This window comes from Polypterus senegalus, chromosome 3 (genome assembly GCF_016835505.1).
Source record: "Polypterus senegalus isolate Bchr_013 chromosome 3, ASM1683550v1, whole genome shotgun sequence".
NCBI classification, from domain to species: Eukaryota; Metazoa; Chordata; class Cladistia; order Polypteriformes; family Polypteridae; genus Polypterus; species Polypterus senegalus.
In genome coordinates this window covers 58,045,833-58,169,855 of record NC_053156.1, presented here as the reverse complement: position 1 = coordinate 58,169,855, position 124,023 = coordinate 58,045,833, and the positions used below count along the sequence as shown (strand labels likewise).

At 38.3% G+C, this 124,023-nt stretch overlaps 1 protein-coding gene across 1 annotated transcript; it reads right to left on the bottom strand.

Annotated features, from left to right (window-relative positions):
• Nucleotides 1-19,612: 19,612 nt before the first annotated feature.
• On the bottom strand, nucleotides 19,613-113,553 carry smarcc2 (SWI/SNF related, matrix associated, actin dependent regulator of chromatin, subfamily c, member 2). Its single transcript, XM_039749653.1, has 26 exons — nucleotides 113,479-113,553; nucleotides 100,050-100,169; nucleotides 93,615-93,700; nucleotides 93,312-93,393; nucleotides 93,113-93,205; nucleotides 84,668-84,737; nucleotides 82,394-82,463; nucleotides 82,099-82,174; nucleotides 68,234-68,475; nucleotides 66,835-66,959; nucleotides 66,583-66,642; nucleotides 66,460-66,497; nucleotides 66,252-66,382; nucleotides 66,010-66,081; nucleotides 65,655-65,768; nucleotides 53,515-53,668; nucleotides 49,699-49,815; nucleotides 49,276-49,338; nucleotides 44,921-45,179; nucleotides 41,513-41,674; nucleotides 38,716-38,777; nucleotides 38,213-38,345; nucleotides 36,817-36,980; nucleotides 24,732-24,866; nucleotides 22,718-23,075; nucleotides 19,613-21,971 (listed from the first exon to the last, which is right to left on the bottom strand). The coding sequence occupies exons 1-26, from the start codon at nucleotides 113,551-113,553 to the stop codon at nucleotides 21,895-21,897; spliced, it is 3,138 nt and encodes a 1,045-aa protein (XP_039605587.1). The 3' UTR covers nucleotides 19,613-21,894.
• Nucleotides 113,554-124,023: the final 10,470 nt, after the last annotated feature.

The window sequence follows — 124,023 nt, the reverse complement described above, 5'->3', positions numbered from 1 at the left end:
TTGTGCTTACGCCATGTTATAGTGCGAGTTCTACGCACGGCGTTATACATGAGGCCCCTGGTCAACAGACTGTTGTTGGGACCCTGGTTTTATACCACGAGCCCTTCTGACCATCCAATCTGCCTTTAAGTTTCCCGCAGACTTCCAATCAACAGTCACGTCAGGGTGTGCACCATTTATCAACAGCTGCTCAGGTGCAGCCAACCCTATTTAAATGTTCCTGTTTGCACGTGTGCATACCTGTCTTGTCTTGGTGGCTTGTCGGCTTCCCGGAAGTTCAGCTCCTGTCAAGTGAGCACTGTTTTACTTTCTATGCTTTGCCACACGTGTGAATTCCCTTTGCTGGCTACTTTTATACTGAGCTTTCTATCTTTCTGACTGGTTTGTCTGACTTTAAATACTGCACCTTCACACTCTTCTCCTGCAGCGGTTACGGAAGCGCGCCTCCCCACTCGGACATCAAAAACTGTAAGCACACTAACGAAACGCCCTTTGAGTCCGCTAATCCTCCTACAAACTTAATCTTAACCGTAGCGTGACGGGCTCCTAATGTTAATCGTAGTGTAATGTGATGTTGGGCCATTACGTGACTGACCTCATAGGTGCTGCAGTCTGCACTTGCACTTTGTCGCCTCAGACATGTGCTTCAGCAAATTTGACCCCCATGGCTTATTCTCGGAGCACCTGTAGGCCTCCAGGCAGCCCTTCGAGCGTCCCAGTGCTCAAAACGCTGATAAATCTTTGTGCCGCTGCCGTGTTAATCTGTGAAGGGGCACTAAAACAGGTAAAGGACAACGTTTATTTTTTTTTTTAACACTTTTTTTTTTCTTCTCCAAATGTCTGATAAGCCAAGCGGTTCTCTCTATACAGACAGTCCCCTGGGTTACGTACGACATAGGGACTGTAGGTTTGTACTTAAGTTGAATTTGTATGTAAGTCAGCACAGATACATTATTTTAATAAATGCTATTGTTGACCGACTGTAACCAAGTGCTCTGCCAATGAATGATGGAGTTTCACCTCTCTCTGACCTTTTTATTATTTCTACTTTATTTTCAATGGTAATGGTTTTTCTCTTCTTTACTGTATCACCAGCACTTGCATCAGATTTGTGTTTCACAGACATTCTTGAAGGGTGAAGACAAAAGATTAAGATGAGCTCTTCTGCACAGCACTGGACACGCAGCAGGAAGGCACCCGTCGTCAACATGTCTGATGTACTGACAAGAGACAACTTCCTGCTAGTACAAGCAGGCTTGCTATTGAGATTGACTGGGGGCGTCGAAGGGCGACTGACCATTTGCCCACCACACATTCACCTCCACTACAGTATGCTGCCTGCAGCGTACACCCACCGAGAATGAACACGGTGCGGCCAAAGGCGGGTAGTGAATCACCCACCACCGCCCCCATTCAACAGGCAGCCATCCGAGGCACACTACAATGCTACCCCCCGCTGCCCCATTCACCCTCCATGGCCTCTGTTCAGCCACAACAGGGTTACCGCTTGCAGCATCACCAGCCGTGTTTGCTGGGTGGGCAGTGAAAGGCCCCCCCCTCCACTCCATCCTGCTTGCGTCCAGTCAGGAGCAGTAGCTGCAGCGGTGTAGTCGGTGGGCAGCGAACCATCGTCCTGCACACGAGCGATAGCTGTGGCCCCGGTGACTATAGACCACGGGTCACCGATTGCTGCCGAGGGACACTACACTACACTACACTACGCGAGCAGCGAAATCGCCCCCCTCCAGCCACCGCTTGCAGCGTCCCCATGTGACGATGTGGGTTCTGGCTCCACGCTCCCATGGCTGTTTGGGAACCCTTGAACCCAACACCGTCGATAATGAAACCGAGAGAGCTAGTCAGTGGAGGCAATAATTGAGCATCTGAGCAAGGGGATGGTTGAAAGTGCAACAGTGCTTTTATTAAAAACAGTCAACAAAAACAGTGTTCCAATAAATAGTGCAGTTCATTCAATAAATAAATAATCCATTAAAAGAACACGTGGAGGTTAAAAATCAATAGAAAAAACAATCCTTTAAAACGAGGTTAAATGTTTCTTACAGGAAGCAATCTTTAAAAGAACAAATCCGGTGTAACGTTTCTTAGCGTCTCTGTTAGCGTCTCACCTGCCTATCCCGTTAGGGCTTAGCAGCGGGCAAGACGCTCTTTGCAGCTGCCCTCTTCTACACACACACGAGACTGGAGACCTCCCAATCCCTGGCTCCGGTATGGCACTCATCCCAGTCCCGGAGAACTTGGTTTCCCACAACGGCCAGGTCGCCCACGTTGGGGATTCCAGCACCAAGTCTCCCGACTTCCGCTGCCTTTTCCATGGCCTCTCTGCGGCCAGTCGCCTTCCCTTGGTCACTCCCGCTACCTGATCGCTCAGCGGGAGCGACATCAACACAAACACCTGGGTGTCGGCCTAACACCCAGCTTCCACGCAGCTGTCCATGAGCGCCATTCGCCGCCTGTCCACTCGCTCTTCGCGGCTCGCTCTCTCTCTCTTTCACCGACCTGCTTCCTCTCCTGCTCCCGGTAACCTCCGTCCTCTCCTTTCCTTTCTCTCTCCATTTTTTTTTACACCTCTCCACAACCGACTCGCGCTTCTTTTTAAAACGTGAGGGGCCATCACAGCTGTAGCATTAGCCACGGGAGCAATCACGAATGTGGGCAGTTCCTCACCTGTGCACACGGTGAGAAACGCCCACATCGACGACTGCCCCGCGGCTCGTTACAACAACGCCTCACGAAGCCGCCTCGGGTGCGGTGATTATTTAAAATGAATGGCCTTTGCTCAACGAGCTGTGGACCCATAACACCACACCCCAGGCCGAAGATGACGGAGCGGCAGTTACTGAGTCGCAGCTGCATCCTCGTTCGTAAGTCGTAGGTCGGATGTCTGTAACCTGGGGACTACCTGTATTTACAGCCACTGAACATGGCCTATCACAGATGTATGATGGGCTAAAGGTACAGTGCATTCAGCTGCAGTCTCGGATGATTTTTTTCTTTTCTTCCATTCTGTCGTGATAGGTAAAGACCATCAGACAGAGGAGCTTCTCTTCCGTGTGTGAGATCATTCTTTATTCCTCATTGCTGCATTATATGCGTTGTACTTCTAGATGAACAATTCATTGGTCATCGGCTCTCATGCATACACAGTCCACCCCTCCGACTAAAGACAAAAATCAAACCTGTCTGAGTCGCTCGCTATACAACAAGATTATGTTAATAAATGCTATGACTAGAAATTGAAAGAAAAGTCACCTAATGTGACGTGGCCTTCACTTTTTTTTTTGATTTTAAAAAGCAACATACGGTGGTGTGCAGTTCCCACAATCGGACTTGATTTCCTCTGGCAGTTCCAGAGGTCACTTTTTCAGTTATGGAGAAATGCTACCGAGTTGTTGTTCGATTTGGTCACATGTTCAGGTATAAAAGCACTAATCCTGCACAAGCAGCCCACTATCTGGTAGAACAACAGAGGTGTTGCTTTAGCTTGACTGACGATACTCTTTAACATGTTTGTTTTATGAAGGAGTTTAAAGCACATGAACCCTTGCCATTTCACTGATGTGTGCGTTTGATTAACCAGCTCTAAACTGGCCTGGCCGTGACTGAGAGGTGTTCTGACGAGGGTTGGTCCCCTGGCACCACCTGATACACAGTGTGCCCTACTTGGAGTTTGATCAGGAAATCTGACTGAGTTGGGCCAAAGTCACGTCTGTCTTACAGCAGGTCCAGTCCTACTGAATTCACTGACAGCGCAGTGGTGAAAATAAAGAAAATGTGATGCCGTTTCCATTAAGTCCATACGCATGCCTGTAACTGCTCTGTCTAACATCCTTCCATTTATTTAACCTACAAAAACTGTTACAGGATCACGGGATAGTTAATATCACACAAAAAATAAGATTACCAGACTCCCATTTATAATTTTGTTTTGTTGAGACCTTTGTGATGGAGCAAAGGCCAATCTACATTCACCTTCCCCTCCATCATATTTAGGACAAAGACACATTGTTCCTTGGTTTACCTCTTTGTCCCACAGTTTAAAATTACAAATTAAACAATTCAGACGTGATTCAAGTGCACATTGCAGACTAACCTGAGGACATTTGCAGGCATGTCAGTCTAATACTTTTTTCTACATGGTTCTCCCTACTTCTGGGCACCATAATGTTTGGGATTCCTCTGGTGTGTTTCGGCCCACTTCTACCCTTTTGGAGTCTGGAGTTGCCATTGTTCAACGTGAGGAGAAGAGCTATGCCAAAGAAAGTCAAAGAAGCCATTATGAGGCTGAAACACAAGAGTAAAACCATTAGAGCCATTAGTAACAACTTAGGATGACCAAAATCAACTGGAGTGTCATTTAGAAGAAAGAACACACTGGGGGGGCAAGAAAGACCTCCACTGCTAAGGACAGAAGAATCCTAACTCTGGTAAAGACAAAGGCCTAAACGCCTGACTGACGAATCAGAAACTGACGCAGATGTGGATGTGTGAGAGATGACGATCTGCAGAAAACTTCATGAACCGAAACATGGAGGCCACAGTACAAGATGCAAAGGCCAGTTTACAGTTTGTGAAAAAATACTTAAAAAGAGTCTGCAGAATTCTGGGAAAAGGTCTTGTGGACAGACGAGACAAAGATGAACCTGCATCAGAGTGATGACAAGAGCAAAGTGTGGAGATGAAAAGGAACTGCCCCAGATCCAAAGCAGACCACCTTATCAGTTAAACATGGTGGTGGTGGTGGGGGTGTTATGGCTTGGACGTATATGACTGCCACAGGCACTGACGGACGTCTTTTCATTGATGATATAACAGCTGATGCCAGTCACACAATGAACTCCGAGGTGTGCAAATATCTTATCTGCTCCAAAATCACTAGATGGCACTTCATCCTCCAACAAGGTAATGATCCCAGACGCACTGCTAAAGAAACACACGAGTTTAGCTTTTTCTGATCTCTTTACAATGTCTAATTTCACTTCCATCGTGATGGCTTTCCTCTTCTTCGAAGCACTACCATCTGTTGACTCCAACTTTCGTTTAGGTGCCATGATCAGGGCCAAAAAGTCGCCAAACAAATCAACACAAATGGAACATTTGTGCCACAATCCAATTGTGCACGCCTTCCATATGCTGACAAGAAAACTTAAAGAGACGAGGCCTGAGCTGAAGATGGCTGCATGAGAGGAAAGACGGATCCTCAGCACTTGGGAGATGTCTGTGAATCGCAGACTTCACGCAGTCATTGCATGCAAGGGATGTGCGATCAAGTCCTAAATATGGCCGCTTTAATAGACCTGCCATTGCTGTGTGCCAAGCATCATGGTGCCCTCAAATGCATGCAAATACGACGGTGTAGCTGTATTACAAATGCTTGTATGAGACGGAACCTCAATGTGTGTCAAAAACTTCAACTGGTGCAAAGAAAAAGTAAAATGTTAATTTAAAGTGACAAATGAAACTTTGTGGTCTCATTCAAGTGTTCCTGAAGTACAAAAAAAACCCTCATTTGTTTAGCATGTGTGTGTGTATAGTAGTGAAGAAAAAAAGAATTCAATTTATAAAGTCCACATTTTGGGGATATTTAAACATTTTATGTCATCCCGTGACCCTGTGGTTAGGATGTAGCGGGTTGGATAATGGATGGCTGTCATCTCAGTGGTGCTAAAGTGGCTGTTATTCCTCAAACCTGTTTGGACATCTGAGCCCCAGCATCACCCACAATAAATTACACCACCATACGCCAAACGGTTATTTTAACTGGCAGATCTGACTTGGTCTGGTGTGAACAGATGTGCCCAGTGATGCCAAGTCCAAGTTCCCCCAACATTCGAACAGTATAGAAAACGAGAAGAATTCAGCTGCAGTCAGGACAGTTTTAGGCCTCAGACAGATCTGAGCACTTCACACAATATGAGGCCCGGGACATCTTTGTATTCATGTGAGAAACACGACGTTTATTTTACCTCTTGTATAACTAACTGTACAGTTAAATACTTCAGTAATAGGACTCAATAGACACTTTTAATGCAATGTTGGATTACCTAGAAAATGGATTCATTTTATTTTTTCGCATAAAGAAATTTGTATTGACTACTGACAACATCTCTCTCTCTCACACACACACACACACATTATATACCTCTACTCTCTACATATAAAATCTTGATGATCAATGATTTTGTGCGACGTTTTTATGTCACTTTTTTTTCACGCTTTAAATTGGGCTTATTTTAAAACATATATATGTTTGGTATCATTCTTTTCAGGATTTATCAAACTTTAATGTGATGTTGTGAGATTTTCAGATTCTTATTCCGTTTTTAGATTATAAACGAAACAATATCAAGAACTCGCGTCCCACCACACGAGAATTTGTGCCAAAAGATTTAACCACGGAAATAAAAGACAAAGAGTAGGACAGCTGCTGTACAGACTTTGAAATGTTTGAAGTGCCGCGTGACATACAGATCACATGACACAGCAGCAACAGCAGCAAGCAAACCAGCAGATGATCGAGCAAAGAGGAGGGGAAAAAAAATAAATAAACTATTTGTTTCCCATTGTATCACCGTTTAAGAGGGGGTTTCAGAGGAGCGACCACATTTCCTTGGGGTGCGTTCATCCCCACTCTTCACAACACGAGTGACAGAGACGCGAAGTGCCTGGTCCATAGCGCAGGCCGGGTTTGGCAAGCGAAGCGAGCAGGTGGAAACCCTCTAGTGTGTATATATATATATATATATATATATATATATATATATATATATATATATATATATATATATATATATATATACAGATATGTAGGTAGATAAAACCAATAACAAAAGAATCACCCATTCTGTGGTTTTGCTTTGCATGCAGGACTGAAACACAATAGTTTAGAACAGACATAGCCAACACGGTGCCCACAGGTACCTGGTCACCCACAGGGACCATGTGAGTTGCCCGCAGGGCATATTGTAAAAATAGCACTAGACACCATGGAGCTCCGTCTAAAAATGATATTTAATTTTTGTTGCTGTTCTTTTTGAATCAATAACACTTGCATTGCTGTAGATTGGGGGGTAGCCTTTAGTCGAAGTTCAATATCATGCGCAAGACAAACCTCCATCTCAGTCTTCGCTGAGACAAACAAACAGGCGCGCAGCTACGATGGGGAGCTAGACGCAGTTTTTACCCTCTAAGAATAATGAAAAACACGGCAGAAAAGTGAAAGAAAACTTACCGTTTTAGAGCCCTATGATTACTCCGTACCCTTGAAGCAGCTCTCAGTTTTGAAAAGGTTGGTGACTCCTGGTTTAGAAGTTTAACAAATGCTGACTACACGGGCCTCTAAACTACTGAGCCCACTGTTTTGAGAGTAGGAACTAAAAGGAATTGAAATCATCTAGAGGGGCGTGTAATACTGGCATCCGTATACCATTGGAACAGGGGAGTGGCTTCTGAGAAGTGGGTGGAGTCAAAAGAGATGCTGCTGACAGGGGTGTCATCTTACAGGCCTCAGAATGTCTCAGGTCGCTGAATCTGTTCGAGGCTTCAGACTGTCTCAACAGTACCCAAGGATTTTCTGGAGAGACACTGTACCAAAGGAGTCCAGTCTTAGATCATAGCGTCCATGTCTCACAACCATATAGCAAGATAGGAAGCACCAGGACTCTAAAGACTTGGACCTTCATCCTTTTGCATAGATATCAGGAGCACCACACACTCCTTTAAATCAACTTCACGACCCCCCATGCTCTCCCAATCTGTCTACTGACTCCATTGGAAGAGTCAGCAGAGACATGAATGTCACTGCCAAGGTAAGTAAACTTCTCGATAAGGTCGACAATCTCGTTGAGAGAACACTAGGCAGCCATAGAATTAAAAAACAAGTTTTATTACCAGCAACACTTGGCTTCAGAACTGGTTGTAGCTCATTGTCTGTTGGCTCTCTTTGCATCTCATTCTTGTTAGGCTGTTGGTTAAGGAATAAAGAAACAATGAAGGGCTGTGAATTTTACAATGCAAGTCAACTCAAAATCAAAGCAAAAGAGGTAGCATTTACAAATTGTTACTATTTTTGTGATTAATTTTGTATTAATAATATCAAAAGGAAATCAACATGATAGGACAATAAGTAATTAATGTAGAGTATGAGTAAAACACAATGGCACCCCTCTCCCAAACCCCCCAAGGCCCTTGACCTGCACCATACCACCAGTAACCACAGCAGTAGCAGACCACTACACCCAGCCAAAGGAGCGACTGCATCACTGCTCATTGAAGATTTCACACAAATGGAGATGTTGGATGTTTCGTTACTTTGTGATGAAGACACCTCCAAAACAATCACATTATTAAAGGTTGGCAGCCAGTTCTTCAGTGTAATCAGGTCTGGGGTCTTCCATCTAGAAGCAAGGAGAAGTTTAGAAGCCGCGGTGACCAAACTAAAGAATTTATGCTGGTGCACAGAGACAGTGAGACCTGAAAAGTACAGGAGGATAAGAATACCCGGCAAGGGGGAATACTGAAGAAAGAGAGCAGGACATAAGAGACCAGAGAGCCAGAACAGGAGGTAAACACCAAAACCTATGCACAAATGTACCCAAGCAGCCCACTAGCCTGATGACACTCAATTATGTAAACTTCTAACGTAAGTCACTTTGGATAAAAGCGTCCGACTACCAAATAACTGTAAATGTCCCTCTGAAAATATGGAGGCAAAAGTGAGTGGGAATTTGGGCTTGAAGCCCATTAAAAGTAGCAATAGAACCTATAAATAAAATCTAAATGGAGTATTTTATAAATGACGGTCGAGGTCTCCAGATGGAAATCTGATTACAGGGGGTCTCTGGGTTACGGCATCTCGACATACGACATTTCGAGTTTACGACGCTCACTTCCATAAAAACTTTAAAAAAATCGAGAGGCGAGTGTATTGGCTTATGGCGTTAGCGTTGTACTTACGGATTACATGGGCGAACTAGTTTGGTTGCGCGAGGCAGAAGAATACGCAATAACGCAGCGTATGAGTGAGCGAGTTGGTGAACTTGTGGTTGCGCACGGCAGAAGAATACACAATAACGCAGTGTATGAGTGTGCGAATTGGCGAACTAGTTTGATTGCGTGTGGCACAAATGTTCCGTTTGTGTTGATTTGTTTGGTGACTTTTTGGCCCTGATCATGGCACCTAAACGAAAGTTGGAGTCAACAGATAGTGGTGCTTAGAAGAGAAAAGCCATCATGATGGAAGTGAAATTAGACATTGTAAAGAGATCAGAAAAAGGAGAATCAGCGATGAACATCGGCGACTTGCTAGGCCTTAGCTGCCGTATCCTAGAACATGTAAAGGGATCAACCGCTATGAAATCGACTGTGATTACTAAACAGCCAAGTGGCATAATGATTGAGGTGGAAAGATTGCTATAAATTGGAATTAAGGTAAGGAATTTTTTTTTTACACACATTTTTTGTCATTTTTTCTGTTACTACAGTACAGTGTACAGTACAGCACATTTATGTCCTTTTCCTTTTTCTGTGGCTTAGTTGTGTGTACAACTGTGTTAGGACAGATATGTGACTTAGGCTAGGTTGTCTTTCGACCTTCACCAAAATTCAAGTTACATCACTGTCGTAGGAAGGGAACTGTGTCGTAACCCGAGGACCCCCCTGTATGTTGAAAACGGTATACCAGCAAAGAGGAGAGGATAATTACTGTAAGATCCTGAGATCACTCAGAGGTTTATAGGAAGCCGTACATAATAGCAAAAAGAGATCTAAGACAGGCTTTCTGAGAAGAACAAAAGGAGCCAGCGAGACAGAACAAAGGATGACAAGGTAAAGGACATTCAAGGGAGACACCATGAGCCATAAAGCGCTGAACGAAGCTGCAGGAAGTAGAAAAAGGGAGAATGCCAAAGGTTCACTGAAGAGTTTGGAATGACTCAAGTAAAGCCTCCCCAAACAGATTATCCAATACCTTGTGTGACAGCTATGGGCGCTGTTGCCCCTTGAACCCTCAGACAACACGTTGAGACACCAGGTAATTAAATTTATTATTATATTACTGTGCACTAAGCACCTCCACTCCACAATACTCCAATAAATAATCAACACACTAATCAATCCTCCACTCCCAGCAGCTCAGTCAGCCTTCCTCCCAACTCGGCTCCACTTGCTGGGGTTTCCCAGAGTCCTTTATAGTCCTTGACTCAGAAGTGCTTCTATCCACTTGTCCACGTGGCTTCATAACACTTCCGGGTCAGGTGAAAACTCCTTCTTTTCTTCATCCCAGAAGTACTTCGTTATTTCCATTCTCGTGACTAGAAAATACTTCTGGCCTATAATACAAATCCTCATGTCTTCCTGCAGCGTCCCCTGGCGGCCCCCATGGTATCCAGCAGGGCTGTGATGTAAAACTCCACTGTCCTTGATGCCCTGCTAGAACTCGGGGCACCTCCATGTTGCAAGAAAGGCTCCATCTGGTGCCGTGGGGGTATTGGCCGGGATGAACTGCCAGCCATATACCACAATTGCTGTGTCTAGGAAGAAATAACCACCTAGCTGAGCAGGTGCCATTTGGGTACGTTAGCCCAATTTCCTGTCAGTTTTAGCCAAATTTGAATATCGTATCTCATAATGGGCCACAGACAAAGTTTAGCAGTCCTAAGATTCAAACTGGCACCTACAAACAAATGTAATTTATACAGGAGTGTAACTGCAGACTCGATGGGAAACCAGGCTGGGAGGACCAAAGGGTTTAAGAGCTCCAAACAGAAAGGCCTAGTGGTATCATTTCTAAATCTGAAGTAAGACACCTGCATCACACCAATCACTGGATTGGAACGGTAAGGTTCAGTCTGGCATTCCAAAAAAAAAAAAAACTGGAGAGCATACAACAAACCTCATTAACTAGTGGCTACAATGTGGTCTTCCAGGGTCATCCGAGCTTGACACTCATGATCTACACGGTTGGCAGCAGTGCTCAAAGTATACTGTGGTAGTAATGGAGCCTAAAGTGTGCCAAGAAAAAAGTGTTAGCAAGGAGTTTTTCATCAGCACTACTGCCATGATGTTTTCTGCTTATGAGACTAAACTCTGGAGACTACAGTGAGTGGAAATCCCAGGACAGCAGCTGTCTCTCAGAAGTGCTAACAACTGTCAAACCACAATGCACGTCACTTAGATCAGGTTCTTCTCCATTCCAATATTTGGTCTAAAAACCAATAAACGTTTTAGGACATTAGAACAATCTAGACAAGAACAGGCCATTCAGCCCAACAAAGCTCACCAGTCCTATCCACTTAATTCTTCTAAAATAACATCGGGCTTTGAAAGTCCCTAATGTCCTACTGTCTACCACACTACTTGGTAGCTTATTCCATGCGTCTTTGATTCTCTGTGCAAAGAAAAACTTCCTAATGTTTGTAAAGTTTTCCCTCAACATGTTTCCAACTGTGTCCCCGTGTTCTTGATGAACTCATTTTAAAATAACAGTCTTGATCCACTGTACTAATTCCCTTCGTAATTTTAAACACTTCAATCATGTCACCTCTTAATCTTCTTTTGTTTAAACTTAAAGGCTCAGCAGCTCTTTTTCATAATTCTTCCCCTTTAGCTCTTGACTGTAGCTCTTCTCTGGACCTTTTCTAGCACTGCTATGCTTCTTTTGTAGCTTGGAGACCAAAACTGCTTTTTCCAGATGAGGCCTCACCAGTGCATTGTAAAGCTTGAGCAGAACCTTCATGGACTTGTACTGCACACATCAGGGCGCTATATAACCGAACATTCTGTTAGCCTTCTTAATGGCTTCTGAACACTGGCTGGACATTAATAGTTTAGAGTCCACTATGACTCCTAAATCCTTCTCATGAGGTGTACTTTAGCTTTTCAGACCTCCCATTGTGTACTCAAGCTTAACATATTTACTTCCTAAATGTAATACTTTACATTTACTGACATTAAATTTCATCTCCCACAAATCTGTCTGACCCTGTATACTGTCCAGGTCCCTCTTTTATGAATTCACATATTCCTGATTATCGGCCAATCCACCTATCTTGGTATTATCTGCAAACTCACCAGCTTGTTATTTATGTTCCTATCTAAATCATTTATATTTACAGTTGTGCTTGAAAGTTTGTGAACCCTTTAGAATTTTCTATATTTCTGCATAAATATGACCTAAAACATAATCAGATTTTCACTCAAGTCCTAAAAGTAGCTAAAGAGAAAACAGTTAAACAAATGAGACAAAAATATTATACTTGGTCATTTATTTATTAAGGAAAATGATGAATCTATACTAATAAAAGGCAAAGCCCTCACTCACTCACTCACTCACTCACTGACTCATCACTAATTCTCCAACTTCCCGTGTGGGTGGAAGGCTGAAATTTGGCAGGTTCATTCCTTACAGCTTCCTTACAAAAGTTGGGCAGGTTTTATATCGAAATTCTACGCGTAATGGTCATAACTGGAAGCAGTTTTTCTCCATTTACTGTAATGGAGATGAGCTTCAACGCCGTGGGGGCGGAGTTTCGTGTGACATCATCACGTCTCCCACGTAATCACGCAGTACATAGAAAACCAGGAAGACCTCAAAAAAGCGCTGAAGAAAACATGCATTATATAATTGAGAAGGCAGCGAAACAATAAGAAGCGAGCGAGTGACATACAGTATACAACCATATTCATGAGTTCTGCTACTTCGGAAACAAAGCACGATGTAAACCTACACTTTAAATTAAGTTCATAGACAGGCTGCCGCTGGCGTTTGTAATTTAGTGCCTGCCCATATAAGGCCGTCCGTCAGCGGCAATCCAATAGCAAACTCCCACTAAATATTCACGGGTGAAGGACTGTGCTTATGGAGAGGAAGATGAGATGGTCAGGGTGGTGTTTGACACAAACTCAGCGAAACTGCGAGAGAAAGTTTTAAGTGCCAGGACTAAGGTAACATTAAATAAAGCTATAGACATAGCACGAGATGGCACCAGCACAGCTGGGAAACTTCGATGCATGTACACCGAGCGCTCACGTGAACTGACGCGTGCACAGATAAAAGCAACAGTTCCAAAGAGCTGAACAAAACCGAATACACAATTGAAAAGGCAGCAAAAATATGAAGCGTTTGATACATACAAGCATATTCATAAATCCAAAACAAAGCACACGGAAAAAGTCAATGTCCCGCTAAAGGAAGACAGTGTAAAAAACCGTGCATGCAGTGTGTCAGGTCTCAGATAAAGAAGAAGACGAGCTGTTTATTGATGCAGTAAGAAGCGAATCGATGAATGAAACCTGTCATCTTTACAACGATTGACCAACACGGAATGTAACTTGAACACAACACATCCTACAAATACGAACCTGATTGAAAGAAATAATGATAATCAAATCCTTGATGACAGCAACACTCAGTAACACTCACAAAACAAATACTGTATATTAACAGTCATGTTACATTATTTTTAAAATGTTCCCTTTTCTTTTTCATAGCTTTTTTAACACACTACTTCTCCGCTGCGATACGCGGGTATATATATATATATGTATATATATAACCCGATCTACATACTCGAATAATGGATACTTTATTCGCCATCAATGATTGTTTTGGTAAAGCCATACTCAGTGTATTCATTAGATGAACGGTAAAAAAGTAAGAGCGAGGGACTCATCACTAATTCTCCAACTTCCTGTGTAGGTAGAAGGCTGAAATTTGGCAGGCTTATTCCTTACAGCTTACTTACAAAAGTTAAGCAGGTTTAATTTCGAAATTCTACACGTAACGGTCATAACGGTCGACAATATCCGCCGTGTTGAACTTTCTTATTTATGGCCCCATCTACACGAAATTTGGTAGGCAGCTTCCCTGCGTTAACCGAAACCGATGTACGTACTTATTTCGATGGTATGACGCCACTGTCGGCCGCCATATTGAACTTTCCAACGGTCTTTGTTACATATGGGCCCATCTTCAAGAAATTTGGTACGCGGGTTCCCAACGCTAACTGAATCCTACTTATGTACATATATACGTCCATAGCCTGCAGCTCGGTCACCGTGTGAGGCGGTGTTGGGTACCTCATCCCAACGCCTCCCACGTTGTTGGCTGCCTGCCTATATAAGGCCATCCGTCGCTCCGGTCTCTACATTCTCTTCCTTGCTTCGCCACGGGATTCACGTCTCCCTGCTGATAACTACAGCCTTTTAATTTAATCCATGGCTTCTCCACTGTTTTATGTTTCATTTACTACGATTATAGTTATTGTTTTGGTATTTTAGACTTACTTTACATTGTTCAGGTACCCATTTCCTTTATCATTCCAACCGTACCCGCATTAACATGTCTATCGAGATGATCATCATCGATCAAAGAACTGTCACTTACCGAGTGGTTTCCATGCCCAGAGATAGCACCTACCTTTCCATTCTCTGTGTTACATATTGTATGGCCATATCAGGCTCACTCTTGATATCCAGAAGAACATTGTGTCTTATGTATTGAATGACTGGGACAGGTTCAAGGTGTGGACTGATGATAGTACAGGAGATAATTATATTACACAGGAGCACTAGAAGAGTGAAATGCTTAAGCCCTTCACCTATGGTTCTGCATGTGAGTTGATGGCTGCCGCTGAATTGTTCGGTTGTCGCTTTCAAGTGTACCAAAATGGCCAAATATTTTACACCTTTCGACAACCGCCAATTCCTCTTAAACATCTTAGATTCACAGGTGACGATTTCAGTAGTGGACACTTTGATGTTTATGAATGTTTAAACTCTCAAAAGCTGGATGTGAAGTTATCGATAAAACCGGTTGTATACTTACAACGCTTGACAGATGCCGAATGTCTCTTCAACACAAGTCCTACAAATACTGTCGTAATTGAAACAAACCATGAAACTCAAACCGATTATGACAGCAGCAATCCAAGCTGTGAGATCATTTGAATCAAGATTACTGTTCACATGGCCAACTGTACGTTGCATGCTCAAGAGTAAGCTCAGCGCATAGCTTGGTCATATTACAACCGGAGGGCCGACTCACAATGTGGTATACAAAGAGATCCTTAACAAATAAGTATTGGTATATTTTCCCTCAGTTTAAAAAGGTTTAATTTTCTTCTTAATAAAAATTTTAAGGCAGTACTTCGCCGCTGCAAAGCGCAGGCATTTTGCTAGTATTACATATTTGTGAGTGGCAAAAGTATGTGAACCTCTAGGATTAGCAGTTAGTTTGAAGGTGAAATTTGAGTCCGGTGTTTTCAATCAATGGGATGACAATCAGGTGTGAGTGGGCACCCTGTGTTATTTAAAGAACAGGATCTATCAAAGTCTGCTCTTCACAACACATGTTTGTGGAAGTGTATCATGGCACAAACAAAGGAGATTTCTGAGGACCTCAGTAAAAGAGTTGTTGATGCTCATCAGGCTTTAAAAGGTTACAAAACCTTCTCTAAAGAGTTTGGACTCCACCAATCCACAGTCAGACAGATTGTGTACAAATGGATGAAATTCAAGACCATTGTTACCCTCCCCAGGAGTGGTCGACCAACAAAGATCACTCCAAGAGCAAGGCATGTAATAGTCGGCGAGGTCACAAAGGACCCCAGGGTAACTTCTAAGCAACTGAAGGCCTCTCTCACATTGGCTAATGTTCATGTTCATGAGTCCACCATCAGGGGAACACTGAACAACAATGGTGTGCATGGCAGGGTTGCAAGGAGAAAGCCACTGCTCTTCAAAAAAAACATTGCTGCTCGTCTGCAGGTTGCTAAAGATCACGTGGACAAACCAGAAGGCTATTGGAAGAATGTTTTGTGGACGGATGAGACCAAAATAGAACTTTTTGGTTTAAATGAAAAGCGTTATGTTTGGAGAAAGGAAAACACCAGCATAAGAACCTTATCTCATCTGTGAAACATTGTGGTGGTAGTATCGTGATTTGGGCCTGTTTTGCTGCATCTGGGTCAGGACGGCTTGCCTTCATTGATGGAACAATGAATTCTGAATTATATCAGAGAATTCTAAAGGAAAATGTCAGGACATCTGTCCATGAACTGAATCTCAAGAGAAGGTGGGTCATGAAGCAAGACAACGACCCTAAGCACACAAGTTGTTCTACCAAAGAATGGTTAAAGAAGAATAAAGTTAATATTTTGGAATGGCCAAGTGAAAGTCCTGACTTTAATCCAATCTAAATGTTGTGGAAGGACCTGAAGTGAACAGTTAATGTGAGGAAACCCACCAGCATCCTAGAGTTGAAGCTGTTCTCTACGGAGGAATGGGCTAAAATTCCTCCAAGCCGGTTTGCAGGAATGATCAAAAGTTACCGGAAATGTTTAGTTGCAGTTATTTCTGCAAATGGGGGTCACACCAGATACTGAAAGCAAAGGTTCACATACTTTTGCCACTCACAAATATGTAATATTTGATCATTTTCCTTAATAAATAAATGACCAAGTATGATGTTTTTGTCTCATTTGTTTAACTGGTTTCTCTTTTTCTACTTTTAGGACTTGAGTGAAAATCTGATGATGTTTTAGGTCATATTTATGCAGAAATATAGAAAATTCTAAAGGGTTCACAAACTTTCAAGCACAACTGTATATATATATCTTAAAAACAGCGCACTGACCCCTGTGGAACACCACTCTTAACATCGGCCAATTCTGATGAGGTTCCTCGCACCATCACCTTCTGCTTCCTGTGTCTGAGACAATTCTGCACCCATCTAAAAACATCACCCTGAACTCCCACTTTTTAGTTTGATGTGGGACTTTATCAAATGCTTTCTGAAACGGTCTGATAAATAATACAATCAATAGAATTCCAGCATGCTGGTAAAACATGACCTCTCGCTTCTGAACCCATGCTGACTGTTCAGTTAAACTCCTGTTCTTGCCATGTGTTGCTCCATGTTTTCCTCAGTAATTCCTTCTATTAATTTACCTGTGAGGCATATCAAACTTACTTAGTTGCTTGGTTCTTCCCAGTCACCCTTTTTATATAACATATATTTGCCATTTTCCAGTCTTCCTGAATTTCTCCAATGTGCAGTGACTTCCTAAACATATGCGTCACGGGTTTATATATGTACACGAGGATAAATATTATCTGGCCCTGGTGATTTGCTTGATTTCAGTCTATTTAATCTGAGCAGTACTTCTCCCTCCACAATTTCCAAATTACTCAGTACCTTCTTAGTAGTCCCATTTAATGCTCAGAGGTTATCCACTCTTTCATGTGTGAACTTCATGACCACATCTGCATGCTGCATACACGAGTTGCAGCAGCATTGCTGGTTGTTTGCAAAAGCAGACATTTTGTGTTTACAAGCAGGAGGAGCTATTAAAATGGCCCGAACGTATAACTGCTGTTCCATTTACCTTGGAAATCGGATGTCAGAGCTGGGAATGATGTCACACCCGAGTTGACTGTGTTTCAATAAAACCTTTGTTATGCTTGCTGCATCGGAAGAAATAAGAGTTGATAACAATGCACTGCATGTTATTTTGCGTATCAATACACTGCAGCAGCAAGTCCAAATACAGAAGTTGGACATCACTGTGTGAACCCAAACAGACAGAAGAGTTAATAAAAGTATAATACCACAGCTTTCACTAAAGATCACAGTGTACGTTGCCATTTTGGATTGCCGTCATGATCTGAAGTTAGTCAAACTCAGACCTGACAGACCCGCCCAGAGTTTCTGAGTTGGATATCCGACTTAAGCGGGCATTCCAGTTTAAAATGGAACCCAGCAAAATGCCATATTGTAGAATATTTCTTGGACCCCCAATTAAATTTTAGTGGTAGCTGCTCTCTATGCGAAGATAATATGTTAAAGCGTGGTAACATAAAAAAAAAAAACTTCTTTCAAAAAAGCTTTTAGTTGGTAAAGTTTACAGATTTATATAAGGCACAAACTGGCATAGAAAATAAGTAACCCATCCACAAACCAATCACACTTGGATAATAAAGGAAAAACACAAGAAAAAAAAGAGAATGTAGATTTTTAAATTGGTTTTCTTCAAATGTGGTTTTATAAAGTTAAAATATGGACTGAAACAGTCAGGAAAAAAAACCTCCTCCTATTCACAGACTAAAAGAAAGATCTCTGACACACGAAGAACAGGACAGCACTTGGACAGCATGGCCTACCAGCTCACAGGCTGGGCTGTAAACCTCCAGGTCGAGTGGCTACTCGCGTGCATACGGTAGAATACTGTAGGCCAGGGGTCCCCAACTCGGGTCCTGGAGGGCTGCAGTGGCTCCAGGTTTTCATTCTCACCCGTTTCTTAATTAGTCACCTGTTTTTGCTGCTAATTAACTTCTTTTGAATTAATTTTAATTGACTTGTTTTTAAAGATTTGTTCCCTGGAACTTCTTCATCGTTCCTCTGAATTGCTTCATTTCTTTCCTTAAATAGAAATGAAGTGTGAAGTGAGTGTGCCAACAGAAGACCAACTAAGTCAGGGCCTCAAAGTCCGACCAATTGCTTTATTAACAAGCGAGTCTTGTTGTTAATTAAACCCGTTCTTTAATTCCATGGCTTGTTGCTGCCCTCATTGTGCAATGCAAGACATTTTCAAATTTGTTGATTTGCTCTTTTCTAAGAGTACTGTTCAAATGTTTGGGGACCTGACCAAACCAACATTCCCGAGACCCCCTTTTTATTTTCAGATACTGTATGGTGGTCACAGTTTGCTGGTCATGTTATGGTTCATTTTGTATCTAAGTATTGTTTGGCTGCAAATTAAGGAAAAAGAAACAATTATTGGGTCTGAGTCTTCAAGAGCAAGTCAATTAAAATTATTTCAAAAAGGAAAAGGGCAAGAATGTAAACCTGTAGCCACTGCGGCCCTCCTCGGCTGGAGTTTGAAATCCCTGCTGTAGAATAATGGGATTTGGAAATCACTTTGCCTAACGCTATCAAGCAAATAAAATCTGGAGTTTTTTTTTTGTTTTTTCTGTCCACCCTGGCCATCAGACCTTACTTATTCTGTTAATTAATGTTGACTTATGTTTATTTTTTATTGTGTCTTCTATTTTTCTATTCTTCATTTTGTAAAGCACTTTGAGCTACATTTTTTGTATGAAAATGTGCTATATAAATAAATGTTGATTGATTGATTGAATAAATCTGAATGTAATATTAGCAGAAGCAGTACAATCTGAAGATGCTGAAACTTCTAAAAAGCTGTTCAAATTTGTTAAAACTATTGTATTTTTTGTGACACGTATGCAAATTTAACCAAAACGCAAGGATTTCATCTCATCACCTGTAACTTTTGAACCCAAACCTAACATAAACAGACACACGGCGGAAACGTGACCACTTTAGGAGAGTGCTAACCACAAATGTCAAAGAGGCAGTTAAAGGACACACCGATGACAGTGTCGTTTAAGCTCTCTAACCCACCTTTGCGACAGACCTCCATTTTAAATAACGACACACACAGCATAGAAGTTCTGAAAGTTATTTACTCAGTCAAATATTGTGTTTGTATATTTTTCCCTGTCTGTTAACCTTAGGTGGCCCCCCACCCCCCAGTTTCGATTCCCACTCCCACAAACACATGAACAACCAGGACGCTCAACAAAGTTGGTTTTGTTTTAATTGATATTACATAAAAAAGTAACAATGCTAGGACACACACTGAATTCACTCAAAAAGGCTTGTATCATAATAAATTGTCATTCTGTTCACAATTCACCCCACATGCTTCCTCCCCCACCATTCACGCCCAGCTCTCACTGTTACCCTGGATGTGAGGCCCGGGAAGGACATTTTGTGGGTTTCTGAGATTATAAAGATGCCTCACCTTGTTGCTGAACTAGGGGAATGTCGTCCCACCACCTCCCTGTTCGCTGAGTGGAGACTGCCAAACAACCGGGATTGACAAGCCTTGCCAGACTGGGGTGCTGCAACGGAGATGAATGCCTTCAGATTTTCTGTTCAGAGTTACAGCCCTTCCCTACGTCATGATTTGAAATGCTACTGTTAGACTACAGACATGACATATCAACACCCCCACCCCCCCTGAAGATCACTTGCAAAAAAATCCATTAAATGCTTCTTTGTAATTAAATAAATAAGTTCCCAGGAGTTTAAACATATACATATATTAAAAAAAAAACAGAAACCACCTAAACAGACAATAAACAACTAGGCAGGTTTCACTTCATAAACAATACCAGTTAAACTGGGACTACAGTAAACAGTTCACACTCCATCCCATCTTACAGCACACTTTATTTCCATTTTACCAGTTTAAAATCTGGACGGGGCTTCACCCAAAGGGGACTAATTTACATTCAGGCATTGCTCATCTCAGTCTGTGCCAAAAACGGACACTAATTCTACCACCACCCACCCGCTTAGAATTTTTTTTCTCTGACTACAGATGGAATGGGTTTTAACCAGACACTGCCAAAATGACTTCTGTCACCCAGAATGATCAGCAGTGCATTGCACTGCACTATCCGTATATGTCTGATGAGTGAAGAAGGTGAATTTGGCACAGCAGTGTAATGTGGGATTGTGTAGGCAACACAGCACCCAGGGGTGATGCTCTGTTAAGACTTCATGATCCCACACTTACCAAGAAGACAGAAGCCAATAGCCTACCTTGAATAGGGGAATAAATAAGAAGGCAGCACAACCAGCACCCCTCTGTGTACTTCACCATTCATAAATTGGATCATATAAAGATGCAGCATGTACCTGTATTCCACTGTAGGAAGACAATGCAGCAGGCCACTCACAACATCTCCTGCAGATGATCAAACTGGCATTTGCAGGAAAACATGGCTCAGATGCTGCATAAATCCTCAGTATAATAGGTGCTTCTTGACTCTACTGCAGGCCTCTCTTGCTCCTCTACATGATGACACAGGACTAATAAACATGGGTTTCAGGCAACCCCTGCAAGTGCATCACTCCCTGTAACCAATTTCTCACTCTTGTTTCCACAAAACCACAGGAAATGAAGAAATATGGGATTTTAGTGTAACTGTTGAGCATTAAATGCAGTGCAGTCCTCCAAGGTTATTTTTTATTCCTCATATTTGATAATATGAATTCAAAGACTGGTACCACTTCCTCAAGTGGTAGCTTTAGTCTTTCTACACTTTTTGTTTTCTTCAACACTTTTAAGTTTGGAAGTCTGTATGTAGCTTGCCTTAACTAAGGTTGCCTCCTGTAGCGAATCCCCCTTGGCTCGCATTCCGGACTTCTGTCAGTAAGTATTAAGTCAAAGCAATCAAAAGGACCTCCTGGCAGTATCAGTGAACAATGGGTCCCGTCCCCCACCAACCCCCCCACCCCCCCACCAAGACCAAATTTTTCACAAAAATCTCCTTGGGTGCAACAGTTCAGGCAGCCAACTTTGTTCTGGAAAAAAGGTTTTCTTAGGTCTCCTTGCTGGAACGCCCATATAGCCATCACTAATGTCTATCCAGGGGGGACAATAAATGCAATTTGCTTTATAAAGTGTCTGCAGCTCAGGAACATTAGTTCTAAAAGGACTTATTTTCAAATAAAACTGTCACATGGAATTTCCATGCCAAAGGAAGACAGAAGCGCAGCACTCTTGTGTAATAAACCAAGATTCCTACAGTAAGGGCCCACTTGGCATAATACCAAAAAAAATAATAAAAAATAAAAATAAAAAATGTAGCAAGCAGTACTGCTCTTGCAGGGAAGGAGGAAGAGAAATCTTGCACAAAAAGTGAAAAGTCCATGGACAGCCGACCTTTCTTTCCAAAACACAGTCCCAAAGAAGGATCTTTGGACTGGGAGGCATCAGGGGATAAGGGTGGGGAAGGTGTGGTGGGGGCCCAGTCTTTTGTTGCAACACTCCTTTTCTACATCACTTATTGCGGAGGAGGAAATGGTACAGCTGAGGCTGATGCTGGCGGAAGAGAGTCTGGAGGCATTGTGGCACTGGGCTCTGGATTAAAAAGAGACAAGCATAGTCAGGAAACGTGAATCCTAATGCCTTAATAGGAAGAAAAGATGTCGTCATATCTGAAATTAAGCTAAAAATAATAATCACAATTCAATGCTATCCTTAATCATTAACTGCCAAAATATCTAAACAGACATACGTACTGCAACACCCTCCTGAACAGCGCAGGCCAGCTTCTCTTTAGAGTGCTATCATGTCCAAAGGCCAAGCAGAGACTCAAAGGAGGGCAGGAGCCCTAACCACTGTAGTTAGCTATTTATGAGCTTATGAAATAACAGCCCCAAGTCCTTAGTGCCTGGATGAATATGCCAGGTCTAAATAACTGACTTGGTTAACCAAATCAATGAAATCTGCTGACAGTTTAGCGTAAAAAAAAAAAATCATAAGAAGCAAGCAATGTGGACTGCTGGCTAATTCACTGTACTGTAAATACAAACAGCACATCTGACTCACCCTGTGACATTGTCTAAGACACTTACACCTGCCCGTGGACAGCTGAGGAGGAAAAGGGAGAGGGTGACTACTTTTCTATAAGCACATTTTTTGGAATTGAATACACTATCAAATGGTATCAAATAAAACTTGCTCTTCAAATTTTTTCTATTCTTTTCATACTGGGATACAATAATGCCATGTTGTCTTCTAAAATTCTTTGACATGTGGAACTCCAGCAAACCTACCATCCATCATGATGATGTATTATACACGTTGATAGGGCTTATACTTACCATGCTGGGAGGCAGCTGGGTGTCCAGTCTGTGAGGGTGGCGTAGGCAGGTTAACAGAAGATGGCTGTGTTGCCCCCGGGGGTGGGGTCGGCTGTGGTGGGGCTCCGCTCTGTTCTACACATTGGGTGCTATTGGGAGTTGCCCCAGTATTGACATTTGATGGCACAGACTGAGCAGCTGGGGCAGAAGGAGGCTGGCCAGTACTGTTAGGAGCCACAGATCCTGATGGTGGTGGAGCTTGAGCCTGTTGTTGTATCTGCTGGAAGTGCTGCTGGCGGGCCCGCATCTCTGCATACTTCAACTGTTCCATGTGGAAGGCCTGCCTGTCTGCCAATAGCTGCTGGCGCTGGTACTCTAACTGCAGAAGACAACCAAGGAAAAGAATGCTCATTCTTGTCCTCTATCAACCACATAGTATGACACCTACAAATGCTGTGAGGAAGGTGCTTTACTTCTAAATCTAGGTCACAAAATGAAATGAAAAATGCTATAACCTATGCTGCATTTAGAACACATCTCTGAAGACAACAGGCGACAGAAGTGATGCCATTCCAGTCACAGAAAAAATAAATAATCTGAGATGAAGTGCTAATTAAAAATATAAAATTTCTACATATGCATATAGTACTAGGGTGTTGTACCGTGTTAGCCATTATGAATGTAGTGAGAAGTCAAGCAAAATGACACCTTTTATTGGCTAACTAAAAAGATTACAATATGCAAGCTTTCGAGGCAACTCAGGCCCCTTCTTCAGGCAAGATGCCAATAAATTGCTTTTAGCCAATAAAAGGTGTCATTTTGCTTGACTTCTCACTACATATGCATAGAATATTAATACTTTTTTTTTTTTAAATAAATTCACTACATTCTGGCTTTTGGATTGGAATACAATTCATTATCCTGCATCTAAAACATTGACTAAAACAGACAGCCATCACAACCTGAAATGTGAGGTCGCAAAAGAAAGCACAGCGATTTCTTGTAAAGGAGACCACTCTAGAGGACAAACTAAGTAATGTCGTCTTTAAATAATTCTGGTTAAATATGACTGACAATTCTATTTTCAGGGTTTCCTTTAAATATTTATTTACAAGTCCCTAAGATAATTTCTTTACTCTAAAAATATGTTTTTAATAAACCTATCACTTTTCTGCCCAGTGCTTCAACAGTAAAAAATATTTACTTGGTCAAGTGTAAAATTTGAAATTAAAGACTATATAGTATCAAAATGTTTGTTTTATTTTTATTTAGTTAAAATAGAAATATAATAAACAGAAAATACATTTGAAGCAATGGCCCTTAAAAACAACTATGGACAGCAAAATCGATGCCACTCAAGGAATGGACACATACTTGATACATAAACAAGATTCTATGTGTTTTCGGGAAGTAGAATTAAAATCTAAAGTCTATGCAAATGCTCAGCTTGAAGAAACAGTTCCCAAGTTTTTTTTTTCATTTTAAACAGTCTAATTAAAAGCAACAAATAGATAAAAGTTAGAAATTGAAGATGCTTATTAAATTAAAATGTTCTAAATCACAAAAATTTTCTCTAAGTGGATTTGTTTGCCTCAGTGTTCTCCTCTGTTCTTTACATAATTGGACCATGGTGCCACCTGAAAAAATTACTCATGACTTCTCTGACAAGAGTCACAATAAGCACAATAGATTCAAACTTTTACTCTGGAATTCTAATCTGCTCCCATGTTTACTTAGCTTCTAATTTTAGGCCCTAGTTCTCTTTCTTTTCATCTCCATGTGTACGCTCCATTTACCGATCACTTTTGGCTTTATCATTTTAGTCACACTGTCTTTCTGTCTTTTGATTCCTGATCAGTGCTACTCCAGTGCAGTGATGGCCAATATTTAACTTTTTGAGCAGCTCCTATTTGTCTCCTTAAGCTCTAATTCTTACCTCTAGTTTGGGTATTCGATTTTTTTCTTTCTTTTACTTAAAAAGCTTCCTGCGTGACAGATATCCTTTCCCAGATACTCCTTGTTTTTATAAACTCACCGCTTCCCTCTCTCGATCCATTATAGTCTCAAGTTCTTCAAAGTGCCTCAGTTTTATTTCCAGTTTCTTCATTTGAGTCTCAACTAAAAGAGCGACCAGAGATTTGATCTTCCTCTCTTCCACTGCTGCCAGATGCTAAGGGAAAAATTAGAGGAGTTGCTTACCCTTTAAAACAAATTCCACACTCAGCATACAATAATTGTGAAAATACATTTCATGCCTTCAAGAGACTAGTCAATGAACAGTATGACTATACTTAGTAATAAAAAGTTGTTATGTACATATATAAGCTCTAGGCATCCTGCAGACCCAGATGTGAGACAATAAAGTCATAGTACATGGGTTTTCCAACAATTTTCAGCTGTAGCCTTTATTTACAGTACATTAAAAAAAACACAACGAGCCATGAACAGTTGAAGTGCATGCCTGTTTTGTAGTGAGACATTACCATGAACTTAGTGACAACACTCTGTGACAAAATCAAACTGGAATTATTTTATCATAATTAGACATTAGATGTAGGGCTGGGCCTTTGTGTGTGTGAGAATTAACAGTCAATGAGAACCCAACTCTAAGTGCAAAGCGTATAATGCCCACAAATGGTGAAGATGAAGAGGGACTGGAAGATAAGAAGGAAAATTTGTATTTTGGACTAGGCAAACAGATGAAAGGCTCTTTCAAATTTCAGGCCAGCACATAGCCGAATGCATGTTTGAAAAAATATGGGCCAAGACTGCATATTAACTCAAAACACCTGAAATATATTATAAAAGTTCACTTTGTCAAAAGGAAGTGATCCCCCAGTATATTTTATTATTATATTATATTTAACTGGAACAATGAAATTAAAGTTTTCTTTTCCAGTTTCATTATGGTAGTGTTTTGCGGTGCCACCACCAATTGATCGAGACACTGTGCAGCCACCTGTATGGCAGGTGCCCCAGCTGTGGTTCAGTGGCAACTGGTCGACAGTCAACTTGGTGAAAGATAACGCAGCAAAAGGCAATTAGGTGAAGAAACAACTTGGCGAAATACAACTTGGCGGTATCCTTTACTAGTTAGGTAATAATTAGGTTCAAAGAGATTTTTTAATTACATTTAAATGACAACATGATTTAAAATGTTGAAAATAAATTTCTATTATTGAACTTTATTCTGTAGATGGAACAAACTCTATCTTACATTATCTTTTACAACCAAAATTGCTAATCTATACTAATAAAAGGCAAAGCCCTCACTCACTCACTCACTCACTCACTCACTCACTCACTCACTCACTCACTCACTCATCACTAATTCTCCAACTTCCCGTGTGGGTGGAAGGCTGAAATTTGGCAGGTTCATTCCTTACAGCTTCCTTACAAAAGTTGGGCAGGTTTTATATCGAAATTCTACGCGTAATGGTCATAACTGGAAGCTGTTTTTCCATTTACTGTAATGGAGATGAGCTTGAACGCCGTGGGGGAGTTTCGTGTGACATCATCACGCCTCCCACGTAATCACGCAGTACGTAGAAAATCAGGAAGACCTCCAAAAAGCGCTGAAGAAAACATGCATTATATAATTGAGAAGGCAGCGAAACAATAAGAAGCGGCGAGTGACATATACAACTCTATTGATGAGTTCTGCTACTTCGAAACAAAGCACGATGTAAACCTACACTTTAAATTAAGTTCATAGACAGCTGCGCTGGCGTTTGTAATTTAGTGCCTGCCCATATAAGGCCGTCCGTCAGCGCAATCCAATAGCAAACTCCCACTAAATATTCACGGGTTAAGGACTGTGCTTATGGAGAGGAAGATGAGATGGTCAGGGTGGTGTTTGACACAAACTCAGCGAAACTGCGAGAGAAAGTTTTAAGTGCCAGGACTAAGGTAACATTAAATACAGCCATGGACATAGCACGAGATGGCACCAGCACAGCTGGGAACTTCGCTGCATGTACACCGAGCGGCTCACGTGAACTGACGCAGTGCACAGATAAAAGGCAACAGTTCCAAAGAGCGCTGAACAAAAACCGAATTACACAATTGAAAAGGCAGCAAAAATATGAAGCGCCTGATACATACAGCATATTCATAAATGCTGCTACTGTGGAAACAAAGCACACGGTGGAAAAGTCAATGTCCCGCTAAAGGAAGACAGTGTAAAAAAAACCCGTGCATGCAGTGTGTCAGGTCTCAGATAAAGAAGAAGACGAGCTGTTTATTGATGCAGTAAGAAACTAATCGATGAATGAAACCTGTCATCTTTACAACGATTGACAAACACGGAATGTAACTTGAACACAACACATCCTACAAATACAAACCTGATTGAAAGAAATAATGATAATCAAATCCTTGATGACAGCAACACTCAGTAACACTCACAAAACAAATACTGTATATTGACAGTCATGTTACGTTATTTTTAAAATGTTCCCTTTTCTTTTTCATAACTTCTACTTCTCCACTGCGATACGCTGGTATATATTTAAATGTATATATATACCCGATCTACAGTACATACTCGCATAGACAAGCCACACGCTGTGGCAATTGTAGAGTCTTAAGCCTCTAATGCGACATTCGAGGTTCGATTCGAGAGGGATGCACTGAGTATGTACGCGCGCTACCTGATTCATTTTACCTTCGCATCTCCTTGGTTTGGGACGTATGAAAAAATATTCGGTTAACGCAGAATCATGTTACGTTATTTTTAAAATGTTTCCCTTTATTAGCACAAGCACAGCTGAGAAGCTTCGATGCATGTCCTCCATAACGCGTTAAAAAAATAACACATTTAATCACACTTTCAATTCCAAGCAAACGGGAACTTTTGTCAATGCATGATTTCCTGGTACATCCATTACACTGATGCACACATCACAGCTACAAAAATGTTAGAGTCGGAATAAAGCGCTCCTACGACTGATCATTTCGACTTCCGAAAGCCTTGATAAAAGCATGGTTTTGTGCACACTGAAAAGCAAGCAAAATTAGATGCATTACAGAAAGCAGACTTTGTGGCTCTTACTGGGGATCATTGGACTTCCGTGACCGTTAGTAATTCTAATTACATCTAATTACAAAATGTTCAATGATCACACTGTTTTAGCCTAATGTACAAAATAATTTTGGCTAAGGTTACTCAGAGTTTAAAGATTAAGTTGGTCAAATTACCTTTTATGTTTCTGACTTATTTTTTTAAGAAGAAAACTGCACTTTATGTTGAAATTTTGGTTATTATTATTTAAAGACAATACTATTCTGAAAATCTACTTAAAGTACTTAAACTACCACTTTATTTTTAAGTCTGCCCAATTTTAACCAGGGATGATATTTTTGTTTCTGTTTTGAATTCAAATGCAGTTTAAAGGCTTTTTTTCAGAAATTAAAACAGCTTCAGTTTACAATATTCATGTACATGTCTATTATTTGATTCTGTCGCCCACTAAAACACTTTTAAATTAAAAAAAACATTTGTGATTTGGGGCAAATTTACGTGCGATTACATACGATTAATCGTCTAATTAATTGGATTAATTTTTTTAATCGAGTCCCACCCCTAATATATATATATGTGGATATATATATGTAGATTTGTATATATATGTGTATATACAGTATATATGTAGATATGTATATGTGTATATACAGTATGTATATATGTGTGTGTGTATATATACAGTATGTATATATATGTATGTGTGTATATGTGTATATATATATATAACTGTGTATATATATGTGTATAGATGTGTATATATATATATATATATATATATATATATATATATGTTTGTATATGTGTCAGTGTGTGTGTGTATATATATATATATATATATATATATATATATGCCAGCAACACTCATGACAATGACAAAACAATTACATTGTCAATCATGTTACGCTATTATTAAAATGTTTCCTTTTCTTTTTACTTCTCGCTGCCAATCACAGGTATTTTGCTATATATATATATATATATATATATATATATATATATATATATATATATATAAAAAGACAAAGCCCTCACTGACTGATCACTAATTCTCCAACTTCCCGTGTAGGTAGAAGGCTGAAATTTGGCAGGCTCATTCCTTACAGCTTACTTACAAAAGTTAGGCAGGGTTAGGGTTAGGGTTTTTCATTTTGAAATTCTACACATAACGGTCATAACTGGAACCTACATAATGCCCACAAATGGTGAAGATGAAGAGGGACTGGAAGATAAGAAGGAAAATTTGTATTTTGGACTAGGCAAACAGATGAAAGGCTCTTTCAAATTTCAGGCCAGCACATAGCCGAATGCATGTTTGAAAAAATATGGGCCAAGACTGCATATTAACTCAAAACACCTGAAATATATTATAAAAGTTCACTTTGTCAAAAGGAAGTGATCCCCCAGTATATTTTATTATTATATTATATTTAACTGGAACAATGAAATTAAAGTTTTCTTTTCCAGTTTCATTATGGTAGTGTTTTGCGGTGCCACCACCAATTGATCGAGACACTGTGCAGCCACCTGTATGGCAGGTGCCCCAGCTGTGGTTCAGTGGCAACTGGTCGACAGTCAACTTGGTGAAAGATAACGCAGCAAAAGGCAATTAGGTGAAGAAACAACTTGGCGAAATACAACTTGGCGGTATCCTTTACTAGTTAGGTAATAATTAGGTTCAAAGAGATTTTTTAATTACATTTAAATGACAACATGATTTAAAATGTTGAAAATAAATTTCTATTATTGAACTTTATTCTGTAGATGGAACAAACTCTATCTTACATTATCTTTTACAACCAAAATTGCTAATCTATACTAATAAAAGACAAAGCCCTCACTGACTGATCACTAATTCTCCAACTTCCCGTGTAGGTAGAAGGCTGAAATTTGGCAGGCTCATTCCTTACAGCTTACTTACAAAAGTTAGGCAGGGTTAGGGTTAGGGTTTTTCATTTTGAAATTCTACACATAACGGTCATAACTGGAACCTACATACGTACATATATATGGCCACAGCCTGCAGCTCGGTCGCCGTGTGAGGCGGAGTTGCGTCCCTCATCGTCACGCCTCCCACGTAATTGAGTGCCTGCCCATATAAGGCCGTCCATCAGCAGCAATCCAATAGACACGCTGCCGCGAAATATTTGCAGGTGAAGGACTGTGCTTATGCAAACGAAGATGAGATGGACAGGGATAGACTAGTGTTTGGCACAAACTCAGCGAAAGTGCGAGAGAAACTTTTAAGTGCCGGGTCTTAGCTAACATTAAATAAAGCTGTGGACATCGCAAGATCACATGACATAGCACAAACACAGCTGAGAACCTTCGATGAAGGTACTCCGAGCGGCTCACGTGAACTGACTTTGCAGGACTGGGAAAGGTAAACCCGTGCATGCAGTGTGTTATGTCTCAGATAAAGAGGAAGACGAGCTGCTTATTGATGCAGTAGGAAACAAACAACCCTCTGACGCTGAACAAGCCTTTGTACACATATCAATAGGAAAGCAAGGTGTAAAGCTTAAGTTTAAATTAATTTCATAGACAGGCTGCCGCTGGCGTTTGTCATGCCTAAGACGAATACGATATTCGCGAGATACAAGTTTAATGAGAGGACGCAGGGTATAAACGAGACTTTTCATCACTTTGTAATGGAGTTAAAATTGCTGGTGAAGGACTGTGCTTATGCAAACGAAGATGAGATGGTCAGGGATAGAATAGTGTTTGGCACAAACTCAGCGAAAGTGTGAGAGAAACTTTTAAGTGCTGAGTCTGAGCTAACATTAAATAAAGCCGTGGACATCGCAAGATCGCACTAGATAGCACAAGCATAGCTGAGAAGCTTCGATGCATGTACTCCGAGCGGCTCACGTGAACTGACTTTGCAGGACTGGGAAAGGTAAACCCGTGCATGCAGTGTGTGATGTCTCAGATAAAGAGGAAGACGAGCTGATATTCGCAGGCAAATCCACAACTTAATATCGGGAATGCCTGTTAAACATCTTAGATTCACGAGTACCGATTTGGATAGTGAACACTTTGACGAATGAAACCTGTTATCTTTACAATGGTTGACAAACATGGAATATAACTTGAACACAACACATCCTCCAAATACAAACCTGATTGAAAGAAATAATGATAATCAAATACTTGATGACAGCAACACTCATAACAGTGACAAAACAATTACATTAACAATCATGTTATGTTATTTTTAAAATGTTTCCATTTCTTTTTCATAACTTCTTTAACACAATACTTCTCCGCTGCGAAGCGCGGGTATTTTGCTAGTCCTTTATATAAATTGTATTGATGAATAAGAAAGTTCAACATGGCGGACGTTGTTGACTGTTATGACCATTACGCGTAGAATTTCGAAATAAAACCTGCCCAACTTTTGTAAGTAAGCTTAAGGAATAAGCCTGCCAAATTTCAGCCTTCTACCTACACGGGAAGTTGGAGAATTAGTGATGTTTGGAAAATTCAATATGGCGGCCGACAGTGGCATCATACCACCAAAATAAGTACATACATCGGTTTTGGTTAGCGCAGGGAAGCCACCTACCAAATTTCGTGAAGATGGGGTCAGCCTTCTACCTACACGGGAAGTTGGAAAATTAGTGACGTTGGAAAGTTCAATATGGCGGACGACAGTGGCGTCATACCATCGAAATAAGTACGTACATTGGTTTCGGTTAGCGCAGGGAAGCCGCCTACCAAATTTTGTGAAGATGGGGCCATAAATAAGAAAGTTCACATTGGCGGACGTTGTCGACCGTTTTGACCATTACGTGTAGAATTTCGAAATGAAACCTGCTTAACCTTTGTAAGTAAGCTGTAAGGAATAAGCCTGCCAAATGTCAGCCTTCTACCTACACGGGAAGTTGGAGAATTAGTGATGAGTGAGTGAGGGCTTTGCCTTTTATTAGTATACTGTAGATATATATACAGTGCATCTGGAAAGTATTCACAGCGCATCACTTTTTCCACATTTTGTTTTGTTACAGCTTTATTCCAAAATGGATTAAATTCATTTTTTTCCTCAGAATTCTACACACAACACCCCATAATGACAACGTGAAAAAAGTTTATTTGAGGTTTTTGCAAATTTATTAAAAATTGGCGATGCACCTTTGGCACCAATTACAGCCTCAAGGCATTTTGAATATGATGCCACAAGCTTGGCACACCTATCCTTGTCCAGTTTCGCCCATTCCTCTTTGCAGCACCTCTCAAGCTCCATCAGGTTGGATGGGAAGCGTCGGTGCACAGCCATTTTAAGATCTCTCCAGAGATGTTCAATCAGATTCAAGTCTGGGCTCTGAATGGGCCACTCAAGGACATTCACAGAGTTGTCCTGAAGCCACTCCTTTGATATCTTGGCTGTGTGCTTAGGGTCGTTGTCCTGCTGAAAGATGAACCGTCGCCCCAGTCTGAAGTCAAAAGCGTTCTGGAGCAGGTTTTCATCCAGGATGTCTCTGCACATTGCTGCAATCATCTTTCCCTTTATCCTGACTAGTCTCCCAGTTCCTGCTGCTGAAAAACATCCCCACAGCATGATGCTGCCACCACCATGCTTCACTGTAGGGATGGTATTGGCCTGGTGATGAGCGATCCCTGGTTTCCTCCAAACGTGACGCCTGGCATTCACACCAAAGAGTTCAATCTTTGTCTCATCAGACCAGAGATTTTGTTTCTCATGGTCTGAGAGTCCTTCAGGTGCCTTTGGGCAAACTCCAGGCGGGCTGCCATGTGCCTTTTACTAAGGAGTGGCTTCCGTCTGGCCACTCTACCATACAGGCCTGATTGTTGGATTGCTGCAGAGATGGTTGTCCTTCTGGAAAGTTCTCCTCTCTCCACAGAGGACCTCTGGAGCTCTGACAGAGTGACCATCAGGTTCTTGGTCACCTACCTGACTAAGGCCCTTCTCCCCCAAAAGCTCAGTTTAGATGGCCGGCCAGCTTAAGGAAGAGTCCTGGTGATTTCAAACTTCTTCCACTTATGGATGATGGAGGCCACTGTGCTCATTGGGACCTTCAAAGCAGCAGAAATTTTTCTGTAACATTCCCCAGATTTGTGCCTTGAGAAAATCCTCAGACAATTCCTTTGACTTCATGCTTGGTTTGTGCTCTGACATGAACTGTCAACTGTGGGACCTTATATAGACAGGTGTGTGCCTTTCCAAATCATGTCCAATCAACTGAATTTACAACAGGTGGACTCCAATTAAGCTGCAGAAACATCTCAAGGATGATCAGGGGAAACAGTATGGACCGGAGCTCAATTTTGAGCTTCATGGCAAAGACTGTGAATACTCATGTAAATGTGCTTTCTCAATATTTTTTTATTTTTAATAAATTTGCAAAAATCTCAAGTAAACTTTTTTCATGTTGTCATTATGGGGTGTTGTGTGTAGAATTCTGAGGGAAAAAATGAATTTAATCAATTTTGGAATAAGGCTGTAACTTAACAAAATGTGGAAAAAGTGATGCGCTGTGAATACTTTCCGGATGCACTGTGTATTATATATATATATATATATATATATTTAGTGATGTATGGCTGGCTGTTCATCCCGGCCAATACCCCCACACCGCCAGGTGAAGCCCCCCCTGCAGTATGGAGGTGCCCCAAAGACCAGCAGGGCATTATGGACATTGGAGTCTTTATTTACAGCCCTGCTGGATACCATGGGGGCCGCCAGGAGTCGCTGCAGGGAGGCTCAGAGACAATTTGCCTTATGCCCAGGAAGTACGTCATAGTCACATGGACAAAGAGAACAATGTGCTTCCTGGGTGAAGAAAAAAGGATTTTATTATATATATATATATATACACCCTGCTCTACATATGGTCAAATAAACTAACCACACGCTGTGGCGCAACACGAGAGGCTTCACCTCTGTTGCTGACGTCCGAGGTTCGATTCCCGAGATGGGGTGCAGTGAGTGTGTATGCCTGATGAGCCCAGAATTATGGCTTAAACGTGCCGCGTACTGTTTGCATTATTTGACAGTAAAACTATTTCAATATATTCAATATATATATATATATATATATATATCTCAGCTTCCCGATTCATTTTACCCTCGCACCCCCTTGGTTTGAGAAGAAGTATGAAAAAATATGAGGTTAATGCAGAAAAACAGATCACCACTTGAAGCTTTATGAATAATGGATACTTTATTCGCCATCAATAATTGTTTTGGTAAAGCCATACTCCGTGTAATCCTCCTTCCATGTTTTAATTTTTTCACGACTAGCCATTATTAAATTAAATAAACGGTAAAAAAGTAAGAGCGAAGCGAGGGTGACTTATCCAGGCAGGCAGGCGACAGCTCAAATTTGGATATAAGTCGGTTCTATTTAGTCGACAGAAATAGCTTTGGTAGGAATGTAAGTTGAATTTAGTCTTTAAATTTCTATGATGAAGAAAAATTTATGCAATGATGACTAAATTTAACTTACATTCCTAACAAACATATTTCTGTCGACTAAATAAAAATTACTTATATTTAAAATTTAAATAGAACTTGAACAGATACGATAGTTCATAACACCCACACAGCACTAAGTGCACGTAAGAGCGGGAGTCATCCGTTTTAGCAAGCAGCATATTGCACTGATACGAAATAGCCTGCCCATTTAATTATTTAGGAATGGATAGATAAATTAAGATTTTGTACAAATAATCTTTTTCATTTTTCTTCCTCGATGGATTCTGGCACCCTCAGCAACAGCTGCTCACACCCCAAAGGATGGATATATATATATATATATATATATATATATATATATATATATATATATATATATATATATATATATACACACATACTAATAAAAGGCAAAGCCCTCACTGACTCACTCACTGACTCATCACTAATTCTCCAACTTCCTGTGTAGGTAGAAGGCTGAAATTTGGCAGGCAGGGAGGACAGCCGGCACTTCCGCCACGCTGGGGGGGTGCCAAGGAAGCGAATGCCGGGAACACTTGGTGCTCATCCGGGAGTACTATATAAGGGGCCGCCTCCCTTCAGTCAGAGCGGAAGTTGGGCGGAAGAGGACGGAGCTAGCGGAAGGACTGGAGGTGGCCAGGAGAAAGACAAAGGAACTGTGTGGCCTGGACTTGGGGGAATCGGTGCTGGAGGCACTGGGGTTTTGTGAGTGCAAAAAGACTTTGTATATAGTGTAAATAAACGTGTGTTGGGTGAAATATGCTGTCCGTCTGTCTGTGCCGGGCGGCTTTCACATATATATATATATATATATATATATATATATATATATATATATATATATATATATGCCAGCAACACTCATGACAATGACAACACAATTACATTGTCAATCATGTTACGTTATTATTAAAATGTTTCCTTTTCTTTTTCATTACTTCTTTAACACACTACTTCTCTGCTGCAAAGCGCGGGTATTTTGCTAGTATTATATATAAAGGACCACTAATTATACTGTATATCTGTTATGTAAGCTCATATTGATTTTTTTTATTATTTATTCATTAAAATTCCTGCAAAATTTCTTTTCTTGTAAGTTTTTCTTTGACATTTTGTAAAGTGCTTTGAGCTATGTACTGTGGCCAAGAAACAGACCGTCACTAGTCTTAATGATTACAGGCCAGTTGCACTGACCCCTGTGGTTATGAAATGCTTCGAGAAGCTCATCAGGAACCACATCATGTCATTCATGCCACCCATGCTTGATCCGCACCAGTCTGCCTACAGAACAAACAGGTCTACGGAGGACGCCGTGGCCACTGTTCTCCATGCTGTTCTGTCCCATCTGGAGCAGCAGGGGAGCTACACATGGCTGCTCTTCATAGACTTCAGCTCTGCCTTTAATACCATCTTACCCCACAGACTGGAGACCAGGGATCAGGGACTTCCTGAGTGATCACACTCAGAGGGTTAGAGTGGACACCTACTTTTCCAAACCCATCAGCCTCAGCACTGGTGTAGGAATAACAACTTGCTCCTAAATACAGCCAAGAGGAAGGAGCTCATTGTGGACTTCAGGAAGAAGGCAGACAACATCCAGCCACTCATCATCAATGGGGATTTTGTGGAGAGGGTCTCAGACTTCCGCTTCTTGGGAGTCACCATTAGGAAGGACTTGACCTGGGGAACACACACTGCTGAGGTAGTGAAGAAGGCCCAAAAGAGACTCTAATTCCTGAGGGTGCTCAGAAAGAACAACATCCCAGAGAAACTGCTGGCGTCCTTTTACCGCTGCACAGTAGAGAGCATCCTGGTTTACTGTCTCTGTGTGTGGGTCTCCAGATGTACAGTAGCACAGAAGAAAGAGCTCCACAGGGTCATTAAGGTCACCCAGTGGATAGTCGGCTGTCCTATCCCCTCACAAGAAGAACTACATAGTTCCTGTTGTCTCAGGAACGTCAAGAAAATTCTTCAGGACCTATCGCACCCAGGACATGCATTGTTTGAATGCCTGCCTTCAGGCAGACGTTTCAGATCCATAAATACTAAGACAAATAGACTGAGAAACAGTTTCTATCCTTCAGCCATCGCCATGCTGAATGATGCTAAGTGGTCAATCTGACTGAGTGCACCTTCATTCAGTTAACATTAGATAAGGGACTAGATAAGGGACAAGTGCAATATAATGCATGTATGTATGTATGTATGAGTGGAAAACATTGTTCTGCTGTTATGGACAATTTTGGATACTTAATTTAATCCCATATTTTAGTTGTAACTTGAGTAATTGTGTTTTGTTTTTTTTTATTTTTTTCTGCACTGGAAAATTGAACCTAAAAATGTGTTTGTACAATGTCTCATTGCTACAATGACAATAAAGATTTTGATTGATTGATGTATGAAAACGTACTATAGAAATAAATGTTGCTGTTTATGATCAGATTATGTGTATCAGCCTACGTACTTTCTACTAGAACAGTATGACAACCTCAGATTAGCAACTACAGTAGTCAAACTATCTATCTGACTATACTATCTATCTCTATCTATACTATCTGACTAGAAATCATGTTGAGTCATGTAGTGTGATGCTGGCATAAGCTGAGAAAAAGAGAAACGGAGAGAAACCAATGTTACCTTAGCCTTGACAGCAGCGGCAGCAAGTGCAGAGGCAGCAGCAGTAGCGAGATTTCCTTCACCAATGTCTCTCTCTACTTTGGTTTTCTTCTCCCCTTCACACTCAATGTCTCTTTTACCATCCTCTGAATCCTCCCTTGAGTCCTTCTCTTTCTCTATTTCCCCTGAGGAAAGAATATACATAAACAAAATGTACACTAAGATAACCCTACAAATATTAGCATATATAAATCCAGCCTTAAAAACACCCAAAAAAAGATTTATATATTTTCTTTCATAAGAGTAGCAGAACATCTTTTCTCAGCAATTTGCTGACCTCCTGCCACAGACTAATTGCTGGCATATTCATATAACATTACACGAGGATGCACAATTTAATATTCTGAAATTTAATTAAATTGCTTCTGCTGAGTATGAGTATGTAAATAGCACATACACAGAAATCATTTTCTTATATAGAACTCTGGATATTCTCAGGTCAAACAAACTAACAACAGACTGTTCTAAGGAAGTTTACAGATTTTTCCCCTCAACTAAGATGATACTGAAAGTGGGGTTCCTGAAGGATTAGTTCTGGGGCCACTGTTTTTTTAAATTTGCATATATGACATTGATTATAAAAAGAATGTAACTAAGAAGCTGGTTTAGTTTGCAGATTATACTAAACTTGTTGGAACGGTAAATACAGTACATTAGAGTCAGCAAAATCAATACAAATTAATTGGACAGAATTTAGAGCAGGGCATATATGTAACAGGTCATATTCAATGCAAAAATAAGATAGTGTTACACACAATAAGTATAAAAATTAAATAATTACACAGTGGAGGTCTCAAAGTTGAAATTACACCTAATTAGAAAAAAATGGGAGTACCGGTCAGCTTGTCACTCCTTATAAACAGAAATCATGCAGAAGCAATTAAGAAGGATAGTAAAGTATTTAGTTATGTACTACACCATGTACTTGTACTTATGGGACCTTCAAACCATGACAATATTTTGCAAAATTTAGGTTAACATGGAACTATGCTGGGATGAATGGTTTATTCTCTTTTGGTTTATATTGCAAGTAAACACATTATATTTGAGAAAAAAAGAGTGTGTAACAGAAAAGCAGGGACATCTCGGAAAATTCTGCAATTAAAGTTATAGTTTTCTTCTCGAGACCTTATTGCATAATATTAAACTAAAATAGTGTTTTGCTAGTATGAAATCAGTTAATACTTTTTTATTGTTTAATCATATTTATCTTTCTCACATTTTACACATGTAGGTTCTATTGATTCATCCTCTGCTATTAGAACTACCAGCTGTGTGTCACAACTCGAAAAGAGTTCAAAAACAAAATTTAGAATAGAAGGGATTTTAGAAAAAATATCAGTGGTTTAAGCATTACCTGCCTCGCCATCTGCTCCTTCGCCTTCTTTCTCCACATCTGTGTCTTTGGCTCTCTCTTCATCCTTTTTTCCATTGTCACAAGATTTTTCTTTCCCCTCATCCTCTAGAAGGCCCTCCTTACTCTCATGCGACTGTTAAGATATACCATAAATACATATCTACAAAAAGTTCAAGCATTTTCTACTATTGCAGAGCATTTAATCAGATAGTAACAATTCCAAGTGATAAAATTATATTTCTTTTAAGGTAAATAATGCCATTCTGGCAACCAAATTTAACCGATGCTTTAGAAATTTAAAACAAAGTATACTCAAAATCAAATTACCAGGGAAAAAACCTTATATATATAAAAAAAAAAAATCATATATAATGTAAAACCTAACACGTAGATAATGATCAATGTCCTTGAACTGCATATGGACTTTAAACTATGTTAAGTACTTTTTCAACTGGAGCTTTCCTTCAGCACAAGGGAGATAATACAGAGAGATATACAATTACCTTGGGTTCCCGTTTATCTTCTGTTGGCTGACTGTCACTCTTGGGCTCTTCTGTTCCCTCATCTTAAAAGAAAAGGCAATTGAAATTAGTAGGCATTAAAAATACTTATGGAAAATAAAGCTTTGCTTTTGGTAAGAACTCAGTCTTTATATGGTACAGGATGGTAGAATTCCACAGAACTTTGCATAACAATCTACAGTATATAATGCAGTAGCATACGTATAGCTTATAATATAAGTAAAAGTTAATTTACAAGTATATCTACACTATCGGTCAAAAGTTTAAGAACACCTCAGGTGTAGTAACACAGTCTGTTCCAAATCTGCTTTAAGACACACAAGAGGGTTTTTTAAATAATCAACAGAGGTTGGGACACCTGTGCAAATTGTTTGCTTCAACTTGCAAGGCTTAATTTACTTTTAATTGCTGTAGAACACCTGTAGGTTGTAATATATTAGATGTTCCCTGATGAAGGGACATGTGTAATATTTTCAGTTTTTGCTAACCTAAACTTCAAATTTAAACCTCTGGCAGTTAACTGCTGACCTTGTCACCATTTTAGGTCATTCACTGCATTTCAACTGATTAAATTTGAACAAAAACTAGAAAAACTGAGGTATTCTAAAACATTTGACTGGTAGTGTATATGTATGAGAAAAAAACAGATCAACAGACTCTTGCTGTCCTAGTTGCTTGCTTACATAAAACAGTGTCACATCAGCAGGGTAGGTTAGTGATTTGGAAAAATCAATATTTGTAGAACAAGCAAGTATTTCCAGGCAAATGTTTCTAAATGACTAGCTCTATTTTTGCCTCAAAACAGGTGTAAAAATCATTGGATTACTATTTCTAGCATTTGGTGCAACCTCTTTTTGCACACATCATTGCACAGAAGTCTTTCTTGTAATACTTAATACGGCTGGAGAATATACTTGACCACTAAGATTAATTTCTAAAAATATTTTAGATTTCTCCGGTTATTCTCTTACATCCATCCAGCAAATAATTTTATCTTTCATTAGTTTCTCACTGGAAGATTCTAGTTCCCTCTCTTCATTTACCTAGAAGTACTGCTTTCATAATTAAATGCCCCTTGAGAAATTGGCATGGGCAAAGGTGGTTTTCAGTATTTTTACTTGTGTTATATCTTTTATAATTCTCTGAGAAATGTTACAGTTTTCATGTTTCTATTTTTTAATGTTCAATAAACATTTGTCCACAAAAATAAAAATAAAATTAGAGAATACACTGGCAGCAGTATTGATGCTCGTATCAGCGTACTTTTTGAAAGGTGTAGTATTCTTTTTGCATACACTTTCGTCTAACGACAGTCAATATATTCATGCAGTTCATTTTTAGTCCACCACCTGATTTCGTTTCAACAGCTTTGTTTCTCACTATTCAGTAGGTTTTCTGAAAAACTGTTACAAAAAAGACTGCTGTCATTGATATGGAATTTCTGATTAAGACACTTGTTGACCTCAGCATGCAACACTTTTATTTTGGTTCAAGTTTCCACTGACACTATACAGTGGACCCTTGACTTACAAACCTAATTCGTTCACGAGGGCTGGTTGTAACTCAAGTTGGTTGTAAGTTAAGACTATTTTTCCCCATAAGAAATAATGGAAATACCCATAATGCGCTCCGAATCTCCCACAGCAACACTTACTTAACTTTTTCATAATAAAAAAGGGTTGTATAATGTGAATAATTTACCAAAACACCAATAATGTTTCTAATGTACTAACCAAAAAGTTATAAAAAGTGCCTAGCCTACCAGAAACAACAATTTCATACTGTACTCACCATTTAATTTGACATCTTTGGGCTGCAGGAAGGTTGGAGGAGGAGAATGAAACGGAAGGTGGCTATTGTTTATAAGGAGCCTCCTTATGCAAATCTTTTCTTTGTAAAATTGTCGAGATGGTGGATTTCGACATGCTGTACATATTAGCGAGATCGGTCACACGAACACCACTCTCATATTTCCGCACAATTTCCTTCTTCGTTTCGATTGTGATTGCTGTTTCTCAAGTTAATGACTGTAGTCAAGCACTCAGTTCAAAGCTGGCCGTGTTGTGAACTGCTGTAATAATACACTCCAAAGCAAGCTGGTGCTGACTCAGCCTGATGACATCATCATGTGCTGCGCCACCCGCTAGCTAACATCCCTTAACAATCGCTTTCTTTACCTTCATTAAATTCTCTTCTTTCCTTAGCAATTATGCGTCTTGCTTGCCATGGTCTTAGTGAATTATATATATAGATAAATCACTGCACTGATCGAAATTACGTCCACAAACACATGTATCTGGGCTCCGACTGACGCTTACGAACGCTCTCGGCTGTTTGTTTACAATCACACAAGCGGATACACGTGACCGCATTTGGGTCGTAACGCAAGATGTTGGTCGTAAATCAAAACAAAAATTTTGGTCGTAAATCAAGTTGTTCGCATGTCAGGCCGGTCGTATATCAAGGGTCGACTGTAATTGAAAAAAATGTTAATAAAATAAAATATAAAGTTAGGCAGCCACAACAGCTTCACTTTGGATTCATTCTCAGTGTGTCATGGATTCACATGATTTGCATGTGTCATTGTGGTCTTTCTGATGAGAAAGGTCTTTTCAAAATTAGACTGATGAAATATAAATGTAATATGAATATTATTGGACAACCAGCATTGCTCATGAACATTGATTATGGCACTACTCTTGCTTAGAGAAAGGTGGAGCTAAAAGCTTTAGCAGTAGTAAAAAAACATTTAAAAATGAAGACCATTAAGCAGACTGACCCATTTTCTCTGGTTCTTCCATCACAGTTCCAGCAATACCACTGCTCTCCAAGCCAAACAAAGGATCCAACTTGCCAGTGATGCGTGCTGCATCTTCCACCTTTTTCACATGGGCCTCAACCAGGGCTGCTGGGACCTCTTCCTTCATGCGAGAAAACTCTTCTACAGAAGACATGGAAAGTTTTTTTTTTTTTAAGCAATAAGCTACTACACACACAGCATTAAATATATAACATGTTGATATCTCCAATAACTCAATAAGGTGTAATATGTTGTTTTTTTTAAAAAAGTATAAATATATAATGCTCTTTCACCCAAATGGTTAACTGGAGGTCTTCAAGACTGCATTCTCACAGGATTACTGGGATTTCCTGATTTAGATATTCATTTTACAGTATACAATGAGTGCATAAACTGAACAATAAAGTCAATCAAAATGCACCAAAAAGTTATAATACGCAGCACACCATACTTCAACACAATGACCAATATACTTAAATGAGCTACAGACAGGTATCTCTTCTGGTAATATAACTGCATGTTACCTCAATATACAATTGCAGTACAGTACTACACTACAGTAGATAAATAGCAAGTCCTGCAGCAAAATGTCAGTTGGCACAGCCCAAGTGAGATTTTTCTAGAGATCCATGTTCAAACAGGAAACACAGTTACTGCAGGACTATTTTAAATGCTAAATGGCCTTGTGATGGAACGGTCACAAGTTCTACATAAAAATAAACACAAACTACTCCTGTTTCACTTTTTGTACAGAGCTTAAATGTCTGTTTCAGATCATCACAACAATTTTAATGAGAACAATCAATCCAACACCACAAATCTAGCATATCATATTCACCTGATCTTTTTTCCAAAATAACACTGAGTTGAGTTATAAAAGTTCTCTTTTACATTAATTGATAATTTATTGCATTTGTTTATGGTTCTACGTGTGAAGAAAAACTTTAACATTTGTATGAATTCCACCCTTAACTAGTTTCCATTTAAATTCTGTTGTACTCATTGAAGGACTTAAATTTTAAGTAATAAGTAATCTCATTCTTTTAAAAATTTCAAGAAATCAATCATGTCACCTCAAGATCTCTGTTTGCCTAAACATCCTTTTGATGTTCACTTACAATCCACGGACATGCTTGTATGTCAAAAGGGGAAAATTAAGATCTTTTGAGCACAAAAGCTTTAGGACAAAATGACATCACCTAAATAGTACTTTTCAAAATGTTTGTTTGATAATCTCTCAAATGGTGGTATTAGTGCTTGACATGGAGACTTTGACCAAAGAACAAATTTTGTTGGTCTCTGACAGGCTCCCTGAAACCATGAACTTGATTATGTGAGTTAGTTAATTGATATTAATTAAAAGCACAGTGTGCAGTTGATTTTTCAAAAAGGAAACATCGAAAATTAAAGTGTTTTTGAGTCAAGGGAGGTATAAACATACAGTTGTATCCAAATATTTTGAGAATGACACAAATATTAATTTTCCCCAAAGTTTGCTGCCTCAGTTTTTATGATGGCAATTTGCATATACTCCAGAAAGTTATAAAGAGTGACCAGATGAATTGCAATTAATCGGCAAAGTCCCTCTTTGCTATGAAAATAAACTTAATCCTAAAAAACCCATTTCCACTGCTGTTGTGAAGAAGCCTTCAAGGCGCACAAGAAAGTCCAGCACGTGTCAGGACTGTCTCCTAAAGTTGATTCAGCTGCGGGATCGGGGCACCTCTAATGCAGTGGTTGCTCAGGAATGGCAGCAGGTAGGTGTGGTTGCTTCTTCACACACAGTGAAAGCAAAGACCTTTGGAGGATGGACTGGTATCAAGAAGGGCAGAAAAAAAGCAACTTCTCTCCCAGAAAAACATCAGGGACAGACTGATATTCTGCAAAAGGTACAGGATTGGACTGCTGAGGATTGGGGTAAAGTAATTTTCTCTAATGAATCCCCTTTCTGATTGATTGGAAACAGTAAAGCATCCCAAGACCATTCATGTGTGGGGTTGCTTCTCAGTCAAGGGAGTGGGCTCACTCACAATTTTGCCTAAGAACACAGCCATGAATAAAGAATTGTACTAAAACATCCTCTGGAAGTAACTTCTCCCAACCATCCAAGAACAGTTTGGTGATGAACATTAAGCAAGATGGAGCATTGTGCCATAAGGCAAAAGTGATAACTAAGTGGCTCAGGGAACAAAACATGCAAATTCTGGGTCCATGGCCAGAAAACTCTCCAGACTTTAATCCCATTGAGAACTTGTGGTCAATCCCTTAGGAGGTGGGTGGACAAACAAAAACCCACAAATTCTGACAAACTCCAAGCATTGATTATGCAAGGAGGGGCTGCCAGTCAGGACTTGGCCTAGAAGTTGATTGAGAGCATGCCAGGGCAAATTGCAGAGGTCTTGAAAAAAGAAGAGCCAACACTGCGAATATTGATTCTTTGCATAAATGTAATGTAACTGCCTAAAAACACTGAAGCAGCAAACTTCGTAAAAACTAATACTTGTGTCATTCTCAAAAGTTTTGTCCACGACTATATAAAACTACTAAGTATGGCATGCATTGATGGCTGAAAATTTACTGCCTGTACCCCACTGTCTTTTAAAGATGACCCAAAATCAATGTTAAACTGCAATACTAAATTTTGAGGGCCATACAAAATTATTAGGAGCTGCATGTTTATTTTGGCACTTAACATTACAGACATCAGTATGAGGATGTAGAAACACATTGTTATTCTTAGTTTTAATATTAGACCTTTTCTTAATTTTACACAGTGTATATCAAAGATACATTGTGCCTAGGATAGGCACGAACAAGCAAAATATGAATTCATCTTCATTTTCTTTTACAATAAATAATGCATTCATGCAAATTATTATTAGATATATGGTGGATAACTTTACTCAAAGTGACTTACAAAAATATGATTGATTTTATTATAATGCTTGAAACACAGACAGATTAAGCAACTTTTTCAGGACTGTGAAACAAGCTGTTTTAAACTTTCAGGTTAATTGCTATACCCACTAAACCACACTGCTTGACAGTTTTGCCTCTAAGAGCAGTTCTTTTGTGCAAAACTCTTTCTCAGTCTTTTAAGAGACATTAAATTTATGTATAAAATCACAGACTCAAATATTTGGAGAATACAACAGACTCTGTCAGAATGAATTTTTAAACACTTTAATATGTTAACCTTTCAAAGTTTTTTTTTTTTTATAATTTTAATTGATCAACATCTATTACTACTTGTTATAGATCTGTATACCTTTCATAGAAATCACAAATATTAATTAAGCATTAATTAAATTACTGATTGTTGAATATTATTGTTCTAGTCATAGGGCTTATTCTCTATTACTGAAACTCAAAAACCTGTAAATTTACCCAAGGCAGACTTGGCAGCAGCAGAAGCCACTCTAGGATCCACTACTGATGCTAAGAAGGCCACTGTGCTCATTACAGGGTTTCCCGATTGGCTGAATGGAACAGGCTGGAATGCCAAGGGTCCTAATGAAGCATCCGAGTCTTCCAAATATGGGTCCTCAATAGGGAGTCGCAAAAAGTGAAGAATACATTCATCCTGGGTGCGGCTCCCAACGTGCTCTGAAACCTTATTCCAGTCATCTTTGTACATCTCCAGAGCCTGAGGGAGAGGGGTAAAAGTGTTAGAATTGTGCCTGTAGATATATTTTATTATATATATCTAATATATATATTAGATAGATATACAGACACACACACACACATATACACACACACACACACACATATTATATTATATATACACATGTGTGTGTGTGTGTATATTTCTGGGTTAGTTCAAATGCCCATTTTGTTTACTTCTAATCATCAGAAATGCTGTTCACATTGTATTAGATTTTTCTGGGTTTAATGACAATGGGCTCATGTGTGGAGGTCTTTGGGGTGTGTAAAACACAATAATTTCACTATAGTATGTAAACAAAATGAAGATTTACAATAATATCATCGTATTATACAAACAAGAAACTACCTGGGACAAAATGTTTAAAGGAGAAGAACCAGACCTGAAAGGATTCTGAGTCATAACAAGTTCATGAACACACCCACATTCACACAAATAGGGCCAACAATCAGCCTAATACTTGGTTTTAGGAGGACACTGGAGAGCTCTGAAAAAACCAAGGTATATAAAGATAACACAAAAGTTCCATATAAGCAGTGACTGTGCCAGGATTCAAACTAAGTCTTCCGGAACCATCAGTCAACAGTGCCAACCACTGCTTGCCAGTGTTGCCCATAATATGGATCTATCAAAGTCAAATTCTGGAGTATAAACTAAATAAAATAATGACAGAGTCTGAGAGACAGGCTTTGTGGTAACACATTCGAAAATGGGAGTGCCGATGGAAACATTCACACACACGCAAATACAGAGGAAAAGCGCTAAAGGTTAATGTAGGGCAAGGGATAGCAAATATTTTTTAATTATTCCATTATTTGTCTGCAATAGATACCATAACTAGTTTTTGCATTAAATTGGTGTGGACATGGTAAAATCTGTTTGTATTTTTCAGTATTCAAAGAAAAGGTCAAAACAGCAGAAGAGTGGTATGTATACCAAGATCTTGAAATAAATTGCTTACACAAAAATATAGCTTTCTTTACTATTCCAAAGAAAATGCTTTAACAGCTTCATGAGACACTCTTATGACTAATTAAAAAAACTGAAATGTAAAGTAAATAAAACAGGGAGCTCTAAACCAGTTAACCTCTGTAACGCTTTGGCATTTTCAGTAAGCTTGCTTGATCATAAAATAACAATGCTAGATAAACTAACGACAAAAGCAGACTGCAGGACTGAGTTAGTTGGATACGGTATTTAAATTATTATTACATAGCTGGCTGACAACTTTCTCCAAGGTGACATACAAAATCAATATACACTACAACTGGTTAAATACATGTTTTTACAATTGGGGTCACACAATGAGCAGAATGTAGGAATTGAGTCAGCAACCACTAGCACGTTTACATGTGCTTCAATAACCCAATTATTCACAGAAACCTGATTTTTAAAACACCATGTAATCACTTAAGGCCGGTTTATACTTCACGCTCAGAATGCGTACACGCACGCATCATGGCTACCACGCGTTCCCAGTGTTCATTTGCACCTTCACAACAGCATCAGAATGTACGCCAGTGTATTTGAGCCAATGACAAAAAAATTAAGGACACAGTGGAAAGGTCTATTTTGCAATTAAACTGGAAATTTTGGCTTTAATCTTGAAATGTTCACTTTAACCTCATAGTTTATTTTATCATTAAAGTACACTGTTATAAACATCTTAAAACCAACCCAGTTGTTAATCGGTATGTGCTTCTGGGGCTTCCTCCAGAAGTGACAGCAGCGGCAAGCAGCAATAGATCATCACAAAGAACACATTAAATTTATGATACTCCAGCTCTCTGCACATTTAGAATCCTTAGATTTATACTTGATACTAGCAAAATACCCGTGCTTCGCAGCGGAGAAGTAGTGTGTTAAAGAAGCAATGAAAAAGAAAAGGAAACATTTTGAAAATAACGTAACATGATTGTCAATGTAATTGTTTTGTCACTGTTGTGAGTGATGAGTGTTATATATATATATATATATATATATATATATATATATATATATATATATATATACACACACATATATAAACACATATATATACATATCCATACATATATACATATACACATATATATACAAACCGTATTCCAAAAAAGTTGGAACACTATACAAATCATGAATAAAAACTGAATGCAATAATGTGGAGGTGCCAACTTCTAATATTTTATTCAGAATAGAACATAAATCACGGAACAAAAGTTTAAACTGAGAAAATGTATCATTTTAAGGGAAAAATATGTTGATTCAGAATTTCAACAAATCCCAAAAAAGTTGGGACAAGGCCATTTTCACCACTGTGTGGCATCTCCCCTTCTTCTTACAACACTCAACAGACGTCCTGGGGACCGAGGAGACCAGTTTCTCAAGTTTAGAAATAGGAATGCTCTCCCATTCTTGTCTAATACAGGCCTCTAACTGTTCAATCGTCTTGGGCCTTCTTTGTCGCACCTTCCTCTTTATGATGCGCCAAATGTTCTCTATAGGTGAAAGATCTGGACTGCAGACTGGCCATTTCAGTACCCGGATCCTTCTCCTACGCAGCCATGATGTTGTGATTGATGCAGAATGTGGTCTGGCATTATCTTGTTGAAAAATGCAGGGTCTTCCCTGAAAGAGATGACGTCTGGATGGGAGCATATGTTGTTCTAGAACCTGAATATATTTTTCTGCATTGATGGTGCCTTTCCAGACATGCAAGCTGCCCATGCCACACGCACTCATGCAACCCCATACCATCAGAGATGCAGGCTTCTGAACTGAGCGTTGATAACAACTTGGGTTGTCCTTGTCCTCTTTGGTCCAGATGACATGGCGTCCCAGATTTCCAAAAAGAACTTTGAATCGTGACTCGTCTGACCACAGAACAGTCTTCCATTTTGCCACACTCCATTTTAAATGATCCCTGGCCCAGTGACAACGCCTGAGCTTGTGGATCTTGCTTAGAAATGGCTTCTTCTTTGCACTGTAGAGTTTCAGCTGGCAACGGCGGATGGCACGGTGGGTTGTGTTCACTGACAATGGTTTCTGGAAGTATTCCTGAGCCCATTCTGTGATTTCCTTTACAGTAGCATTCCTGTTTGTGGTGCAGTGTCGCTTAAGGGCCCGGAGATCACAAGCATCCAGTATGGTTTTACGGCCTTGACCCTTACACACAGAAAATTGTTCCAGATTCTCTGAATCTTCGGATGATGTTATGCACAGTTGATGATGATAGATGCAAAGTCTTTGCAATTTTTCGCTGGGTAACACCTTTCTGATATTGCTCCACTATCTTTCTGCGCAACATTGTGGAAATTGGTGATCCTCTACCCATCTTGGCTTCTGAGAGACACTGCCACTCTGAGAAGCTCTTTTTATACCCAATCATGTTGCCAATTGACCTAATTAGTGTTAATTGGTCTTCCAGCTTTCGTTATGCTCAAATTTACTTTTTCCAGCCTCTTATTGCTACTTGTCCCAACTTTTTTGGGATTTGTTGACACCGTGAAATTTTGAATCAACATATTTTTCCTTTAAAATGATACATTTACCCGGATTAAATATTTGATCTGACATCTACGTTCTATTACAAATAAAATATTGACATTTGCCATCTCCACATCATCGCATTCAGTTTTTACTCACAATTTGTTTAGTGTCCCAACTTTTTGGAATCGGTTTGTACTTTATATATATATATATATATATATATATATATATATATATATATATATATATATATATGTACAAACATACATATACATACACACACATATATATACACAAATACATATATATACACACAAATACATATATATACATACATATATACATATACACACACACACACACACACATATATATATATTTATACTTATCAATACTTCCACAATTCATTATTGGTGCAAGTCAGCCAAAACAAGGCCGCATACATTCAAATCATTCTTTTTTTCAAGTAGTGCTATGCTACTCCAGAATGGATGTATAAAAGCATTCACAAGCAAAATCTGGCAAGGGGAACCTTTCATCTTAAACCAGTACCAATAGAGAAATATTTGGTGTGCAATCTAAAGGATGAGAGGATTGGTCTACATACCTCCAACAAAAGAAGTGTTTCCTGTTCTGTCCATTCTCTGGTGGCACTGGCAGCACTTTTACTCTGTTGAAAAACAAGAGAATAAACAAAATGGTTAAGACTTAATGGTGAGAACATTATTTAAAATGATGAAATAACTAACGTTTAGCTAGACTTGAACAGGAGGGTGGGGGAAGGGCTTGTTAAACGTGTCATTGTAGCCACTCTGCTCCTTATTTAGACCAGGATAAGTAAGAAGAAGCACTATGCAATACTATGAACTGTAGATGTATACATGTTTAATAGTCAGCAACTGAATCGTAGTGTGAGAAATTTTACATCAAGCGTCTGAAAAACTCACAAACATCTCCCTGTACTCAAAGATCATTTATAAGACCTGAGAGTTTAATTATAGCATATAGCTCAACAAATGGTCTGACCTACCTTAGATGGCACATTCTTTTTAGAGTACATATCTGTTCGAAGGCCAAAATTTTGTAGATCTGTTGGCTTCTCCTTGGCCTTATCTGGAAAATTCAGCATTTGTTGTGAGGCTGGTGTCTAGGAAAACAAAAGCAAAAGTTTAGAAAAAAGTATAGTATAGAAAAAAGTCTTCTTAAATATGTGGCATCATAATAAATTAACTAATCAATCTCTGTTTTACATAGGACTTGCTACAACATGTAAATTATTATGCCATTAGGATACTGTTGTAAAATATAGCCTTTGGTTTATCATCATTGTATTTAGCTTCTAATCCTGCAGATAACAGTTCTTTATTTCAATCTATATTTATCTGCAGTTTCACCTCAGGTTTAAAATTCACTGGTGTACTTTTTCTATCTTTGAAATCTTTGACTGCTACTTATATAACATAACATTCTCAAAACTGCTTAACAACAAGTCTGTCCTGGCAGTGTTTGCTGCAGAGCAGGAACCAACACTAGATGAGTCACCAGTCTGTCCTAATGCCCACTTATGCAAACACCTACTCTCATACATGGCCAATCAGCCTAAAATATACTTGTATACCCTTTTTTTACCAGAAAACCCAGTAAAACAACAAAACAAGCAGACATAGGTAAAACATGCAAACTTCAGACAGATAACAAATGACGGAACAGAATCCAGGATGCTAGATACATGACACATTGATAACTACTGGACCACCTCAGTGCTTTATATTGGAGAGCACATTAGAATCAAACCAGTAAACCCCTGATTCTGTAAAGAATCGCAAATCCAAGAATGGCAATCACTTTCTGTTCCCTCTGGTCTTTGGAGGGATGAAAAATCATGGAGGGTGGGAGCGTCCTGGGAAAGTTTTCATTTAATTAAATAAATATATTTGTACTAAAATTAACCAATTTATTAAAACTAAAATTGAAATTTAATTGTTATATCATTTAAGGCCAAAATGTCTTTGAGTTGCTGCACTCATAAGTAAAAAAATATTGGAGTGCAAATGTTTAAATTAAGTAAATTGGAAAGAAAAAATTAATCAAATGGTAAATTCAAAATAGTTAATCAAAAATTTCCTTATAAACAACATTTTTGGTAAAGATGGTTTCCTGTCCTTGAATCAGCTCTGCCTTGTATGGAGTAGTTAAAACCTTCACTTTAACGTCACACAAATGCTGGACTCTTGAAAAGGCAACATAAAGTTGTCCACGTCGAAATACAGGCTCAGATAGGTAAATCCCTACTTTGTCCATGGTTTGTCCTTGGAGTTTCCTCTGATATTCTTTGTGATGAACAATTGCGCAAGCTTTCCAAACACTTCTCTCATTGTTCTGTTGTCTCGTTTGCATGCCTATCCGATACCTGAGCTCATTCTTTTTAGAGCTGTGACTCCTTTGCTTCTGGTGTTTCAGAAGCACATTGTAGGTGCCTTCGTTCATTGTTTTTATTAATGCGGGCTCATTTTTTAATTACCCTAATGTGATTCAAAATAAGCCACACTGACAGCTACCACACTGACTGCTGGCACTGTGGATTAGAGCACACTGACTGCTGGCACTGTGTAGTGGAGTAGCTGCTGGCACTTTGGAGTGGAGAACACTGACTGCTGGCATTGTGGAGTGGAGTACTGCTGGCACTGTCAGTAGTCACTACTACCTCAAGTTTAAATATGTCACCATGACAACTTGTTGGCATGCATGCTTTACCTCAAGTTTACAGGTTGTGCTGTTTGGGCGCCACCTACTGACTCTGGGAAGCCGCTGGGTTTGACACTGAGGCGCTGTGTGTGTGTGCTTTTGGTGCCACCTAGTTCCCTGATGGTGACCGCGGCGTATTCGCGTGCTGAAGTGACCATGGCGGCGGATCCCGGCTTGGAGATCTAAATTACTAAACGAAGGTTGTATAGGTGTGCGCGTTCGCGTTCGGGCAGCAGTTGTATTTTGCGCATTTGGGCGGCGGTTGTATTGTGCATGAAACAAAGGTTGTATATGCGGTGGTGTGCGCTTTCAGGTGGCAGTTGTATTGTGCGTGTTCGCATTCAGATGGCAGTTATATTGTGCGTGTCAGGCCAGCAGTTGTATTGTGCACGGCTTGCTTCTGGCCTCTGGCATCTGTGCATATATACAACGTTCGTTTAGTAATACAGTAATCACTCGCTATATCGTGCTTCGACTTTCGCGGCTTCACTCCATCGCGGAATTTATATGTAAGCATAACTAAATATATAACGCGGATTTTTCGCTGCTTCGTGGGTTTTGCAGACAATGTGACTTTTTATTTCCTGTACATGCTTCCTCAGTTGGTTTGCCCAGTTGATTTCATACAAAGGACGTTATTGGTGGATGACTGAGAAGCTAACCATCAGAGCACGCATTTAAGTTCTCCTGACTGAGAAGCTAACCATTCAGAGCACGCAATTAAGTTCCTGTGTGCTGAATGCAGTGTTAACCAGGAAGTCTCGTCTCGCACATTCATCATCAACGTGTTTCGCTGTGTAAAGAGTTAACCTTTCTGCTCTTTTGTGTTTATCTTTGTGCATAGTCAAGCCCTTTATTATGGCTTCAAAACGATCTGCTCCTGCTGCTGCTTCAGGGGCCGTGCCCAAGCGCCAACGGAAGATGTTAATGATTGCCGAAAAGGTAAACGTTTTGGATATGCTGAAGGAAGGGAAAAGCTACACCGCTGTAGGACGCTATTACGGCATCAATGAGGCTACGATTCTTTTTATTTAAAAAGTAGGAAAGGAATACAAGATCTACAGCCGCAGTGTCCTTTTAACCAGGGTGTAAAACGAGTTGTAAATGGATGTAATAAGGCAGTAGTCTGGATGGAATCTGCTTTAGGGATTTGGATTGAAGACTGCCAGAAGAAGAACAATGGCAGTGCTACACAATCGCCTGAAGTGGCTCCTTTAGAAGGGCTGTAACGCCCTCCTTTGTTGTGCAGTAAAATTAAACTCATTGTTATCGGACAAGTCATTCGTGTCATTGTTGGTGAGTAACCATAATTAATTTTCTACTTACAGTACTTAGTACATGTATGTAAGTTTAGTGTCACTGTACACACATTTACTGTATACAATTTTTCTTGCATTGTATGTATTTATTGCTGGTGGCCTGTCTATCGTAATGGCTGTAACATATGTGATATCGGAGACACTCGATATCTTTAAAATAATATTTAGGTTTTACTGTATATAAACAGTGTGTTTATATACATAATTTTAATGAATCTTACCTAATATCTAAGAGAATACAAAGGGATTATGCTGTATAACTCTGCGGAGAATATTTATAAACAGTGTGGGAGAGTTTATCAGGGCTTAAAATATATAAAAATAACCATACAAACATATGGTTTCTACTTTTCGCGGGGGGGTCTGGAACTATATGATGATAATATAAGATTCTGCAGGATTTACTTTTGCTCAATTGAGAATTTTTCAGAAATATTTTATCTTTTAGAGAAGCTGTGTTTCTTAATAAATTCTCAATCCATCAATGTTGTGCATAACATCACACTGTAAATCAGTAGGCTACTTCTGATTTGCATCTGTAAATATGCCAAGTACTAGGGACACTGCTTTTTTTTTTGATTTCAAGCTTAACTAAAAACTAAATTTCATAAAAATTTACTGGCTGGATATTTTAGTTTCATTTGTTGAAGAATAGGTGTAAATTTACAAAAAACGTTTTATAAAGATGATTCATCCCTACAATTGTCTGAGGATATGGTGATTATGAAGATGTTATTGGCATTAAGAGTATAACCTGATACAGACACATGAAGAGGCAGTACCTGTGGTGTCTTGGGCTGTAATGGCACTAGTCCAGATGGTGTGTCAGCCAGAACATGGAAGTGAGAAGTGGGTGGGGGTCCCATAGGGGTAGGGCGGCTCTCAGCATCCACCTGGTAGTTGATCAGACCCCACTGCTCTAAGAAGGCATGGACTCTGTATGAACGGTATTAAGGAGGCAAGATTAAAGGAGAACTTAAGACCAATGTCAGAAAAAAATGTAAACTATACATTACCATACTTTTTTCTAAATCTGATGCATATTTATTTAAACTTAACAAATGAAACATTAAAGGAATACTCCACTCAAAAATAACATTTTAAATATGTAATGTGTACTTCATGGGAAAAAAATGTTTAATCTCATGTTTTCATGTAGAATGAAGACACAAAATGTTTGTGATACAATATAAGTTGCATATTAAAAAAAAATTGGGTGGAATATTCCTTTAAGATTTCTTCCACAGAATAAGAATATTGTGGAATCAGTTGTAAAATACATACAAAAATACAATGTTTTGCACTTTCAAAATTTTATATAAGGCTCATTGTATTTATTTAAGTCTTCTAATACCACCATCTGCTGACCTCCAATCAAGGATATTTCAACATTTTGATGAACTGAAAGTCAGACACTGAAGAGTGCTTCATTAAGTAAATGCAATAGTTAATCTGCAGCCTTTATGTATTAAAATGATGGACGAAAAGTATTTTGTTAAAGTAGTAAATCCAAAAAAAATTCAACCTTAGCAAGATTTTTAAAAATTACTATTACTCTAATTGAATGTTTTGTTGAATCATTCAGTGTACAATTTGAAAATATAACAACAAAACACACAAAATTACTCACATCAAGAAAGAACTAGCAAAATCTGAGGTTGGTTGCTGATGAGAAGGATGAGATGATACAGAAACTGCATATGGGCTTTCTTCAATGAAATAACAGAGAACTCATTAAAAGTGCACTTTTCTATGCTAGGTGTATTTATTACAAAGACATCACAAATACTTTAAAGATTTCCCTCCATTTTGCATTGAAATGGAGAAGTATTTATAAGACGACTACATTTTCCCAGAAAGGTGGAAGATGAATGAAGCCAGCTACCTAAAATAGACAAACTTTACTTAAACTCTGTTTTAAAAGCCTTCTTCCGGCATAAAGGGGTTTCCTTATTTCATACTACTTAACTAATTTGAATCTTAATTTTCTTGGATTTTATCATACCTCAATCGTCAGATATATTGTCAAAAGTTACAATCTAAGTAAACAATGACTGACAATTGTTCATTTTAAATTTATATATAATACATTCTAAAAGACAAAGAACCAAGACATCAACTTCTTAAATAGTATCCAAAAAATAAATTTTTGTACAGGTTATTAATTCTCACTATAACTCCTTAAATCTTAATAACAAGAGATCATATTTTGTATAAGATACAATATGGTAGTAGATTTTGAAGTATTCTGGTATTGGGAAGTACCTTCTAACTCCCAAATTCCAATAACATCAGGACCCCTTGAACCCAACTCAATGTATATAATGGAATAATATGACATGTATTTGTACTGTAACAGGCTGGATGTCTGCCTTTCACTTGCAGACCTCTCTTATAGAATTGTACCTATGGCGTCAGCTGAGCTGTACTTCTTTACTCAACTGTCTGTCGCTAGGCAATACCTGTTATAGTGTCTATGATTATGTTTAACTATGTTTCCTGATACCACTTGTAAACAAAACAACAGTATAAACACATTTAAAATACTTCAAGAAATTAAATTATTAAAAAAACCCATAGGATTATAATTAGGTACATTTTGATTATGAAATGCAGGTAAGTATGCTGTTGTACTTTTTAAAATTTATAATTAGAAGAAGAAAAAAAACCCAACACTGCCAGGATTGACTTTGGCTGCCATAGCCTTGAATGTAGAAAATTTATAAACAAATGGATTGATTAGAAAAAGCACAAAAAGTACAATAACTTGCTACAGAATCATACAAATATAAGGTAGAATTTGCTTGGGTATTTTCAGCCCTCAGTGATGAGAACATAAAAGAAGTGTTAAAATAAAAAAAATATTTAAAGGTATAACAAATTATTAAAATAAAAATATTTATTTAGAGATGTGAAACAGACATTCTGGCAATGCAACATATTTTGTTAAATAGATGGAAGAGACCCATTTGTAGAATTTAATTATATTCTTGCACTTACTGTAATTCTGACTATCAATGACAAAGACTTGATTAATGACAGATTTAGTTGCAATCACTTTGAATTTACATTTAACTTTCTTACCAGAGATTTACAAAATAATATGAACTAAAAAGAAATTAAGTCATTCATTAGAAAGCAGTGGTGTTACAATTTCTGCTTTCTAATGAATGAATTCCACTTTATTCTCGCCGTCTATGTCGAGATTAAAGTCGACATGTTTACTTTATTCTCATAGTTTATTTGTCATTGAAGTAGAAAATCGTAAGCTAAACCTCATCTTAAAATCAATATTTAATTTACTAGATTTCCTCACACCCCATCATAAGTTAATGTAGCACATTAAATGCTTTGTGTTAAGTGTTCCACATCCCAGTTGTTAATCGCTATGTACTTCTTAAGCTGAATTCCTCTTGCACTGAGGAGACGCAGGCAGCAATCGGCGCACAGAATACATTCACTTCATGATATTCATGTTCTCTGGACATTTAGAATGCCAAGACAAATACTTGATATCATTTTCACGATGAAATTCATTAAAGCATGAATTAACATGCATGGTGGGGTGGCGGTAGTGCTGCTCCCTCGAAGTAAGTGCCCTAAGGTCTATGTTCAGTGTAGATATAGCATATCAAAACCCCATATCCTACATGGCTTTGAAAGGAAACTGAAGCACACCGAGTAAACCCACCAGAAAAACATGCAAACACAAGACAGGGAACACCCAGGACCCCCTTGCTGCGAGGCGGCATCGCAACCACCACACCACCATGCACCACATGTTTAATACATGCTTTAATGCATTTCATCATGAAAATTAAATCAAACATTTATCTTAGCATTCTAAACGTTCAGAGATCAAGAATAACATGAAATTAATGTATTCTGTGTGGTGATCACTTCCTGCGCCTCCTCTTATTGCAAGAGGATGTCAATTTAAGAAGCATGCACAGAATAACATTGGTTGGGGAACACTTAACACAAAGCATTTAATGTACTTCATTAACTTATGACAGGGTTTGAGAAAATCTAGTAAATTAAATATTCTTTTTAAGATAAAGTTTTAAGATAAAGTTTAGTTTACGACATTCTACTTTAATGACAAAATATATACTACGAGAATAAAATCAACATGTCGACTTTAATCTCAACATAAACAACGAGAATAAAGTAGAAATGTTGAGAATAATGTGGAAATACCGACTTTATTTTCGACACAAGCGTTGAAATGTCGAGAATAAAGTCATCATGTCGACTTTAATCTCGACATATACTTTTTTTTTCTTCACTGTGTCCGTATTTTTTCTTCTTCTCCGTGGCCCTAATACGCTTCCATAGCAGCTTATCTTAAAAGCATGAATGCAATGCATGAACCAACAGATGCAGAAAATTGAAACACCAAGAGAAATTGTATAAGCATATGCTAATTTGACACCCAATTTTTGAACTCGGAACTCCAGAGGTACAAGGCAGTATTTAAGACCACTGGACGAGGGCACTGTCTGCTATGTTTTAAGTCCAGCTATTTTATTTTATTATTTGTAAGCTGCTACTACTACTGTTTCTAAAAACAGTGGTAAAAGTCCAATATTTACAGATTATAAATGACACATGGAAGCTTCAAGGCCTACTTGATCGGCAGTGTAAATAAAGTAGAGTTTTAAATAAAGTATGTCAGTACAATTACTTTTGTTAATTTGACCACAACAAATGTAATGAAAAGAATTTTTCAGTGAAAAATAAATTTCATATTGTTGATATCCATACATGGGTGAAATTTTTCATTTGCACATGGAAACCTGAGGCAGCTTAGGAACTACAGTATAGCATTAATGCAGCTGAATTAAACAACACAATTTGCCCTTTCTTTGGCATTTGCAACAGTGCAGTGTAAAAAAAGTAGTTACATTTCAAAAGGATAATATTATTGGAAACTTCACAACTGTATAATACTTTAGATTTTGGCACTCTACTGCGTTTGTTAAAAAAAGTGAACAATTTCTTTCTAATTAAGTCATGAACAGAGTAAATATATTGGAAAAGAATCATGGTTTCCATCACCTACCTCTTAAAATCATGGTTCCACCTCACACACATTTTTGGAATATTAATGTAGGAAAAAACAACAAAAAATGTAACTTCTGGGTGTACTACTATCTTGAGTAATTCTAGCATATAACAAAAAGAAAAAAAAAACAGAACTGGCCAATTTGAAAAATGTCATAATAATAAATTACTTATAAAAACAAAATTACCCTGATGCTTCTTTGATGTCCTTGATGACAGCTGCAGATCAAGGTGGATGTGAAGAAGCAGGAATGGTGAATGAAAAGAGGATGGCAAGAGTAGGAAGCACGGTGGTAGGCAGGCAATGGGGAGGCAAGCTGAAATTGGGTGAAGGTGAAGCCGGGTTAGCAAGGCAGGATGACCCCTATCTCTTTCTTTCTGCTTTAGAACTATATGATAATATTAAGTGATTTTTACATTGACAGCTACAATGGCTGCCACCAGTATTTTAACAAAGAAAATTCTGGGACATGTTCTGAAAAGATATGAAATGTTTTTAATTTATGAATTAGTGAGACCATAAACAGATTCCAGCAATGCCAATGATAATCTGCATTAAATAACTAACAGCTGGAAAACAGAACAAATATGTAGTTGTACTCATATAAAGCTGCAATTAGAAAAAATATTACGTTATCTCACTGTGATATTATATTTACACCTCACATTTTTTTGTAAAATCACAAAGTGCCAATGCAACTAATAGTCGCTAACATGAAGAAATGAAATGCAGATGTTTAATGGTGTTCTATTAGAAGGGGCAACTTTAAAGCATAACTGACATTTTACACTTTTAATTTCCCATACTTAAATTTCAGATAAAAGAATTATGTTTATCAAAGGATTTATGTATTCTATAAACTTAAAATGAAAACAATTTCTAAGACAGAAGATTCTCTGTAATTTTTATATTCAAATGAGGATCAGGATGCCATGACATGTAACTTTTTCATGTAAGAACACCTCTGAAAGAAATTAAGTTCAAAATATACATTTACTTATTTGGCAGACATCTTTATCCAAGCTGGCTTACAACATTTATGATACAATTGGTTACATTTATTTTGGTTTTCCAGTTGTAGCACTGGCAGGTCAAGTGACTTGCTCAGGTCACACAGTGTCAGTAGCCAGTCTTCAAGCCACAACCATAGTTTTTAAATCCAAAGCCTTAACCACTTCACAACACTGCCATACTATTAAAAGTAGTATATACAACTATGACTACTAATGAACTGCAGAAGATATTTTATTCACCATTTCCTAAAATAAGGATCCTAATAGGCTGGTTTATTTTGAAGAATGTTTCATAAATATTAAATAGATAGATATACAGAACTTTATTTCTGGGGGAAATTTGGCTTTTTACAGAAGCTCTTTAAATAAATAAATGAATACACACACACACACACAGAGAACGGTCTGAACACATGGCAGAAAGATAAAAAAGGAAGAAAATTTAAAAAGAAAGAAAAATTCTGACTTGGCAGTTACAGATACATTCACAATGAGGCATTATGCAGATGTATTGCTGGTGGTATAATGGAGCCTCAGTAGTGTTTCTTGACACTCTGCTGCTGAATAATTCATTTGCTGGCAGTATTCAGTGTTAGTGTGTCAGGATGTGAAGCATTGTTAATTAAAAGTACACAGTACGGAACAAGCAGAAATTAGGCCACATATGTGCTAAATGGTTAAAATCATAATAGACACTGTGAGATCTCATATTGAATGAAACTTTTTGCATAAGCAGAACTTGTTTTTTGCAGATACTGACTTTTGTAAAACTGCAAATACATGTGCTTATGTCATTTTGGTAAAGACTTGGTGAAAAGAAATTATGCTCTAAACATACAGTATTTCACACATATGGATTACTGTTTACAGACTATTTGTCAATGTATTATTAACTAAACAGAATACACTTTGTGAATTCAAAAATAATAGAATCTTCTGAATCTCTGTACTTAGTTTTGTGTTAGTCAGTCAACTATGTGATATTTTAAGATTTCTCAGATCATCATCTAACTGGGACTTCTTTGAAATGTGAAACCTATAAATACTTTACCCCTTGTCTTTATCTAGTAGCTTATTTTGTCATTAATTGAATAGACACATTTCTGTCCAGTAAGAAAGAAGAATATTTTTCTTAATTGCAGGCTAGAAGAGAGGGCCAGGCTTTGGAGATTAGTATGTGAAGGGGAATTTTGGACACTTCATGCACATAAACTGACATAATCAAGGTGAACCCACAAAAGCATACACTAATTCTTCCTGTTGCCCACAGTTAGGCTAAGGGAATTTACAGCAGTAGAAACTCAAGCAACATATATCGTAACTGATTAAACACAATACACCCAGTCGTTAAACCTTTTTTTTTTTATTACCAGTAGCTATGTTTCTCTCTGTGCGGGTGATAATGGAAGCCAGTATCTCTTCTAGAAAAACTGGGACAGATATTTACAAATAGAACAACAGAATGCACTTATTCATCACTTTGCAATGATCAATTCTTTTATGTCAGAGAGCTCTACCAGTGCTAATATTCACATTTCACAAAAATTACATATAAACTACTGGTTCTGATGGCAGTCCCTTTAAACACAAATTATTTTATTAAATAGTTACACAGACATGTCAAAATGTACTTACTATGGATATATGCGCAAGATACATTTATAATAAATCACCACATGTTCTTGAAAAGTGCCAAGGACAATGTAGGCTAACACATTGAAGACCCTGTAATTCTGTTCTGAAAAACTCTACCGAGAAATGATGAAGTCAAACGAATTAATGCCAAAGATGTTGATCAGTTACACGGCAAATTGGTTAAATGTGTATCAACAGACTATGCTGAAACAGTTGGTGGTGATCGTGCGGAACATGAAAACATCAACTTACAATATCCCGAAGAATATCTACAGGATGTATCCAAGAAAGGTAATGTAGTAAATCTTCCGAGGATAACATTAGACAACAAAGGGGATCTTGGTATGCCATTCGTATTAAAACGTTAACAGTTTCCCGTTAGAATAGCTTTTGCAAAGACAATTAACAAATCTCAGAGGTAAACATTTGAAAAAGTAGTTTTATTTAATAGAGAGAAAGAAACAAAAATCAGTCACGGGTAGTTATACGTGGCGTTGTCACAATGAAAATCCAAATACAAAATCAAAATTCGATATTGATGAAAATTGATGAAAATTTAATTAAAAAAATCGTTTTTTCTGAAGTTCTACAGTAAAAGTGTAAGTTTAAAAAGTATTTGCTCGTTAATTTCAAAGCCAAACTGAACAAAATCATATTACGCAACAAATAACTCTAACGCAACATGAAACATAATTTACTTTCATATTATTACATTTTACTATTTTTTAATATGGTTAATTACTCACTGTAATGTAAAATTGTTAGTTCTATTATGCATATGTAAAAATTCCCACTAAAATAAAAATCTGTTTAAATTGTACATCTGCATTCCCATACGCGAGTGGCAGAACCACAAAGAGGCTAGTGTGTAGTGCAAGCCCTGAGGTTAGTGAACGAAGCAAGCACGGAACATAGCCCCCTAGTTTGATAAAGGTATGAGTGTACCAATTTTTTCTACACAATAATAATATCTATTATTTACTTGATTCAAATATTATAAATGATTGCAAAATTAGATTTAGATTAGATTGCAAAATTAGATTTTTTATTTTGATTCTTGTATACTAATAAAAGGCAAAGCCCCCAATGACTGACTGACTCATCACTAATTCTCCAACTTCCCGTGTAGGTAGAAGGCTGAAATTTGGCAGGCTCATTCCTTACAGCTTACTTACAAAAGTTAAGCAGGTTTAATTTCGAAATTCTATGCGTAACGGTCATAACGCTCGACAACGTTTGCCATGTTGAACTTTCTTATTTATGGCCCCATCTTCACGAAATTTGGTAGGCGGATTCACTGCGCTAACCGAAACCGATGTACATACTTATTTCGGTGGTATGACGCCACTGTTGGCCGCCATATTGAACTTTCCAACGTCATTAATTCTCCAACTTCCCATGTAGGTAGAAGGCTGAAATTTGGCAGGCTCATTCCTTACAGCTTACTTACAAAAGTTAAGCAGGTTTCATTTCGAAATTCTACGCATAACGGTCATAACGGTCGACAACGTTCGCCATGTTGAACTTTCTTATTTATTGCCCCAACTTCACGAAATTTGGTAGGCAGCTTCCCTGCACTAACCAAAACAAATGTATGTACTTATTTCGGTGGTATGACGCCATTGTCGGCCGCCATATTGAACTTTCCAATGGTCTTTGTTACTTATGGGCCCATCTTCAAGAAATTTGGTACGCGGGTTCCCAACGCTAAGTGAATCCTACTTACGTACATATATATGTCCATAGCCTGCAGCTCGGTCACGTGTGAGGCGGGGTCCCCATCCCAACGCCTCCCACGTTGTTGGTTGCCTGCCTATATAAGGCCGTCCGTCGCTCCGGTCTCTATATTCCCTTCCTTGCTTCGCCACAGGATTCACGTCTCCCTGCTGATAACTACAGCCTTTTAATTTAATCCACGGCTTCTCCGCTGTTTTGTTATTCGTTTATTATGATTAGTTATTGTGTTGGTGTTTTAGACTTACTTACATTGTTCAGGTACACATTTCCTTTATCGTTCTAACCATACCCCCATTAATATGTCTATCGAGGTGATCATCATCGATCAAAGAACTGTCACTTACCGAGTGGTTTCCATGCCTGGAGATGGCACCTGCCTTTTCCATTCTCTTTGTTACATGTTGCACAGCCATATCAGGCTCACTCTTGATATCCGGAGGAACTTTGTGTCTTATGTATCAAATGACTGGGACAGGTTCAATGTGTGGACTGATGATGGTACAGGAGATAATTATACTGCACAGGAGCGCTGTAACAGTGAAATGCTTCAGCCCTTTACCTATGGTTCTGCATGTGAGTTGATGGCTGCTACTGAATTGTTCGGTTGTCGCTTTCAAGTGTACCGAAATTGCCAAATATTTTACACTTTTTGACAACCACCAATGCCTCTTAAACATCTTAGATTCACAGGTGACAATTTCAGTAGTGGACACTTTGATGTTTATGAATGTTTAAACTCTCAAAAGCTGGATGCGAAGTTATCGATGAAACCGGTTGTATGCTTACAACGCTTGACAGATGCCGAATATCACTTCAACACAAGTCCTGCAAATACTGTCGTAATTGAAACAAACCACGAAACTCAAACCGATTATGACAGCAGCAATCCAAGCTGTGAGATTTGAGACAAGATTACTTTTCACATGGCGAACTGTACATGGCATGCTCAATAGTGAGCGAAGCGCACAGCTTGGTCATATTACAACAGGAGGGCCGAACTGACAATGTGGTGTACAAAGAGATCCTTAACAAATAATTATTGGTATATTTTCCCTCAGTTTAAAAAGGTTTAATTTTCTTCTTAATAAAAATTTTAACGCAGTACTTCGCCGCTGCGAAGCGCCGGTATTTTGCTAGTTTTAAATAAGATACAGTAACTTTATTATCATCAATAACTATTGATGAAATGACGATCAAATACCATTTTGCCTACTAAAAGATTTCTTAAGACTTTTTCATAATCTTCAACGAGTATAATATGTGGTATAAAATAGAGAAAAAGTATATAATTTATGATAAAAATTCTGTTTCTTCAGACACCATAATACTGGCGGCCAACAAACATTTTACCAGCTTTTTCCCCATACGTAAAATTATTAGTGTTCTATCAATATGATATGAAATAGCTAATGTGTAAATAAACAAGAGATCAAAAGCAATGCAAATAACAAGCTAGAGCCTTCAGAAAACTGAGTGGCAAAAATGTTGTAAGGTTTTTCTGAAGGCAAGGAAATCCATTTACATACATCACATAAAATTGGAAAGTACAGTGCTTAAATACAACAAATACGGAAACACAAGATTTACTGATGAAAATGTAGAATAGAAAAGGAAACATTGAAATAAAGGACTGATCAGACACATTACACAAACAGAAACACTGAAAAGTCACTACTTATCTTACAGGATTCTTTTCTATTTGGCATTATAAAGAAAGAATTAGCATAATGTAAAAGCAAGGACCGAGATAAATATATATCACAATCCAGGTCAATCGTCATGTGGCGGGTGTGGCAACGTGCTATCAGTGCATGCTCCCAACCTCCTTAATTCCTGAAGCTTCAGGTACTGAGAAAGTCACAAAGATGTCAGAGTCATAAGATACAGAAGGTTCAGAGAACTGCACACACACAAAAGTCAGAGGAGCTGAGCAACATTTACAGGCAACATAATTTATATTAGATACTATAATTCAATGTGATATTATTAAAATAGCAGTTGAAAGAAAAATAAATATTATATGCATATTGTGATGGCATCACTTGAACATTCTAAGTTTTCTTAATACACACATCGTTTTCTGCCTTGCAATTTAACCCTTCCCTATTGTCACTGCTTCCTATGCCTTTCAATGTCACACTACCATACAACTGGTGTTCCATATACATTGGTGCATCTTATATCTTATCATCAATCAACATTAATAGGGGTCACAGAACATGTGTGCATCACATGATGTTTTAATTTAGTCAAAAGTTCAAACAAGTGGGGGTGAACTATACACCATAAGAAGATGCTTATAGCAGAATATTTTTAACGGAAATGTTTGTAATCTTCTACTCTGTTATTAACAGAGACAAAACAGGACAGACAATGAGAGAGATGAATACTTTTAAAAGGCACTGTAGATAAAAGTAGTGCAATTTTTAGTACTTCTGTTAAACAGCTGGAGGGACTGGAGTCTAAATCCCTATAAACTAATTCTAAAGACTATGAAGTTATAATGAAATCACAACTTGCCAAAGTTACATGTTACAGAAAATTTAGTAAAAATTTAATTATGAAGTTGGGTAATAGATTACATCTAATAAGCAGTCTAGAAATCTAGCATGCTCTAGCTTACAACATATAATTCATTTATAACGAAACACCTTTAATATTGTGGGAAGTTCATTCCACATACAAAACAAAAACACAATAATGCCTTCAGAGAAAACACAAAAATGAGTAACTTGTTTTTCTAGAGGGAATCAATTATTAGGAAATTCAGGATGAAAGATAGAATGATCTCAGTCTTTTTCAATCTGAACAGATTTGCACAAAAAATGTAAATATCAAATGAAATACTATAAGGAATCCTCATGACAAATCTAACTTTAAAATACAACAAGGACCAAAATCAAATCTACCAAAATACAAAGGAACAAAACACTAATGTTAAGCAGTTGTAAAAATAACACCAAAACTTTATTATACCAGTGGCCACTTTAATTGGATTCATTTTACACTCATTTCTTTATCAACTGGATTATATGTATTCCAGTCTACACTTAAAGGTCCTAATACTACTGGGTAGAAAAGTAATCCATTTACCAAGCTGTGTCATTTAAAAAAAAAATAATCATAACATAACCTATAATTAAGAGTGAAACCTCAACATACGTGAATTCACTTTAGTTTTGCATTTTCTGTGAAACTTTCCATAAATACTTACTATATAACAGGATTAACCAATTATTTAGATGCTGAACGTTCTTTGTCAAAGGGCACACTGAGATTTTCTATTGAGTTTTAACAAATTCTTTTAGTTTTAACACATTCTAAGCACAGTTTTGTAAATTACTTATTTCTTATTACAGGAAAAAGTCCTAGTGGTCAGAATGTTGTAATTAGCAAAACAGTTTTTGTCATCAGGTGTGTGATTGTAAATAGACACCATTATCCTGATTGCTCAAAGCAATATTCTCACCTCATGATGGCACAAACGTCTCCTGCTAGATTTCGTCGACAAGCTGTTGAAGTCAGGTACTCCTGGGGGTTTAACCGATATGTATCAATCATGAAGTTCCGATAGGCCAGGTAACTGAAATGAGAATGCCAAAAAACAGCTACCTATCAGGACATACATTTTTATGAAATTTATAAATTTCCATCATTAGGATGAAAAGTGGAGCAAAAATGGATGTTTCTCTACTAGGTTCTATACTAGGTAAAGCTGCACTACATAGTCATACATCTACTTCGTTAACAGAGGTAATACTGTATTTACTTTTTTTTATATTCTAGCAAAATACTTTTTCATTCTCACACATGCCTTAACTCACATTTCAGGTGTCTTGGACTTGTTCTTTCCATTGAAGAACTCTGGTAGGGCACGGCGCTCAATTGCATGGACACTTGAGAGGGAACAAAAAATTTTACATATATATATATATATATATATATATATATATAAATGACAATAGCCATGATAAAGGTTCAGGAAACCTATGAACAACAGTGCATTGGGAGTGTGGATAAACTGCCTAGAATTTGGTATGAATAATTTCAAGAAGGTTTGATCTACCTGTTATAGTCAAACCAGGCAGCATAACTGGGAATGATTATGTGATGAGTTTGCTCAGTTACATTATCCTCATGTAGATCTGGGTTCTTTGTTTGCTCTCCTTTGTTTCCAGATGAACTTTCCTCCTCATCCTGGGATCAGAGACATGAACTATTACAGACGTGCTCAATACCGATTTAAAAAAAAATAGATGTTTAATATCTCTCACCTTTCCAGCAGCTTCCATTGTATCATCCTCCTGTTCATCTACAAGTAGCAGAAACAAATGAATGCACAACAGTTGTGTGATTTTTTTTTGTAGTAACTGACAAATAAAGAGTTACTTAATTACCTAAATCAGTCATAGTGCCTCCCTTCACCGGTGCACATTCAGAGTCCTTTTTGGTATTAACTGTGAAGAGTAACATCGCAACGACAATTATAAAAAATGTACAGTGCTCTTAAGCAGCATTTCTAAATAATAAATACACTAACTTAATAAGCATTCTGTAGCGAGAAAAGGCTCAAAGGTATTCTGTGCAAAGGTTTCCTGGTGGAATTCTCTAAGTGACTGAGTTATGCATTGTTAGTCAACTTTATGCACCTGTTTTGGGCAATGTTACTTCTTCCACATTAGGAACTGGGGAAGGCTCATCCATGTCCTTTGTTAGATCCTCTTGCTCCTCCTCTCGATGGCCACGTTTTGACTTGGTATAGGGAGCTGATGGGCTAATGATAAGAAAAAATTATCATTAAAGTCTTATCTGTGCAAATCAGAATGATTATTTCTTGATTGCTCTCATTTAGATATTAGGTTGTCTTTCCAAAGAACTAAAAAGATATATTAAATCTGCAATGCCCAAGAAGTATAAACTGTATTGAATGACAAATTGTTAAAAAAAAAACAAAAAAAACAAAAGTCTTGTTTCAGTGCTACTGCCTTATAATAAAATTTAATAAGTCAGGGAAACACTTCTTTAGATATATGGTATCACATACACACTGTTATCTATATGCATATACTGTATATATATATATACAGTACTTATACAAATATTCATAAACAGATTAACAGGCAACATATTGGTTTAATAATGTCTCTTTCTGGTAAGAATGCAATTCTTTTTCATTTTTTAAATATAATGGCAGAAGAAAAGAGCAGAAGTTTTTCTGTATCTCAGGAATATCTTGCAAAAGATACGATTTTTGAAAGGAATCTGGACAAATTTTATTGCTCAGGTGTATACTGTAAAGATAAATAGCTGATGTTTATTTAGATGGGAGTCAATGGAGACTTGGTTTATAAGGACTCTCCAATGCTGAAACATTTACTTTTTTATAAGTAATCCAGCCAGTAAGAAAACAGAATAGTGAAAAAATGGATAGTTGTTTCTAACTGCCGATTTCTTGAGACAGTAATTCTAAGGAATTTAGGCCATTTGATCAATAATATTCATTACCCGAATATTCAGTTTTTTTCAGTATAGAAAATAAGCTAGATGGAATATAGAAGAAGCCAGAAATATTTTATAAAAGGATGCTGTATCATTAGTTACATTATATGTCAAACGTTATGTAAGAGATACTGAAAAATAACAGCTTAATAGTGTATAGAGGAAACAAGAAATGATGATTTTTTATTCTAGATAAGTGAAAATTATATTATATGCTACATTTAAAGCAAGATATACTGTACAATCCACAACAACAGAGGTGAGTTTCCCTTATTATTAACATGGTAAAGGGTCAAAGTTGCCAGGAGAATCGATTACTTAAATTCTAAACTGAAATGAACAGAGGTTAAGAAAGCACTGTTTTACTTAAAAGTAAACCAACATCTGAGATTAAATAAAAACAATCTTACGAAGGCACAATCAGAAACTTGCAAATTCAGACTTTCGACAGATGGAAAAACATCTCTTTCTGTTTTCTGTAGATACCTTACAGCACAATAATAATTAGCACCTCTAGCAGCATTTAAAACTCATGTCACTACTACTAACCCTTTCTTGGCATTCTTTTTCTTAGCTTCAGGAGTGGGAGTGGGAGACGGTGATGGAGAACGTTTTCGCTTCTTTGAATTTGTCCCTTTCTTGTCCCTTCTGTCTGAGTCAGGACTGCTAACCTCATCAGTGAGAGTCTTGGCAGATATCCGTTTGCGACGAGGACCGTCACTGACCTCGTAGTCTTCTTCTGTCATCCACTCATTAAAAGTATCAAGATCAAGAATCCACTTGCCGTGTACCTGAAATGTTGGGTATACAGAAACTAGTGACAATGTGGATATCAATGAAGATATTACAAGTTTGCACACTCTTTACCTTTACTTGCATTGGCTTTCCTCTGGGAACTCCAGTTTTACTTCTAAATCATTAAAAATGCACACATTACATTCACTGGTAAATAGACATTGGCCCCATGCAAGTGCAGGTTATTTTCATGTGTCGGCACTGCAATGGACTTGTGCCCTGTCCAGGGCTATTTCCAGAATTGTGGCCAGTACTCATGGGATAGGCTTTGGGCCCCCCAAGACAAGGAATTAGCTCATTCTGATTTTAGAACATTATGTTTTTTCCTTCCGTCATAAAGAACTTATTATTGTCTATACTCCAGAGCATATACTTAAGAGTAATTTAAAAGATGTATAATGCTGAGCCATTAGCTATAGTGCATTGAAACTCTGGATTGAAGTACTGCCATAATTATAGACTCATCTTGGGCCTCAGCATGCAAATCAAGGAGGAAGATCAACTATTTTAATGGAACATGATTTTTTTTTTTTTTTTTACAGCTTTTGGTTAGAATGATCATATGATTTTTTTAATAGCTAGCTGATGTTATGATTAATCTTTGGTATTTTCTCTCTTCTCAGAATTGTGAAGTAATAATTAGCCTGTTTTCATCAGGTTAACCCACCTGACCTTGAAATGAGACCTCATGAAATGATCTGTCTTCATCTGACACACCCAAAGTTACCTGCTGTGCATAAAATCATTGAAATTTACACTGTAGGATACTGTTAAATATTCAGAAAGTGACTAGACAACCATATGTCAAAGGCTTACAAATATTGGCATTACTTTTTTTCCTCTTAAAAACCATAACGAATGTCATGTGTGTACCATAATTTTCTTAATAGTTAGGTGCATTAGTCTTGTTTAGAAATATGCATCTGTCCCATAACTTTTTATGCGCTGGTTTTGTGTTTATTGAACATTACTTTTTGTTTAACCACACTTTCGTTGCTATATAAGAATAAACTGAAATGAAATTTTTTGATAAGTGTTCACAATAAAAATCAGAAAATACATGACTAAAATGTTCTTTGTGCACCCTATAAAAATTAAATATCTAGAAGCACACTTTAATATTTAGGGTCGCAAACTAAAATAAGGTTGAAAGTATATTGATTTCCAATGTATATTTGAGTTAAGAACTTTATTTTGAGGACTGCCTGCCCAATTACTTGATAATAACTATTGTACAGCTTTTTTGATATGACATATACATATGGATTTTATCCAATAGAGGGGAAACTCACCAGGGATCTGTATGTTACCGACTCCGTTAGTCAACCAATTTGTATGCTGGCTTCCAATTTTTATTTATTGTCTTTTGTTCATCGTACAAAGAAATTCCTGTTTGCATGTCTTTCACAGACTAGTGGCAGTAGTACGGTATCAACAATAGACAATGGATGCATACATAGACATTATTTGACAACATCTGTCATTAAATGCTACTGTAAATAAAGAAGATCATATTTTGTGAATAAAAATGTCTCTTGAATCTTTTAGTGTAAGTGCTAATGTTAATGCATCTTTAGTCAGAACAAAGGATGGTGAAAGATGGCCAAGATCGTCAATTATACTGTTAGCCTTTCTAAGGCAGCATATGTCCTAAACTGAAGAGAGATGTATGTTTATATATATATATATATATATATATATATATATATATATATTCTAGCAAAATACCCACGCTTTGCAGCGAAGAAGTAGTGAGTTAAAGAAGTAATGAAAAAGCAAAGGAAACATTTTAATATTAACGTAACATGACTGACAATGTAATTGTTTTGTCATTGTCATGAGTGTTGCTGGCATATATATATATATACACACACACACACACACACACACACACACACACACACACATATATATATATAAACATTCATAAACATCAAAGTGTTCACTACTCAAATCGTCACCTGTGAATCTAAGATGTTTAAGAGGTTTGGCGGTTGTCTAAAGGTGTAAAATATTTGGCCATTTCGGTACACTTGAAAGCGACAACCGAACAATTCAGCAGCAGCCATCAACTCACATGCAGATCCATAGGTGAAGGGCTTAAGCATTTCACTGTTATAGTGCTCCTGTGTAGTATAATTATCTCCTGTACCGTCATCAGACCACACCTTGAACCTGTCCCAGTCATTCAATACAAAAGACACAATGTTCCTCCGGATATCAAGAGTGAGCCTGATATGGCTGTGCAATATGTAACAAAGAGAATGGAAAAGGTAGGTGCCATCTCCGGGCATGGAAACCACTCGGTAAGTGACAGCTCTTTGATCGATGATGATCATCTCGATAGACATATTAATGGGGGTACGGTTGGAACGATAAAGGAAATGTGTACCTGAACAATGTAAAGTAAGTCTAAAATACCTACATAATAACTATAATCAAAATAAATGAACAATAAAACAGCAGAGAAGCCGTGGATTAAATAAAAAGGGTGTAGTTATCAGCAGGGAGATGTGAGTTCCATGGTGAAGCAAGGAAGGGAATGTAGAGACTGGAGTGACGGACAGCTTTATATAGGCAGGCAGCCAACAACGTGGGAGGCGTTGGGATGGGGGACCCAACGCCGCCTCACACAGTGACCGAGCTGCAGGCTATGAACGTTAGTTAGCGTTGGAACCCGCATACCAAATTTCTTTAAGATGAACCCATAAGTAACAAAGACCGTTGAAAAGTTCAATATGGCGGCCGACAGTGGCGTCATACCACTGAAATAAGTACGTACATTGGTTCCGGTTAGCGCAGGGAAGCCGCCTACCAAATTTCGTGAAGATGGGGCCATAAATAAGAAAGTTCAACATGGCGTACGTTGTCGACTGTTATGACCGTTATGCGTAGAATTTCGAAATGAAACCTGCTTAACTTTTGTAAGTAAGCTGTAAGGAATAAGCCTGCCAAATTTCAGCCTTCTACCTACACGGGAAGTTGGAGAATTAGTGATGAGTGAGTGAGTGAGTCAGTGAGGGCTTAGCCTTTTATTACTATAGATATACACACATATATATATCTCATATATATATATACATACATATCTATATATATATATCTATCTATCTATCTATATATATATATATATATATCTATATATCTATCTATATATATCTATATATCTATCTATATCTATATATATATATATATATACTATATAAAATACCGTGCTTAATACCGTGCAGGAGAGTAGTGTGTTAAAGAAGCAATGAAAAGAAAAGGAAACATTTTGAAAATAACGTAACATGATTGTCAATGTAATTGTTTAGTCATTGTTGTGAGTGAGGAGTGTTGCTGTCATATATATATTGTGATGGGCAACCGGGTCACATGCCCGGCAGGGACGTCCCTGCTGCTTCTGTTCCGGGGGAGTCGCCATGGGCAGTCCAATACCTCCCGGGGCGCTTGGTGGCAGCCTCCTGGCCGACGGTGATTCCCCAACCGCCGCAGGGCTCCATGGGAGATGGAGTCCTCCACAGCTTGGTTGGGGCCCGGCATGGCAGCTAGGGGGAGCTGCCTGCTTCCCACAGCCCGGCTGGATGAGCTTTCAGCCCCACCCGGAAGTTCAATTAGGACCAGGTGGTTAATCACCTGGAATGCTTCCGGTGGGCTATAAAGGCCCCAGCCACCACCACTCGGAGAGCCAGGGTTGGGAGGAGGAGGACTAAGCTTGCAGAGGAGTGGTGGAAGAAAAGGTGAAGGAGAATTGTGGTGTGTATTCTGTTTGGTGCTTTGGACTGTGTTTGGGCTGTGTGGCACGGGGAAGACGTGTCACACAGCTGAAGAAAAATAAAAGCCTGTGTGTTTTGTACACGTTGCCTCTGCGTGGTCTGTGCCGGGTTGGGCGCTATATAGCGCCTTTTACATCTGGCGTAGCCGGCAGGATTCTGGTCCGTCCATTTGGACCGGGCCCTGCATAAAAATTGTGTGTAACAGCCCGGCACAACACCTGGGGGCACGTGTAGCTCAGCGCAGGAGCGCACACAGCACCGCAGGGCCGAGCGCGCTCCTGAGGCAGAGAGCGTGCTCTATTGTGAGTACAGCGCTGAGAGCGCCTTTGACTGCAGCAGGGCACGCCTCCCGACGAGAGCGCGCCACCGAGGCCGAAGCGCGAGGCACGCGCATGCACGACTTGCCGGCAGACACGCGCAGCACAGCGCTGAGAGAACGCGCTCGCAGCTGCAAGCAAGCCAGCCAGCGCAGCACAGCCAGTCAGCCGGAGGAGGAGAACCCGGAGGAGTTTCCCGATGCGGTGACTCAGCTAGAGGAGCAGGAGCTCCTCTCCGAAACAGGTAAAGGGGAGTGTGTCAGCCACCCGCCGAGGACAGTTCGCAGGCGGGGGTGACGGACCTTCTCCCTGAGCCTCTCGGACTCCCAAACGGACCTGCGGAGGGTCCGCAGGGTCTTGTTGGCTCGCGGTCGGTGGGAGGAAACAGGGGGACTTCAAGTCCAGCACCGACCGAATGCATTAACTTTTCTTGGGCTGTAGAGGAGTTGAAACATGTTCTCCTTCCTCTGCAGTCCTTAGTTAAGGTTTTTCAGGTCCTGCAGGAGACGAAGGAGGACTTGGACTGGAAGATCGGCGCCCCGATGGCGGCCGTTGTTAAATGGCTGGAGACACGGGGGGCGTCAGCCTCCTGCCTGCAGGACACAGCGGTTCAGGTAGGTGAAGCCTGGGCCGTAGAGGAAAGGGGGCGGAGCGCAACGGCTGCGGATATGATCAGTGCTGCTTGCCAGGTCGCCCCGCCCACTACACAAGACGCCGCCGTGTGGACCGATGCGGTGGCAGAGGAACGTGTGGAAAGGCAGCTGGTGGATGTCGGCTGCCAAACAACCCCGTCCCCTCTGCCTGCACCAGTCTCATGTCGTCTAAAGGGGTGCAGGCGGCACAGGGTCTCCCTTCTTCCCATAAGGGGACCCAGACCGTCACTGCACCCCAGAGGAAGAGGAGGACCCGGACAAAGAGGTCGGGGATTCCTGACAAGGTGCAGCGTAAGCCCGACAGTGTGACAGTACAGGAGGGCTACACTGCGGAGGGGCGAACACCTTACAAGCCCTCCCCGGAGTGGTCGAAGGGGCAGGAGTTTCCTGCCTGCTTCCATTCCCGCAAGGGTCGAGCTGGAGGGGGTCGGTTGTGTTATTCCTGTGGTCACGCTGGTCATGTCTGGAGGGGTTGTCCAAGGAGGACATCCGAGTGGCAGGGACGTCGGGGCAGCACCCCAGACCTGTTCATTATGTTTTTACAGGCGCAACCATGAAGCCAAGGATGCCGACTCCTGTCCTGGAGAGGACCGCCCTCGGGGCAGGCCGATGAGCCCCACAAGCCTCATCTGAGGGTGGGGAAGTGTGATGGGCAGCCGGGTCACATGCCCGGCAGGGACGTCCCTGCTGCTTCTGTTCCGGGGGAGTCGCCATGGGCAGTCCAATACCTCCCCGGGACGCTTGGTGGCAGCCTCCCTGGCCGACGGTGATTCCCCAACCGCCCGCAGGGCTCCATGGGAGATGGAGTCCTCCACAGCTTGGTTGGGGCCCGGCATGGCCGCTAGGGGAGCTGCCTGCTTCCCACAGCCCGGCTGGACGAGCTTTCAGCCCCACCCGGAAGTTCAATTAGGACCAGGTGGTTAATCACCTGGAATGCTTCCGGGTGGGCTATAAAAGGCCCCAGCCACCACCACTCGGACAGCCAGGGTTGGGAGGAGGAGGACTAAGCTTGCAGAGGAGTGGTGGAAGAAAAGGTGAAGGAGAATTGTGGTGTGTATTCTGTTTGGTGCTTTGGACTGTGTTTGGGCTGTGTGGCACGGGGAAGACGTGTCACAAAGCTGAAGAAAAATAAAAGCCTGTGTGTTTTGTACACGTTGCCTCTCGTGGTCTGTGCGGGTCGGGCGCTATATAGCTTTTACTATATATATATATATATATATATATATATATATATATATATATTTACACACACACACAAACATATATATATATATACATATCTATACATATATACATACATATATATCTACATATATACACATACATACACACATACACACACATATATATATACACACAAATACATATATATATATATATATACACATACACACACACATATATAAACATATATATACATACATATATACACACACAGCTATTTCGTATCAGTGCAATACGCTGCTTGTTAAAATGGATAACTCCCGCTCTTACGTGCAAGTCTGCGTGGATATTATGAACTATCGTATTTGCTCAAGTTCTATTTAAATTTTAAATAGAAGGAATTTTTATTTAGTCGACAGAAATATCTTTGGTAGGAATGGTAAAAACAGACAGGAATATTATTCCTGAATAAATCAACTCAAACCTTAAATAACTTATATTTTGCTCTCCATAAAAACATATCCTGTCTAAATTATACAAGTTAGAAATAAAGTAAACATTAAAAGAACAAACATTCAAATTTCTTTACTCTTATGTAATTTTATATAAAAAATAAACTTAGATTTTAAATATCCCAAAAGATTTTGCTCTCCATAAAAATATATCCTGTCAAAATTATACAAATTCAAATATGAACATGCTGCATAACAAAACCTAGAAATATAAATAAAATGTGTTCCTTTCAGCAATAACAAATCAAATCATTCAGTTGTCTTTGCTCATATGTCATTTTAGAGCTGGACGCCTGGCATCTTTTTGGCAACAAGTTCGTTTCTGTTTGGTGTGAGGTTCTGTGTTGTGGAGATTCTCAGGATGGATTGCAGGTGCTCATCAGTGAGGCGACTCCTGTGTGCTGTTTTGTTAGTCTTTATCACTGAGAAGAGCTTCTCACACAGATATGTGCTACCAAACATGCACAAGGTTCGAGCAGCATGTAGACGGAGCTGGAGCATTTGTGCGGGAATGGAGTGAATAAACTGTGTGGGCCGTGCAGTATCGTACTTTGCCTTCAGTGTGCCATTACACTGCAGCTCAATCACCTCCATCTGAATCTGCACAGGTGCAGTTTCCACATCGACAGCAAATGGGTTCGAAACAACTCAAAATTCTTTTTGTTCTTCAAAGTCACCAAAGCGCCGTGCAAACTCAGTGCGCTCAGTTTATCAGCAAAGTGCGTATTTTGGGAACACCGTAGTGACGACTTGGTTCAACATTACTTGGCAACAGGGAAAGTGGGGCAAGTTGCATTTGTGTCTCCCATAAAAGCAGCTTCACTTGAAATCACTTTGTGATTGTGCACGGGTAAAAACGTCCACTGAAGTGTCAGATTCTTATTTAATTATGCTGCTTTCTGTATCTTCTGCATTGCATTCAGGTCTTTCAGGTTACCCTGATGTTTTGTCTCATAGTGCCGTCTTAGATTAAATTCTGTAATTACAGCCACATTAGCTCCACAAATGAGACACACGGGTTCAGTAAACATATACTCAGCCTCCCATCGGTTTTTAAAGGCTCTATTTTCAGAATCAACTTTTCTCTTCAGCATTGTGTGAGCTAGCTTCGCAATAACTTGCAACATCATAAGCTAGACTTGATTAACGCGGTAAGTGTTTGGCCAAGGCAGCTGAAGCGCTGCATTATGGGATCTGTAGTTTATTGTGTTACCAGCGCTTCATATACCCGGGCCATTAATAACAATAATACAGTATATAAAATGATCTTGCGGGCCGGATATAATTACATGCCGGGCCGGATGTGGCCCGCGGCCCTTGAGTTTGACACATATGGACTAAATAGAACTTGAAAAGATATATTTTTTCAAATGTGATCGCAATTCAGATAGAGTTGACGCAAGCACTACAGCCTGCATGCCTCAATAAGTCATCCTCCCCTCGCTCTTACTTTTTTACCGTTCATCTAATGAATACACTGAGTATGGCTTTACCAAAACAATCATTGATGGCGAATAAAGTATCCATTATTCGAGTATGTAGATCGGGATATATATATATATATACCCGCGTATCGCAGCGGAAAAGTAGTGTGTTAAAAAAGCTATGAAAAAGAAAAGGGAACATTTTAAAAATAACGTAACATGACTGTCAATATACAGTATTTGTTTTGTGAGTGTTACTGAGTGTTGCTGTCATCAAGGATTTGATTATCATTATTTCTTTCAATCAGGTTCGTATTTGTAGGATGTGTTGTGTTCAAGTTACATTCCGTGTTTGTCAATCGTTGTAAAGATGACAGGTTTCATTCATCGATTCGTTTCTTACTGCATCAATAAACAGGTCGTCTTCTTCTGTATCTGAGACCTGACACACTGCATGCACGGGTTTTTTTTTTTACACTGTCTTCCTTTAGCGGGACATTGACTTTTCCACCGTGTGCTTTGTTTCCGCAGTAGCTGGATTTATGAATATGCTTGTATGTATCAGACGCTTCATATTTTTTGCTGCCTTTTCAATTGTGTAATTCGTTTTTTGTTCAGTGCACTTTGGAACTGTTGCTTTTTATCTGTGCACTGCGTCAGTTCACGTGAGCCGCTCGGTGTACATGCATCGAAGGTTCCCAGCTGTGCTGGTGCCATCTCATGCTATGTCCATGGCTGTATTTAATGTTACCTTAGTCCTGGCACTTAAAACTTTCTCTCGCAGTTTCGCTGAGTTTGTGCCAAACACCATCCTGACCATCTCATCTTCCTCTGCATGAGCACAGTCGTTCACCCGTGAATATTTAGTGGGAGTTTGCTATTGGATTGCCGCTGACGGACGGCCTTTTATGGGCAGGCACTAAATTACAAATGCCAGCCTGTCTATGACCTTAATTTAAAGTGTAGGTTTACATCGTGCTTTTTTCCGAAGTAGCAGAACTCATGAATATGGTTCTATATGTCACTCGCTTGCTTCTTATTGTTTCGCTGCCTTCTTAATTATATAATGCATGTTTTCTTCAGTGCTTTTTGGAGGTCTTCCTGGTTTTCTATGTACTGCGTGATTACGTGGGAGGCGTGATGATGTCACACGAAACTCCGCCCCCACGGCGTTCAAGCTCATCTCCATTACAGTAAATGGAGAAAAACAGCTTCCAGTTATGACCATTACGCGTAGAATTTCGAAATGAAACCTGCCCAACTTTTGTAAGGAAGCTGTAAGGAATGAGCCTGCCAAATTTCAGCCTTCCACCCACACGGGAAGTTGGAGAATTAGTGATGAGTCAGTGAGTGAGGGCTTTGCCTTTTATTAGTGTGTATATATGTATATATATATATATATATATATATATATATACACACACACATACACTGTATATACACTCACCACTATTCTTTGTAGTGCTTTGTAGTAATAATTTAGCACATACACAACTTTTGAATATTTCTTTACAAACATCTGGTCCCACTTTAATTAAAAAATAGTCATGTACTGTACCATGTAGCTCTCATTTGTCAAGCTAAGTCACTTTAGAAGCAAACATCTATCTACCCTATCACTCTGCTCAAAAGATGTCATTGTCAAAGCTCAGGCTGATGTTCGATTCTTTTTAGCAAAATCAAACAGAAGTCTACATTTTGTAAATCTTCTTTAGAGGCTGTAAACTAGGCCATGATACAGGGTTTTTTCAGGTATTATTACATTTCTGCTTCATTATGTACCATACATGCATTGCCACTACTTGTAGGGAGTCATATTTGGCCAATACTGCCTCTTAAGTATTCATACTTTTTACCAGCCACATCGTTTTGCTTTCCTTAGCAATGGAAATGTAATCCGCTCTTATGGGAAAGCTATTACATCAGAATAGTGTCTTGCAAAGGTTACTATACATTAGCTGTTAATACACTTATTTATGTGAACTCATCCTGAGTTTGCCCTTGAAAGTGACAGGCATTAACTTCAATACTAACATGATCCATTAATTAAAAATCCTCCCAAAAATACTTAAATATATGAAATATATTCCATCACAAAATTTTTGTTGTTATACTAATATATGTACCATACACTTAAAAAATCCAATGATCAGTCTTACTAATGTATGTTGCTATTTAGCATGTAATTTGGTCTTTAAAATGTGTACAATTTATAAAGCAAGACATATCTTGCATAGTACAATAAATGATGATATGCATGCAAATTGGTGAAATACTGCATACTGAAATGTGTACGGTTCATTAAATTAAATAAGTGTGATTGTTGGGAATTTGTAGGTCTGTTTATTTCATTTGATCTAAATGCAAAATATAATGAGCATAAGCTAAGTGTTTTTAAATCATATGCATGTATCTGGTAATAATGACCTTATAAACCTATTTATTTTAAGCTAAAGATGTTGTTGAAAAGACTCCTATGTTAACAGTAGAGACAATAGATGTGTCAAGTATGGGACAAGGTCATAGGACAGTGAAAATAGGAGTACAAGTATTGACACATCTTAGTGTGCTGAGAAGGATCTCTAAAAAAAGAAAACAACAACAGTAAATTGTGCTTAAAGTTCTAGCTTTCTTGATTCTCAAGCTGTGAATTGATTGCCATTACATGGTAAATTATGACATTTTTAAACATAGCCCTGTCTGTTTAAAGTTAGTTTAACAAAAGCTCACAATTAAATGATGTGTTTCAGTATTCATTGTGTAAGACACAATTTCAGTATAAAGTGAATATGCCATGTTTCACCTGCGTCAAAAAAAGCAACCAAGGTAGAAGTTTAGGATGACTAGTTAATAATAATCTTACTGAAAAGAGGTTCAAAGGGCTTCAGGTTTTGCATTCTAAAGTTTAGAATGGAAAAGATTGATTAAGTTACATTGATACATAGTTGTGTGCAATTACATTGGATGTAGAGATGGTTCCAACATTTAAATGTAACAGTGCAATAAGCCTGCCTGGTGATTTGTCACCTGAGAAGAAGCAACTAAAAATGTATTCACAGGACTTATTTATACCATGTTTTTTTTTTTTTTTTTAAAAAGTCATGCACGGTTTTGAACTGTGCAGCTCTATATGGAAACATATACTGTATGGTGTCAACTGGAGCAGGAGTCATTTAAACAGAGAGGAGTTAATTACTTCAAAGAATGACCTTAAAACAGAAAATTGTTCAATCACCTTTTTCATTTCTAAACTTTTAAAATTTGGTTTTGAGCTGTAAGTAACCCAAGCATTTGAGCTGTAAACACCTCAAACAACTAAAGTATTGCTATAAATGCCACAGTACATGACCCTTATACCATTTATAATAACTCCTCTGCCACAGTTTCTTTTCAAAGTCATCTTCTAAACAATTATTCTTTTATGAATGCAAACAATTTTGTTAGCTTTTATTTCAGTTAATACAATAATTCTCTGAGCTTTTGTATTTTTCCTTTTAGGTTTGTCACTTCCAAAATTCAGTTTTATTTTCATTTTGTTGCATTTTGTGCGGCACTATATAAACCAGTATTGTGAGACAATCTTTGTCCAAGTTTGTGTATACAAAACATAACCCTTTACAGGTTACAGGTGAATTTTATTTTGGATTCCTAGTATACAAAACTTCATTCTTTAGATTCTTGACCAAGACTTTTATTCATGATTTGGGTTTTGTCATAAGATTAGTTATGTTTTGCGTAATGTTAGTGTTTAGGTTTAAAACTCAATTTCTTGGTCCTTCTTTAATTAGCACTTGTGGGTGGTTATTTTCCAACAGTTTTCCATCTAATAGGAACTTTCACCACTTCATATTTCTTACTCATAAAATTATCATGCCAACTCAAATTCTATACTTACACTCTATAAACCTCTGGTTTCTTGCTAAATTTTCCTCATGTCTATCTTATCAATATAGTGGTCTCCCCAAATCGCATTAAGTCTAGAACTGTGAAAAATTAAGTATGCCTACGCATTTGTATTGTGAAAGTCTCCCAACTACTTGCATGTCATAGACAGTTAGGATAACTATAAGATACTTTACCCTGTATATGTAACACTCTTACCAGGGAATACAGTATTACTTTTTTGAAGGCTAACTGGCTTAGGTTGGCCTACTTTTGTGGGTTTCAGCAACAAATCATTTAACCAAACCATACTGGAATTTTTTCTGAGTATAGAATATAAACCCTAACTATATAAGAAAAAGTAAAGCAAATAAAAGAACTTGAAAATAAAAAAAGAAATAAATATAGGTCAGTAGAGCCCAACACAATAAAAAGCCTATAGCACATGAATGAAAACATAGTTAATGACAGAACTGGAATTAAACCACACAAGAGCACTAGAAAGAATAGACCAGATAACAGCACTGGATATATCAAAAAGAAGTAACAGGAGCAGGGGTAATAAAACATACAAAAGCACCAGAAAAAATAAACCAAACAATACACCAGATAGTGCACAAGAATGATATGCTTAAACTGTTCTGGGGTTAGGGAACAGATAGAAGAAGGAACAAATAAATCAGCCAGTGAGAAGAAAAGAAAATACCCCAGAGGACAAATAAAACTGATATCAGCACTGGGCAGCTACAGTAATTCAAATTAGCAACAGCATCTTAATTAAGAAATTATGTAATCCCACGTGCAGGTGGGATAAACCTGACAACAGATAGATAAAAACAGAGAAGGTCATCAGAGGAAATAAACTATATAATTTAGATACAATAAACCAAACAATAACACTATTTGGAAGAACCCAGAAAAGAGGAACAGAAGCAAAATCACACAAAAGCACAAGAGGAATCAGTAAAGGTGATGCCATTAGTGGGGGAAAAAAGCCGAGGACATAGCAAAAGAGGTGCAAATAAAATTCAAAATGACTCTAAAAATGGTAAAAAAAAAAACTTGGAACACTCCCGACAAGGGTGACCACTATCACAAATGTTTTTTGTATTCACCATTGACGCCATTAGCACATGGCTAATCATTTCCTGAAGAAAGGAGTGCTTTATCATACTAGCATGTCTACTATTAGTCTTAGTCATGCTAGGAAAATTTCATAACATTTCTAGTTTCAAAATTAATGTGAATCAAAGTGTGCTTTTACAGTGAATTAATTAGCACATCATATTAGTTTGAACAGCTATTCATTCATAACATCAAAACATTTTATTTAAATATCTGGGGATAAACATCACAATTAAATATAAAGATCACTTTCAGTACAATTTTGGAAATGCCATGGCTAAAACCAAACAAAATGTTAGCAAACTGCCCAACCTCCATCCCACCTTAGAAGGGAGAATTAATACTATAAAAGTGAAACCCCCTGAAAAACTGTTATACAGTTATCTATTCCAGAGTATCCCTTTTACTGGGCTGTTAAGAAAGCAGGTTTAACAGGGACGCAGGCATTCAGTTGAGCCTTACCCCACTTACATTCCAAACTTAGTGACTGTACCCCAGCTTGTACCAGGATCTGCCTTTACTTTCTCCAATAACAAAGGTGTAATCAGAGTTGTGCCGACAACTTTCCAGAGACACCACTGCAGACTTCTTGAACCAGAAGGCACGCAATAGACTCAAGCAAGAAGTCCTTTACAGTCATTGTGAAGTATTAGGATGTAAAACCGAGTAGCTAACTGAGTAGCATTCCACTATAATATTCTGTTTTTTATGCATAAAATAAAGTTAAAGAACACTCAGCCTCTGTACAACAGATATGAGATATTACCTTTCTAGGTCTTTCTGGATTTGGAGCATCCTCCACAGCTGCTTCCACCTCACTTGCAGGAATCCAGGTGTCATAACTGAGACGAACAAAAATATAATTGTTATGTTCTCCTAAGTAGTCCCCTGACAGCCATACAGTGGAATACTATAGTGTAATTGCCAATAAAATATAACGAGGGCGATAGGTGTTATTCGAAGCCTGCACCTTACAAGACTTTATATAGTCTATGTGGGCCTTGTATCTAAGCACAAAATCTCCATTAAGATGTACTGATACTGCAGATTTTGTAACATACCTCTCAGGATAGTAGCCCCAGTGTAAAAGAACCTGCTTGTCCCGCTTCATCACAGGTCGAACCCATTCCTCTGTTAGACAAAGCCAATAGGAATGAAAAAAAAAAATGAGTTAAACAATCCTAATCCAAAAAATTGATTCCTTTACAAGAAAAAGTATTTCAGTACTAGTAACTATCCTTCTCAGAGATGATGTCACAGTCGATTTAAAGTTATTTTAAAAGAGGACTCCATTATCAAGGGAAGGGAGGAAGATGTATTTCATGAATCCATCCGTGAATTCTCAAAGAAAAAAATAACATTCACTTTACATGGATGTATCCAAAAAGACAGGCAGAGACTGTGTGTCGAAGATTCATTGACCATGTTACTTGCAGCCAAAGAATTTTATTCTCAGATGAGACACTTCAATTGTGATATACTGTAGATTACCCTGGATAATGCTCTGACAAATCTATACTGGTGCAATCTCCTTATTTACTTACATTTAAATGCATATGCTAAGTTCACATTGCTGTTTTATTTATCAGTAAAATGCTGCCGGTGTGTTTAAAAATCATTTGCTCCTTCAGTTGTTTTTTATGCATTTTTTGCTAAATTTTCATTTTGGTATTGTATAGGCATAAAATAGAGAGACAATTTAAGAATTTAAAGTCTTAGTCCCCAACCTTAACTTTAATTTCAATGCATATCCATCAGTTTTTTGTGATGTTATTCATTGATTATTTAATCCAACAGTTTTTTTCTTGTAACCTAGATTTTGACTTAACTATTTAATATTTAGTTCTCACTCCAAACAAATTATTCATTTTCTTTCTTTGTTGTGAAGCCACTTATGTATGAGGCATCCTGCAGTCGGGACAACACCATATTTCCAAGTTGTTAGTGTAAGTTATAATAATCCCATAAGTCATTCAAAACCAATAATGTTACTTTAACATACCCAAAGGTGTCTTCTTTAAAATAAATCAGGAGTTTTCATATTGTCATTAGTAAAATATGTGATTTGCACAAATATATATATAATACCTGCAACTGCAATACTTGTTTTGAAAGACTGTGTAGGTGCAAGAGACTAAATGTTTACAAAAAAAGAAGGTACCTTGTACCAAACAGTATTGCAGTCCTATGGGATAAAATATCTAAACTTGTTACAATGAAGGCTGACAAACCAGGGTACAAAAGAAAATTGATTCTGGGGTTGAGCATCATAAAAATGTCTTCATTATGTACTGTCAAATATAGATTTTTGGAGAAAAATCCCTAAAATGCCAATTTTTTTTGTTTTATTTAGTCGATGTTGCTGTAAACAAAGGATTCTAATAATATAAATATTTTCTTTTAAAAATCTGGAGTGTTGTACTCACTACTTTTCAGCCATTTGTAGCTCCTTTCTTACATAAGCAGAATAGCAGCCATTTATTTTAATGTATTTAATTTAGTATTAATAATTCCAAAAACCCCTTGGGGTAGAACAGGTTAAGAGTTTATTCCCCTTTTTGTCTGACCAATCTGGAAATAGCTGACAATGAGGCATGGTGTAACTTATTTTCTCAAATGTTGCAAGAAGTGTCTCTTGTACTTTCACTATCACTCAATTACTATGGCATGCTGAGACACGAGAAAAAGAGAGGACTGTTTCTTTTATGATCTTGATCACACTTCTCATGGCACACACTGGCCAGAGAAAGGGCAATATATGTGTCTTTTGTACTTTTTCTCTGTTGATTGTGCTAGAAGCAGAGAAATGCACTCCTACCTGTACACTCATACACAGATCTTGACACCTAGAAAATATCACTGTTGTACACAGGTACACTGTATTTAAAGCAACTGATGTACATTTGCACTTGAAGCTATTAATGGATATAAATCTACATAAGGATAATGATAGAGTATCTTCAACCTGACCCTCATGACTACAGATGAATAGAAATTAAAAACTGTTCAATTTGCTTTGGATTCCTCCCCTGCTCTAATACAGTATTTGCAACTCATATGCTCCAATGTGGCTGACTTGATCTACAGCCTACCATCCAGTATTCTTATTTGTTTTGAAGCCACCTGCCACACCATGACCATTCAGAAACTGACAAATATTGACAAGTTAGAGTTAATAGAATAATCATTCACATAGGTCATACAAAAGTAAAACAACAGATCAATTGTTTTATTACAGCATTAGCCACTGCTCCCTACATCCTCATTTGTTTAAGTTCTACTGAAAAACTCTGCCTTCTTCATTCCCCTCCCCTTAACCCACTGTGGCTTCTCACCTTCCTCCAAGCTACTTGGCATTGGCACCACAATGTGGGAGCAGCTGGATTTATCATCAGTCACTGAGCCCTGAAACACAAGATTTAAGTTATAAAGCATGAGACTAGTATAAATGAGCAGACTACATGTAGGAGTAAGAAAATGGTAAATGGAAAAATCACATAAGTGCTCCTTTATTAATCAGGCTAATACTGCAGAATGTAAAACCAAAAGCTTGTTAATAATAATGGTGGGACTGATTGCAAGTGAGATTATTAGGTTGTAATTTGAGAGAAATTGAGCCTTGTTTTGCACAGCAGAAGACTATTAAACTGGAAAATGTCCTTCAAACTAAAATATGTGAGAAAACAATGTTCTGTGAATGAATCTTGGCCATATATGCAGACTGAAAACAGGAATAGAATGTTGACAAGAGAAGCATTGGAAAACAGCAAGTAACCAAGGCTCTTATAAACTATGTTACCAATTAACCATATGGACTTTTAAGACTTCTTCAAATGGATATATTTTGACATTAAATGATGGGAAGTCTAAATAGTATAGTGCAAAAAAAATCCTTACATGTAGTTATGTCACAGTAACTGATACACACAACGGAGTGTATTTTCCAAAGGGATATTATCTTGTTCATACTGATTATATTGTATTAACATCTTTGTCAATGTTAAAATGCTTCTCTCAGTGAGGTGAAAATCAGTGTCAGGCTTTTACTTCCTGACAAAGGGGAAAGAATGTAGATTGGTGCAAACTGTTTTTGAACAGGTATCATAATATGAAGTGTATATGTCACCCTGTATCTTAGTGTTTCACTGAATAATTAATTTAGTGTTTGTAATGATCTTGCTTTTGTATGAATCACCTAGACCAAAATTATTTACTCTTTAAATGATTTACTTATTTTCTCAAATCCTAAATGAAGCGTCTCTTGTGCTTATCATCATTCAATTACTATGGCATGCTGAGGCACAAGAAAGATAGAGAATTGTTTCTCTTATAATCTTGATCACACTTCTCATGGCACACGTTGGCCAGAGAAAGGGCAATATGTATATCTGTATGTATGAACAAACATAAATAATTTTAATGGTTACAAGGAATAGAAATCAACCATGGATGAGGCACTAGCTCACTGCAGTTCACACTAATACATGCAAGTACATTCACTTATTGGCTGGTATGGAATTGTTAGTTAACAAAACATTGTTCGGAAACAAAACATTATAACAAAACAAAACTCGGTCAAACAAATGTGTATAATACACTTGAGTATAAGCCAAGGTACCTAATTTTACCTACAAAAACTGGAAAAACTTATTGACTTGAGTATAAGCCTAGGGTGGGAAATGCAGCAGCTACTGGTAAATTTCAATAATCAAAATAAATACCAATAAAACTACCGTACATTAATTGAGGCATCAGATCATTAATTGAGCACAACGCCTTGAATGAGTCTCACAGAGGCTGCACAGCACCACACAGAGCCCGCAGAAGTTCTTCTACTGCCCGCAGACCAAACCAGGTGCAGTACTGTACACTCCAGCTTTCTGTCGGGTTGGCGGGGGCAGCGGGACCTGACTCGAATATAAGCAGAGGGTGCCGTTTTTCAGTACATTTTGGGTACTGAAAAACTAGGCTTATATTCGAGTATATACGGTACATCAAAAACAATCAATTGGTTTTGGATGAGAATAGAAACTGGCACAACCCGAGAATAAAACGTAGTATGGTCAAAGTTTATCTAGTTTCAGTATTCCTAGGAAAGCATATGGAAGCAGTAACCACATTATGACTACTACGTGTGCATAATAAAAATGGATTAAACTTACTTAAATATCTATAACTAGCCGACACCCGCCATAGCATACGGTGGTGTAAGAATAGGAATGGAAAACGGTGAGAAAGGAATTCAGAAATCAAGAAGAAATAAATACTTCTTGAAAGAGTGTGTGCATGTAGAATTTTCGGTCAAGCAGGATTACATGAGAAAGTGATAAATAAATCAGGCTTTCCGAATGTACGTACTATGGCCATGGCATCCTGATAGTTTTGTTGCATGTATCTTGGACTTCCTGGAAATGTGAACGGTAATATGATCATTTTGCCTACACGAACCTTGTTATTTTCAGCATCTGCTTGCAGTGTGTCTGATAGTTCAACACGCAGATGTTGTTGATGTAATCTGTGATAGCTGAGACACACGCCCTCATTTTAACATACGCATCTACGATGTACTGTTGGAATAGTTTGCCGCTGGAGTGCAAAATACTAAAAGTATTCCTCTTTGCTAATCTGTACGTGTAAAATTGGCATTGAGTAAGCCTTATTCGCATGGCGGTTCTTTTATTGGGAACATGTTGTAAATCTTTGTGCCAGCCAATGTCTCCGTAAGGGAATAAAAGTGGGTAAACCATAGGATCGCAATTCATATTGAGCGTGGAAATCTCTTTACAGGAGTTGCCTCTGGGATAGATGCAAATGTCCCTTTCAGCAGGCGTTTCGCCATCTTCTCCGACGAAAATCGCTGCAACATCGGTGTGACATGTTGGGGCATTGTATCATCGTAAATCCTGCCTAGGGGTTTCCTTGAAAACCAGTCGTACAGATGCTGTTTGATGGAACTGAGCGATTTCATGCATGTGTTTGTATGATTTAGCGAAGGGGTTGATGGTTCTGAGCATGGAATCTAGCTGGAGAAGTACATTTTCACTGCATGTAGAATTTGCTTTATTTTGTAAGCGTACTTTAGTAGCTTACGCTGTGTCAAAAACATACAACTGTCCATATCCTGGAGAGGTAGAAGTGTTAGCATATAGTGGAGAGATTTGGTGATAAATTTGTCCGTGTATTTTAAAACAGTATGGTCCATGGCCAGGAGGTTGAGTTATCTGTGCACCCATGAAAGCACTCTATACTAATAAAAGGCAAAGCCCTCACTCACTGACTCACTCACTGACTCATCACTAATTCTCCAACTTCCCATGTAGGTAGAAGGCTGAAATTTGGCAGGCTTATTCCTTACAGCTTACTTACAAAAGTTGGGCAGGTTTCATTTCGAAATTCTACGCATAAGGGTCATAACTGGAAGCTATTTTTCCCCATATAATGTAATGGAGTCTTGAGTTGGAGATGGCCGCGGGGGGCGGAGTTTCGTGTGACATCATCACGCCTCCTACGTAAGTGCGTAGAGCACAAGGAAGAACTCCAAACAGCGATCAGCACAAAACGCCATTTCACAACTGAGAAGGCAGAAAAACATTATGAAGCAAATGATGCATACAAGCATATTCATAAGTACAGCTACTGCGGAAACAAAGCACGGCGTGAACCGTAAGTTTATATTAAATTAAGTTCATAGGCTACCACTAGCGTTTGTAATTTAGTGCCTGCCCATATAAGGCCGTCCATCAGCGGCAATCCAATACAAACACTGCCGGTAAATATTCACGTGTGAAGGACTGTGCTTATGCAGAGGAAGATGAGATGGTCAGGGTGGTGTTTGGCACAAACTCATTGAAACTGCGAGAGAAAGTTTTAAGTGCGGGTCTTAGCTGACATTACGAGATGGCACCAGTACAGCTGGGAACCTTCGATGCAAGAACACCAAGCGGCTCCGTGAACTGGCGCAGTGCACAGACAAAAGCAACAGTTCCAAAGAGTGCTGAACAAAACCGAATTACACAATTGAGAAGGCAGCAAAAAAATATGAAGCGTCTTATACATAGAATCATATTCATAAGTGCAGCTACTGCGGAAACAAAGCACACGGTGGAAAAAGTGAATGTCCTGCTAAAGGAAGACAGTGTAAAAAAAACCGTGCATGCAGTTTGTCACATCACAGATAAAAGGAAGACGAGCTGTTTATTGATGCAGTAAGGAACTAATCGATGAATGAAACCTCTTATCTTTACAGCGATTGACAAACACGGAATGTAACTTGAACACATCCTACAAATACGAGCCTGATTGAAAGAAATAATGATAATCAAATCCTTGATGACAGCAACATTCAATAACACTCACAAAACAATTACTGTATATTGACAATCATGTTACGTTATTTTTAAAATGTTCCCTTTTCTTTTCATAACTTCTACTTCTCCACTGCGATACGGGTATATATATAAATGTATATATATACCCGATCTACAATACATACTTTAGCATAGACAAGCCACACGCTGTGGCTAATTGTAGAGTCTTAAGCCTCTAACGCCGACATTGAGGTTGATTCGAGAGGGATGTACTGACTATGTACGCTACCGATTCATTTTACCTTCGCATCTCCTTGGTTTGGGACGTATGAAAAATATTAGGTTAACGAGAATCATGTTACGTTATTTTTAAAATTTTCCCTTTCTTAGCACAAGCACAGCTGAGAAGCTTCGATGCATGTACTCCATAACACGTTAAAAAATAACGCATTTAATCACACTTTCAATTCCAAGCAAGCGGGAACTTTTGTCAATGCATGATTTCCTGGTACATCCATTACACTGATGCACACATCACAGCTACAAAAATGTTAGAGTCGGAATAAAGCGCGTTCCTACGACTGATCATTTCGACTTCCGAGCGAAGCCTTGATAAAAGCATGGTTTTGTGCACACTGAAAAGCAAGCAAAATTAGATGCATTACAGAAAGCGGACTTTGTGGCTCTTACTGGGGATCATTGGACTTCCGTGACCGTTAGTAATTCTAAATACATCTAATTACAAAATGTTCAATGATCACACTGTTTTAGCCTAATGTACAAAATAATTTTGGCTAATGTTACTCAGAGTTTAAAGAGTAAGCTGGTCAAATTACCTTTTATGTTTCTGACTTATTTTTTAAGAAGAAAAACTGCACTTTATGGTGAAATTTTGGTTATTATTATTTAAAGACAATACTATTCTGAAAATGTACTTAAAGTACTTAAACTACCACTTTATTTTTAAGTCTGCCCAATTTTAACCAGGGATGATATTTTTGTTTCTGTTTTGAATTCAAATGCAGTTTAAAGGCTTTTTTTCAGAAATTAAAACAGCTTCAGTTTACAATATTCATGTCCATGTCTATTATTTGATTCTGTAAGCCCACTAAAACCGTTTTAAATAAAAAAAAACATTTGCGATTTGGGGCAAATTTACGTGTGTGATTACATACGATTAATCAAGATTAATTCTTACACAGCCTCTAATTAATTGGATTAATTTTTTAATCGAGTCCCACCTAATATATATATATATATATATGTAGATATATATATGTAGATTTGTATATATATGTGTATATACAGTATATATGTATATGTTGTATATACAGTATGTATATATATGTGTGTATATATACAGTATATGTATATATATGTTTATATATGTGTCTGTGTGTGTGTATATATATATATATATATATATATATATATATATATATGCCAGCAACACTCATATCAATGACAAAACAATTACATTAACAATCATCTTACGTTATTTTTAAAATGTTTGCTTTTCTTTTTCATAACTTCTTTAACACACTACTTCTCCGCTGCGAAGCGCGGGTATTCTGCTAGTATACTATATAATATACTTATATAGAAAATATACCCAGTACAACCAGGTCAGGACAGGCTGGGCAGCATGCATTGGTACAGCATGTTGCTGCATCCACCACATGATGAAACATCTCGGGATCCTAGTTGGCAACCCCCCAGGTAGACATGAAATCCATTCCCACCCTCTGGGAATGACCAAATGACCACCTATCTGCCGCAGCCAAGTATTACATGGGCGGCCCCTTGGCCTGGTCCATCCACTCAGGTCCTCAACAATGAGGATCCTGTGAGCTGGATTACCCCTCTGGGAATTGTGCCACATGACCATGGTGCCGTAACTGACACTCCCACACATACTGCTGATGGTTGTGCCTAAGAGGTCATTAAAGGCATGGAACTTGATTTTTACCCAGGACACTCACAAGCCCAGACGCAGACTCCTCACCCAGTCTCTCAAGAGCCCCAATCAGAGCCTCCACTGACTCAGTGAAGATCCCAGCATTATTGGCAATGTTAAGATCAGTGAATCTTTCTTCACCAACAGATGCCCAACAGCCTCTGGACCCCAAGACCTTGCCCAACACCCAGTCCATGCAAGCATTGAATAGAGTAGGAGCAAGAGCACACCCCTTACAAACCCCAGAAACAACTGGAAAATATGCAGAGGTTCTGCTTTCATTTTTTACAGCACTCACAGTGCCAGTAAAGAGGCTGTCCATGAAATCCATCCCACGAAGTCTCAGGATGTCCCACAGGGCAACTTGATCAACTGAGTTGAACACTTTACGAAAATCGACAAAGGCTACAAAGAAACTATGCAGATATTCGTGTTTGTGCTCCATGAGAACACTCAGTACCAGGATGCGGTCGATGGCAGACTTCTTAGGCGTAAAACCAGACTGCTCTGGTCGCTGGCAGGTGAGCAAGTGATCACGGATCCTATTGAAGATAACCCTAGTAAGGACCTTATCCGGCACCGAGAGCAGTGTTATCCCCCTGTAGTTGCTGCAACCAGACGATCACCCATCCTTTTCCAGATAGGTACGATAAGTCCCGTTCTTCAAGATAATCATCATGCCGAAGAGACAAGACATTCAGGATGGGCTGCCTCAATTTGGGACCCGAGTGCTGCTGTGCAGCGAGTGACGCCTCAGCACCACACCAGTTCTGATCCCCAACCAGCCTGATCCCATTGGCTCTCCGACGGTTTTCACTCTTCCGGGGATGAGGCACACGAGGGCTTTCCCACATCCCCTTCATAATACAAGCAGCCTTCCTATGGATGGCTGCAGCAGAGCTACTCTCGCAGAGAGCAGAAAGGAGCCCTGTCTGTCATCTCAGAGCTGCATGTTTTTTTTTTTTTTGTGGCTGAAGTGCTAATCCTGCCACCAAATGCCTGCAGGGCCGGATGCAGTAAGACATCATACCCTTATAGTCCTTAATCAAAAAATAAATTTGCACATACTGTATGTAGGAACAGACAATAAGCCTTAACTTTCCTAACTTAATACAAACACGTTAAAAACAATCATTTCTTCTTATAAAGCATATTTTAACCAATAAATGTAGCAAAGAGAATAAAATTATATGAAAGAATTAACAAAAAATACTGAATATAAAACATAATTTAAAACATGACAAATAATATTTCAGTTTGTGTATTCTAACTTTTCCATTTTGAATCCACAAAATGTTATAACAGAGACTGTTTAAAAGAAACAAAAAAAAATAATGTTGCCTCAGTACACAGTGCAACAAATTCAGAAACGTACACAATGAAATTAATGCACTGCTTGATTCAAACAATAATAGTTGTAAATGTATACATTTAATGTTTACCAAATTAATAAATATATATATTCTGACCAGAATTTATGAATTAAGGGAAAAGGATTTATGATTTAAGGGAAAGAAAGGGCCATGCGGAGGAACCTGTAAACTGTATAAAAAAAACAAACAAAAAAAAACGTTTAATTTTAGGTTTAGTTAAAGTTAGTGGAATATATCATCTGTTCCTGTTACTAACCTGTCACTGGGTATAATGTTAACAGAAATTTCGGCAACTTAAGTCTGCCCTGCAGAGAACTAACTGCTGAGATCAGCTTCCCACAAATCAGAATTAAATTAATTAGGTCCAGAAAACAGATAAATGTAAACAAAATCAACAAACTTAGGTGTCTTCTGTGTCATTGCCAGCTGTTGTATTTAAATAATGAACGACAAGGTGACTTAACATTTAGTTTGCAATAACAAATCAGGTGTGTAGAAAACAACTACAAACACTTACACCAACCAAGGAAATGATGTGTTGTTAAAAATAACACTTTAATCTTTGGAAAGTTATTTAAATGACATAATGCACTCAGAACTGTATGTTAATATAACACTAAGTCATACGTGCATGAAACTCTCTCTTAAGTGCAGTAAAAAATCTTACGAAAATAACATTTCTCATTTACACATGTATCTGTTACTTTTTTGTATGTGCAAGATTAAAACACGTCTATAATTTTAGCTTTACATGAATAAGGAACCAAAAAAACTGATACTAATAAATGCTCTGATATTTAGTGAGCTGCACATTAGTTCATTATATTTGCTCTGATCACGGTAACAAGATATCTCACATTACAGAAAACGTTATATAAAGTAAAACGCTAGCGGTGGATAAAGTTTGACGTATTGTGTTATTTAATAAGCTGCCCTGTATTTGCTTGACATAATTTATAATTGTAGCATAAACACAAAAGGTATTACTGTAAAGAAAGAACTGAATGAAGCATTCCATAATATTCACCGAGTTAAACTTTATAGGTGCACATATCATTTACTGTATACTGAATAACTATGCTTACAGCATGTCTCTTACAATATGGATTGCCAGGATTTTAAATATATCATAGAAGGACCTACTTGGTGCCGCTTGATGATGTCCTTCAACTTGCTGAGAAGTTTTGGCTCAATATCAGAACTAAGATATATGTTGGGTCTTGTTAAGCAGTTGTTCTACAAAAGAAAAGTTGTACATTTGATGCAAAGAAACTAGAAGTACAATAACTGAAGATGGATGAATATGTTCAAAATAAAAATAATAATTAAAAATGGATCTTACCTGCACTAAGGATTTCTCTATTGTCATGAACATCTCAACATTACGGTCCATTCTTGATGGATTCTGGAAATCAAATCGTCGCCTGGAAAGAAAAAGATTTAAATGTAACTCTGCCCCTTTGTCCAGAATATCCCCCTCACAACAGCACTGATTATTCTCACAAGTATGTATCTTAATTATGCAGTTGAAATCTTTGTAAAGACTTAAACAATCAGTTTCTTTCTTTGCATGCTACTTTTTTTCATTGTTGGAAGTAATTACAAAATTAAAACAACATTCCACACGTCTCTGTGCTATACTCACCAGCCCTGGTCACTCTTGAACTTATACGCTGCAGCTAAGATATGACACATTGCTCCTCCAGATTTGAAATCTAGGAAGCATTTCATCTAAAATGAGAACACAGACACAGAACATATATGACAAAAGAATTTTACTTATACTGTATGTGAAAAAAAATTATCTTGTATTGATAAGTATCTTTCAAAAAGTTGTCTAAGCAGATAATCAAGAGAATAAAAGAAGTAGCTGAAGCAGATTTTAATGATAATGAAACTGTACCCTTACCTAGCATGACTTGTTACCAAAAATTGTAGTTAATACACTCTAAAATTAAAACCTTTGTTTCATAACTGTAACTTCTTGTTTCAGCAGTATTTATTTGATTATAGTGAGTAACAATGTAACTTGATTTCTTAAAACACCTGTTTCTCGAGTCCTAATGTTTGTGAATACCATATTTTAGAAAAAAGGGCAGAGTGAATTTCAAGTTGGGCTGAAGCTGCTAAAACCTTAAAATAATTTTTCAGCCTAATTGTGTCCTTTTTTACATTTGATTTCACACCTTCATATTAATTATTTTTCTGACATCATTACTGTTTGCTTGCATTGTGTTGCACTGTGAAATTCAAATATTTGGCTTGTCTGGCTACCTACTGTATCTGGGATCTGAAACTAGAATTTTATTTTTCCTTTTCTGATACTTTGGTGCTTTAGCAAAATAAATAATTTTGCAAACTAAAGAAAGAGAATTAAATTTTACAATTACCCCTACACGACCCTGATAGTAGTCTCCCTTGGTGTTTGTATATTGGTTGTTATTCATTGGGTTCCTGTGTAATTAATGAGCCCTGCTCACAGGATTTAAATTAAGCACAATTCATACCCACAAATGTTAACTGCTGTGAAAAAAACTGTCACGGATCAAGCACAAGCGTAATAGCTGGATTATTTAAAAGGCTGTGATGCATTCAGACCCTGTCATGGAGAAATTAAATATATAAAGGGATTCACTGTTTTACTCTGAAGGCTGCCAATATTACTAATGAAAAAGCAAAACTATGCAGGAGGCAACCTTTAGCAATCGAGTTTACCATACTAATATCTTACATTTATAATGCTTTTTCATATCTTGTAGAAATGGCTCAATGTAAGGAAATATGCTGAAATTCAGCTTCATATTTTTTAGGGAAAACAAACCCAACAGACTTTAAACATAGTATGTATTTTCACAGTACCATCAGTTGTATGGAATTTGACTTGACTTGTGTGAGCCTCACCATAAATAGAAATGAACAACATAATACCAATAAAAATCACCATTTCCCAATAACTCTAAAATACATCTGTAGACTCGCCTAAAGAGAGAAGTGCATAGCAGAACTCCTCGTAATTTAGCTGAACCTGAACTTTTCAATAAAGAGGAGAAAGAAAAGGATTAATCTGGAAAATCCACATTGTTAAGAGCTTCTTTAAGATGTAATACTGCATATCAAAGCAAATAGTACTTTTTTATGATTAGTTTTCCAAGGCCTTTTTTGGCACAGTGGTTGATGGTGCTGGCTCACTGATCCTTCATCCTGGGTTTGAATTCTGAACTCCACTGTTATCTGCATTAAATTTAATCTTTATAGTTGCATGGGTTTTCCTCTGGACACTCTGATTCTTCTCCCACATTTCACCCACAATGGCATGCAGGTTAGGTAAACCTTTAAATCTAAATTAGCCTTAGTGTCATTGAGTATGTATGTAGGCATAAGCCCTGCAACACACTAATACACTGTCCTGTCTTGATTCCAGTACTAATGGGACAGACTGAGGCATAACATGACACTGAAGTGGGTTTCAGAATATACGTACAAGGAATGACAGAAAAGTTTTAGGATATACCAGAAAGGAGAATTCTATCATTCTAATTTTATAAGTCACCAATGTCTTGCTGCTATGTAGTAAAATAAGTAAATTATATATTTCAAACATTTGTGGTTTATATTGTATTGTATTACCACAAGTTATAATGCTATCACTGGGAAAAACTTAAGAAACCTTTCATAATTGGGGACAAACTTGGGTACATCATTATGACCAAATATACAAAATACAACTGAAAATCGTTGAATAGACAACAGTCAAACCATTCCAGGTCTAATCCATTGCTGGTTCCAGTGTTCAAAAATATTTATAATGTTGAGGGTGTGGTTTATATTAATTGTATGCCTCACAATAGCCAACACAAATATTCAATATTACAGTGCATCCGGAAAGTATTATCAGCGCATCACTTTTTACACATTTTGTTATGTTACAGCCTTATTCCAAAATGGATTAAATTCATTTTTTTTCCTCAGAATTCTACACACAACACCCCATAATGACAATGTGAAAAAGGTTTACTTGTGATTTTTGCAAATTTATTAAAAATAAAAAATTGAGAAAGCACATGTACATAAGTATTCACAGCCTTTGCCATGTAGCCCCAAATTGAGCTCAGGTGCATCCTGTTTCCCCTGATCATCCTTGAGATGTTTCTGCAGCTTAATTGGAGTCCACCTGTGGTAAATTCAGTTGATTGGACATGATTTGGAAAGGCACACACCTGTCTATATAAGGTCCCACAGTTGACAGTTCATGTCAGAGCACAAACCAAGCATGAAGTCAAAGGAATTGTCTGTAGACCTTCGAGACAGGATTGTCTCGAGGCACAAATCTGGGGAAGGTTACAGAAAAATTTCTGCTGCTTTGAAGGTCCCAGTGAGCAGAGTGGCCTTCATCATCCGTAAGTGGAAGAAGTTCGAAACCACCAGGACTCTTCCTAGAGTTGGCCGGCAATCTAAACTGAGCAATTGGGGGAGAAGGGTCTTAGTCAGGGAGGTGACCAAGAACCTGATGGTCACTCTGTCAGAGCTCCAAAGGTCCTCTGTGGAGAGAAGAGAACCTTCCAGAAGGACAACTATCTCTGCAGCAATCCACCAATCAGGCCTGTATGGTAGAGTGGCCAGATGGAAGCCACTCCTTAGTAAAAGGCACATGGCAGACCACTTGGAATTTGCCAAAAGGCACCTGAAGGACTCTCAGACCATGAGAAACAAAATTCTCTGGTCTGATGAGACAAAGATTGAACTCTTTGGTGTGAATGCCAGGCATCACGTTTGGAGGAAACTAGGGATCGCTCATCACCAGGCCAATACCATCCCTACAGTAAAGCATGGTGGTGGCAGCATCATGCTGTGGGGATATTTTTCAGTGGCAGGAACTGGGAGACTAGTCAGGATAAAGGGAAAGATGATTGTAGCAATGTACAGAGACATCCTGGATAAAAACCTGCTCCAGAGTGCTCTTGACCTCAGACTGGGGCAACGGTTCATCTTTCAGCAGGACAACGACCCTAAGCACACAGCCAAGATATCAAAGGAGTGGCTTCAGGACAACTCTGTGAATGTCCCTGAGTGGCCCAGCCAGAGCCCAGACTTGAATCCGATTGAACATCTCTGGAGAGATCTTAAAATGGCTGTGCACCGATGCTTCCCATCCAACCTGATGGAGCTTGAGAGGTGCTGCAAAGAGGAATGGGCAAAACTGGCCAAGGATAGGTGTACCAAGCTTGTGGCATCATATTCAAAAAGACTTGAGGCTGTAATTGCTGCCACAGGTGCATCGACAAAGTATTGAACAAAGGCTGTGAATACTTATGTACATGTGATTTCTCAGTTTTTTTATTTTTAATAAATTTGCAAAAAGTAAACTTTTTTCAAGTTGTCATTATGGGGTGTTGTGTGTAGAATACTGAGGAAAAAAATGAATTTAATCCATTTTGTAATAAGGCTGTAACATAACAAAATGTGGAAAAAGTGATGCGCTGTGAATACTTTCCGGATGCACTGTACGTTGATTTGAGCTGGTGTTTTCAGCAGTCATTCACAGAAAAGTGAGGAGGAAAGCTGTTGACCATCTCTTTATGGATTCTTAATAATGCTTATGCTCACACTGCACAGATTGCAATGGCCACCTTGTAAACTGTGTATTGGCAAAGATGCCAGACCCACCCTACTGTATTTTTCAGACATGGATGGTGTAACTAACACGTGTCCCAATCAGCAATTTTACCAGTAAAACCTGTTTGGTTTTAAAGGTGCTTCTTTTACTAGGTTAAGCTCAAAGCTTTCTGATTACACCCTATTATGTATTATTTTTTTCAAACTAGCATTCTTTGTTTTTTTTACTTAAATACTTTTGGATACAATACCTCATGAAAGTTAAACAAAGACTGGCAGATTATGTCTTCATTTCAGTGTATACATTAATAATATAAAATTTCAATATACTGTATGTACACAGACTCTTGATTTTCACTGACACATTTTAAATCATTCTTAGGAGGGTAAATCAAAAAGTAAAGGCAATTTGAAAATGACATGGTAACTGCAACGGACAGAAACTGACGAAATTCAACACGGTCATGATGGGGTATAGGACCAGGTAGTTCCAATCAGTCTAGTTGAAGTAACAGTCAAATGAATATAGATGCTCTGCTGCAGGACTGCACCATTGTAGAAACAATATGCCATAGTTAGATTTCTTTGGGCAGAGACAGTGAAACCTTTTCTTTAATAGAATGCAGTATGTTTATTTTGTATAATTAAAATATGCATAATCAAGATTTTTCAGTTATGTATGAAGGATTATTGTAATTAGGCATTAAATACAAATATAATTCTCTCATACTGTTTAAACATAGTTCATCTTACATGAATGATATTTATACCACATATTTTAGAGCTCAGGTAGATTATGCAGGTTCTTTCAAGATGAATGACTCCTTGGGTAAAAGTTGCAAGAATTTTCTTGCTTTGTTTTCTCATGATAACGTATTCTGATCTGAAAATATCAGTATAAACGTAAATAACACACAGTTTGCTTCCAATGGAACAGGACTCATGTTTTAACACATTCAATATGAACATATAACAATTCTCTAAAAAGGCTATTCATTACAATACACTGTTTTTCTTTTTTCTTAATTGTCACACAAGATTGTTTTTCTAAACGCTTGTGGTAATGTGATTGTAAAATATTTCCAACTTCTCAGTTTCAAAAATCTTACTCTTCTTTTAAGATTATCTTAATTTAAACTTCAAACAATACTGATCATAAATAGCAACTGTACCTCTTTCCATGTTGTAGGTATGCTATTATTATCAAACTAACTTTTACATTCATAGTAACTGCTGTCTCAAACATTAAAATCTAGTAGACAGTGAGATAATGCATACATAAGTATAATCAATGCAGTCCAGATATTCAAAAAATGTCCAAATATAATAAGGTAAACAAAATCATGCCAAATGACACCTTTTATTGGCTAAGTAAAAAGATTACAAGATACAAGCTTTCAAGACAACTCAGGCCCATTCTTCAGGAAAGATGTACAAGATGATTAGTATCTTGTAATCTTTTCAGTTAGACAATAAAAGGTGTAATTTGGTTTGACTTCACATTACATCCATTATGAGTAACACGGTACAACACCTTAGTACCAAGGTAAACAAATATTGCCAAATTATCTTCAATAAATAAACGTGCTAAAAGACAATATAAATAAATGTTAGTGTACGATTTTTTGGAACCGCTCACTTCACCCATGAATAAGTCAGTAGTGGAAAATATTTTTAGATTTGTACCATCAAATTAGTAGATTGCTCTTAAGTACAGTATCTTTACAGTAGTAAAATATACTTTGATAATCAGACGTTCTAAATTACTGAAATACATAAAATAGGGCTGTAAGATTAAATTATCTTGTAATAATCTTTCTACCACTTTGCATGCATTTTACTGTATCTTCAGCAGAGCTTGCATATGAAGTATTTTTTACACAAAATGTTAATTACACCTGAAACAAATACTTCATTTGACAGAAACCTTTTATTTAATTATGTAATAGAATGCCATTCCTGAAATAAAAAGGGGGACTGTCATTACATTTTCGGTATCTTAGATCAAACGTTCTCTTTGTTTATGTAGTGGAATTACTGACTTCACTAAGATTACCAGTACTGAGGTTAGTGCACTACTGTTATGTGGGATCAGTTAGTAAGCTTAAAGAGGGTGCATAGTGCATTTTAATGATTATGTCACTCAGTTTGAATAAAACCAAAAATTTGTTAAAAATCTTTGCAACCCTACACTCAAAGCATTTTTTAAAACATCTTATAAATTAATGGTAATTATCATTTAGAAAACAGCCCAAAAACAAATTCACTTAAAGCAGAGGAAACTGAACAAAATGAATGTCATGAAAGATCACTTTACAAATCTGAAACTGCCATCTGCTCATTTAGCAAATTATTGGCTACATTATCTGTTAAGTACTAGCAATGTTTATCCAATCTATTTTAACATTAGCAATACAATCATCAAATGCTTTCATACATTCCTTTACCAACCATAAATTCAACTTACTGGAAGCTTGGTGAGAGGTGCATTGCTGACATGTTTCCCAAACACCTCCTCCTGAAACTGCAGCAGCTGTACCACCAGGCTGGACAAGGACTTATTAGTAGGAGGCTCAGCTTGGATGTACTAAGTGAGACAAAATGAGAAAGAGATAGAGATGGTATAAGTAAAAATACAGAGGATTTCATAAATCATTCATGCCTAATATATACATATTTTATGAAACAGTTTGTGGTCCAAAAAATAGTATGTTTGACGAGGATTGATGTACTGTAACACTTGAATCAAGGGATGATTATTTCTCAAAACATATCAGAACAAAACCAACATGGGGAAAGCAGAAAATTATAAGAAAATTTCAGAAATCATTCACCCATTTATCTATTTCTTTTCTAATTTTCTGCTGATCTAGTTCAGGATTACAAGAAGCCAGAATCTATTCTGACAGCACAAGGATCAAGCAATCCTGCATGGTAAACCAGCAAAGAGAGAAATGTTTCTATTACATAACACAAATACAAATGCCAGTATCAGAAATCAAAATGCCTCCAAACGTAAGAATACTGTACCTTATAACTAAATCGGGAGTGTGCTCCCCTTGACCTTCTCATATACTGAGATAGAGGAAAAGGTCACCAGAACCATTTCTCAAATATCACATCTTCGTTTCTCATCATAACTAATCGATAATAATGTATCTCTATTTATAACCAAACTTAAATTAAAATGATATTTTTGCACTTAGGGAAGTCGAAAGCATTGGTGGAATTTTTTCATGATTACATAACCTAGATTACATGCAAAGTAAAAAGAGTTATGGTCACCTAAAACATAGTATTAGTATTATATAATATTTGTTGCAATAAATTGCTACAAGTAAAACTAGTTTACTAATTAGCTACATTTAATTATGATAATGATGGCGGAAAAAAAAAAAATCATAAAATTAAATGTTTCCAGTACATCTTCATATTTACATGGCATGTTCAATGTTTACAAGTTATTGTTAAACTGATAATATACAAATTAAAATAAAATTATAATAGTTATAAAAAAGCATATACGTTATATTGAATACAGTTTTTAATATCGTGTACACATTCATATTTTCATGATACAGTACAAAAAATTCGGAAGGTTGTTTAAATAAAATACTACTTCTGGTTGGGTAATTTTTCTCAAATTTCATATCTATTTATTTTTTATCATTATAAATTATCTATTCAAAATTTGAATCATCCATCTGTAATTATAACCATAGTTTATTGAAAATTCGCAAAAGTATTCAGTTAAAGTACCACTTCTGGTTGCTGGAAGTGGCCCAAGTAGGATTCCTTATTTTTAATAGAAAGTAGGTACAAACTCTTACTGACCTAGGTCAAAGTGTTTTTGAGTTATTTTCTTTACACACAGACAGACATAATTTCAAAAATGGCATTTTCGGATTCAGAAAGGTCTAAATGTCAAGATTCATCAAAATCTCACATTTTTTCATTATTCCTATCCATCGATCCATATTCCAACCTGTTTAATCCAAACACAGGGTCACGGGGTTCTGCTGGAGCCAATCCCAGTCAACTCAGGGTGCAAGGCAGGAACCAATCCCGGGCAGGGCGCCAACCCACAGCAGGACACACACACCCACACACCAAGCACACACTAGGGACAATTTAGAATCACCAGTCCACCTAACCTGTATGTCTTTGGACTGTGGGAGGAAACCAGAGTACCCGCAGGAAACACACGCAGACACGGGGAGAACATGCAAACTCCACGCAGGGAGGACCCGGGAAGCGAATCCTCTCTGCATCACTCGTCCAATTGACCACTCTTAAAGTGTTTTGCTGGGAAAATGCAGTGGTGGTCACTACAGCCTAGTTGTGTCGGGGTTTGGTTTCCCGATATAAATGCCAATTTATTATTTTCACTCATTTAATTGTCCACTGTGCAAAGTTATCAGTCATTATTATTACTCCTGTAAACCTCACTCACAAGGCCCAAACAAGTAGAAGAAAGTACTGTTGCCCGTGTGTAATGTCAGACAATAGAGTATGATAATGAGACCAATTTTATTCTTTTTAGGCCCTTATTTGGTATTTTTTATAATTTTTTATTTTTTCACAATTCTTCTATATGTTTTGCCTGTTTTTAAAATTTTCTTTATAATCCTAGCAACCAAACAGACATACAGACATACAAACCTATACACATACACTTGTCCCTTTAGTAAGGTGGATAAGCTGATCCCTGTGTTTTTGGGCAGTTACTCTCTGTTGGTCATATTCAGCATTAACATTTGCAGTGCATCCTCTGTTGGAATGTATTTGTGTAATGCATGTAGAAACAGAATTCATTTCAATTTTCATTACAACAGATGGTGCATCACAAACATTAGCACCGCTTTTACAAATCCCATACCAAATGACATATTAAACATAGCAACCAGATGCACACATGAAAATACAGACACTTGTCCTTTTATTAATGCAGATATTCAATTAAGAGTAAAAGAAGTAAATTAAGAATTAAGAGCTTATCCATATTCCAACCTGTTGAACCAAACACAGGGTCACGGGGGTCTGCTGGCGCCAATCCCAGCCAACACAGGGCGCAAGGCAGGAACCAATACCGGGCAGGGCGCCAACCCACAGCAGGATACACACACCCACACACCAAGCACACATTAGGGACAATTTAGAATCGCCAATCCACCTAACTTGCATGTCTTTGGACTGTGGGAGGAAACCGGAGTACCCGGAGGAAAACCACGGAGACATGGGGAGAACATGCAAACTCCACGCATGGAGGACCCGGGAAGCGAACCCGGGTCTCCTAACTGCGAAAGTAACAAGAGTAGCGGCAAAAATTATTCACAACGTTAGTAACAGTTCAACAAGTATTACTGTCACACGCTAAAATTCAGCATTCTGATTCCGTCAAATCTTGTATGTTTTAAGCATTCCTGCCTCCTCTGCTTTTGCATACAGTCTATGTAAACAGTAAATACTCTTTTCTTGTAAAATTGACTGCTTGTTGTACAGACAGTTATCATGAAATCTGCTGCAAGCACTAAGGACAATACCACCACTGCAAACACAACACTTACCACTAACTGGTCAATCTACCAACCATTGATACATGGATGTTACACTGCCTCAAAATAGAAATGCAGCTGATAAAATAACTCAATTGTATTGCAAAGGTTAACCATGCTTTTCTCACAGTACTGATAGGTAACTCAATTAACCCCTTCATAAACCATCATCAGAAAGACTAACCAACTGGCTGGCTAATATTATCTACAATGTTACATTGTAAACGTATGTCAATTGTTGTAAACGTGGGTTCCACAAACAGCCTGTGGTTCCCAAATGTAAATCAAATGGTCCAAAAGGTGACAGTGGTCGTATTAGAGCAAAGGAAGCTTTATATTGCTAAGATACATCAGTCTATTATATAGGTATTAATACATAACAGAAAACAGGCTGTCCAAGATCTCCACTATGAAATTAACTTTATGGGCCAGTTATAGCGTATCTGAGATAGTTCTGTAATAACACTATTTTAAGACCAGACAGCATAGTACAGTACTAGCAGGGAATGATCTTCAGATCCAAGAGTTGTTGTAGTATAACTAATCAGCAGGTAATTCTGTTGTGGTTTATTATCCTGGACCAGAATTGGGATGGTTAGTTACAAGTTACTCGAATCAAATCTTTAACATTATCATCCCCTGTTAGGAACAAAGATGATATGACTGATAGCATATCACATTAAGATATTTTTTTGTATGGCATTCAAGAATGAAGTGTACAGTACTGACTTTGAAAGCCTGCATTTAACTACACTTCACTTCCTTCAGATATTTGGATTATAAACAGCTTTGCGTTAAAGATTTTGTAAAACGTTAACATAACAATGAGGAATAGGCTCTGTGAGTTGTCATTTTGGCAGGGTTACAGTAAAAACTGGGTCGCTTTTGAAGTAACATACATGGAACTACTAGGTATATCAACATATTTCCAGGTTGGGGTTAAAGTAATTCATAATGTGATTGTTCCCCTATTGACAACGTATTCAGGTCCTTCAAATTTATTGGTCTATGAGAAAGGGGCAGTGGCTATGCTGTGGAGAATAGTGCACGCAACATATGCTGGCTATGGATACTCTCAAGGCTTATGTTGGGGCAGTACCAATTATCAATATGTTACTGGATTGGCTAATTCTGATACCAATTCCAATTTTTTTTCTTTATCGCTTTAAAAAACTTTTACACTAAGCTCCTGCATAACTAGAGTCAGAGATGCCTTATGTTCTATATTAAAGTGCATTTTTATAATTAAACTACAGATCACAGGTGTTATTTGTTCATTTTTTTTATTAACAAAATGAAATTATGTAGGCTTATTATTCAGTGACCATAAACATAATAAAATAAATACAATCCCCTTAAAATAAATACTTTTCAACTAATAAAATAGTTACTGAAATACCTATCCATAAAGAAAAATGCATTTCACAATAATATACTGTCACAATGTTTAATTTCTTCTCTAATGTACAGTACTTACCTGAAACAAAGCTTAATTTAAAAAAGTAGTTTTCACCAAGTCTAACAGAAAATATATATATTCTCACACATTGATTAAATTAATTTATATTAGTTAAACACTGATTAAATATAAATATACTAGTACATATAGGTTTTGTGCTACAGCTTTTTTTGCTATTAAAATATTCATTTACTTTTTTTTTTTTTTCTTTCAGTGTGCCACCTAGACATTCCCAATTCTTGAGGTATAATTATAAATATGAAGTGTTATTAGAATTATGCAGTACTTGTTTCTTACCAAAAATGTACAATGTATGACACACAGATAATTAACATAGTACAAAGCTTTAAAATAAAACACAAGGCTAACATTCTTAACAAGTTTACAATTAAAATAGACAAACACACTTGGTATTTGAAGTTCATGACTGAATAACCAATGTTTCTTATATTGTCACCTCTATTATTATCCAGGCTTGTTCTGAGTTATTTGCAAAAAATATTTGAGATTGCACTGATCCGATACAAAGTACCTGTATCGGGTCCATACTGGCAAAAAATGTTGGATTGAATGTCACAAAAAAGAAAATTAAGAGTTCGGTCTAGTTCTCCAACAAATCTAACCTGAAAAATCTAACCAGAAATGCTTGGAGCCCTTTTGATATGACATATTGTAAAAGATAACTAAATTAGCTCAGCATAGAAGCATATGTAGCCTAATATTAACCAGAGAACATCATTAGTAATGCAATTACTACTTCCAGCAGAATTATAAGATACTTTAAAACACTCAAATCTTCTTATTCACAACTGGAGGATATGGAGGTAGAACTGATTATTCTGCCTAAACATCTAAAGCAAGATGTTCACACAAGGTGGAATTAGTAAGAATTACATGAGTGAGAGTTTTCAAGCACATTAATGAGCATTACCTGAATATTCAGTGGGAGCAGACCCGCCAGCCATTTTGACTGCAAATGAATGGGGACCAATGAAGAAAATCTTTGCTGTTTAACCATTTGAGGAGCTGACAAGGCAGATAAGCTCTTCATCTACATTTTTCGCTGACATTATCCCCATGGTTAGTGTGCCTAAATATCTTCTCACATGAAAAAACAAGGTATATGAGGTAATTAAGACAATTAAGGGCAACCTACTTGCCCCTGGGAAAGAATGGTTTAGGGACTTGGAGGCTATGCAATTGTACTCAGTTGCTTTCATGTTAGATCCAAGATACAAAGGCAGTCATGTATGATTAAACCCCTCTTTGTGTGCAATTAAAAAAACAGGGCTGTTAAATTAGCAAAAAATAAAAGTTTCATATTAAAATATTAGTATTAAAAATAAATACAAATTTTATTATATGTAAAAAAAATCCAAGGAGCAACATGTCACATACATTTGAATGTATATTTATTTTCCTCAAGTGCTTATGATTTTGCACATTGTCACTTAAAAGACACGTGAAAACTCAATCAAGTGAGACACTTAAAACACAGAGGCCTTCAGAAGAATGGGATATACTGTGTATGAAATTACAGTACATGATCAAAGTGGAACTGGTAACACGTCACACTCCCTGTAATGCACATATGCAGGAAAGAATTGTCCCACATGAAACAATGACTAGACGGAGGCATTGGAAAATAAGATTCCATCCATCCATCCATTCTCTTCCGCTTATCCGAGGTCGGGTCGCGGGGGCAGCAGCTTAAGCAGAGAGGCCCAGACTTCCCTCTCTACGGCCACTTCTTCCAGCTCTTCCGGGAGAATCCCAAGGCGTTCACTGGCCAGCCGGGAGATATAGTCCCTCCAGCGTGTCCTGGGTCTTCCCCGGGGCCTCCTCCCGGTTGGACGTGCCCGGAACACCTCACCAGGGAGGCGTCCAGGAGGCATCCTGATCAGATGCCCGAGCCACCTCATCTGACTCCTCTCGATGCGGAGGAGCAGCGGCTCTACTCTGAGCCCCTCCCGGATGACTGAGCTTCTCACCCTATCTTTAAGGTAAAGCCCAGACACCCTGCGGAGGAAACTCATTTCAGCCGCTTGTATTCGCGATCTCGTTCTTTCGGTCACTACCCATAGCTCATGACCATAGGTGAGGGTAGGAAGGTAGATCGACTGGTAAATTGAGAGCTTTGCCTTACGGCTCAGCTCCTTTTTCACCACGACAGACCGATGCAGAGCCCGCATCACTGCGGATGCCGCACCGATCCGCCTGTCGATCTCACGCTCCATTCTTCCCTCACTCGTGAACAAGACCCCGAGATACTTGAACTCCTCCACTTGGGGCAGGATCTCTCCCCCAACCCTGAGAGGGCACTCCACCCTTTTCCGGCTGAGGACCATGCTCTCGGATTTGGAGGTGCTGATTCTCATCCCAGCCGCTTCACACTCAGCTGCGAACCGATCCAGAGAGAGCTGAAGATCACGGCCTGATGAAGCAAACAGGACAACATCATCTGCAAAAAGCAGTGACCCAATCCTGAGTCCACCAAACCGGACCCCTTCAACACCCTGGCTGCGCCTAGAAATTCTGTCCATAAAAGTTATGAACAGAATCGGTGACACAGGGCAGCCCTGGCGGAGTCCAACTCTCACTGGAAACGGGCTCGACTTACTGCCGGCAATGCGGACCAAGCTCTGACACCGGTTTAAACACCGTTTTAACACCTCTTTAAAAAGGGGGACCGGAGGGTGTGTTCCAACTATAGAGGGATCACACTCCTCAGCCTCCCTGGAAAAGTCTATTCGGGGGTTCTGGAGAGGAGGGTCCGTCCGATAGTCGAACCTCGGATTCAGGAGGAACAGTGTGGTTTTCGTCCTGGTCGCGGAAAATAAGATTTTTTGTTTTTAAAGTTGGAAAAGATGAGGAAATATAGCCAATAAGCTAAATAGTTACACGCAGATGTCTCTTTTCAGATTTAAAACAATGCTATTTATTTCCAATCAATGTTATAAAAAGTCAGTTATGTGTACCTTTTTTGTTTATCTTGAGGTATACAGAGGTTTAATTATTTTGCATAAATTCAACCTCATTGTAATATTTTTCATTGAGAGTGAAATTTAATAAAATAGAGCAGTAGTTTTGTAGACGTCATGTTGTTGAGTTTCTTCTTGTATTATAGTGTTTATTTAAACATTTTTAGGATAGTACTTTTAGACTGTCATCTTAAACAAACTGCATTGATGAAAATAGCTAATTTAAACAATAATATTTATTAAAGGAAAAAATATATTTGATACATACTGATACTCAACATTTAAATATTGGTAACAGTATTGGAAAGGAAAAGGTGGCATTGTGCCATCCCTATTTCCAATGCAACCAATTCTGTCGCAATTATGTATTTTTACCTTCTGCCAAAAACACAAAAAGACGTTAGAAACCCTTTTCAGGCCACAGCATTGTTTCTGTCTTGCATCATTTTGTTCAATTTATCATTTTTTTTACATAGCACCATGTGTTTAATTGTCCTATTCAGATTTTATGAGTCATCTTCAAGGATTAATTATGGCTATATTTTGCTTATAATGAATACAGAAACCTTGTATATGAATATCCACAACTGTTCAAAACACTCTACTCCAATCTTTTGTCTACAAGTTAAATTTTATAGATTTTGTCATGCAATGTATGCATATTTCTTTAAATTGTAACTTCTTTATTTTTAACTAAAATACTACTTTCAGAATATAGGAGTTGTGATGGGTGGTGCTTTCAGCCCAAGTATAGCCAATCTTTATATGTCATATTATGAGTCAGCCGCTTATATAATTTCCTTACAACCCATACACCAGTCATACGACATTTTGTTTATTTACATACATGTATTTTTGGTTCAGAACATTGATGTTGAGGAGTTAATGTACCTCCTAATATATCTTGCAAATTCAATTAAAAGTAAACCTCTATTGCTTTTTAGGATGTCACAGTCAATAGCACCAACAGTTATTTTAGTTTTCTTATTATTTATGAAAACCATAACCGCAATACTTAATTTCTTAAGTTCCATCCAAAGTGTTTAACAATCAACTTGTCTTACAGTTTTTTTTCCAGTTATAGTCTCCTTCAGAACAGCAGGAAATTTATCAACCTGGCTAATGACAAGAAATGCATCAACAAAGTGATTAAATGGTCACTGTTTGTTAATAGAAATCTTGTTTTTATGTCACTACAAAAAAGCTCCAAGAAACAGAAGAGTATTGACTTTTTCAAAACAGGCCATTATTTTAAAACAATGGTAAACCTAATACACTCAAAACCCAAGAAGACTTTAATAACTTCCTGATATGTAGAGAAGCTTATTTGATTTTTAATATTAATACTGTTCTGCTGTTTGTTTTTAATTAACTGAATGTCCTCACATGCTCAAATACACTCCTCATTTAATTTTACATCACCTAAATATGACCTGACCTACAGAATACTACATAGTTTAGCTTAGGGATGCATGGTACACTGGTAAACAGAACACCAGTGTAGAACTTTTTTGTGCATCATTTTTATTGTGGCTGACTGCATCACAACGTGGCATGCACTGGCACAATTGTGGAGACGAAAAAAAGAAGACAAAGATACATTAAATAAAGCTGCCGTAATACGACAAACAAAATGAAGATCTGGTTAGGAAAAATGGTTCTCACAGGCTTCAACTTGCTATAGTTAATCTGAATGATCACATGCAATTAAGTGGTGCATAGCCTACATGTTCTAAAACCAACAGCATGTTTGTTACAGCAACTGAATTTATGTAAACGTGTATACTGCAGAAAATGCATGATGATATAATAACCGTGGATAGTGGATTTGGAAGGCAATAGGGCTCTAGCAAGTTCTGCTTTATTAATGTTAAAATGTACATACGCTTTGTTGCTATAACAAGTCAACCTGTAAGAAGAATGGGCAAGTGAGACGATTAAGGAAGAGGAATGGAGCCATATGCACTGAAGGAGCTTAAAAGGAGCTGTGATGAATAGTGTGGCAGGTCAGAACTGGCTAGGAAAGAAGGCAGTCAATGTAACTTGAAGTCTTATGAGGACAGAGATAGAGCTGCACGTCCCAACAGCAGGATTTGACCAGGATCCTTTCTTAAAGGGACAATACAGTCCTTTCAAGGACTTTTAAATAGCTGCTTGTGTCTATGTGTCAGTCCTTCCCCGGGCTGTGGAGTCAGAAGTTGGAGTCTCCAATTAACAGTGATGGGACTGGGCCCTATATGCAAGTCTCAAGTAAGCTTGAAGTCTTGACCTTCAGGTTTAAAGTCTAGTCTCAAGTTATAACAATGATATTTAAGCAAGTCAAGCAGAGTCCCTGGATTTAATCAATTAATTCAAATTTACGTACTGGTTTTACTCAAGCAAGTCAAGTCAAATCTTAGCTGAGAAGACAAGTAAGAACGTGCTTTAATTTTCACTACTATCAGTAGTTAATCTAATTATGATAACAGAAGTCAGTATATGTCACACACAAGTTAGGAATAGATTTTCTCAGAGAAAACAATTCTTAATAAGAAGTAACAATGACGGCTAAAAAAAAAAACTTTTTTACTTTGAAGAAATTTAAGGTTTATCATTTATCTGTGAGCAATGTGATCTCATTATCACCGCTTCATGACTAAACACCTACTGAACAAGGTAACTGGATGAAGGCACTGCCACATTGATCACAGTAAGTTTTAGTTAGTTAAAATTGTAATCTTCACTTCTCTTTTCTGCTTCATTCATTTGGTCAGTTAGGTTTTGAAGTTATTAAAGACTTTGAACTTTCAGTTCTTTGCATCTCTGTCTCAGGTTAATACGTTTCTTTGCTTATCTATAACTTTAGAAGCTGCACAAAAAAACACTCTGTCAATATGAGCACATGGTGATGACAAAAGCTTTCAAGCTAAAAGCAGCCAAGGAAAGGAATCATTCTGGTTTACTTGCCCAGTAGTGGAGAACACTGTGTGATCTTGGGATATAAGGGTCAGACAGATATGTCTACACTTCCAACTAACAAATTTCTGAGCAAATTGACTGCTCTTAAAGAATTTTATCGAAGGCTGCAGACAGACACGTAATTGGCTTTGCTTTTACATTCTTTTCAACAGTGATGCATGTTTTTTTTTTTCCACTGGTGGCTCGCCTGTAGCATAGAAAGCCTCATATGAAATCTTCTCTAGCTCTCTAATATGCATTTCTTTGGAAAGTTGTACTTAAACAAATTAATAAAACAACAATCTTTGTACCTAATAAAAATGTGTAAAAAATACATACAATAACAGAACAATTACATCAGTCTAATCTAAATTATATGTAAAAAGTGAAAGAAGGGAGTTACAAAAGTCCAGATGAACTTCTTTAGAACACAGTATTTATCTGCTGTGGATTAATTTGATAATTTACAGCATATTGACTAAGCATGTGTAAAATGCATGCAGCAGCTCAGTCCTATTATAAAATCAAAAGTTTATGGCATTTTGTGGAATTTACTTTTTAATATATTGTAGCTGACAGCAAATGTAAAAGTATTGTTTTCTCAATCACACTAACAATAAATTATCTTAGAAGTTTGTTAGTAATGTGGTACTATAAATAACACACATTTAGTCAATTGAGGAGCTAAATTTTCCTCTCCGGGAATCACTACCTTATTGTGGTGGAGAGGTCTGAGTGCCCATGTGAGTTACGTTACATTCTTCACAGCAGAAACTCCTGGTAGGGTCACTCAAGGTAAATTGATCCCAGGCGAGAGGTCCGACAAAGAGCGACCACCTGCTGGAAGAACAAGGGTGCAATGTGACCCAGGTGGCAGTAGAACATAGATGCGTTTTTGGAATGGAACCTTGACACATAAACAGACTCTTGGGAGGTGGAATGCCACCATTCTTGGGGGAAAGGAGCCAGAGTTGCTGTGTAAGGTGGAGAGATACCAACTAGATATAGCTTGGCTCACATCCACCCACTTCCTTGGTTCTGAAACCAAACTCTTCAAAAGAAGTTGATCTCTTCACCTGGAGAGGTGTGACTGGGAGCAACAGCCTATCTGACAGTGTTAATTTTGACAATACATTTTGATCTAGTGTTAGTCTTAGCCTTCTGACTAAGCTATATTTTAGTTTTAGTCACATTTTAGTCATTTAATTACTGTTAGTTTTAGACAACAAAAATAAATTAACTTTAGTTGAACAAAGGTAAATTGATTTGAGTTGACTAAAAGTAAAGGTAAATTAGTCAAATAGTCAAATTCCAATGGGTATCTTGTTTAACATATGAGTATACATACACAGAATATACTGTACCTCTAAACTATTTTACAGATTTGTACACTAACCACATGTAGTAATTATTGAGCATTAAATAAAGAGTAAATGTAGAAAGGATTTACTCCAAAAGACCTTGGTCAGATAATGGCAGTTCTGGTCTGTCATCACAGTTTTCTGGCCTTCAACATGCCTTAGTTATGCTGCTACAAGATTTTACCAAAAAAGGCTGGACCAAGCAGCACACATTTCATTTCAGCATAGGGTTTAGAAAGAATGAGATCATCACGGATTATCTGATTTATGTGACCATGTGCACATTTTAAATTTATTGATATTTTTTTCTCCAGCAATTGAAAAATACTGCTTAAAAGAATGCTAAAAATAACAATTCAAACATTATTATATCTGTAATGTTGAATTAGTGAATTCCAAAATAATTTAGGATACTTACATTTAAACTAACCCTTAAAAGCTGTTTTTGTTAACAAAATACTTTTAAAATCTGGTTTGTCAGAGAATCACTCTGTTAGGTTTGCAACATTTGCTACTGTAAGATTTATATTTACATCATTAGTTTGTTAAAAAAACTCACTAAAGAGTAATGTTTAACGGATGAGCCAAATTTATCAAATTAATCCAATATCTCAGAAGTCCTGTAAAAGAGCATTTGCTGTGTTGTTTCCAAAGTGTCTCACATGATTGATCAGACTTTGTTATTGCTTAGACTGTGTGTAAATCCACAATTAGAAGAGTTATCTGAAGTCAATTAATTGTAACTGGAAGACTGCATTACATTCACAAACATGCCATTCTAATATATGAAATAAGTGCTTTTATTACATTCTTCACATTTTATGGGTTATGCTCATAAACATTAGCTTGCTATCAAAAGTCAAATGAATAACACAATTTTAGTGTTTGGAGATTCATATTTAGCATTGAAGCAATGTTGTTTTGCTGTACTGTACATGTACATAGTTTATTAATTGGGAGATGCGCTTCAAGCACTTAAGTATTGAATACATTTTATGTTAGTATTAAGAAATGGGGCAGCTCATTTTATCAATGATGTAGAGAAGCCAAACAACCAATTCATTTGAAACATGCCTTGATTTTTATTTGCTATGGCGGTTGTTGTCACTGCAACTGTGCCCGTATGTGTAAATGGATATGTGCGAGGTGGTTTCAACCCACAATCCTGAATTGTATTACCAGATACAAAAAGAATGGATGCACAGATGAGCATGTGTAGATCTGCTCATTATAATCAAAGAAGGAATGCAAAACTTTCACTCCTTTATCGGGATTGTGCAGGACACTGTAATAAAAGCAATTAATCCCCGTGTCATTTCATCTGCTGTAAAAATGCATGACACTACAAGCTAAACAGCTAAAACTTACATCTGAGGCTGAGTGCATCTGATTGAGCTCTCAAAGCTGCACAAATCTGTTTCTTGAGTAACTCGTAAAGGGATTAAACTGGCAATAACAAAATCCTGTGTGTGTGTCAGCTTTTCCTTTTCATTAATAAGAATGTTTTCCCCAATTGCACTTGACACATTATTAAATGGGTGGATGAGAGCCAAAGGTAATGGTATCGGCATCGAGCAAGTCACCACCTAGATAACATACATACCTTGGCATATATCTCAGAATGGCGCACCTCTATATGCCTCTTCAGGTTTGTGGTGTTCCTTTCAGTTAGCTTCATTCAACATGGCTTACACTGGGTTTTATTTTCATCAGCATTGTAATTAAAGTTGGTCCAGATATCTGACTGTTTTTTTTGCCCGAGAATCAAGTTGGCTGTCATAGTGGAGCAGAGTGAAGCACGATTCTGGCTGACACGATGATTTCCTGATGACGCTTAAGCTAGTGTTATCCAATTAACAGCGTACATACAAGTTTTTAAAATTGCACCACTGCATTCATACTTGTTATTTGCTGGTGGCTCTTGTCATGTATGATACAGATGTGGAAAGAGCTTCTCATCGCTCTGTCCAGTTATCTCTTTGTAATATTTTTGTTTTTGTCATTTTAATTGTGTTTTTGCTCTGTTTTCGTCAAAGACAAAATATTGTTGACAAGTATTTAGTTTTTATCAACAAAATTAACACTGCTCCCTGATCTAAACTTGGGTGGTGCTTTGTTATTAGACTTCTGTGCTAGGCATGGTCTGTCCATAACGAACACCATGTTCGAGCATAAGGTGACTCATAAGTGCACTTGGCACCATTGCACCTTAGGCCAAAGATCTATGATTGATTTCGTAATTGTATCATCAGATTTACGGCTGTATGTTCTGGACACTTGGGTGAAGAGAGGGGTAGAGTTGTCAAGTGATCGCCACCTGGTGGTCAGCTCAGTCAGATGGTAGGGGAAGCACGTGGACAGACTGGGAAGGCCCAAGCGAGCAGTGAGGGTGAAGTCCAAGAGCTTTTCCTGAGTGCTGGAGGGGGACATAGAGTCTGACTGGGTCTTGTTCAGCACCCAATGTGGAAGCTGCTGCAAAGAGATGTGGCCTAAAGGTCATATGTGCCCCTCGAGGTGGCAACCCAAGGACCCAATGGCAGACACCAGAGGCGAGGGACACCATCAGGCTGAAAAATGAGGCTAAATGGGCTGTGGCCTTGGTGGTCAGGGAAGCAAAACCTGGGTGTGGGAGAAGTCCGAAGAGAAAGCAATTCTCGATCAAACTCAAAGAGGTTCTGGCAAACCATCAGGTAACTCAGAAAAATAAGGCAGTGATTCACCCAGGCTATTCTCAGCAAGACACTTGGAAAATAACCACTGACACTCTGCATTGAAAGGAGCCAACTGAAGTGGTTCAGGCATATGACACGAATACCTCCTGGACTCACCTTCCTATGTACTGTATGTTTTACAGGTAAGACCAGCTGAGAGGAGATCCCAGAGAAGACCCATGGCTCACTAGGAGGAGATGGCCTGGAAACACCTTGGGACCTCACAGTGTGAGTTGTAAAGTGTGGCTGCTAAGACTGTTGCTCCCACAACCTGGCTTTAGATAAGTGGTGAAAGATGGATGGATGTATTGGACCAGCTCTACTACAGCAGTCAACACCAAGGCAGCTGATTAGAGTGAGACCTGTGAGATCACACCGTCACTTTACACCTCAAATGCACAGATGAAACTCAGACAAAAATCACTTGTGTTTACTCAAACGCACTGAAGGTAGTCATTAATAAATTTTTGTTTTTTCCCTAGCTATGCTTCTGTTTGCTCCTAGAGGCTAGAAAACCTAATGTCCATTACGCATTTCTCTTTAATATAAACTGAGGCACCATTGGTCTTTGAGTGCTTTATAACTAATAAAATTGTACTAAAAGCTGTATTGTGATGTCCTTTAACTATTTCTTCCACATTATCATTATTTATTTAGCAGAGGCCTTTTGTCAAAGCAACTTACAAAAACAATTTTTAAAATAAGTAATCAGAAAGTTAATAAACAATACAGAAAAAAAATTATAGTTAAGCTATATGGAAAGTACTTGATTAAAATTAGCAGTCAAAACCGAAAAAAAAGCTAACCAGGTTGTGGATGAGTGCCATGGTGTCAAAACCTGACTTGACACTGTTGAGAGCAATAAGGAGGAACAGGCAGTAAGGGAATAACAGACAGGATTAAACAGTTTCTCTGTGTTTCTGCTTTACAGTTCCAGCAGAAATGTAATACATGTGACATGTAACAATTGTTTTGTTCATTAGTCCATCATTTTACACAATATGTCTCATCACCTAACTATGCAAATTGTGCTCTCATAAACTGAAAGAATTATGAATCTTTTTTTTTAGCATAGCAGCATGTTAAGATTGGGAAAACTAACCTACTGTATGCTTCATTTTTTTCTTTATTCTGTTTTTATTCCAAGTACACCTTCAGCAGTTGCTTCTTTAACGCTTGACTACTCCACACGACAACATACAGCCTATAAAAACTCCTTGTGACTTCACAGTGTAATTAATGTCTGACTGCAGCCCTCCTGGATAGAGCATGATTATGTACCTCACTGATCTGGCTGGCCCTCTAACAAATGACACATAGTGTAGGCTGCAGTAACACAAAGCCGAGTGAAGATATCTGAAACTTTGAATTTAATTAAAAATATTAAAGGGATGTGTAAAAGAAATTCTAATATATTCTACATATTCTAATGTCAAGTGTGAAAATAACAAATCTATTGGAAATAACCCAGCACAAAAACATTGCTTATATACACATAACAAAATCCACCTGGTACACGAGTGACATGTGTTTAACAGAGATTGTTTTACACAGGTGGCGTCTTCGTTTCTCCAATTAATTTTATGTTTCACCAGTACATACTGTGCTCTTCCCATCTTCTGAATTGGAAATCGGTCATTTTCTGATTTCCTCCTTGAAGCCATGCAGTTTTGCAATTTTTTGTATTTTACATACTGATGGGCAGATGAAGCCGCATGAAGCTTTTGAGGCTTCTTCCTAATTGTGCCCAAAAAAAGTCTGAAGTTTCAGAGCTTTGAAAATAATGATATCTGGTGCTTTATAGATATTGTATCAGCCAACAGGTAAAGATAGCAGAGGAGGTATGCATACAAATCCTTTTTGATTACACAGTTTCAATACGATAGCTGCACTAAAAGCCTAAAAACTCTGTAAATGATCACTTTCATCTTATGATAATCATGTCATTAAGATGCTTCAATAAATGTTAGCATGTGTGGCAATTTTCTACAACAAAATATTAATATGTTGATCTAAAGATATAATTGGTTGCCATGACAGCAACAATTATGATGGCATTATAAGTCACCACAGATTTATAGTTGCATCACAACTTTTTCATGTAAGGGGATTTTTGTTTTGAGGGAATAAAAAAAATGTATTAATTTTTTCCCATTAGTGTTTTGGGAATAAAAGTACTAAGGAGCATTGAGATTCATTACAGGATTTCGGAAGTGTGTTTGTGCAGCAAGGAAAAGTGAAAAGGGCAGAATATAGGGTGTTTTAGGGAATTTGTCAAAAGTAGCCTACAATATCAGCATGTTTTAATCTTCACTACAGACGAATAGCAGAGTACAGGCAGTCCCTGGGTTACGTACGAGATAGGGACTGTAGGTTTGTACTTAAGTTGAATTTGTATGTAAGTCAGAACAGGTACATTATTTTAATAAATGCTATTGTTGGCCGACTGTAACCAAGTGCTCTGCCAGTGAATGATGGAGTTTCACCTCTCTCTGACCTTTTTATTATATCTACTTTATTTTCAATGGTGATGGTTTTTCTTTTCTTTACTGTATCACCAGCACTTGCATTAGATTTGTGTTTCAGAGACATTCTTGAAGGATGAAGACAAAAGGTTAAGATGAGCTCTTCTGCACAGCACTGTACACACTATCACAGCAGGAAGGCACCAGTCGTCAACACGTCTGACGTAACAACAACAACATTTATTTATATAGCACATTTTCATACAAAAAAAAATGTAGCTCAAAGTGCTTTACAAAATGGAGAATAGAAAAATAGAAGACGCAGTAAAAAATAACAATAAGTCAACATTAATTAACATAGAATAGAACAAAAAAAAAAACTCCAGACGGCTGGAGAAAAAAAATAAAATCTGTAGGGATTCCAGACCATGAGACCGCCCAGTCCCCTCTGGGCAAACATGTACTGACAACAAACAACTTCCTGCAATGTGCGTAACAGCACAAGCATGCTTGCTATTGAGAATGAATAGGGGCAGCGAAGGGAGGTTCACCACCCACCACACAGTCACCTCCACTATAGTATGCCGCCTGCAGCGTCTGCCCACTGAGAATGAACATGGTGCGGCCAAAGGCGGGTAGTGAATTGCCCACCGCCACCCCCATTCAACAGGCAGCCACCCGAGGCACACTACAATGCTACCCCCCGCCACCCCGTTCACCATCAATGGCCTCCTTGCAGCATCACCAGCCACCCACCGAGAACAAACAGGGCCGCCGTGTGTGGTGGGTGGGCAGTGAAATGCCCAACTCAGCTCCATCCAGCCTGCGACCAGTCAGGAGCAGTAGCTGTGGAGGCGTGGTGGGCGGACAGCGAACCGCCCCATCAAGCCTCCATCCTGCAAACAAGTGATAGCTGTGGCCCCAGTGACTATGGACCATGGGTCACCGCTTGCTGTCGGGAGCTGCCCGAGGGACACTACACTGCGCGAGCAGCGAAATCGCCCCCCTCCAGCCTCCGTCCAGCCACTGCTTGCAGTGTCCCCAGGCCGAAGATGACGTAGCGGCAGTTACTGAGGTGCATGCATTGCAGCTGCGGCCCAGTTCGTAAGTCGGACGTCTGTAACTTGGGGACTATCTATATTTACCTTAGAATGGATGAGCCTATGGTGTCCTGGACAAAGGTCTATTTACCAGGCACACTTCAGTTTGTGAGACTCAAGGACTGTATTTCTGATATGGATATGAGGAACACTGGAGCACCACAAGGAACAGTCCTGTCTGCTTCTCTCATCACTCTGTACGCCTGTGACTATGAGTAAAACACCAGGTTATGTAACTTGAAGAAATTCTCAGATGACTCTACATTTATGGGGTGTGAGACAGAGTACAGGAGTCAGGTGGAGAACTTTGTTTCTTGGTACAAAGAGAATTGTCTGCATCAACATTTACACCCCAAACAGACTCCATGTCCGGTCACTATTCAGATCATGGATCTAGAGGTGGTCCACTTCTATAAGTTCTTGGGGGTTCACATCAGGTCAGAATGGTCACAGAGAAACTATATAAGAAAGGGCTGTGTATGCTGTTTTTCCTTAGAAGTGTGGATTCTTTTAATGCGGGTAGTGACATCATTCACATCTTCTACAACTCTGTGATGGTCAGTACAATTTTTTACGTTGTGGTGTGCTAGGCTGGTAACATCACTTTAATAGAAGCCCACAGAATCAACAAGCTAATTGAAAGGGAAACTCAGCTATGAAATTCACTCTGGATTCCCTGGAGGTAGTAGCAAATGAGAAAATTAAAACAAAACTGATTGTCACTATGGACAATGTTGCAAATCCCCTCCCTGACACACTAACACCAAGTACTTTCAGTCAATTAATTATTCAGCAGAAATGTGTCAAGAAATGCCACTGAGTCAATGTGAATGTCAAGTCAGACATTTTCTTTCTTTTCAGATTTTCTTACTTTTTTGTCATTCTGGTGTGTGTTCATACCATAGTGTGCGTACATGCGTTTATTTATTTAAAGGACTTCTGTAAAAAGCCAAAGGTATTAATAATAATAATATTAAATAATGTTCTATTCTGCGTTGAGTCACTGCCGTCTATATTTTTCAGCTGCCTGAGCATGGAGTTGAGTACTTGGCAAAAGCCATTAGTTTGTATCAATGCTACTACATATACTGTGGTTGCGGTATCTAATCGATACAAGTACCAACAAGCAGTTTTGGTGCATTGCTACTATCCAATTTATCTTACAATAAGCATATACCAAATATGTTCACTTTCTGCTTGTAGTACTAGGGTGCTGTACCGTGTTAGCCATTATGAATGTAGCGAAAAGCCAAGCAAAATGACACCTTTATTGGCTAACTAAAAAGATTACAATATGAAAGCTTTTGAGGCAACTCAGGCCCCTTCTTGAGGTAAGATGTGGCATTTGTTTATTACAGAGAACCAGGTCAAACTTTTTATTTCAGATGCAAATTTCTATTCTGACACACTGAATATTTTCAGCCAACAAATTATTCAGCAGATGTGTGTGAAAAAACACCATGGGGCTCCTTTATACCGCAGCAATATGTCTGCATAATGCCTCACTGGAACTGAGTCAGCCAAGTAAGAAGTTTTTTTTCACTTTAATTTTCTTCTTTGTTCAGACCGAAGTGTATGTGTGTATATTTATTTACGTTTATTTACTTACTTATCTAACCTATTTATGTATTTATTTATTTATTTAAAGAGCTTCTGTAAAAAAAAAACATATTTCCGTCTGTCAAATAAAGTTCTACCTGATTTCTTGCTGGACAGGTTTAATCTGATACAATCAGATGAAGTGGCAAAGGCAACACTATGAATGGAAATGAGTGAATGAGTAATGGTTAAAAGCAAGAACGTCACAATACAAACTAAAATGTGTTATCCACCAATTGAAATACTGACTGAAATTTTCCAGGTTACTACCTAGGGCAGGGGTCTCCAACGATGGTCCTGTAGCACTACTGTGGCTGCAGGTTTTCATCCTAACCCTTTTCTTAATTAGTGACCAATCTTTACTACTATTTCACTCTTTTTGCCTTAACTTTAATTGACTTGCTATTTAAGACCCCTCAGACCTCTTAATTATTATTTTTCCTTAACTAGGGGCCTAACAAAAATGAGTTACAAAACGAGCCATCACATGACCAGCTAACCTGAGTCCATCAGACAATATCTGAAAATAAACAAAGATAAAAGGTCTCAGTAATGTTGATCTGTTCTTATAAAAAAAACAACAGTGAGCCGTGATAGAACGAGAGCACCAACAAGTCATATAATTAAATAATGTTTTTAATTAACAACAATAATTGGCTTCTAAATTAATAAACTGGTTTGTGTCCCCTGAAAATCTGGACGATTATGCCGCAGTTGTCACAGGCTTCATCGGGAAATGTGTGGATGACTGCGTACCCACAAAGTCTGTACATTTATTTCCCAACCAGAAACCCTGGATGTGTGCTGAAGTACGCCAGCGGATCCGTGAGCGCAGTAGTGCGTTTCATTCCGGAGATAAACAGGCATACAAAAGAGCAGGTATGATCTCCGAAAAGCCATTAAATACGGAAAGCGCCAGTACGCCCTCAAACTGGTCTCTCAGTTTAACAGCCTTGCTGACGCTCGTCGGATGTGGCAGGGTATTCAGCTGATCACGGAATACAATCCCCGGACACACGCGGCCACATCTACCGCCGCTTCACTCCTTTTTCGCTCGCTAACTCGGACAGGCCCGTGCAACCCCCTGCAGCGCGGCAAGACTCCAGCCTAAAGCTCTCCGAGAATGACGTGAAGAAGACTTTTTCCCGACTCAGCATCTGCAAAGCACCCGACCCAGACGGTGTCTCAGGTCACATTTTAAAAACATGTTGCGACCAGCTAGCTGCTGTCTTTATGGATATTTTTAACACATGAGAGTTTCATCTGTCCCCACCTGCTTCCAGCACACATTCATCATTCCTGTCCCAAAGAAAAATAAAGTAGACTGCCCTAATGATTACCGCCCAGTAGCACTTGATAGCCATGAAGTGCTTTTAGAGGCTGGTGCTAGAACACATCAAGGACATCATCCCTGACGGTCTGGACCCCATCCAATTTGGACCTGCAACAGGTCCAAGGAGGATGCCATCTCCATAACACTTCACACCACCCTGTCTCATCTGGAGAACATGAACTGTTATGCCAGGCTGCTGTTTGTGGACTATAGCTCTGCATTTAACACCATCATTCCATCCCAGCTCATCGCTAAACTCCTGGATTTGGGGCTTAGCTCTTCACTTTGCAACTGGGTATTGGACTTCCATACCAGCAGACCTCAGCATGTGCATACTGGTGGAAAAACCTCCTCCATCATCACCATCAACACTGGCACAGTGCAGGTGCAGCGTGCTGAACCCCCTGCTTTACACTCTCTGCACCCATGACTACATAGCTAAGTACAGCTCTAACACCATCCTCAAGTTTGCTGATGATACCACTGTAATAGGTATGATCAGCGAGGACGATGAGACAGCCTACAGGGTGAAGGTCAGACTCTTGTCAGAATGGTGTCAGGACACCAGTCTCACCCTCAACATTAGCAAAACTAAAGAGATGATTGTGGATTTCTGCAAACAGGCAACAGAGCACAGCCCCGTCTACATCGGAGGTGAGGCTGTGGAGCAGGTCAGCAGCTTTAGGTTCCTTGGAGTCACCCTCATTGATGACCTTAAATGGTCACGTCACACTGCGGCAGTAGTCAAGAAAGCCCAACAACACCCCTACCTCCTCAGGAGACTGAGTAAAGCCCGGATGTCCCCCACAACCCTGTGCAGGTTCTACAAGTGTACTGTGGAATCCATCCTGACAGGATCCTGGTATAGCCACATCCACATCCTGGTATAGCAACTGCTCAGTTCAGGACTGCAGAGCTCTGCAGTGTGTGGTGAACACAGCACAGCAGATCACGGGTACACAGCTCCCTGAGATTCATGACATCCACAAAACACGCTGTCTCAGGAAAGTAAACCATATCAGGTGGGACTCCAGCCACCCTGCACTATCACTTTTCACCCTCCTCCCATCTGGGAAGTGACTAAAGTCCATTCGGATGCACACCTCCAGGTTCAGGAACCACTTCTACCCAACTGCAATTAGACTCATGAACAATCAGTAACTTTGTGTCACTTCCACTTCTACCTGCACATATACTTCTGCCACTGTCTCTATTTATTCCTAGGATTCTGGTTTTATTTATTTACTTATTTATATTCATTTATTTATAGTGTGTGTGTTTTTTTAATGTCTATGTACACTGTCTGCAGGGGCACATGCAAGCAAGCATTTCCTTGTACATGGTACTTGTACACATGACAATAAAGAACTGAAGAAGTTGAGTTTGAGGCCCCAACTTAGCTGGTCATCTGTTGGCTCACTTCATATATCATTAGTATTTGGGTGCCGTTTAAAGAAAAAAATGAAGCAATGAATGAATCACAAAGACATCTATGTGAACCTTCTGACTGTTGTCATCATATTTTACTTGGTAAACTGATTGACCCTGGCCTCCCAAAGATCATCTAAATGTAGTATTTGCCACTTCATTTTTATCATTGAATCTAGCGGTTTTACTAGTATTACAAGTGTGTCACTCTGCTTTTGCAAACTGATGTTAACACATTATATATTGAATCATTAAAAATGTTTTTGACATGCATTTAAACTGCATAATAAAGCAGATCCACACAAATATCTTGTGGATGTTTTAAAACATTTGCTCATAGGTTTTACTTTGGCATGGACACAAAAAGCAGGTCATTTCATTCTTGTTTTAGACTTGCCACGGGTATAGAATGTGGTATATGGTTTGAAACCTTTCTGATTTATTTTACTTTTCATAGATGAAGATGGCACTACTTGTGCTGCAGTGTAATCACTCTTAACACAGCATTCATAACTTACTAAAGAAATGCAAAGTAAGTTAATTACACAGTAATAAATTGTGCGCTGTATGTTAAGTGCAAGATTTAAGATAGTAACTGACCTATATCTAACATATTTTACTGTTGGGTATGCTCAAACCCTTAAATCGTCATATACCTTCTTAAACACGAACTCTGCTAAGCATGCTACTTCAGTAAAAAGCAAGATCAATCATATATATCAGTTTTCTATCCAGCGAATACAGTTCTGGGTTGCAGAGTGCCAGTGCCTTGAGGCTGTTTCAAAACTAAAAGCCATGGATAGGCCACTGGTCTATAGCACTGCACAAGCATATATACAGTATAATACTTTAATATATACTTTAACATGGCCTTTTTATAACTTCATTTTAATCTTAATTTAACTTAATCCTGATACTCTGTATGTTCAATTCATCATAATAACTATTCATGGTGGCTCTAAAATCGGTACTGACCCCTACTCTCTTTTCTGTTTCTTTTTCCGGTTTCTTTGTGGTGGTGGCCTGCGCCACCTCCACCTACTCAAAGCTTCATGATGCTCCAACAATGATGGATGGATTAAAAGGAAGAAGTCTACGTGACCATCATCATCATCAAGCCCTTCCGTGAGAATCCTAAATCCAAAGAGGACTGTTTCATTTATGTTAGGTAGAATGCCCAGAGGGGACTGGGCGGTCTCATGGTCTGGAATCCCTACAGATTTTATTTTTTCTCCAGCCGTCTGGAGTTTTTTTGTTTTTTCTGTCCCCCCTGGCCATTGAACCTTACTCTTATTCGATGTTAATGTTGATTTATTTTGTTTTATAATTGTGTCTTTCATTTTTCTATTCTTTAATATGTAAAGCACTTTGAGCTACTGTTTGTATGAAAATGTGCTATATAAATAAATGTTGTTGTTGTTGTTATAAACACACACACAATTCAGAGATGCAAACTAACATAACACAAATATATTTAGGATGTATTTTTATAAAACAGATAGGACTGATGCT

Coding starts and splice junctions, on each gene's coding strand:
- smarcc2 (XM_039749653.1), bottom strand. CDS start 113,553: ATGAAGCTAACTGAAAGGAACACCACAAACCTGAAGAGGCATATAGAG. Junction 53,669..65,654: donor GACGTTTGTGCCATCATGAG/GTGAGAATATTG, acceptor CCGTTCATACAG/AGTCCATGCCTTCTTAGAGC. Junction 45,180..49,275: donor AAACACTTCTTTTGTTGGAG/GTATGTAGACCA, acceptor CCTCTCCCTCAG/GCTCTGGAGATGTACAAAGA.